The sequence below is a fragment of the Erythrolamprus reginae genome, chromosome 3 (assembly GCF_031021105.1).
Source record: "Erythrolamprus reginae isolate rEryReg1 chromosome 3, rEryReg1.hap1, whole genome shotgun sequence".
NCBI lineage: Eukaryota > Metazoa > Chordata > Lepidosauria > Squamata > Dipsadidae > Erythrolamprus > Erythrolamprus reginae.
This window is the reverse complement of record NC_091952.1, coordinates 168646199-168790377: the sequence shown is the minus strand read 5'-3', so window position 1 is coordinate 168790377 and position 144179 is coordinate 168646199. Positions and strand designations below refer to the sequence as shown.

Below are 144179 nucleotides of genomic sequence, written 5' to 3'. Positions count from 1 at the left end.
ATTAATGGGTTTTAAATTGTTTTAATTTTGGACTTGTATTGTTTCTGTTGTTGTGAGCCACCCCGAGTCTTCGGAGAGGGGTGGCATACAAATCAAATTAAATCAAATCAAATCAAATCAAATCAAATCACATCACATCACATCACATCACATCACATCAAATCAAATCAAATCAAATCAAACAATAAAAAAGTCTATTGCCAAGCATCTGAGTTTTGATCATGTGGCCATGAGGATGCTACAAAGGTCGTAACTGTTAAATAGGGTCATGTATCACTTTTTTTCAGTGCCGTTGTAAACTTTTAATGGTCACTAAATGAACTGTTGTAAGTCGCGGACTACCTGTACATTAGCTAAATGGATTTTGTTTTTTTAAAGAAAGGGGGCATCTCACAGCTTCCTTCCTTCCAGGCTGTTCTCTAAAGTCATAGCATCCAAAATTGATAGCAAGGTTCTAAGTCAGCGATGGTGAACCATTTTTTCTCCTGTGCCAAAAGCAAGCACATGCACTATTGCTTGTGTGTGACCATACCTATAATTCAATGCCTCCTGCACCCCACCCCCATGTGCATGAGTGCATGAGTCCTCAGCTCCTCTGCTCCCCTGTTTCCTGATTTCTGGTGGGCCCAGTAGGCCTGTTTTTCGCCCTCCCCAGGTTCCAGAGGCTTTCCTGGAGCCTGGGGAAGATGAAAACGCCCTCCCCATCCCCCGGAGGCCCTCTGGAGGCTGAAAATTGCCCTCCCAGAGCTCCAGGTGAGAAGAAAATCAGCTGGCTTAGCTAGGGCAATGGCTTGCGTGTCAGCAGATATGGCTCCGCATGCCACCTGTTCGCCATCACAGTTCTAAGTTATGGTGGTGCTTTTCTCTTGCCCTTTAAGCAGATGAGTAATAAAAAAAGTAAGTCCATTGATCAGTATAAAGACACAGATTTGCATTGCCATCCATATCAGCTTGAAAAGGTTGAAATTTTTACTCCATATCTTTTGGTTGCATTATTATTTCATGAATATCCCTCCTGGCAGTTGCCAAAAGAAAAAAAAGAGAGAGTATATGATGGTTGCAAAAAAACTCAAATAACAACACCGTATCTTGGGAGTGAAAATTACTGGGCAATGGCTGTCTAGAAGAGAGACATTACTTACTGTGGTGGTTGAGGCACCTTGCTAGAAATTGGAGGACCACAGGTCCTAGTCCTCTCTTAGATGCAAAGCCAACTATGTGCTCTTGGACTAGGCCAGTGATGGTGAATGTTTTTTTCCTCAGGTGCCAAAAGAGCATGGGCGTGTACTATAGTATGTGTGAGAATGCCCACACCCATAATTCAATGCCTGGGGAGGGCAAAAACAGCTTCCCCCACTCCCCGAAGGCACTCTGGAGGCTGGAAATGGCCTGTTTCCCAACTTCTGGTGTGCCAGTGGGATTGTGTTTTGCCTTCCCCAAGCTCCAAAGGCTTCCCTGGAGCCATGGAAGGGTCAATGCCCTCCTCCAACCCCCAGGAGGCTCTCTGGAAGCCCAAAACGCCCTCCCAGAGCTTCTGTACAAGCCAAAAATCAGCTGGCCAGTATACACATGCATGTTGGAGCTGAGCTAGAGCAACAGCTCGGGTGCCAGCAGATCAGGGGTGGGCTACTGCCCAGACAGGGGAGAACACAGTGGGGTAGCGAAAATGGAGCTCCACCCAAAGCACTCAATTTGCACTGAAAGATGTTGAAACAAATTGCATAAGCCATGCCCACAGTGTGGTAGTAAAATTTTTGGTAGCCCATCACTGCAGCAGATATGGCTCCGCGTGCCACCTGTGTCACCCATGCCATAGGTTCGCCATCAATGGACTAGGCTCTATCTCAACCTTAAGAAGGAGGCAATGATAAACCTTTCCTTAAAAAATTGTCAGCAACCGTCGGTACTGGTCCCAGCAGTTGTCAGGAGTCAACAGAAACCCAAAGGGACAAAATAAAATGTCAGAGAAGCAAAACATGGAGAGAGAGATTTAAGAGGTCACCCAATGAGACCAAGCAAACCCCATCTGGCAGGAGTTGAGTGGCTTATAAATAACAACAATAGATAGATAGATAGATAGATAGATAGATAGATAGATAGATAGATAGATAGATAGATAGTTAGTTAGATAGATAGATAGATAATAAACAAACAAGCAAATAAACAAACAAACACGTAAATAAGTAAATAAATAAATCTGTATTTCAATATTTCTTCAGTTATACAGCTAATCTGCAAGCTTAACATTTTTTAAACATTCCCGAAACATTTATTACTGCTTTTTTCATTACCTTTTCTTGTACGTTAACATTAATAGCATTGGGCATATCGTTATCATTCGCATGCAAATGTTTAAAATACTTCTTCCGGCACTACACTTTTATCCCAAATAATTTCATAACTTAACTCTGCGGGAGTGTTCTTAATTAGCACTTTTTACCCACTTCAGAAGAAGTTTTTATTTCCTAAAACAATACAAGAAGTTTTTTGCTATCCACTCCATTGTTCGGTATCATCTTTTTGTCTCTTGATACATGCATTGTGCTGCCTCATTTTTTACAGCAGTCATACATCTTACATGCATTTTTCTCCTTCATGGTCTTTCTCACCCCATCATGCCATAGAGCAGTGATGACAAAAGTGTTGCACATGTGCCACAGGTGGCACATGGAGCCATATCTGAGGGTCTATGGCAGCTCCAGCATGCATGCACGTGCTGGCCAGCTGATTTTAGGGCTTTTGGGCCATTTTCACTCTCCTAAAGCAAAAATAACCCAACGGGCCAACTGGAAGTTCACTTGCGTGCTCACCCTTAGCTTCCTTTTCTCTGTCAAAGGACTTCAGGAACGTCTTTGACTTTGGACAGTTGCAGCAAGGCGTCTCACATCTTAGCCAGTGGAGGTCTTTGTAGTTGATATGTCAGGCCGAAGTCTTCATGTGAAGTTAGAGAGTTCAGCCTGACACAACACAAGTGGGGATGTGCGGGGTAGTGAGTAGTCAGAGGGGAACGTTACTAGACACAACCAAAGATTCCTTTCTCTATGCCAAGGCCACCGTTTGTTCTGCCTCCACTGAAGAGAAGAGAAAGTTGATAAGCTCCTGCACACAGACTGGCTATCGTGATGAACTTGTGGGTGTGGGGGATGTAAGATGAACCTTAACTTAGGTGGGATTTTGGGAAGTACTCAGAATCGGAATGACAATAGCGTAGCTAACATGGTTCTGTTAATAAATCAAGCTCTGATTGAGAGAAATGGACTGGGACTTGTTTTATTTCTCAAATGCTATTTATCGATTCGGAGCTCTGTTATTGGTTTCACAGGCCTGCAGGAAAGCCTTCCCAACTGCAGAGGAAATCAGCCCAGATGTGCGAGACCTGGTTGCAACTATCTGAAGGTAAGTAGTAGGGCAGCACCACTTCCTTTTGTTTCCAAACTTCCAATTGGCCCATTGGGCCATTTTTCGCTGTCCCCAGCTTCAGGAGGCTTTCCTGAACCCCGGAGAGAGCGAAAAACAGTCCAATGGACCTACTGGAAATCCAGAGGCTTCAGTGAGGACTGTGTGATGTGCAGCAGAAGGGGAGGTTGTGTGCATGTGCAGGATATTGCATTATAGGTGTGGGCATACATATGCATGCACCATTTTGGCATGCAAGCTGAAAATGATTTGCTATCACTACAATATAACTTTCTTTTCTACACAGGTTGTCCTCAACTTATGACCACAACTGAGCTAAAAATTTCTTTTGCTAAGCTAGATGTTTGTTTGTTTGTTTGTTTGTTTGTTTGTTCGTTCGTTCGTTCGTTCATTCATTCATTCATTCATTCATTCATTCATTCAATTTTTATGCCGCCCTTCTCTGGAGACTCAGGGCAACTTACAACCTGTTAGCAATAGCACTTTTTAACAGAGCTAGCATATTGCCCCCACAATCCGGGTCCTCATTTTACCCACCTCGGAAGCAGGGAGAGTGCTGTACTGCAGGCCACTGAAGCTGACTGTAGATCTGAAGGTCAGAGGTTCAAATCTCATCACCAGCTCAAGGTTGACTCAGCCTTCCATCCTTCCGAGGTGGGTAAAATGAGAACCCGGATTGTGGGGGCAATAGCCTAGCTCTCTATTGCTAACATGTTGTAAGCTGCCCTGAGTCTAAGTCTAAATAAGGATGGAAGGCTGAGTCAACCTTGAGCCGGTGATGAGATTTGAACCGCTGACCTACAGATCTACAGTCAGCTTCAGTGGCTTGCAGTACAGCACTCTACCTTTTTTTTTTTCCCATTTACAACCTTTCTTGCCGCTACACTTGTTAAATTAGTAACGTGGTTGTTAAGTGAATCCGGCATCCCTTGTATGTCAGAAGGTCACAAAAGCTGGCCACATGACCCTGGGACAATGCAACCATCGTGAATATGAGTCGGTTGCTGAGCTTCTGAATTTTGATCTCATGACTGTGGGAATACTGTAACTTTTTTCCAATGCTATTGTAACTTCAAATAGTCACTAAATGAACCGTTGTAAGTTGAGAACCATCTATATTTGTAATTCTTTTTCTTTTTATGATCCTGTAATCCTCAGGGTGGAATTAGGGCAACTGAATGGAGCTGAGCGTTTATTGGCTCGATGCTCTTCTTGATGCCTATGTGGAATTCACAGCAGACATTTGCTCTTTGTGCCCTGATAGATTAACAACTGCTACCTAGAATTGAACTCTCAGTCTCCCTTCCGAGTGGGAGGCAAGTAGCTTCACTTCTAGCCTCTTGCTCTGCTCACCTATATAATTTCATATATTTCTATTGGCACATAGTAAACGCAAGTTTGTTTACTCTCTTCCAGGCAAATTTCACATTCTCTTTCCTTGTGTCCACTGCCTATTCATTATTCACCTCTCTTCCAATACTTTTTTCATACAGGATTTGTATTTTCTGTTGATATTCTTCTTTCATTCTTGTCTCTTCCATGATGGATGTCCTATTCTTTAAAACTTTTTCATACCGACAGTGTATTGTACTGCAGATAATCCTTTGTTTAGCAATTTCTGCATTTACTGACTATTCACAGTTACCAAATACAGTGATACCTCGTCTTACGAACTTAATTGGTTCCGGGATGAGGTTTGTAAGGTGAAAAGTTTGTAAGACAAAACAATGTTTCCCATAGGAATCAATGGAAAAGCGATTAATGGGTGCAAGCCCAAAACTCATCCCTTTTGGCAGCCAAAGCACCTGTTTTTGCGCTGCGGGGAAACCCCACCTCTGGACTTCCGTGTTTTTGTGATGCTGCAGGGGAATCCAAGCAGGGGAATCCAAGCAGGGGAATCCCAGCAGCACAGAAACGGGTGCTTCACTGGCAACGGAAGTCCGGAGGTGCGGTTTCCCACCGAGGGGAGCCTCAGCGAAATTGCAGCACTGCAAAAACACAGAAGTCCTCGAAACCCTACCTCCGGACTTCCGTGTTTTTGTGATGCTGTGATTTTGCTGGCTCCCCTTGCTGGGAAACCCCATCTTCGGACTTCCGTTGCCAGCAAAGCGCCCGTTTTTGCGCTGCTGGGATTCCTCTGCAGCATCGCAAAAACACAGAAGTCTGGAGGTGGTGTTTCCCATGGAGGGGAGCCTCAGGGGAATCCCAGCAGTGCAAAAATGGGCGCTTCACTGGCAACAGAAGTCCGGAGACGGGGCATCCCAGTGGCGGCAGCTTAGGTTTGTAAGGTGAAAATAGTTTGGAAGAAGAGGCAAAAAAATCTTAAAACCCGGGTTTGTATCTCGAAAAGTTTGTATGATGAGGGGTTTGTAAGATGAAGTATCACAGTATACTTCTCTATCTCTTCTCATCTAAATACTATCTCCCCTCCCCTCTCTACCCCTTAGTAGAAGACACCTCTATTTTCTGGAGCAATAAAATGCTGAAAATTACCATAAATTCTGCAAGTCCTTAACTCCACTATAATTCTACTTATTTAAAGGAGCTTACATGTTCTAGAGCTAAGAGCTGTTTTGGAGAGCAGATGTTATAACAGCATGAGCTCTGGCATAAATTAATCTTGGCACACAGTATGATAAATCACGCTGTCCATACCTAAATGGATTTTTTTAAAAAAAAATCTAAACTCATGTTGAGTTTTTTCCTTGCCATGCAGGTGTCAAGGACATAGGAGCTCCCACCCCGCTTCCAAATACAGTCACCATTTTAGCCTGGCTTAAGAATATCCACTATTATAGTCACATTGCATTAATATTGTGAACTTTACGTCAGACACTATTTCAAGGTCTTAGAAAAACATAGCATAGTGCACTAAAATAGAAATGTTTTCAAAAGACGTGGCTTTTTCAGGTAGTGGTCAATCTTGTTCCAATCAGCCTGATGTTCTGGTCATTTTTGGGGGGAAAAAACTCCCTTCAAGATGCAATAGTCATTTTTCTTCCTCCATTATTGTTGTGAAGTCCATATTCCAATAATATCACCCAGGTGAATGAGGGGAGAAAAGCAAGAAAAGAAGGACAAAATAAAATACTAGCTATTATCTTGAGTGTGCCAGCATGCCACTTTGCAATATTTCATGATAGGTCCCATATCTCCTGATGCTTTTCGTTGATAAGATTTATTTTTTAAAAAAACCCTTTTTTATTTTATGTTCAACGCATATCTATGTTAATTTTCTTGCCAATGGTATACAAGCAATTTGCTACTGATTTTGTGACTTACTAGTCTCAAATACAACGTAAGCATGTCCAGTTCTCTTCCACCTAACTAGGAATCAGGTCTGAACCTTCTTTGTATCTTGGAGATCAGTGAAAGATTCATGCAAATATTGTCTCTGAAATGATTTTTCCTTTTGCATTTTCCCCTTTTCAAATATAGAAATTTTGAAAGGTTCATGCTTTGCTATTTAACGTCCACATGAAACTGTTGGGTGAGATTATATGACAGCATAAGGTAAGGTATCATCAATATGTTGATGATTCCTAGCTTTACTTGTTTGCTTTGCAGGTTGTGTCTCAGTGGGGAAGAAAACACTGCGGGTTTAGGTCCCAAGTTTTTCCTGTTTCTGCTTTTCGGCTACACTAGTTGGGGTTCTCCTGGATTTATGGCTCCTGTCGAAAGTGCTAGTGGCAACTGTAGGGAGAAGGGCTTCTGCACAATTTTATTTATGCACTATTTGTGCCTCTTCTTGTTACTGTTGCACACACTTTGGACATCTCCATACTGTAATGTGCTGTATGTGGTGCTATCCTGGAAGACTGCTGAGATGCTGCAGCTGCTTCTGTGAGCTTGTGGTTGAAATTCAAGGTGCTGCTTGTCACCTAAAAAACCCTTCATGCCACAAGGCTGGGCTATTTGCAGGACCACAGAAGTGTGCCTTCAGCCACTATACCCACTGAGATTAAATTGACCCCAACCTTGCTAAAGTTTTCAAAAGCTCTAGATGGATTCCAGAATCTGGAAGTCAAGACATTAAGTTTCTTCCTGATAAGTTTTTGTACATACATAAATTAACTGCCTTGGAAATTGCCCTGGGTTGGGCCGAGAGGCAAAAAAGGAGCTGTGATGTTCCTTCAATATATATGGGTGATTTGACACAAAAATCATGTAACCCTTCCCTGGTACAGAGCTGAAGGGATTGAATACTGTAGCCTAGAGGCTAATTCTCAGCCTTATTTATTTATTTATTAATCAGATTTGTATGCTGCCCCTCTCTGTAGACTCGGGGCGGCTAACAGCAATAATAATACAATGTAAACAAATCTAATATTTAAGTTAATTTAAAAAACCCCAATTTAAGAAACCAATCATACATACTGACATACCATGCATAAATTTTATAAGCCTAGGGGGAAGGGAAAGTCTCAATTCCCCCATGCCTGATGACAGAGGTGGGTTTTAAGGAGCTTACGAAAGGCAAGGAGGATGGGGGCAACTCTGATATTTGGGGGGAGTTGGTTCCAAAGGGTCGGGGCCACCACAGAGAAGGCTCTTTCCCTGGGTCCCGCCAAACGACATTGTTTAGTTGACAGGACCTGGAGAAGGCCAACTCTGTGAGACCTAACTGGTCGCTGGGATTCCTGCGGCAGAAGGCGGTCCTGGAGATATTCTGGTCCGGTGCCATGAAGGGCTTTATAGGTCATAACCAACACTTTGAATTGTGACCGGAAACTGATTGGCAACCAATGCAGACTGCGGAGTGTTGGTGTAACATGGGCATATTTAGGAAAGACCATGATAGCTCTTGCAGTTGCATTCTGCACGATCTGAAGTTTCCGAACACTTTTCAAAGGTAGCCCCATGTAGAGAGCATTACAGTAGTCAAGCCTCAAGGTGATGAGGGCATGAGTGACTGTGAGCAGTGACTCCCGGTCCAAATAGGACCGCAACTGGTGCACCAGGCGAACCTGGGCAAACGCCCTCCTCGCCACAGCTGAAAGATGTTTAATGTGAGCTGTGGATCAAGGAGGACGCCCAAGTTGCGGACCCTCTCTGAGGGGGTTAGTGATTATAAGGCCAAGGTTGCAAGTGCAAGTCTCATTGAGGGTATGGCTAGCTGATAAGGCCAGAATAAGGCCGAAATAGATCTATCCTAGTCTCCCTTAATTTTCAAATTCAGCAGAAACATGTGACACACACACACACACACTTATTAACCCTTCATTAAAATTGAGTTTTTAATTTTTTTTAAACATGTTGTTAATTCCCTGTAGAATTGGATTGGCAAAATGGATGACCATTTCAATTGTCTGGATTCATTAAAAAGATTGCACCTTGATATGATTCAAGAACTTTTTTCTTAATAGGTTAACCTTGGTTATGTGAACTTACTTAACATAGGGATGTCAAACTTGATTTCTTCGAGAGCTGGATATGCATTGTATGAGGGTCGCCCAGAAAGCAATGCACCACATTTTTTTCTCAGCCTACAGTAATGGTATGAATGCGAAACTTTAGATATACATTATTTGAATTCTCAGGAGTGCATGTGTAGATTTTGCATTTCTTCAGATAGATAGCATAGCTGCAGCAGTGTTTCCAAATGGCATATGTAAATGATGTACGTTACAAGCTACACTCTGCCAGCCAAAACGGGGCAGAATGAAATGGAATGGCCCCCTGCACCTTGTTTTGGCCAGCAGAGGACTGCAGGTTGAAAATGGGGCGCCAGGACCACATGCGGCCCTCGTGCCCCATTTTGGCTGCCAGAGGCATAGCAAGCCAATTTTTTTGCTATTTCCAGGCTGGCCAAGCCAGCCAATTTAAGCACCCCATGGGCCAGATCCAGCCAGCGGGCCTTGAATTTGACACCCCTGACTTAACATCTCCTTTGGGATGGCAAAGTAATACAAGGTCAGGCTTGATGAACCAAACCAAGATTTTATCTATTACAGCATGCTACAAGATAGTAATATTGGAACAGCTTGCCTCTTAGGATTATGGGTGCTCCATTGCTGGAGATTTTCAAGCAAACAGTCCACAAACCTTTGTTTGGAACGATATAAGGATCCCTGCCTTGGCTATTGGCTGATAATTGAGATCTCAATGAAACATAGCCATAGCCTGGGACAAATAGAAGACTTCTAAGGTCCATTCCAGCCATATGCCTCTATAATTCTAGATTCTGCTCCTCAGTAAAGTTGAGACCAACTATCTAAATGATTGCTGTTGAAGCAAGTTCAGTTATTAACTACTTATACATAATTTCCTATTTAAATTAGTTTCCCCCTTTCATGAACTAGGGAGGCAAATTATACTGCTGCTCTTCTGTTAATTACAAATCCCAGCTTTTTTTTTGAAGTGCCCCAGCAAGCTGAAAAACAGCAGGTGAAGTCATATTTGTTGTGAGAACATGGCTCCATTAGTGGTTTGTGGCAAATGATTAGATATAGTAATTAAACTTGCCGCTGTGCCAGCAGCATAGATATGTATCTTAACATACTAAGGGAGAAAAATGAGAAGGTGAAAAGCCTGAAAAGAACACCTTGTTTGTTTTGCATGTTTTATATTTACAGAAGCAGAGCTGGCACTACAGCGTACTTCTTTATTCTTTCCTTTTCAATGTAATATCCCTGTTATACTAAGGTAGCATGAAAAAGCACTGTCAGATTAGATGGCTTTCTGTTTAAGTTTGATTCCAATTGGAAACAAAGCAGGCAGTCCTAAGTGATTTGGTCTGACTTTTAAAGTTGCTAGGATATAAATAATGTTAATCTGTGGTGCTTGTAGAGAATCAACAGATAATCAGAAATGTGCCCTTCCCTGCCTAACAGGTGAGCAGTACAATGCTTGGCTATTGGCTGGTAATTGAGATATCAATGAAACCTAGCTACAGCCAGGGACAAATAGGAGTTCCCTGGAGTTCAATCAATCAATCAAACACTTGAGCAGGTGAAAAAAATGTTCCAGTATGATCGGATCAATGGTATGGATTGAATATTGTTGTGTCCAGAGGACAGTTAGGCCTTGTACCCGCCCCATATTCCTTGGGCAGGAAAATACTGCAAGGTGATTGGTTGGCTCAGCCTGGCAGCCCGGTATATATATACAGCTGCCAGGCACGGCCATGTTTGTCTTGTTTAGTTCTGTAAACCGTTACTACCTGTTTAATAAAGAACTGTTACTTACTACAAGATTGCAGTCCTTCATTCCAGCAAGGATTTAACATCTGGCGACGAGGATTGATTTAACAAATATTTGCAAAGTGGCCTGGAGATGTCTGAATGTACCCCAAGACAGACTATTGTTGACTCACCTTATGTGTGTACACTGATCACACTTCTCCAGAGTTTCAGAAAAGCATAATTTTTAATCCTACTTCAAGACGCAAGAAACTGAACATGGAACCATAACTTAAAGTTCCATGTGCACACAGTGGTGGGGAAAAAAAATCTGGCGCGGTTCTAAGCCGGGAGAAATAAAATGGAGGCTGATTGGAAAGAAGGCCTCTGTTTATTGATGAGCAGAACCAACAACAGCATGTAGTTCTGGGACAGCGGACAAAATGGCCGAATGTGTGGATGGATCTTTATAGATTTCTGTGACTTTGAAGTTTGAACTGTTCTTGGGATTGTGGCTGCGTGGGCGGCGGGGAAACTCTGGCAGTGATGTCGAGGGGGGTTTCCAAGGCCGCCGAGCAGCTGAGGAGCTTGGCGGCGGTGGCGGCGGCAGTTGCAAATGGCCTGGCGGTGCTGGCGGTGACAGTGGCTAGGGATACCCGAGGCAGCAGCAGTGGCTGAGGGAAATCCCTGGTTACCTTGTCTCTCGTGCACGTTTCCTGGTCGCCAGATGTTAGATCCTTGCTGGAATGAAGGACTGCAATCTGGAGTAAGTAACGATTCTTTATTGAACAGGAGGTAACGGTTCACAGAACAGAACAAGACAAAACATGGCCATGCCTGGCAGCTGTATATATCCCGGGCTGCCAGGCTGAGCCAACCAATCACCTTGCAGTATTTTCCCGCCCAAGGAATGTGGGCCTAACTGTCCTCTGGAAACAACATGCAGTGAAGTGGCTTTTGTGTCTTTTGATATTTCAAGGGTGTCCTAAAAGGTCATGTCCAGTGAAGGACCACTCGTCTTCTGCAACAAGCAAAATCTCAAATGGGAACATGTATGTGAGTGAGATTTTGGCAATTTTCACTGATATTTTTGCTTCTGTGCATGTGCAGAAGCAAAAAATCAGTGAAAAGCACCATAATATCGCTCACACGTGCCTCCTCATGCAAGATTTCACTTGCTGCACATGTGCAGAAGCCAAATCTCACGTGCCGGGGACATACAGCTGCATGCATAGTCCGGATTTCCCTACTGGGATGGTGCATCAGATAGCATAACCTGGAACCTAGGGTGGCGCAGCAGGTAGAGTGCTGTACTGCAGGCCACTGAAGCTGACTGTAGATCTGTAGGTCAGCGGTTCAAATCTCATCACTGGCTCAAGGTTGACTCAGCCTTCCATCCTTCTGAGGTGGGTAAAATGAAGCTTGTGGGGGCAGTAGGCTGGCTCTGTTAAAAAGTGCTATTGCTAACATGTTGTAAGCCACCCTGAGTCTAAGGAGAAGGGCGGCATTAAAATCAATGAATGAATGAATGAATGAATGAATGAATGAATGAATGAATGAATGAAGCAAGCAAGCAAGCAAGCAAGCAAGCAAGCAAGCAAGCAAGCAAGCAAGCAAGCAAGCAAGCAAGCAAGCAAGCAAGCAAGCAAGCAAGCAAGCAAGCAAGCAAGCAAGCAAGCAAGCAAGCAAGCAAGCAAGCAAGCAAGCAAGCAAGCAAGCAAGCAAGCAAGCAAGCAAGCAAGCAAGCAAGCAAGCAAGCAAGCAAGCAAGCAAGCAAGCAAGCAAGCAAGCAAGCAAGCAATCCATTACTGGTCATGTCCTATCCTTAGAAATTGGTTGGGGGAATGCAAATTCTTAATCCCATCAACGGGAGCTGAAACTATTTTGTTTGTGAATAGTTTTGCCCAGTTTTTCTTAATGGGCACAAAATCCCATCTTTAAAGACTTCAGTTGGAGTTGCTTTTCTTTTTTCTCCTCCATTTCTCCTCTGGGAAAATATAATATTCTTTCTCTTTTAATATCCCCAGAACATTTCATACTCTGGGGAAGAGGTAGGGGCTTCCTACACATCCTTTTCATATAGTCCAAGTGTTACTGCCAAAGTCCCTCATTCATAGTTGAATGTATTTAATATTAAATGATTCATGAAATCATTACATTTAATTTTATAATTATAATTAATTTTTAAAAGTAAAGATACTCTTGATTCCTAGGGATAGCATGCTAATGCAGATATAATTTTGTTGGCAAAAGGCGTGATTTATCATGTCTTTTCCCAGGATATTTGATAACTCCCCAGTTGTGTCTATACGGAGTGTTCTCCATCCAATACTAACCAGAGTTAACCCCATTTAGCTTTTGAGCCTAGCCAATGACAGGTACATGCTGCCACCTTCTGGAATTTTCATTTAGTTTTAATTTCATTTGAATGGGATTACGGTAAACATCTTTTTCTGCTCCTGCTTTGCTCCCATACACACTACAAACAGTTGCAATTGGTTATGAAAATCTGTTTCTCAGCCTCAATTTTTCTCCATATGGTCACAAATCTGAATTATATTCTGGAATGAAATTCTAATGAATCCAAATTTTATGATAGCTAGGTTAGCAATCACAATATTAAAGTTAGTTGATTTCAGTAAATATTTTTTTATCCATCTCAGTGTGTCGGAAATTATGTGATAGCATAATGGTCTTATTTGTTTAATCTCATTTAATTGATGAGATTATCTATCTTTCATCCCCCAAAATCTATTCTTAATTACCAAAAGGTGATGCAAGCTGCTTTGCAAAACTTGGAAAATATATCTTTTGGTGATTAAGAATCAACTATGGGGAATGAAAGATAGATAATCTGTTCCAAGTTTTGCAATGCAGCTTGCATCTCAAAAAGATGGAATTGTCTTTTTGATTTTAAAATCATCTATATAGGAGAGAAAAAGTGTTCTGTCAGGCTCTCTGGTAGAATCCTCCCAAAAATGCACAGGTACAAATTCCAGACACACACACGTTTGAAAATTCAAAACAATGTTCTTTATAATGAAAATTCACTTAAACCAAGACCTCTTTTGGTATAGCAAAGAGCACTCGTCTCCAAACAAACTGGTAATTTGTACAAGTCCCTTATCAGTTCTGTGATACTTATCTTGCAGCTGTGAGGCAATTCACAGTCCTTCTTCTTTCACAAAGTGAAACACACTTTGCTCTGGTTTAGTTTCAAAGCGGGGAAAAATCAGCACCCAAAAAGTCAGTCAGTAAAGCAGTCACGAAACACAAAGATCAGATAATCCTCCACAATGGCCAAACCCACAGGCTGCTTTTTATAGCAGCCTCACTAATTACCAGAGCCCCACCCAACCACAGGTGGCCTCATTTTCTTTGATAATAATCTCTCAGTTGTTGTTGCCTATGCATCGCTCTCCGCATGCGTGACTGTATCATTAACTCTTGTTCTGAATCCAAGGAGGAGCTAGATAATTGATCTCCTTCTGAGCTGTCTGCCACACTATCTTCCTCCCTACTATGGCATAAACCTTTTAAGGTACACAATTATAAAAGTATATATTCTTGGGAAAGTATAAGATTTTACCACTGGGTGGCAATGTACTGCAGCAAAAATAAAAATCCAGGCATTTATAAAAGGTTCCAAAGTCAACCTTTTGTATAGGAGTCTGTGATTCCAAAGTAAAGTCCAGCCATCTTATTCATTGATTTATTTAAGATGTTTATAACCTCTCCGTACTCTTAGGAATCTCATAGTAGGTTTAAATAGGTCTACAGGAAACCAAGGACAATAGTAACAATTTAAACAAGAAGCAGTTAAGAGACAAAGAATTGGTTAGGCTGTAGATGGCATATTTTGGTGTATCACAAGAAAGAAGACTGATTCCCATTTTTCCACAGAGTGTGTCTCTTACAGGCACGAGTCTATGGAGAAGGGCGGCATACAAATCTAATAAATAATAATAATAATAATAATAATAATAATAATAATAATAATAATAATAATAATAATAATGGGATGCTGAAATACTCCTACTGTACAATTAATGTTTGGGTAGGTTTTGTGACTTGTTTAGTGGCTGTCCTGTTTAGTGACTGTCTTGTTTAGCAAGTGTTAGCAGCAAAAACAGTGATGAAAAAGTAACTTTTTGACCAATCTTTAAATTTACAACCATCTGTAAATAGAAAGACGAAGTAAGATCACAAGCTCTATTCATTTCGCTAAGCAACTTTTTCATTTAGATAAGTAGGGCAATAACTGTTGGATCACAGAAGCAAGCAGTAATTATTTGATAGCTACATTTTGTCCAAGAATGAATCACATTGCTTAAATCCAGATTTTTGTTGGGCCCTAAAATGCAACTTGAATTGTTTGTAAGCCTGTTAGCTAGGATCATAAACCTGCTTTAAAAATCTAATTTTGTATGTAAACCTGGGACAGTTTAAATAAATTCAGGATCAAACTATAAATTCCCTTCGGTAATTTCTCATTTTGACATTTACTTCATGAAATAGTTGTAAAAATTTATACTGTTGGATTAAAGCAGTGATTTTCAACCTTTTTTGAGCCGCAGCACATTTTTTACATTTACGAAACCCTGGGGCACATTGAGTGGGGTGGGGTGGGGGGGCTAAAAAAAAGTTTGGACAAAAAAATTCTCTCTCTTCCTCCCTTTCACTCTATTTCTTCTTCTTTCTTTCCCTTCCTCTTTCTTTCTCTCCATCCTTCTTTCTCTTCCTTCCTTCCTCTTTTTTTGCTCTCTTTCTCTCTCCCTCCCTCTCTCTATATCTTTCTCTCTCTCTCCTTCCCTCCCTCTTTCTCTCTCTCTCTTGCTTTCTCTCTATCTCTCTCTTTCTCTTTCTTTCTCTCTCACTTGCTTTCTTTCTCTCTCTGAGCTTCACGGCACACCTGATCATGTCCCACGGCACACTAGTGTGCCGCGGCACACTGGTTGAAAAACACTGGATTAAAGGGATAAGAAAAAAAAGAAAAGAAAAAGAAATTAGCTCTGAACAATTCTCCCACAATTGAGAATGTACAGAGATTTGCTTCTTAAGAACAGTCCTATATGTGATATGGAAGAAATCTTTTTTTAAAAAGTTATTCAATCTTATTAGTATACCAACCCCCCCCAAGTTGAAGCAATATCCTTATAGAAAACACCAGTGACTACCATGCAATTTTGAATGCTGGTTGTATTCAATTGTGATTGTATGGGGTGCAACCAGGGGTAGCCTGCTACTCGGAGGGGGGGGGGACACACAGTGTGGTAGCAAAAATGGAACTCCACTCCAGAGCATCCAATTTGCATTGAAAGAAGTTGAAAGAAAACGCAGGGCATCCTGCATAAGCCACGCCCACAGTGTGGTAGTAAATATTTTGGTAGCCCTTCATTGGATACAACTTTTCTTCTCCAGGTTCTGGAAACATAGACAACCTCCCCAAAGAAGTCTACTAAGAACAACAACAATTAGTTTCCTATAATGAAATTGTAGGAGACTAATGAAAATATTTGATGATCTGTGGTCAAAAAGAATATTTTTCTGTTGCTGTTTTTTTACTTCTTTTGTGTGATTTTACCTTGTATTTTAAAGGTTAGCTGAATATGTAGCAAACAATCTGTGAAAGTAGAAAGTAAAAAAGTACAGGTAGCCCTCATTTTACAACAGTTTGTTTAGTTACAATGACGCTTAAAAAAAGTGATTTGAGACCATTTTTCAGAGTTACGACTAAGGCAACATTCCCATGGAATTGTGGTCAAAATTGGCAACTGGCTCATATTTGGGATGCTTGCAATGTCCCAGGGTCATGTGATCACCTGTGGCGACCTTCTGACCAGTAAAGTCATTTGAAAGCTTAACCACTGGTTACTAACTTATCAAGTGCAGTGATTCACTTAACAACTGAGGCAATAAAGATCGTGAAATGGCGCAAAACTCACTTAATGAAGTTCTTGCTTAGCAACAGAAATGAGGCCCATCAGTCGAAGACCATCTGTATCCCAGAAAAATGAAATGCTCCATTGGATCTCTTTGCTTGCTTTGCTGTTATTTTTTTTTAAATTACAGCACTAAACATATCAATAATAACAACACTGGGGAGCAGATGGAAAATTAATTCCAGCCTTATATATAGCAGAGATGGGGAATGATGGCCCTTGTAGACTTCAACTCCCATAGTACCTGAGCCAAATTTAATTCTGGGAGTTGAAGTTCACAAGTCATAAAAGGACCATCATTCCCCACTCCTTTATATAGTGTATTTTAAATATTCTGTCTCTCCTTGTCTTTGACATACAAATAATTCAAATGAAACTTTTTAAAATATTTGCTAAATTATAGGTCTATGTTATTTTTAAAATAATGTTTCTTAATTGGCAAGAATATAGAATATAATTGGAAAAAAATAAAATGCACTCATTTACGTGTTTTTAAAAATCATTAAGTATTATATTCAGGTAATAAACTTTGAAGTTTACCGAAGCACAAAAAAAATGCTTTTATTTAGGATGTATTAAATATTAAGTATTAAATTTAGGATATATTAAATATTATATTTCATATATTTAGGATATATTAAATATTAAGTATTAAATAAGAAAATATTATTGTTGAATTCTGTTTGTTGTGGGCTTGTGCAGGTAAAGTTAGAGAATTATCAAAGTTCGCTCCTATTTTGGCCAAGCAAACCCAGTCTGGCGTGGATACATCAAGCAGGGAGCAAAGATTGGAGTGAAATTTGAAGGGATTCCCCAAAGAGCTTGAATTAAATTTTACAACTTACTTTTAAGTTGCTCCCGTTTCTCTAGTGGATTGTGATCCACAGTTCTAGATCCCTCATCGAGCAGAAATGAATAGACTTAGAGCAAGGGTCCCCAACCCCTAAGCCACGGCCCATTCCTGGGCTGTGGCCCATTCAAAACTGAGCCACAGAAGTAGTTAGTGAGTGTGCATCAGTGGTAGGATTCAATTTTTTTATTACTGGTTCTGTGGGTGTGGCTTGGTGGGCATGGTGTGGCTTAATGGATGTGGCAAGGGAAGGATACTGTAAAATCTCTATTCCTATCCCACTCTAGGGGAAGGATACAGTAAAATGTCTATTCCTACCTGTTGTGATTCTGTCTGAGGCTCCTCAGGGAACGGCTGAACCTCTGCCGGCTCCATGCTCAGAGGGGGAGGAGGAGGAACAGGAGGAGGAGGAGGAGGCCCAGGCAGATGGGGAGGAGGAATATCAGGCCGAGGGAGAGGGAGAACAGCCTGAGTCCCCCGGGGTGGAGCTCTCCCCAGCAAGCAGCCTGGAGTCCTTAGATGAAAATGCACAAGCCATCATCGATCTCAGGCAGAGAAGAGCAGCACAACGAAGGGGACAATTAGCCAGGTATTTCCAGCCCTAAATAGGCAACAGCTGGGTTTGGGTGTGGTTCTCCCCAGAAAGGCTGAAAAGGCAGACCCACCCTTCCTGTCTTGTGGAGTACAGTGATCCCCCGCTCGTTGCGAGGGTTCCGTTCCAGGAACCCCCGCAACGAGCGGGTTTTCGCGAAGTAGCGCTGCGGAAGTACAAACACCATCTGCGCATGTGCAGATGGTGTTTTTACTTCCGCAGCGCTAGCGAGGAGCCGAAGATTGAGGACTCAGCTCGGAAGCTGCACGGGTGTTTTAAAAGGTCTCCGCCGGCATGGGGGACTTCTTAGCACCCCCCCAAACCCGAGTTGGGGGTTCGGGAGGTGGTAGGAAGCCCCCCATGCCGGCGGAGACCTTTTAAAACACCCGTGCAGCTTCCGAGCTGAGTCCTCAAGCCAAGCGCAGAAGTTAGCCTTGAATCCCTTTGAATCCCGCCGCTTCTGCTGGATACGGGCGATGGGGGGGCGAGCTGCCACAGCCCCTGGCTTCCGCGCCGCTCGTCCCACCCACCGCCCGTATCCAGCAGAAGCTGCTGGATTCAAAGTGCTGCTGGGAGCCGCAGGCGAAAGGAGCTCGGGCATCGGAGCGCGGCGCCAGGCATTGTTCTCCGGACCCCGCCCGCTCAGCCCCGCGGCGGCCCTTTCCCTCTCCAGGCTGCGGGCGGGGTCCGGAGAACAATGCCCGAGCTCCTTTCGCCTGCGGCTCCCAGCCCACCGCCTGTCTCCTGCTGCCCGGTTTAGCCAGGACACGAGCGGCGAAATGACTTGGAGGAATGTGAAGCTGAAACCGGCTGGTTTCAGCTTCACATTCCTCCAAGTCATTTCGCCGCTCGTGTCCTGGCTAAACCTGGCAGCAGGAGACAGGCTTTGAGTTTTGGCTGCGGGGGGAGAAGTAGGACTTTCCTAACTCCCTCGCCCCGCAGCCAAAACTCAAAGCCTGTCTCCTGCTGCCCGGTTTAGCCAGGACATGAGCGGCAAAATGACTTGGAGGAATGTGAAGGCTCAGCGGATCAAGGCCGGCTCCTCTCGGCCCAAGCGGCTGCCTTGATCCGCTGAGCCTGGCTGGCCCGGAAGATCGTAGCGCGCGTTGGCTGCACCGGCGGCGACATTGCTGCCAGCTTGGCTTCGCTCGCCGCTGCAGCCAACGCACGCTACGATCTTCCGGGCGAGCCAGGCTCAGTGACGGAAGGCAGCCGCTTGGGCTGAGAGGAGCCGGCCTTGATCCGCTGAGCCTGGCTGGCCCGGAAGATCGTAGCGCGCGTTGGCTGCAGCGGCGAGCGAAGCCAAGCCGGCAGCAATGTCGCCGCCGGTGCAGCCAACGCGCGCTACGATCTTCTGGGCCAGCCAGGCTCAGCGGATCAAGGCCGGCTCCTCTCGGCCCAAGCGGCTGCCTTGATCCGCTGAGCCTGGCTGGCCCGGAAGATCGTAGCGCGCGTTGGCTGCACCGGCGGTGACATTGCTGCCGGCTTGGCTTCGCTCGCCGCTGCAGCCAACGCGCGCTACGATCTTCCGGGCCAGCCAGGCTCAGTCACGGAAGGCAGCTGCTTGGCCCGGGATGCTGGGCCGAAAGGAGCCGGGCTTGAAGATCGCAGCGCGCGTTGGCTGCGGTGGCGAGGGCTTGCAATGGAGGGTGGAGGAAGCGGCCATGGGAGGGCGAGCTGCCTCAGGGAGGAGGATCGGGCGGGACCAGGTGGGGGCTGGAATTTCTCCGCTGGGAAGAAGCGGCCAGGGCGAAGGGCGGGCGAGCGGCGAAGGGCGGGCGAGCGGGTGCTGGGGAGGGCTTCTCGCCCTCCCGCCAGCAAGAGGGGGGAGCGAACGGCGTGGGCAGGCGAAGGGCGGGCGAGCGGCAGCGAGGAGTTTGCGTGGGCGGTGGGGAAACTCCTCGCTGACGCCAGCAAGAGGGGGAAGACCCAGGGAAGCCGCCCAGCAGCTGATCTCCCGGTTGCCATCTACGCATGCGTGCCCGGCACGCATGCGTAGATGGTATTTTGACTTCCGGGTTGAAAAATCGCGAATTACCCTGTTCGCAATGGTCGGGGACGCAATAACCGGGGGATCACTGTATTATCTTTGGGAGTCCTGGGACCTGGCTGTGATCTTTGGCGTCTCTGATTCTGGCTTGTGGCCTTGAAGGCTGAAACCTTGGGGGGAAAGGCGTGGGTCTTATTCTCTACAGGTGTGTGTGTGCCAGCAAGAAGTCTGCTGTATTGTCTGGCCGTCAGGACTCTGCTGTGAAGCCTCATAGCCTGCCTGTTGGGAAGAACAGGTTTTTCTGTGTTTATTTTTCAAACTATAAAGTGCCTTTGCTTTTACCAGCGTGTCTGGCTGTTTTTTCCAGTTGGTGTTGAAGTCTGGGGGCACCCAGACAGAACACTACCCCACTCCAGGGGAAGGATACAGTAAAATCTCCATTCCATCCCTACTCTAGGGGACAGTTACTGCAAAATCTCCATTTCCTCTTGATCATCTTGGACTTGGGAGGCAGAGAATAGATGGGGGTGGAGCAAGGAATGGGTTCTAACTTACCTCGCTGCCGATGTGTAGTGCCAAAAAAATTCCAATCTTTTAAAAAGTCAAAAATAAGATGGTGGCACATGCGTAGTGCCAGAAACTCAGCTTCTGCGCATGTGCAGAAGAAAAAATTAAATTAAATTAAATTGTAAAAAATCCAAAAGAACCCCCACCAATTAAAAAAAAAATGGCGGCATCAGACTGGCACTGACTGAACCAGTTCTGTGACATCACTAGTAAGTTGCTATTGGTTTGGGCAAACTGGTCTGAACCAGGCAGAACCCACCTCTGGGCGGGGCTAGCCAGAGGTAGTATTTACCAATTCTCTGAACTACTCAAAATTTCTGCTACTGGTTCTCCAGAACTGGTCAGAACCTGTTGAAACCCACCTCTGGCATGCATGTGTATATAGCTCCACGTACATTTGATATGGGTGGGTGAGCGCATACATGCTTACTCCATTTTTGCTTGCACACGTCTGCTGCTTGCACGAATCCTCGGTAGAGAGGAGATGGTTCCATGCGAGCAGTGGGAGAGCATGCACGCACCTGAATGTGCATGCATGCTCTCCCATTGCTCCCATGGAACCATCTCCTCTCTAACTCTGGCCAATCTGGACAGCCAGAAAGATTGCTGCCTTAGAGTATGTTCTGTCGGGCTCTCTGGTAAACTTCTCCCAAAAATTCACAGGTACAAATTTCAGACACACACACGTTTGAAAATTCAAAACAATGTTCTTTATAATGAAAATTCACTTAAACCAAGACCTCTTTTGGTATAGCAAAGAGCACTTGTCTCCAAACAAACTGGTAATTTGTACAAGTCCCTTATCAGTTCTGTGATACTTAGCTTGCAGCTGTGAGGCAATTCACAGTCCTTCCTCTTTCACAAAGTGAAACACACTTTGCTCTGGTTTAGTTTCAAAGCGGGGAAAAATCAGCACCCAAAAGGTCAAAGTCAGTAAAGCAGTCACGAAACACAACAATCAGATAATCCTCCACAATGGCCAAACCCACAGGCTGCTATTTATAGCAGCCTCACTAATTACCACAGCCCCACCCAACCACAGGTGGCCTCATTTTCTTTGATAATAATCTCTCAGTTGTTGTTGCCTATGCATCGCTCTCTGCATGCGTGGCTGTATCATTAAGTCTTGTTCTGAATCCAAGGAGGAGCTAGATAATTGATCTCCTTCTGAGCTGTCTGCCACACTCTCCTCCTCTCTGTCACTCATGTCTTCTTGGTCAGAGGAGCCTCCATCATCAGATTCCACCGGGGGCAAAACAGGCCTACAGAATGTGGATGTCTCCCCCACATCCACAGTCCTTGGGGCAGGAGCTGGGCCAGAGCTAACCACAACAGAGTATTGAATATTTTCCTTACATGACATTAATTCAGGGCAGCATGGAATTGATAATGTGCTATCAAGTCATTGTCAACTCTTTGAAACCACACAGATTTTTTGCATGCAAATCCATCCCTAACCTGGTCTTTCAGGACTTCCAATGATGTACCCAGCATCACTATCCCTAAATCTATCCCCCTTAATGCTGGCCATCCTCGTCTATTCGTCCTTCAAATTTCTTGCATTAGAGCCTTCTCTACTGAGCTATGTCTTCACACAATTCGCCACAAAATAGGATGTAATAGAAGTAGGAGGCATGGAACGCTCTACCTCAAATATGGATTGCTGTTGGTAAAAGACTTAATGAGGTCTATGTATATTTTTTAAATATTAAATTATTTTGAGTGATGCATTTATTTCTCTCACCAGATACTGGTTTAGAAATTGTGGGAAGCAGAATATTAAGACCATGAGTCACCTAACATCATGTAGTGTTGATACTGCAGTTTTCAGTATGCCCAAGTAGTGGTAGGGAAAGGAAGTCTGGAAGTAATTTTTTTCCTATATGTGTGGCAAAGACCAAATTGGAAAGAAATAAGAAACAGGGATTAAAAGGGCTTCGGTCAAGGGGCTCCTCAGCTACAACAGACAAAAGATCGGACCAGAATACCTCCGGGACCGCCTTCTGCTGCACGAATCCCAGCGACTAGGTCCCACAGAGGTGGCCTTCTCCGGGTCCCGTCGACTAAACAATGTCGCTTGGCGGGACCCAGGAGAAGAGCCTTCTCTGTGGCGGCCCCGACCCTCTGGAACCAGCTCCCCACGGAGATTAGAACTGCCCCCACCCTCCTTGCCTTTCGTAAAGTTCTTAAGACCCATCTCTGCCGTCAGGCATGGGGGAACTGAGACATCTCCCCCGGGCCTATATAGTTTATACATGGCATGTTTGTGTGTATGTTTGCTTTTAATAATGTTTTTTTTAGTGTTTTTTAAATTATTAGATTTGTTCTTATATTGTCTTTGTTATTGTTGTGAGCCGCCCTGAGTCTACCGAGAGGGGCGGCATACAAATCTAATAAATAATAATAATAATAATAATAATAATAATAATAATAATAATAATAATTTGCAGATTCTTTTTCCTTCAATTTAAATTTTATTAAAAGAGTTCTAAGGTACTGCATCCAGTACATGATATTTATTACCAAAATTATTAACAAATGTACAAAACTTATATATGGAATATTTATTACATCCTTTTATTCCTCTATAATACTGCATTTGTTCAAGTAGGTCACCTACAGTGTAAACTTCCCTCAGTTTGATCTTGACTAGTTTGGAAAAGACCCTCTAACATCACGTAGATATGAAATTAAAACTTTATTTGGCTTTTACTGGTAACATCAGATTGTTGCATTTGGCACGTGGAAGAAGTATCTACAGTGTAGAAAGGAGGCATTATGTTTATGATTTGATTTTGAGTTGTAGTTTTTAAAAGCTGAGGAGAGAGACTCCACATACATTAATTTGATATTAGTAAATAATGCGTATGGCACACGGGTCAGTCGTTCTCCCTTCCACATCACTCAAATCTTTTGCTCTTTAGCCTCTTCATTAGGACTTGCTGGTAAAAAAAATCTTCTGTTTTATCGATGTCTTTCTGTATTCTCTGACAAATCTTTCTTTTATAAACAAAGGGGAAGAAATCGTCTACTGGAGACGGCTTTCTACACACCATTCCATGTGAATCGAAACGTATAGATTTTTACACGCAGATGTAAAAAAGTTAATAAGTGGTCCATGGATGTGAGTGCGTGCTTGTGTCTTAAATCAGCAAGGTAATAATGTCATTCTAATCCAGAACCATGTGTAGTCTTTGAGAGAAAATTAAAAGAAAAAAAAATCTCATGAAATTCTTCCCACCTGTCTTTCTCTCCTGTTTATCATCGCTTACAAATGTAGCTTAAAGTAATTTCATAAAGCTGATCCAGAGAGTGCTTTGATTTATTCAAACTCTTCTGCATTCTCCCTCAAGCATCATATTGCTAATTGTAGGAGGCCATCCCACCAATGTCTCATACCAGGTGAGTACAAGTTTAGATGGCGGCATTTGAGTATCAAGTACTTGGCCTTTTTTTTTTGTTACCAAAGAGTCCCACTCCCCTCTGTGGCACCATACATTTCCGCTAGCTTCCTAAAGCGTGGTCCCCAGTCTGTCAGATAGTCATAGCTCTGTTCTGAGTCCGTAGTGACAGACTGTAAGGAACTGAGCGATTCGGCCACTGAGCCATTGCCCTCAAACATATAGGTCTGGAGAGAATCAAAGGGAGGGGCCCAGAGGTCCATGTCGGCTTCATAGAGTTTGGCCAATACATAGCTGTGGACACTGGTGTCCATCGTGCAGGCTTGAGGAACGTATCTTGAGAGGCTTTCAATTTCTGGCATCATGTCTTGCCGGTTCTTCATGAACGCCTGGGCCTCTCTGGGATTCCACAGGGCAGAAATGTCAAAAGCTTCTGTATCTTCTTCCCCACCGCCTTCGTCGTCATATCGGACAATGTTCTCGTGGATATTCTCGTCCTCATCGAGCATGTAAGGCTGCTTCCGGTGTCTTTTCATAGATAAGATCAGTAGCACCAGAACTAAAGGTAATGAATGAAACAGAAATACTCAGGCAGCAATTTTTCTTCAAATTCAGCCAGAAATATTTTATATGCAATGGTAATCAAAAAGGTCTACTCTCCACCCCCCACTAAAAATTGCTACCTCTATAGAGCTACTCCTCATCTTACAATAGTTCATTTAGTGACCGTTCAAAGTTACAACACCACTGAAAGAAATGAACTAGGACTGATTTTCACAATTATGACCACCTCAGCAACCCCATGATCACATAATCAAAATTCAGGTACTTGGCAACTGACTCATATTTATGACAGCTGCAGTGTCCTGGGCCCATGCGATCACTTTTTGTGACCTTCTGACAAGCAAAGTCAATGGGGAAGCCAGATTCATTTAACAACCTTCTTACTAAGTTAACAACTGCAATGATGAATAGAATAGAAAAGAATTGAATAATAACAGAGCTGGAAAGAACCTCAAAAGTCTTCTAGTTCAACCCCTTGCTTAGGCAGGAAACCCTACACACCAGACTAATAGTTATCCAACATCTTCTTAAAAACTTCCAGTGTTGGAGCATTCACAACTCCTGGAGGCAAGCTGTTCCACTGATTAATTGTTTTATAAAGAAATTTTCTCCTTAGTTCTAAGTTGCTTCTCTCCTTGATTAGTTTCCACCCATTGCTTCTTGTTCTACCCTCAGATGCTTTGGAGAATACCTTGACTCCTTCTTCTTTGCAGCAACCCTTGAGATATTGTAATACTGCTATCATGTCTCCCCTAGTCCTTCTTTTCATTAAACTAGACATATCCAGGTCCTGCAATCATTCTTCATTTGTTTTAGCCTCCAATAATCTTTGTTGCTCTTCTCTGCACTCTTTCTAGAGTCTCAACATCCTTTTTGCATCGTGGTGACCAAAACTGAACACAGTATTCCAAGTGTGGTCTTACCAAGACTTTATAAAGTGTATTAACACTTCACTTGATCTTGATTCTATCCCTCTGTTAATGCAGCCGAGAACTGTCTTGGCTTTTTTGGCAGCTGCTGCACACTGCTGGCTCATATTTAAATGGTTGTCCACTAGGACTCTAAGGTCCCTGTCACAGTTACTACTGTTGAGCAACATAATTTGTGCTGTGGCAAGAAAAGTTGTAAAATGGAGCAAAACTCACTTAACAAAGGCTTCACTTAGCATTAGAAATTTTGGGCTCAATTGTGGTCATCAATCGTAGACTACCTGCAGTGATTAATATTTCAACCCAACAAATCTTGCCACTTCCCTTATTTTGTCTGAAGAATATTAGATTTGTTTTGTGAGATGGTATGTGTACTTACCGAGCAGAACAAAAATGCAAGCTAGAATGGCAATCAGAGCTCCTCTGCTCAGGCTGACAGGGAGTATATAGGCCTCTGCATTACAAGACATCACAAGACCCTTTTCATCACAGCTGCAGACATGAATGGTTACTGTCCCAGTACTGCTTAGCACAGGACGTCCATTATCAGCTATTAAGATGGGAAGATAAAAGGTATTCTGCTCATGTTGCCGAAATCCCGATCTCTTGGTTAAAATCCAAGCTGTGTTGTCTAAAGAGAAAGGAAGAAAGAAAGAAAGAGAAAGAAAGAAAGAAAGAAAGAAAGAGAAAGAAAGAAAGAAAGAAAGAAAGAGAAAGAAAGAAAGAAAGAAAGAGAAAGAAAGAAAGAGAAAGAAAGAAAGAAAGAAAGAGAAAGAAATACAGAAAGAGAAAGAAATAAAGAAAGAAAGAGAAAGAAAGAAATAAAGAAAGAGAAAGAAAGAAAGAAAGAAAGAGAGAGAAAGAAAGAAAGAAAGAAAGAAAGAAAGAAAAAGAAAGAGAAAGATTATTGACTATGCTTATTGACTATGCAACTCAAAATCAAACATACATACTACAAAACTGATTTCTGAATTAGTTTTGTAAGCTTACAGTATTATATTTACTTTTATCTTTAGGTGCAATACAACTACTTTTTGGATATGCAATTGTTTGTGAGTTACTCTAGACTTTCAGTGATACATATTGATTTTTATTTTATTGGATTTGTATGCCGTCCCTCTCCGTAGACTCGGGGTGGCTAACAACAGTAGTAAAACAGCATATGACAATCCAATATTAAAACAGTTAAAACCCTTATTGTAAAACCAGACATACATACAGACATACCATGCATAAAATTGTAAAGGCCTAGGGGGAAAGAGTATCTCAATTCCCCCATGCCTGGCAGCAGAGGTGGGTTTTAAGAAGCTTACAAAAGGCAAGGAGGGTGGGAGCAATTCTAATCTCTGGGGGGAGTTTCTGTGTATATGGAAGCTGGCTTGTTCATATCCACGCTATGGATGCAATTATTATTGCTTGGGAACCATTTATTTATTTGCTCAATTGTTAAGGCCTCCTGATTTTGTTTGTGATCTTAGATATATTATTTCACCTGTATTTTAGAAAATGAATGTAGTTGCACATAAGAAAATTGAACAAAAAGAGCAAATTAAAAGATGGCAGGCAGTGAAAAGGAAGGAAGGAGGAGAAGAAGAAAGGAGAGAAAGAGCGAGTGAAATAGAGATACCTAAGCTACCACAGTGCATGAAATTTCAGAATTTCAGTTTAAATAGCCTTCTTGTAAGTGAAACTATTTGGAAGTTTTGGGGAGCCTTAGGTTCATAAACCAACATGGTAGATTGAACTTTAGCTGTGATAACTATGTTGTAATACATTGTAATGTATTGTTTTATTCTGAGCTATATCCTGCCTTAATATTCATATCCATCATTCTGAGACCCCTGTTAAAAATAATGAAAGAATGTTGAAAGCAATAATAGCAACAGGGAGACCCAGAACTTTTTATTCTTTTGCCTGATAAAAATTGATGTGCCTGAAAACTGCTTTTTCACAACAAACCTCTCTTGTGGTTCCTAATTAAGATGCTGAAATTCAGAGGCAAAAGAGAAAATTCCCCCTCTTCTTCCTGTCTTATATCTGAACGTTGTTACAGCAGAATGCCCCCAAGTATTCAATGAACTTATATCACAAATCTTTTAATGATGACTTCTTTCAAGCTCATCAATAGTTGTAAGTTTAAGGAAAGAAAGTAGGAGTCACAAATATGTCCCAACTAAGCAATATCTTTCAATCTTGTCAGCAATTTCCAAATAATAAATCTGGGCACTTCATTGCTGTAGACTGGTGATGTGAGGGGACACTTCATTTCTTGAAAGATTATACTTTTCTAAAAATTCCAGTTGCCATTTAAAGCTACTAAACTAGTAAAATATGTCACCATTATCTGGCATTCATTTGTATCATTTTGAGTAAGGTGGTCATGGAACAATTGTTTTAATATTTAATAAATTTTATTATTTTTAAAAACAAAACACAACACACATACATAAAAATACAAAACAAGACCTATAACAAAGAAAGGAGCTACAATCGCTCCGCTCAGAATAGAAGTCTCCATGGTTAAAAAAGAAAACTTTTGTTAATTAGATCATTTCGGAGGGAAAAAAGAATACCTACTTCATATCTCTATTTATATACATTTTAAAATAATAAATTTGTATAACCTTGAATTCATTGAGAATTTCTTCTATTCAACCAAATATAAACCCTATCCCAGATTTTATAGAATTCCAACTCTTCTTGGTTCTTCAACCGCCTCGTCATCATGTCCGGGGTGGCGCAGCAGGTAGAGTGCTGTACTGCAGGCCACTGAAGCTGACTTGTAGATCTGTAGGTCAGCGGTTCAAATCTCATCACCGGCTCAAGGTTGACTCAGCCTTCCATCCTTCCGAGGTGGGTAAAATGAGGACCCGGATTGTGGGGGCAATAGCCTAGCTCTGTTTTTAAAAAAGTGCTATTGATAACATGTTGTAAGCCGCCCTGAGTCTAAGGAGAAGGGCGGCATAAAAATTGAATAAATAAATAAACGTCCAGCTCTGCACATTCATTTTGAGTAAGATGGTCATGGAACAATAGTTAAGTGGGTAGAAAAAAAAGAGCTATAAAAATATTTTTTTTCTATCCTCATGGAGGACATCTATGAAATATTCTTGGCACCATGTTGAAAAGTTTTCCAATAACCCTTGCTTGGCTTTTTGAGATTAGTCCAAGTTAACTAAATGTGAACTTCTAATTGTAGGTGCACATGGAAATATGTTGTGATGGAATGTAGTCTGGATTCCCAGCAGGCAGGCAGTGCATTCCAGAGGAGCAAAAGACAACTCAGTTCAGATAATTTATGCTGTGCCCCCTTAGGATGCCGGAGAGCTACAGAGACATTCCTGATTGGCCATGACGGAGCTGCTGCAGAGCGGGAGATTACAGGCTCCTCATTGGCCACAGTGTCGACAGCCGGCTATATAAGACCTGTCAGAAGCAGCTGAGTCTGGCTGAGTTACTAGAGCTGTTCTCGGTTGTGTTTGCTGTTGCCTTCTTGTTAGCCTTAATAAAGGCTTGTTATGGATCATGACTCGGCTCGCCTCAATTATTGCCACTTCACCTTGGCCTCAGCAATTTGCGTGAGAGAAAAGAGGTGAAGGTGATTCTTTCCTAAGAGTCCCCAGAGTATATGATTTGTGGAGGTGGTAGCATGCTTTAATTTGGCCAAATTTTGTCTTTAGGAGAGAGACAATAAAGAAATTTCTTTGGAAGAACCACAAGATATCTCTGTTTTGGAACCTGACAACGTCCTTTATCAAACCCTTTCCAGGCTGAACTGACTAGGATGAAAAGAATCTGTAATTTTTGTGCATCAGTCTTCCAGAACACACACAGAATAATCACTGCCTGACCACATGCTGAGGCCTGTTGTGGATAAGTTAGAAATTTAGGAAACAGTTTAGTCCATTTTATAAAGCAATGGTGTTTTTTTTTTAAGTTAAATTGCCAATTTAACTTTCAGATTATGGAGCTATGTGAAAAAACTGATTTTGTGAGTAAAGTGTTCCAAAGCAATCTTTACTATATTTTCAAGGAACTCCTTTTGGTAAAATTTACTTTTTCCTTGCTTCTCCAGCTGTTGAAATAATGTTTGCCATTAGGTGATGCTACAGTGCTGCTTATTTTTATATAATTTTCTGTATTAATAGCTCTTTCATTTCCCCAACTGTTATATTGAATTAAAAGAATATCATCCACTGAACAAGGGGAAGTGTCGCCAGACTCAGGAAAAACTCTTGTTTTGTATAATATATTTGTTGTTTATATGCATTGAGAGAATATGCACCAAAGACAAATTCATTGTGTGTCCAATCATACTTGGCCAATAAAGAATTCTATTCTATTCTATTCTATTGTACCCTATCCTATCCTATTCATTTATTTTTGGATATAGGTAATAACAATTTAAAAAGTAGAAGCAACAACTAGGCAAAAGGAACATGGTCAGAAGCCAAAAGAAATTTCTATTTGAAGTGGGGGGGGACGGGACCGGAATTCTAAAAGAAAGGGAAGGCAGTGAAAGTGAACTGAAAAGGTAGTTTTGAAGGGGATATGTGTATATTTGTTATACCTGATTGATGTCTCTAAAAGAAGATGAACTTTCTTAGCTCATGCAGCATTTGTGAAATTCTAGGAAAACGGAAATTGAATTAAGGAGATATTAAGGAGGTGTTGACAAGTTATAATGGCCTTGTTGCACTTTATTTGTACCTTTTAAATTCAAATGCATATTTTCCTGGGACTACAGAGGTACTTTGGTATTCAACTTCTTGGAAACTCAAACATATTTTGATATGAACATTTTGTCCCAGTATTCATTGTTTATTCAGTACTCAATGCACAAGCTAGAACCTATCAATGTCAGCTGCCTTGTGATGTACTCCATTATTCTTTATAGGAAAATTTGTTGGTTATTCATTGTGCTTCTTTGAATCAATTAATGATGAGTACTAAGGTGCTACTGTACAGAATTGCCTTGCAAGCCAAGAGCAAAAGAACACAAAGAATTGGCTTCATTAAGGAGGAGATGCTACCAGATGCAAGAAATTTTCCTACATTTTCTTTGAAGCCCCTTTTCTGCTTTGGGTCTGCATACCATGAAAAGGAAGGAAATCTTAAAAAGTAGGCAATGACCTTTTCTGTGTTTGGGGAAAGTCCAAAGCTCAGGATTAAGAAAAATAAATGAAACAATATTCCTTTGGACCTCTCTTTCCTTCTGTCTCGTCACCAATTTATTACTGAAAATACCAACAATGATAAAAAGCTTTGGATTTGCGCAATCTAGTTATTATTTTTCAAAAGAGAAGGCTTTATCCCTGCCCTGAGACATATGAGGCAAATTCTTTGTAACTTTCCTAAAAGCGAAATGAAATATTTATTTCACGGCTGCTTTTAAGGAGCAGGTGTCATTTATTATTTGCAATGGCTGGCTCATGAAGCAGTTTTAAACGAAGCTTCTGCAATTCAATCTACTTCAGAAGATATTAATTAGCCAAACAAATTAATGTCTAGTTCAATTACCTTGATTGTCCCTAAGAGTAAAATTGGGGTTATTTGCTGTCTCCGGAGCCAAGCTGTAGTAGAAGTGCTGTCCCTCTTGGGGGTCATCTTGGTCCACTGCACTTACTGTCTGGATCAGCTGTAGGACAGAAGAACAAAACAACTGATTAATGACGATTCCAGTGGAGATAAACACTTTTAAGAATTAATCTGAAAGCAAAATAAATATAGCTTTTAAATATTACAGACGTAGTAGTTGAAGAAGAAGCAGAGAGCTATGACTGCAGTAAAAATATCACAGGGATGAATGGTTAAAGAAACACCCCCAATCTCCTCAGGAGTTGTTTTGCTTCATGTGAGAAGGACAAATTTGTAGGGTCCATACCTCAGTAAAAGAGCACACGGTTTGTATACAGATAATCAGTGCAAGAAAATCAACTAGTAAGGCTAGGAAAGAATATTTATTATATACAGTATTACGCTTTTCTACACTATGTCACACTATCCTACTCTACATTATTATATTGGCACCCTATCATATTATATACCAGTGATGGCAAAACATTTTTTGTTCGTGTGCCCATAATTCCATGCACTCCCCGCACATGTGTGTGTGACCCTCTCTTCCCACCATGCAATGGTATGCCCATTTTTTGTTCTCCACAGGCTTCAGAGCCTTTCTAGGACCTGAGGAGGACGAAAGCATTCTTCCCCACACCCGAGGCCTCTGGAGGCTGAAAACAGGCTGTTTCACTACTCCCAGTGGGCCAGAAGGCCAAAAAATCGGCTGGACCTGAGCTCACGTGCCCACCGATATGGCTCCATGTGCCCTCTTGCTATAGGTTCGCCATCATGATTATATACTATAGATTTCCTATTCAATTGACATTCCCCTCCCCGCTTTTTGAAGACAACTGGGTTTTCCCCCCTTAAGCTCTGGCATGTGATTCTGTGGGCACTTTGAACTTTGGAACAAGCATGTGGAAAGGCTCCTGAACTGGAATGTGTCTGCAGGAGTGGTGCAGCAGGTAGAGTGCCATACTGCAAGGCCACTGAAGCTGACTTGTAGATCTGAAGGTCAGCGGTTCAAATCTCATCACCGGCTCAACGTTGACTCAGCCTTCCATCCTTCCGTGGGTAAAATGAGGACCCGGATTGTGGGGGCAATAGCCTAGCTCTGTTAAAAAGTAATACAGTATTGCTAACATGTTGTAAGCCGCCCTGAGTCTAAGGAGAAGGGCGGCATAAAAATCAAATGAATGAATGAATGAATGAATGAATGAATGAATGAATGAATGAATGAATACATACATACATACATACATACATACATACATACATACATACATACATACATACATTCTCTCTGGTTGCAGACCTCATAGAGCACCTTGGTTTACTGAGGAGCTCCAAAGCATATTAGAATAGAGTAGAATATTTTATTTATTTATTTATTTTATTTATTAGATTTGTATGCCCCTCCTCTCCGCCGACTCGGGGCAGCTCACAGCAGTGATAAAACAGTATACAATGACAAATCTAATATTAAGCCTAAAATAACAATTTTACATTAAAAACCTAAATAAACCCTTATATAAAAACATACACACAAACATTCCATACATAAAACTACTCAGGCAAGGGGAGATGTCTCAGTTCCCCCATGCCTGACGGCAGAGAGGTTTTTTAAGAAGTTTACGAAAGAATAGAATAGAATAGAATTGGAAGGGACCTTGGAGGTTTTCTAGTCCAACTGCCCTGACTGCTTAGGCAGGAAACCCTACACCACATCAGATGAATGGTTATCCAATATCTTCTTAAAAACTTCCAATGTTGGAGCACTCACAACTTCTGGAGGCAAATTGTTCCACTGATTAATTGTTGTAACTGTCAAGAAATTTATCCTTAGTTCTTGGTTGCTTCTCTCCTTGATTAGCTTCCACCCATTGTTTCTTGTCCTATCCCCAGATGCTTTGGAGAATAGCTTGATTCCCTCTTCTTTGTAGCTGCCCCTGAGATATTGGAACATTGCTTTCATGTCTCCCCTTTGCGAGTAAACATGTGGGAAGAGTTTGAAATGTTGAATCTGAGGAAATGAACCAGGTTCTTGCCGCTGGGAGCTCTGCTACCTGTGGCTGGGACTACTGTCCCTTGTGGTTGGTCAAGGCTTTCAGGTACATGACATGTGATTAGTCCAACTGGTGTTTCACTCTTTGTGTTTTTATTACTGTTTTGTGAGCCCCTGGAACTTATAACAAATAAGATGAGTGGTATTTTAAATATGTCCCACCAGTGTTCCCTCTAATTTTTTTTTGGAGTGGGCGGACAAGTATAGTGTCTGAGCGGCAGTCCCTTTGGGACTGGGCAGCACAGAAATAATAAACAAACAAACAAATAAATAAATAAATAAAAAACCCATCCTGTTTTGCCTCAGAGAATTTCAAAATAAAATACTGTACTGTGTGTCTATAACAGTGAGCTCACAATAGGGCAACTCTATCAATATCAAAATACCACTTAAATAGTTGAGCTAGTTTCAAACTAGAGCTAGTTTCAAACAAGTCTTCGGAGAGGGGCGGCATACAAATCCAAATAATAAATAAATTTTGATTTTCTTTCTCTCTTCCTTACTCCCATTCTTTTTCTTTCTCTTTTCCTTCCTCTCTTTTTTCTATCTGTTTCTCTCTTTTCCTCTCTCTCTCCTTCCCTCTCACTCTTTCCCTCTCGGCTTCTGGGCAGGTTTGGAAAACTCTGAGTTGATGATGATTTTTAAGTGAGCGATTGCTCACTGCTCAGCTTAGAGGGAACTATGTGTCCCACTCTTTCTGTCTGTATACCTTGGGAAGAACCTTACAGTTAGTGAAGATAAGATTAGGCCCGCGGGCCAGATCTAAACATCCAACAAGCCACATTTGGTCCGGGGCCTTGAGTTTGACATCTGACAGGGTTAGAGGGCAGGTAGTTATCAAGGATCCAAACGCCTAAACATCTTTCATGTTTAGTCTGCAGCTTGAAGATAATGTGCTATTGGAAAGAAATACAGTAATACCTCATCTTACGAACTTAATTGGTGCCGGGAGGAGGTTCATAAGGTGAAAAGTTCGTAAGACGAAACATTGTTTCCCATAGGAATCAATGGGAAAGCGATTAATGCGTGCAAGCTGTCTGCCACCACCAAAAGAGGCTTGAGCCTCCCGATCCTCCCCGCCCCTTTGCCATGCATATCATCCTGGGTGAAGCGCTGGGGGGAGGGAGTCAGGGAGGTCCTCCTGCTCCCCCCTCAGCCAAAAACACAAAGGCGGTCTGCCACCGTCCGCGGAGCAATGGGAAGTTGAAGCCGCCGGCGGTTTGAGCCTCCCTTTGCTGCATGCTGCTTCACCCTGCCTGTGGTGCTGGGAGAAGTGCTGGGGGGAGGGAGTTAGGAAGGTTCTCCTGCTCCTCCCCCAGCCAAACACACACTGCCGCCCACGGGGCAATGAGAAACTGAAGCCGGCGGCGGTTTGAGCTTCCCATTCCTCCACGCCGCTTCTTCCTCCTGGCTCAAGCGGATGGTGGCAGACTGGCTTTGTGGTTTTGGCTGGGGGGGGGGAGAAGTAGGACCTTCCTAACTCCCTCCCCCCCAGCCAAAAACCCAAAGCCTGTCTGCTGCCGCTCGCTTGAGCCAGGACAGGAGGGGCGAAGAGACGTGGAGGGATGGGAAGCTGAAACCGGCGGCGATTTGAGCTTCCCATTCCTCCACACCGCTTCTTCCTCCTGGCTCAAGCGAGCGGCAGCAGACAGGCTTTGTGTTTTTGGCTGGGGGGGAGAAGTAGGACCTTCCTAACTCCCTCCCCCCCAAGCCAAAAACCCGTATTCCACCTCCCTCCCAGCCTCCGGGCCGCCGCCCGGCTGTCATTTTGTAGAGAAGCGAGAAGAGGAGGAGGAGCTGGATGCTGGTGGTGGCAGAGGAAGGCGAATGCGGCCCGGAGGCTGGGAGGGAGGCGGAATACGGGAGGAGGAGGGAGGCAGCCTCCTCCGAAATAAAAGCGTGGAGGCTGCCTCCTTCCTCCTGCCATATTCTGCCTCCCTCCCAACCTCTGGGCCGCATTCGCCTTCCTCCCACCCACAGTCGACTGACCGTGGGCTCCTTCCCGAGCTCGGAGAGCTTCCTGGGCGGAACGCAACAAGAGTGAAAGCCAGCGCTGTGACGACGACCAGGCAGTGCTCCAGAGCCTCTGCTGCATGTTAAAGACTGCTTCCTGCCTGCCCCCGCTCTTCTGCCGGCGCTGGCTGGCAACTTTTCTATTTAGCGCTGGGGAGGAGCAGAAGGGCCGGCTTGCCTCCCCAGCGCTAAAAAGAAATGTTGCCAGCCCAGCGCTTCTCTCGGAAGTTCGGGTTTGGTGTTCAGGTTCGGGTAGTCGCTGGGAAGCCCCCCGGCTGTTTTAAAAGGTGACAGCCTGGCGGCGGGGCTTCCCAGCAGCCTCCCGAACCCGAACTTTTGCAGAACTTCCGGGTTCGGCATTCGGGAGGATGCTGGGAAGCCCCGCTGCCCGGCTGTCACCTTTTGAAACAGCCAGGGGGCTTCTCGCCGGCCTCCCAAACGCTGAACACGGAAGTTTGGGTTTGGCGTTCGGGTTCAGGAGGACGCTGGGAAGCCCCCCGCTGTTTCAAAAAGCGACAGCCGGGTGGCGGGGCTTCTCGGCGGCAGCAGCGGCGGCGGGTTCATAAGAAGAAAAAAGTTCGTAAGAAGAGGCAAAATTTTTCTGAACCCGGGTTCGTATCTCGGGTTGTTCGTAAGATGAGGGGTTCGTATCATGAGGTACCACTGTAGTTGTATTATAATCCTTTATCTACTCAACCTTTAGAAATGTCTCTTAATTGACACCATGGAAAGGCTAATCAATATGATTTCTTTCAAACAAAATGTAAAGCTATTTAAAGGCAGGGTTACTTTTACATAACTATCGTGTGTGTTTTATTCATGTTCTTCTTCCCTTTTTTGTATATTCTAGCTATAAAATATATTTTTTAAACATTTCTGCTTCCTTTGCCACAATTTGGAGGATATAATAAGAAATTAATTTTACTTCTGCTTTGCTGCTCTTTTAAATATTGCAGTGGATTTAATTTAAGATTTAAATTAGACAATTCAATTAAATACTAAATTGCACAGTATTATATTCTGCTGAAATTGTAACGGGAAGGGTCATACTTGTGCTCATACATGTAGACTTAGCAATATTCTCATTCCTTGCAGTGCATAAGCTACTATACCCTTTGAAATCTACTTCAGATGTTTCTGAGAATGCAGCTCATACCTAGACAATATTAGGTTAAGGATAAGGATCATAGATAATGGTACTGGTTTTAAATACAAAATACTGCTTTAGCTTCTCACCTGTCCAACTTTTGCATTTTCACAGACAAATGCCTCATAGAACCTGGGAAATTCTGGTACGTTGTCATTTACATCCAGGACTCTTATTGTTACTGAAACACTGCCAACTTGTGAAGGATTGTCTGAAAAGAGATAAGAGTGAATTAATAACAGAGGTATTCTGCCTGAGCATAAATTAATCCTGAATTGCATGAAAGATTTCTGGAGAATGCACTGACATAGTAGATAATATTTTACTGTTTTAGACTTTTGACTGGTGGTGTCTAAGGTAGCTTTCTCTGTCATTGACCCTGATCTACGCAACATTTTGTACAACAGATGGCCTCCACTCTTCTGGGTTCCAGAAGAGTTTGAAGATCTGAGGCTGCCAACTGGCACGAAAAACAGCGTGCAACCTTGGGACAGCTTACTGGCTTAGGGGTGCTCCCTGTGCCTTTTATCTTGTCTCTAAACTTGTGCTTAGAATTTTGTTTTAGCTCTGCTTTTTGGGGCATGTAGCTTTTGGTTGTAAATTGCCCAGAATCAGTGAGATATCTAAATTTGACAAATAAAGACATATTCTTTTCAACTCATAATTTTATCTATTTCATCTACTTACTGGATTTGTAGATATAGTTAATTAGTCAGTTTTTAAAAATGTTTTAATATAAATTGTGGATTATATTTACTTCTTGGATTCTGAAATAGCTAAACATCCCTGTCTGTCTGACTTATGTTATATATAAACTTTATATATGTTGGGCAGTTTGTGATTTGCCCTTGTGATGATAGGACTGTGCAGGGTAGTGGTAGTCATGCACACAATGGGAGCAAGTGGTAGGATGTATCAACAAGGATTTTACATATTACAGTTAGTTAGTAGGAATGAACCATTCCTAATAGTCATCATTTTCAACTCAGAAATATGCACAAAGAAACTTGCATTTTGGAATTTAGTATCCAAGAAAGCATGCAGTATTTGGAAAAGCTACACAAAAAATAAATAAATAACTAGAGTTTGTTGCAGTATAGCATGAATGTTGGAATAGGATTATAATTATAATTATAAATCTGGACCTCTAGCATAAGAATACTCTACTCACCCTGATTCTATAATCCAGGACAAGGAAGGGCACTAACCTGCCTAATCTGCATTCCTGGCAATTACTACAGGGAAACAAAAGGGCTCAAATAAACATCTCACAATAAAGGAAGTTTTCCATAGGATCAAAGGGGGGGGGGATTTACATTGCCTGAAGCATACAACAGGAGGACAGAGTAATTAAGGAAGATTAGTGAGATAAGAAGACTTCAGAGAAATTAGGTGTGAGAACATCTGCTCTTGGAAAGAGTTTCTAGGAAATTGTTTCTTGATATCTATGGGAAAAGGAAGAACTCTAAAGATATGTTTGAAGTTGTGTTGTTGGATGTATCATTTGACATGTATATGTAATTATCCCCCATTTCCTTATGTTCCCAAATAAAAAGGAGTACATGGCTCTACACTATGTCACTTCACCCAGAGAGAGACAATGTGTCCAAACTTTCTTTCTAGGATTCGCGTTCATGAGTGACCCCACACGGCTGGGTTGCACTTAGCCCCTTTTGAGGACATTGCCCTCACTAGGGACTTTGACAGCATCCACAGGAGTTGGGTTCTAAAAGCCGCTGCTACCAGTTTGTACTCTTGTGAGTGCCGCTTCTGCACAAGCACAGAAGTGTCCTGGGTGGGTGGGCAGAGCCTCCCGCCGCTGGCACTACCTGTTCTCAGAACTGGGCCAAACCACTACTGGGGGTGACCAATATTAATGGCAGGTCCTTGAGAAAGACTCAATAGGTGGATAAAAAATCCAAGCCTAAACATCTAACTGACTGTACAACCGATCGTAATAATAATAATAAATTGGAAGAATTTCAACTTTTCAAACCTATTACTTCTATGTGGGGTACAAATTTGATGTCAAAATGGTTTAAATATTTTCCTTGAATTGTACAAATGAAAACAGCTTACTATATATTATCCACATGAAGGTGTCTAAATCAGATATTTCAACATAATCCTTGCTGGCCTGAAGCTTATCATCGTTTTGTAAACAAAAAGATATATTACGGAGTTTTAACAGCCTAAGTATCTTAACAGTGGGATTTTTTCCCCTACACCATATTCATCCCGTGATGTAATAAGATCATATAATAATTTTCCTTCTCAAAATGTGATGATATCTCATGGGAAGTTTAAGTAGGCAATAAATCAGCGTGAACTAAAGTATCCATATTTTAATGTCATTTTCTGTGTCCACTAAGGAAGGTATCAGCTGTTAAATCACTAGTACAATGCTGGGGACCAGTTGCACAACTCACAGCATGGTAATATCATGTTTGACAGTGAATTTATATAGCAAAATGAGAACAAAGCTCTGAGTAAGTTGTTTTAATTTGGTGATTTGAAACCCAATTCCACTCATGAGGGAAACGTTTTCAGAAATATTGTTCTAATTCTAAAGCAAAACTTTGAAAGATACCCCAAATCCTAGCAAGTAACCTTTTCTACCCCAAATTAGGTTTATTTATTTCTTTTTAAAAGCATTTCATAGGACAATTAAAACAAACAATTGTTTGGTCAAAGAGTTTTTCAATCAGAGGCCGAACCTATTAGCAATTCCCTGAGTCAGCTAATCTTTGATATTGTTTTTTTCTACTCAGATAAACTCTGTAATACGCAGAGCCCCTGTTGTGCGACTAATAATTGTCTCCAAATATGTATAGGTAGCTCTTATCTAAACTGTATTTCAGACAAATGTCAAAATCTCCCTTACATCATAATTCCCTTGAATGTTAACTATTTGAGTACAGTGGTCCCTCGAGTTTCGCGGGTTCGAACTTCGCGAAACGGCTATACTACGGTTTTTCAAAAATATTAATTTAAAAATACTTTGCTGTTTTTTTCCCTTTATCACGGTTTTTCCTACCCGATGACGTCACACATCATCGCCAAACTTTCGTCCGCCTTTAATAAATATTTTTTAAATAAACTTTAATAAATAAAAATTGTGAGTAATAATCTAAATGGTTGCTAAGGGAATGAGAAATTGCAGTTTAGGGATTTAAAGTGTTAAGGGAAGGCTTGTGATACTGTTCATAGCCAAAAATAGTGTATTTACTTCCGCATATCTACTTCGCGGAAATTCGACTTTCGTGGGCAGTCTCGGAATGCATCCCCCGCAAAAATCGAGGGAACACTGTAACCATATTTCCTACTGCTCCCAGGGTATACAGATTAAATTCTAACTTCATAATTTGCATATATACACCAGTAGCGGGTTCTAAATCTTGTTGCTACCAGTTTGCATGAGTGCGCGCTTGTGTGTGATGCTTCTGAACATGTGCAGAAGCGTCCCGTGTGGGTGGGCAGAGCCTTCCACCACCGCTGCTACCGGTTCAGAGAACCAAGCTGAACCAAGAGCAACCCACCATTGATACACACATTGGCTTTATATATACAGTGGTACCTCATCTTACGAACGCCTCTTCTAACCAACTTTTCAAGATACGAACCCGGTGTTTAAGATTTTTTTGCCTCTTCTTCCGAACTATTTTCACCTTACGAACCCAAGCAGCTGCTGCTGGGATGAAGGGGTTTCCCCCCCTTTTTTGAAGAAAGAAAAGGGAGGGGCGGCTTGCAGGGGGAAATACTTTGGAGAGAACAGCGTGCTTGCAGAGGCACTGAAAGGGTGTCTTTTGAAGAAAGAAAAGGGAGGGGCGCCCCCTTTGCCTTTCTTCCTTCCCACTCACCCTTTAGCCTAGCCTTGCTTCTTCCACCCACCCCCTTTAGCTGCTTCTCCCTGCCCTCTGTTCATCTCCCTTCTAAAGTTTGGGATTTTCCTGAAGGATTTGCACGCATTATTTGCTTTTACATTGATTCCTATGGGAAACATTGTTTCATTTTACGAACTTTTCACCTTATGAACCTCCTCCTGGAACCAATTAAGTTCGTATCATGAGATACCACTGTATATGCACTGGCTTCTTAATTGCACTTGAATAATCAAAAGATGGAATTGGGAGGCTGCTTTTAAATACTGATCAAACGGAGCCCAGGTTAACTGTAGTTAAGGTTAGCTCAAAGATATCTTTTCACTGTGGGTCAGGGAGGCAAGGACACTCCAGAGGAAAGAGAACAGGAGTTGAGAGATGCAAGTCTGAAGCTTGGCTTTTATCACTGCTGAATGAAAATAATATGCGTTCCTGCTTGGTATAATATGTGGTATCTCCTTTGTTCATCCCTCTTCTGCCTGCATTGCTACTTTCCCAGTTGTATCATTGTTAGTGACTTTTCTTTAGGATAAAACAATAGACACAATTTACACAGACTTTTCTATAGCCTTTGACTCAGTGTTACACTTCTTCTGAAGCTCAAATCCTATGACATCTCAGGTCCCCTACATGACTGGATAACTGCATTCTTGTCAAACAGACAACAAGTGGTTAAAATAGGGAATCCATTATCAAATCCTGCACCTGTCAACGGTGGACCAGCACTATTCATATTTTATATAAAGTAAATGACCTCTGTGATCATATTACAAGCAACTGCGTCTTCTTTGCTGATGATGTTAAATTATTTAATACCACTGACAATACTGCTACCCTTCAAAAATACCTTGACCATGTATCCAAATGGTCAAACAACTGGCAACTTAAAATCTCAAACAATAAATGCTCTGTCTTACACATTGGCAAAAAGAATTGGAACACAAAATACAAACTTGGAGGACATGACCATATAGATGACCCTCACTCTGTCAAGGACCTTGGAGTACTCATATCTAATGACCTAAATGCCAGAGCCCACTGTAACAACATTGCCAAAGAGGCAATAAAAGTTATTAATCTAATCCTGCGTAGCTTCTTCTCTGGCAATATTAATCTACTAACCAGAGCATATAAAACATTATTGAATCAGCTCACCTGTCTGGAATCCACACTGCATATCAGATATCAATACAATCGAAAGTGTCCAAAAATATTTCACAAGAAGAGTTCTCCACTCCTCTGCTTGCAACAGAATACCTTATTCCACCAGACATGAAATTTTGGGTTTAGATAGCCTAGAACTTCGTCACCTTTGATCTGACCTAAATGTAATTCACAAAATCATTTACCACAATGTCCTACTTGTCAATGATTTCTTCAGCTTCAACCGCAACCATATACAAGCACACAATCGATTCAAACTTAATGTAAACCGCTCCAAACTTAACTGCAGAAAATACAATTTCAGCAACAGAGTGATCAATGCCTGGAATGCATTACCTGACTGTGTTTTTTTCCCTGACACCCAATAACTTTAACTTAGACTCTCTACAGTTGACTTCACCCCATTCCTAAGTCTGTAAGGGGCGTGCATAAGTACACCATTGTACCTACTGTTCCTAACTTATTGCCTAATTTACCTGTACCTACCTTGCTAATGTTTATGTTTATACTTGTGCATGCTTGATAAATAAATAAAATGTGACAAAGCCTAACAGATTTTCTATATATTGACATTGCCCTTGGACAATGTTTGGAATTGGGGAGGGAAATAAAATTGGGGCACTGCTACTTTAATACCAGAACAGATAAGATTGACTATGTTACTGAATAGCTGTGAAGAAGATCAAAGCTGTATCCCAGAGACATGGCTCAAATATGATGCTGTTGAGACTTGTTGGTGTTATGTTTTAGTGAACTTATGTACATTGGATTGCATTCATTAGAAATGCAAAAGGGAAATGGTTCTATTTTTCCTTATTTCTTTTCTTTCTTCTACTATGAGCATAAACATTCTTGTTTTCCTTCCAGAAAGGTAAAGAATTGTATAACCTTAGAATATGGGTGTCAAACTGGTGGGCCATGGGCCGGATGCATCATATGCAGGCTATATCCACCCCAGCACCACAAAGGAGAAAAATATCACAATACACCACGTGACTCCGCCAGTTTGACACCTCTGCTAGTGGTGACACCAGTGGTACACAAGAAAATTTTGTGGTCCGCAGAAAAGTTATTTGAATTTTTTATATTGCACTAAATCAGGGTGCTTCAAACTACAGCGCCTGGGCCAGATACGTGCGATAAACATTTGTGTTGCTGCAGAGTCTCTGCCTTTGGGAGCCAGCTGTTTCCCCCACTCTTTTTCATGGTGGCTGCTTAGCTCCAGCAACTGCTTCCTGTTGGGGCCTCAAGATACCCAGGTAGGCATGAAAGGAGTGGCGAGTAGAGGCTAGCAAGATGCCTATTGATGTGAGTGACATCGAGTTGGCCATGCCCATCCAGGCACATGACCACCTTGCCATGCCCAATCAGCCATACATTAGGCAGATCATATTAGTGATCTGTGGATTTAAAATTATGAATTTAGTGGTCCCTGGGGTCCAAAGGTTTGGTGACCACTAAGAATATAGAGTTGGAAGGGACTTTAGAAGTCATCTAGTCCGATTCTCTGCTTGAGCGGGATAGTCTATACCTATGGTTCTCAACCTGTGGGTCATGACCCCTTCTGAGGTCAAATGACCTTTCACAGGGGTCACCTAAGACCATCACAAAACACAATTTCCGGCGGTGTGCATGCGTCGCCATCTTGTTTTCGCCTTTTTTTTTTGCAATATATTTTTAAAAAAATTGGCAGCGTGCATGCACACGTGCCCAAAGTGCTTGCACACCCATTAGGTGAACCCACTCAGTGCAGGAGGAAGTGAACTGGCAGTGAGGGAACTTAGAACCCACCCCTGAGTTTCCTAATAATTTTATTATTTAATGTTGGGGGGGGGGGTTGGTGTCACCACAACATGAGGAACTGTATTAAAGGGTCGTGCCATTAGGAAGATTGGAAACCATTTGTCATCTTGAAAGTCTCCACTAATATACAGTGATATAGCCTTGGTATAAAAATAGAAACATAGAAGAATGATGGCAGAAAAAGACCTCATGGTCCATCTAGTCTGCCCTTATACTATTTTCTGTGTTTTATCTTAGGATGGATATATGTTTATCCCAGGCATCTTTAAATTCAGTTACCATGGATTTACCAACCACATCTGCTGGAAGTTTGTTCCAAGGATCTACTACTCTTTCAGTAAAATAATATTTTCTCATGTTGCTTTTGATCTTTCGCCCAACTAACTTCAGATTGTGTCCCCTTGTTCTTGTGTTCACTTTCCTATTAAAAACACTTCCCTCCTGGACCTTATTTAACCCTTTAACACATTTAAATGTTTCGATCATGTCCCCCCTTTTCCTTCTGTCCTCCAGACTATACAGATTGAGTTCATGAAGTCTTTCCTGATACGTTTTATGCTTAAGACCTTCCACCGTTCTTGTAGCCCGTCTTTGGACCCGTTCAATTTTGTCAATTTCTTTTTGTAGGTGAGGTCTCCAGAACTGAACACAGTATTCCAAATGTGGTCTCACAGCACTCTATATAGCGGGATCATAATCTCCCTCTTCCTGCTTGTTATACCTCTAGCTATGCAGCCAAGCATCCTACTTGCTTTCCCTACCGCCTGGCTGCACTGTTCACCCATTTTCAGACTGTCAGAAATCACTACCCCTAAATCCTTCTCTTCTGAAGTTTTTGCTAACACAGAACTGCCAATACAATACTCAGATTGAGGATTCCTTTTCCCCAAGTGCATTATTTTACATTTGGAAACATTAAACTTCAGTTTCCATTGCTTTGACCATTTATCTAGTAAAGCTAAATCATTTACCATATTACAGACCCCTCCAGGAATATCAACCCTATTGCACACTTTAGAGTCATCAAAAATGACATAAAGAAATACACACAGAGACACACATAGAGCCTTTTGGAGTTGGGTGAGCAATGAATTTAAATAAATAATACTTTGATTGCCTTACTCATTTCCACACCTAGCACACTGATATTGTGCCATGAAATGTCTTCCCGATCAAGAGGTCTTGCAGTCATCAGAGCACCTGTTATAATGTCCACATAAAAGAAGCGTCCAGGATCACTGCTTCGATCAATGGAGTATCTGTAGAAGTTCACATTTTAAAAAAAATATTGTAGTTAGAACTTGCCATTAAGTGTAATTTAGTTCATCACTTTTTTTTTTTTTTAGCTCTGTGGACTTAACAGTAATTCAGTTCAGATGCTAATTTATATGTGTAGTTTACTGGCTCAATCACCTAATCCATGAAAAGTCTTTTAACATTGACTTTTGCAGCAAAAATAGTAGAAGAAATAATTCTAGTTCACGTTAGATTCCACTTTTCATCTCCTTTAGCAAAGAAAGACATATACGTGCTTTGCTGGTTGCACTAATGCAAGGAAAAGTGTTTAATTCTACTTATTAAATTTTAAAAAGGGTAAAAAATTAACATCCATATTAAATTAAGAAATATAAAATTATTGAATGTTTCTTAGACTCTCTTTGAGAAAGAATAAGAGGCATTACTCTTTTTTAAAAACGAATTTAGGACAATGGAAAACAATTAAGATGGGCAGAATTAGCAGTTGGTAACATTAGGAAGAATTAGATATCTTTCTTTGTTTGGTAATTGACCTTTGGAGACCTGAAAAGCAGTTAATATTCATAGGGTGGGGGAAAAAGCATTATTTAGTACAGTATGCAAACATGCTAATGAAATAACCACACCAATCACAATGGGACTTGCTTCTAAATATTCATGAATTTACTCAGGGCAGTAAAAGTGAAACCTTATTCATGCAATACAATCCCACAATGTTTCTACAAATTAAGCACTGATAGTTTCAGTGTGACATAGTTTCAGTTAAGAGTCTGCATAACACATAGTTGTTTCAAAACCATACAGTTATTGCACAACAGAGCCATCCGTGCATTTGCTGATTCCAAAGCCAAATTCTACAGTGTACTCAAAAAGTGGTCATTTATGTTTTCATTAAAAATGTAAAACATGAAAGTCCATTTCCTAACAACCTCCTCTGAGCATATTCCAGAATCAAGATGCGTAACATAGCTTTTGCATAATCCTGAAAAGACTGAATGCACAGTAATTACAGAATCAAGGAATTGGAAATTATTTTAACTTTAACTAATATTTTGATAATCTTATGCCTAGTCAATCCCAAGGGAAATCTGACATCAGCTTCTAAGTCCATTTTGATATCCTGGTTAAGGCACCATGCTAGAAACCAGGAATGCAAGTTCTCCCTTAGGCATGAAACCCAGCTGGGCGACTTTGAGCTAATCACGCCTAACTCACCATTTAGGGTTGTTGTTTTAGGGAAAATAGGAAGAAGGATGAAGAGTATTAACTATTAGTTAGTTATTAGATTAGGATTATTTATCAAAATAATAAAGATGAGCTATAAATAAAATAAATGAACATAAATTAAAAAGCTATATTAGAGGATAGCTCATCCCCAATAAACTCCACTCAATAAAATTGAATTTACTCCTGAATAAACATTCATAAAATTGAATATTCAAAATAAATAATCATCTTTAGAATGAGGCAAGATAATTAGATGAAACTCATGCGTCATGTCCCTTTTTAATGGGAAGAGTATAGCTTTTACCATTTCAATAGTAAAAGATTTTTATAAGAACTGAAAACAGAATGCAGTAGCATTCATACTTTATTTTATTTGCAGCTTTTAAAAAATAATCCATATACATTTGTGAATATTTGATTTTAAGTGTTATTTCTTGGAATTTCAATGGATTGCAGAGTTGTAGGATGTAATATAAAATAAACACAATTTTTTGACTAGAATGTTAGTTTAACATAATTGTTCCCATCACCCATCTCGTCCCACTAATAACTGTATGAATGTAAGGACACAAAAGCAACAAGATACAACTTGTTGCTTGTATCCCTACGATTTACATTGGCTGGTTCTTAATATGATTTGATTGCTTATTTGTACCTGGACTATCATTAAATGTTGTCCCTTATGACTCTTAATGAACTTCTCTTTTCTTTTACACTGAAAGTCTATGCACCACGACAAATTCCTTGTGTGTCCAATCACACTTATACAATAAAAATTCTATTCTATTCTATTCTGTTCTGTTCTATTTTATTATATTGTTTGAGTTATAAGATTGAGCCAAAGTTTAAAGTGAGAACACATTTCTTACATTTATTCCATTCGATGCCAATGAAATTAAACAAGTTTTAACTTTGGCTGGACTGTATCCAAGATCTTTACAATTCCAAATTAATTCTCTGCTTAGCTGACTGTCATCAAGAAAAGCTTGTCACTGTTGGGGACCAAGTAATTTCAGGAGACTATTCATCCAAGAAACTTCTTTCTCACTTTGTCTTCTAAACACTTTTTTTTTGAATTAGTAACATTTTCTGTATGGCATCCTTTCTTCCCCAGATTTTTTAAGGAACGTTAGCTCAGTGAAAAATGTTTCTAAATAAGTATCTTGGCCATATTGCTTTTACAGAAGTTAAGTTGAATTGACTTCCTGACTTTATATAGTATTAGTTTGCTAAGTACATCATTTACTCTGAATGTAGGAAGCAATATAAAATATCATGGTGTTGCCTCTAAGGCTGCTGCTATTTATTTCAGTTTATCTGGAGCTCAATGTTTTTACCTATCAGCATTTAAAATAGGCTCAGACTGCTAAGTAGATAAGAAGATAGGATATCTGCAAGCAGACTTTTTATAATGGTATCTGAGAATGACCTTGGGAGACAAAAAGGAGAGCAGCAGATTAAGTAACTGGGAGACAAGTGACAGCTGAGTCTAGAGAAGGATGGGACAACAGGAAACAACCCATAAAGAACCATCCTTAGTTTCTTGGCAAGGCAAGGGTGGGGGGAGATGTACTTTTAGCCTTGCAAGATTGTAGACAGCCTTGCAAGTTATTTCAGATATAAAGTATAGCTCTAACCTTATTGTAAAGTTATGTTAACAGAATCTTTCTCCTACACTCCATCTCTGGCTCAGTACTTTTCAATAAATCTTAAAAAGGAAACGTTCACATCACAAATCTGATTATGGAATGTTTCAGTATTTAGGCCAAAGTGTACCTTGGACTAAATCTGTAGAGTGTGTACCTATCCTTTAGAATAATTTTTAGGGAAAACTAGATTGTGATTAATGTGAATTCAAACAGTGCAAAATTCACTTTAGTGTAATTTATAAGTTGATAACAGGTCATAAGAGCCAAAATTCAGTTAGTGTAAGACTAGCATATATAGAGTTGTGGCTAGCAAGATTGAAAAAAGGAGCTAATTTTGAAGAACTGTAGCAGAATGTAGGAATCAGCTGGTACTCTCTGAATACAGATTTATCTATTTTTTACTGGTATCTAGGATTTTATTAATAAATATATAAAAATGTATATTTAAAAATTTTAATTGTCTATTTCCACTGAGCTGGAACCAATTACCCCATTTTCCACAGAAATATCGCTTTGATTAGTCAGATTCAAATAATGTGACCATTTTGTGGGATTCATTAAGCACATTAATTGAGACTAAATTGTACAAACACACATAGAGAACTGAGTTGGCAAAATGTAGAATCCCATCTACTAGGATCACATAACATCTATTTTCTACTTTGGTTGCCAGTTTGTCTTTAATATCTAGTACATTGCTTTTACTGTCTTAAATGGTTTGGGACTGAGCTAACAATTTTTTTTAATGAAAATCTACTGGGTCCTTCAACATCAATGTTTAATCTTCTCTTGCAAATGATGTCCCTACAATTCCTACAATCTTAACACATCCATCTTTTTTGTTTCAAAAGTTGATATTTTAAAGGATATCAAAAAGAAAGAGGAGTGAAACATCTGAATCTTGTGAAGTTTTTATAGTAATATATTGTAGATCTGGAATTTATTACCTTAACACATACATACAAACAGGCCTTATAAAATCACCCAGAATAAATCTCTTCCCCTGTTGACATGTAGACAACTGCATGTTCAACCTTGCTGTTGATATCCACATAAGAAAGATTCTGTTATGGAAGGATACTGGGTTGCATGTAAGTGACCATGCATCAAATTGTTTATAGGAGGTTATCTTTTTATATAATCCCTAGTTTGCTAATAAATTCCATATAGCACTTTAACATAATTAGCTACAAAAGATTATTGTAAAATGACATAGTATATCTGACGAAGAAGAAAACATTGCTTTGATGTTTGATTTGTAAAAATGTTACCTTTTTCAGAAAAGATTGATTACCCATTTCCAAAAGTCATTTGTTAACATTGAATTATTATATATTTTTTAATGTCTCACTCTTCCGTTTTCTAAGGATTTGTACGTTTTTAGGAGTGTATCCATTGGGATAACCTAGTGAGTCACATACTATGTTTACCTTGCAAAGACAGGACAAGAGATGGATTGCACAAACTATGCAATCAGCTAGAATACTGATTGCACAAACTATGTTTTCATCATACAAAATTTCTTTGATATTCCATAGTGGTATACAAGTTCCATGGTATCTATACTACAACAGTAGTAGATTTGTTTTCTTATATTGGAAAGACACAGGTCTGAATAAATGTTGATTTGGATTTTAATGTAAAATATGATGGTGATTTTGCTGAACAAACTAATAGAAGAATATACAATTGATATTGTATTCTATTTGTCATTGTGAATTTAGAATGATTGGAATGATTAAGGAAAAAAATAAAAATAAAACCTGATTGAATTGTTGATCACATCAGGGTCCTTGGCGTTCATAATTTGTATGGTGGTCCCAATGTCCACGTCTTCAGGCACTTCCACAAAATAAAAACTAGGCTCAAAAACTGGTGGTTCATCAACATCTTCCACACTGATATGCACAGTTGTTGTGTCACGGAATGGACCTAGATTCAAGAAACGCATTTCAAGGTGTGGATTTGCACCTTCTACTTTTAAAGTGTAACTTTTCTTGGTCTCAAAGCTCAGTGGCTGGAAAGAGAGAGGAAGAAATAGAAGACAAATCATAAAGCAATCTCTGCAACTGAAATGAACCGTTTGCTCCTACTTATCAATATCATTAAAAAAAAGCATTCCAACTGATTTTTATTCCAATCTATACTGTGGCGCTGTCTAAACCAGAGGTGTCAAACTGGATTTCTTTGAGGGCTGCATCACCATTGTAGTTTTCCTCTGTGGGCTGGTGGGGTAGTGGTGGTGGAGGTGTGGAGCAGGGAGAGACAGGACAGATGCCTCCTGCAGCAAGGAACTGTTGGCTTACCTGGGGCCGGTGGTGGTTGCGGTGGGGCCGGCAACACAAGGAGGCCACCATTGTGGGGTGGAGCATGGGCAATCTCATGTGAGGGAGCGAGATTGCCCAAGGTGCATTGCAAGTGGCACGCAAGTGCCGGTGAGTTCGGGGGCGGGCCCGGGAGGGAGGTATATAAGTGGCCTCCCCTGGTGCTGCCCACTGTGTGATCTCCTTTAGGGCACCTCTTGGGAGGTGATGGACAGCCCCTCATCAGAACTACAGGGTTGGGCCGGGCTGGGTGAAGGAGGGGGGTCACCCTTGGGGCTTGCTGGCCAAGGCTTTCCAGAGACTGGGAGCAAGCTGTCCCACATGCCAGGTGGCATGGCTTGGATATTTGTTTGTTTGTTTGTTTATTTGTTTGTTTATTTATTTATTTATTGGATTTGTATGCCGCCCCTCTCCGGAGACTCGGGGCGGCTGACAGCAATAATAATCCAATACTAAAAATGATTAAAAACCCATTAATATAAAAACCAAACATATATACAGACATACCATGCATAAAATTGTAAAGACCTAGGGGGAAAGAGTATCTCAATTCCCCCATGCCTGGCAGCAGAGGTGGGTTTTAAGTAGCTTACGAAAGGCAAGGAGGGTGGGGGCAATTCTAATTTCTGGGGGGGAGTTGGTTCCAGAGGGTGGGGGCCGCCACAGAGAAGGCTCTTCCCCTGGGTCCCGCCAAGTGGCATTTTTTAATTGATGGGACCCGGAGAAGACCCACTCTGTGGGACCTAACTGGTCGCTGAGATTCGTGCAGCAGAAGGCGGACCCTGAGATAATCTGGTCCGGTGCCATGAAGGACTTTATAGGTCCCCCTCCCCCAGGCAAGGAGCTTTCACCCAAGAGTTGCTTAGAAAGTTTTTTGGTAGTGATACCACCCCGTTCTAGTTTTCACCTCTGCAAGTCTTTAATTAAATATATAAATAAAAGTGACCTCCAAACCCATCATCTGTGTTTGCATGTTACTCCGCCTCCACTGCAACCTGCTGGCCAAACAGGGTGCACGGAGGCTCTGTGAGGCACCCACATGGCCCATTTTCGGCCTGAACAAACTCCTTCAGCATTTTTGCTGGCAGAGGCATTCTAAGCCAATTCTTTGATATTTAAAGACCAGCCTTGCAGGCCAGATTTAAGCACTATGCAGGCCAGATCTACCTATGGGCCTTGAGTTTAACTTATCTAAGCTTATCCACACATGGTGTTGGAGAGATCTATTTCATTCTGTTATTTAAATATTTTCGAATCTCCCGTTCTTCCCATTCTGTTAATGAAAAAATAACGGCAGGGGTTTTGGTAAATTCTTGCTCAAAAGCAAGCCAGGTACAGTTCCGATGAACCACACTGGTTAAACGCAATAAAATAACTATTCTACCAAGACTAGAATTTAATATAATGTTTTATCATCTTTGGTGGACATGTCGGAAAGCTAAGAAAGTTTGAAATCAAATAGCATTTAGCATTTAGACTTATATACAGTTTCATAGTGTTTTTACAGCCCTCTCTAAGTGGTCTACAGAATCAGCATATTGCCCCCCAAAATCTGGGTCCTCATTTTACCCACCTCGGAAGGATGGAAGGCTGAGTCAACCTTGAGCTGATGGTGAGATCTGAACTGCTGAACCACAGCTAGAAGTTAGCTGAAGGAGCCTGCAGTGCTGTACTCTAACCACTTTGCCACCCTGGCTCTATCAAAATATTTATGTTTCAGAAAATTTTGAAAATATATGTAAAATTGAAACCTGAAGGTTTTCTTTTGGGGGTGGAAGATAAGGAATTGGAAAGAAAACATGGGATTTAAAAAAAAAAATATGACATTGGCTGCAATGTCATATATATAGTTGTTGCATGCCAAATATGAAAAGTTATACAAATATGAAAAGAATAGATTTTTAAATTAATGGATAGCAAAGTGGACTGTTTTGCTTAGAGACAATGATTTGACTATGTTATATAATAACATGGAGACTGATTTCTTACAAGTTAAGGAGAAAAATCAACTTTTGACTGTAGGATTTCAGGATTAGATTTGATTTGATTGGGTTAGAGAAATACTATAGCTTTTAAGATATATGGTTATTCACATTTGACAATTTATTTTCCAAAATTTTATTTGACAATAATGGTTTATTCATTTTTAAACCTTACAATTAAAATTATACTAAATTTTAATATAGTAAAATTAAGAAAATATTTTCTGATTGTTGATGCTTTAGAAAGTTGATTACTAGTATTCTAAGATATTGGTATTAGATTAAATTTACAGAGAGGTTATTGAACTGTTATTATCTCCGGACTTTTAAAAGTTGGAGCTTATTTTGGTTGCAAATGTGTTTGCAATGGGCTTTTTGTCAATTTTAATTTGTTTTGCTATTCCTTTTCCCATTTGTTAGTTTGTATTTTTATGTTTGTTTTGAAATTTAATAAATATATTATTTAAAAAAAAGGATTAGTAGAAGCAATCACATTAAGTATATATCAGAAGTGTATAGTATAGTAGGCTCCACATTTTTACATTTTAATGGCTATAATAATCTGTGCTTATATACTATTAATCCCATTGATGTTAATGGAGTTATGCACAGGCTTAAGCATTCCAGTGAAACTAATGAGTTTCAAATATATTATGTTTGCTTAGTTTATAAGCCTTCTATTACTATTGTCGAAACTCTTAAAGAGAGGTCTTTATTACAGAGAAATGGAACAAAATGAAAAGCAACATGCTAGGCTCTCCCTTTTGCAGATCAATTTCTATTCCACGCTGAGCTTTCATGCTTTTTTGTTGGGCATATTCTACCTCAGAAGAAAATGACACCGATAATTGTATTGCACTATACGTAATGTTTTGCCTTTTATGTGTAACAGTAAAAGGGTAATTAAAACGAATCCTTGTGACAACAGCAAAGCAGATTCTAGGAATGACCAAAGAATCTTCGTAAAAGTGGATGTTGGAATGGAGGTTGTGAAAATCTTATACCACATTACGAGGCCTCCAGCTGGTAACTTAATTTCCAAGAATGCAGTGGTTATGTGCTCTTTACTTTTACATAATGGATACTTTGCTGAATATTAGCAAAATGGAATCCTTTTAATCGGCACAGACCTTGATCAAAACAAAATGCCTACTAGTTCCAGAAGTTGCTGGTTTAGAAACAACCTCTAATTTGGAAAAAAGTTTATTTTCACATTCATGCGCTAAGCAAGGTCAGATCCAGGTTTAATAGAAAATTGTTAGCATGCATTCACATCTCTGTGATGGCTACTATATGTAAATTGTATACATATATATGCACATTTCTTAATACAGGGAATATAACCAAGAATGTCAGAAGTTAAATAGAATAGAATAGAATAGAATTTTTTATTGGCCAAGTGTGATTGGACACACGAGGAATTTGTCTTGGTGCAAATACCAATTCCTCCCAGTCTGGACCAGTTCTTCTATCAGTGTCTCACTGCTAGCTGTTAACCCTGCCAATATTTTACAATCCCTGGTTTGTAGAGAAGACCTGATTTATTTATTTTTATTTATTTATTTTGTCCAATACACAATAATACACAATGAATGTTATAGAGGATATAGTAGAGAAGAAATACGAGATATTGGAGAGACTATAGGACAGGGGACGGAAGGCACTCTAGTGCGCTTATGTACACTCCTTATCATCTCCTTATCCTTATCGGACAAGAGCGAACAAAGTTTGGTCTGGAATGCTTACTAGTGACCATAGATAGGCCACTACCTTTCAATCTAACCCTTCACTGAGACTGTGGAGAAAATAAAATTGGAAGGGACACATCCTTCCTTAAGCTTGCTGCAAAAAAAAAAGAAAGCAATTTGTTTGTCCCTTGGCAAATTAGTAGCCTGTGTGCAGAATGCCTCACTTAATCTGAAAGATGGAAAAAGAATTATTTCTTGCAATGGTGCGTTTGTGTTTCAGTTACTTCAGTAAATCAAATAGCTGGCCACAAGAGATTTGCCACAAATATTAAGAGAGTGCTGTGTTCAAAAGTGTTTGCATGCTTTTGAGAAAAAAAAAATTGATTACCTTTCTCACAGTGATGATGCCAGCTTGGTAATTAAGATCAGTGGTAATATCAAAGACCTCCAGTCCATCTCCATCCACAAAGCTGTATTTCATCTCAGCATTAATACCTTCGTCCAAGTCTTTAGCAAGAACACGACCCACAGTGGAACTGACTGGAGCAGATTCTAGTACGTTCATCTGATAATGTTCTGCAGAAATAAATAAAGAAGAAAAAGACAATGATTGCCAGGAACAAATAAATAGAAACATAGAAGATTGACGGCAGAAAAAGACCTCATGGTCCATCTAGTCTGCCCTTATACTATTTCCTGTATTTTATCTTAGGATAGATATATGTTTATCCCAGGCATGTTTAAATTCAGTTACTGTGGATTTACCGACCATGTCTGCTGGAAATTTGTTCCAAGCATCTACTACTCTTTCAGTAAAATAATATTTTCTCACATTACTTCTAATCTTTCCCCCAACTAACCTCAGATTGTGCCCCCTTGTTCTTGTATTCACTTTCCTATTAAAAACACTTCCCTCCTAAACCTTATTTAACCCTTTAACATATTTAAATGTTTCGATCATGTCCCCCTCTTTCCCTTCTGTCCTCCAGACTATACAGATTGAGTTCATGAAGTCTTTCCTGGTAAGTTTTATGCTTAAGACCTTCCACCATTTTTGTAGCCCGTCTTTGGACCCGTTCAATTCTATCAATATCTCTTTGTAGGTGAGATCTCCAGAACTGAACACAGTATGGAAAATGATCCAAGCTAAATTAAAACTCCTAAAGATTTCAGTGGGAGAATGTAAAGAAATGATGTAATAAAAATTAGATAAATTTATTATCATAAGCCGTGGGGCTACAATAGCAGGGTGAAATGGTGGTAAATACATGTGTGTGTTTGTTTGTTTTTTACAATTGTGTAACCATTCACGCACACAGGTCTGTCTCTTGCAAGTAGAGTTTGACTACAAGAGAGAAACATCTGTATGCAGTGGCGAATTAAGGCTCACTAAGCACTGACAAATCCTGATGCCCCCCTCCTAGTTTTATCATTTTTAAAAATAAATATTCATTATTATGTTTTTCTTTCTCAACTTTATGGTGCCCCTTTGGGCCTGGTGCTCTAAGCATGTGCTTAGTCTGCTTAATGTTTAATACACCACTGTCTCTATGGCTTTGCTTGACAATGGTATTGAAATAATTGGCTGTTATTTTCTTTCAGAAATTTTTCTTTTTAGCGTACAGTCCTGTCATTTTTGCCTCTAGTCCTCCTCCCTTTTCTTAGACAACCCTGAAAATTGGGTAAGACTAGGTCCTGGGAACACTGTGGCTGCACTCAATAGTGGGTTCTAAAACCTTTTACTACCGCTGGCTGTGCTGGACTTTGATGCTGTTTCCCCTTCCTTGCCACAATGGAAGGATTAGCCTAGTCTGGATTGGTGAAAAACTTCAAAGGATGTCTGTTTCAGCAACCAAGATGCCTGCCACATTTAGAGCTTAGGCCCAAAGACGAAGCTGCACAAGCAGAAATGTTTTCATTGTCTGTCTTACACCTGTGTAAGATTGATTCGGTCCAGCATCAGGCATTTGGCAAAGCTCTGACATTGTCTTGGGACTGCTTGGGCAGATTTGCCAGCATGGAGGTGACTGCTTTGCTGGTGGAGTTGGTATTTCTTCTGCCATAGGTGATAATAAAAGAGGAGAAGCTGAGCTATCCCAGTGGATCCAGGCCACAAATAGACACCAAAATAGTAATCAGCTTAGAAACAACAACAATAAGAACCATTTCTTTAGAATGCTTTCAGCAGTCATTTACAGTACCATTCTCTTGAAACCCTGATCCTTTCTTCAATAATAGCAATAACAATAACACTTAGAGTTATACAGAGTTCTGCAGTGCTTTACAACCCTCTCTCTATGGTTTACAGAATCAGCATATTGCCCTCAACAATCTGGGTCCTCATTTTACTGACCTTGTAAGGATCGAAGGCTGAGTCAAACTCCGAGCTTGTCAGAGCAGAGTTACCCTGCAATACTACATTCTAGCCACTGTGCCACCATGTCTCTTATTTTATAATATAATTGAAATTACTCTACAGAATATTCTGCTCTTAAATTTCTCCATTTTGAAGGTCACAATCTTCTCATAGTGCCTTCAATCCCAGGGTAACTTTACCTCCTGGTTTGACATAAGAAGCTGTGATGGTGCAGTGATTAGAAATGTATTGCAGGGTAATTTTGCCAATTGCCAGGCGTTTGACAGTTCGATTCTCACCAGCTCAAGGTTAACTCAGCCTTCCATCTTTCTGAGGATGGTAAAATGAGAACCCAGATTGTTGGGAGCATTATGCTGAATCTGTAAACTGCTTAGAGAGGCCTGTAAAGTGCTATGAAGTGGTATATAAGTCTAAGTGCTGCTATTTTTATGGTAACTTGCTCTGCTCCCAGACTAACGTTCTTCATTGTCTTTTTTCTTCTTCTATCTCTAACTCCTTGTTGTCACATCTATCACCTTCTTTTTACATTATCCAGCGTGCATAAAATTCCTTCTGTTTTCCCCACATTCCTTCTATTTCATGCCACCCTCTTTTCTCAGAAAAATATGCACAATTTCACATAATGCCATATCAATATGTTTTGCCTAGATGTTTAGGAAGTAAATATTTTAAACAGCAAGAGGCTTCCATGTTGTTTCAAGCTGTGGCTAAACTGTTTTTCAACACCTCAGATGCTGAACGCTTTTCAGATTATTTTACAGGAATAAATAGGTTTCAAGACATATTTTCATTTTCAGGATCATTATCTTTGTATGTCTCTTTCTTTCCCGCCTTTTGCTTCTTTGTCTTATATTTTACATTGTAAACTTTCAGTTCAGGGATTTATCTTGCTGTTACTTTTGATGTACCTTGCAGATTGATAAATACAAAATAAATATAAAACAGGTATTATTATGCAAAATAAATAAAATCACTATTTCTTCTTTATATAATTCCACAAAGATTTTCAGATTATAGCCAATGCTTACTGGGTGACAAGCAAATAATAATGTATCGGCTGAAGCATACCATCAAATTGAAAGATTCGTTGAGAAACTGGAGGACAACAAAATACAAACCATGGACAGTACTTACTTTGTGGAAATCTAGGTGGATTATCATTAACATCAGAGAGAGAAATATTGACTGTGGTTGTCCCGGCTAATCCTCCCAGCTGTCCACCCATGTCTTTGGCTTGGATAATAACTTCATAATATTCTTTTGCTTCTCTGTCCATATTCATTAGTGCTGTCCTAATTAATCCTATGGAAACCACAGAGAATAACACAGGAAAAAAACCCTCAATTGAATAAATAACCGTATGTCAAATTAACAGGAATTAGCCTTGATGAGAAAATTCAGGCAGTTCTCGACTTACAGTCACAATTGAGCCCCAAATTTCTGCTGTTAAATGAGACATCTGCTAAGTGAGTTTTGTCTCATTTTACGGTCTTTCTTGCCACAGTTGTTCCATGAATCATTTCAGTTGATAAGTCAGTAACCCGGTTGTTAAGGGATTCTGGCTTTCCCATTGACTTTATTTATTTATTATTTATTTATTTATTCGATTTTTATGTCGCCCTTCTCCTTAGACTCAGGGCGGCTTACAACATGTTAGCAATAGCACTTTTTTAACAGAGCTAGGCTATTGCCCCCACAATCCGGGTCCTCATTTTACCCACCTTGGAAGGATGGAAGGCTGAGTCAACCTTGAGCCGGTGATGAGAGTTGAACCGCTGACCTTCAGATCTATAAGTCAGCTTCAGTGGCCTGCAGTACAGCACTCTACCTGCTGCGCCACCCCGGCTCTATCTTTGCTTGGGGAAAGGTTGCAAAAGGTAATCACCAAACATTGGGGCACAGCAATGGTCATAAATATGAACCAGCTGACAAGGATCTGAATTTTGATCACTATTCCATGGGGATGCTGCATTGGTCATAACTGTGAAAAACGGTCCCAAATCACTTTTTTCCAGTACCATTGTAACTTTGAATGGACACTAACCAAACTGCTATAATTTGAGGACTACCTGTATTGCCTTTTCAAACAATTATTTAAAAAGATTTCCAAGAAAGAATGATCTTTTATCAACTGGGGACTGATTTTGTAATTTTGGATAACTCAAAGCAATTGGTATGAAGAGTTATCTCAGCAGACAATGGATTTCTCTGATTATAGCAAAGAATCCTGTTTGTTTTTTAAATATAATTTAATTTTCAACAGGAAATGGAAAAGAAACATAACAAACAAGCTTTTCAATTAACAATGTGGCAATTACTATTTGAAAATTTCATATTTTTCTTCTTCCCAGAGATGCAACAGACATTTGCATTTTAATATAGTGATTTAAGTCAAACACATATTTAATTAATTGTAATACCATTTCCTTTTAAATTAACATTGTATTTCTGATCTGCACCGCATGCATATCTGATGCCATTAGAAAGTCAATACATTGTTGTTGGATTCTTTTAAGAAATTTTGACTGGATGTTCAGGCTATTACATAAAAAATGCTTCAAAACTTTAATATGATGCTCCCACACTGCTTAAAGAGATGCCAATGCTTTCCCCCTGGAATCTGGTGAACAATTAAGCCAATTGCAATTAACAAGTATCTCAAGTGAAACAGAATTTGGACCAGCACAATAGAATGGGCAAATCTGCTCTAGAGAATACAAGAAGATGGTAATATTCATTGAAAATTTTTCCATCTCTAATTAACATCTGAGTTTGTGGAAAGCAATTTTCTTTCCTGAGAACTTTACTGAAAGGAAGCATAAGCAAGGTTGCTTTAAGAAATCCTGCCAAGATCAACTGCTCCTTTTACTGATGCTCTTGGGTGTAGAACAAGAATCAGACGTCCTTAAGGTGTCCTGGCAGTTTCACGGTTGAACAGGATTTAAATGTAGGTTTACAAAATTCACCAGTTTTTATTTTTATTTTATTTAAGAATTTGTGTAGCTGCCCATTTTACATCAGTGAGTTTAAATGACAGAGGATTAAATCCAACAACAACAAAAAATAGTAACAGAAACAACAATAACTAATATAACTAATATGCTCAGTCCTAAGAATATTAATTCAATTAAAATTAATATTAATTAGAAACATAGAAAATTGACGGCAGAAAAAGACCTCATGGTCCATCTAGTCCGCCCTTATACTATTTCCTGAATTTTATCTTAGGATGGATATATGTTTATCCGAGGCATGTTTAAATTCAGTTACTGTGGATTTACCAACCATGTCTGCTGGAAGTTTGTTCCTAGCATCTAGTACTCTTTCAGTAAAATAATATTTTTTCACTTTATTTCTAATCTTTCTCCCATCTAACCTCAGATTGTGCCCTCTTGTTCTTGTGTTCACTTTCTTATTAAAAACACTTCTCTCCTGAACCTTATTTAACCATTTAACATATTTAAATGTTTCGATCATGTCCCCACTTTTCCTTCTGTCCTCCAGACTATACAGATTGAGTTCATTAAGTCTTTCCTGATATGTTTGATGCTTAAGACCTTCCACCATTCTTGTAGCCCATCTTTGGACCCGTTCATTAATTGATTAATACAGCACAAACAACAAATCTACCAATAGACCGGTGTAATCTTTTAGCCCCAGGCATGAGAAAATATTCAGGTCTTTGATGCCCTACAAAGGATTAAAAAGATCAAGATCAGATTGTCTCTTGAGGGATGAGAAGACAATGCGGTTCCGTAAGATAGATGCTACAGCAGAGAAGGCACATGCTGGCTCAGGAATTATGGGAGTTGAAGTCCACAAGTCATAAAAGGGCCATAGTTCTTCACTTCTGATCTGCATGATCAGCTCTCTGCTTGCCACTTGGCTCCCACCATCCACCTTGAAACACATAAGCTATTACTTGTAATGGGAATGCTGTATTTTTATACCAATCATATTTTGTGTGTGTTTCCTTTGACCTTGATTTCCTCACATACTTTACAGTAATTCTATTAGAGTTTGATGCAGTATTTACTCAAGTTAATAATTCCGTACCAATCTGTCCTTGCTCCCTAACTACTCATATTATTTTTTTATTGGCGTGCTCAATACTTCAGCTTTTGGTGCTTTAGTGAAATACAATGGGGCACATGGTTACTGGCCATTTGGATTTTGATGATGAAGCCCAAGCTGAACACGCTATGACAGCTAAGGGCGGTTGTCACATTTGAGGATGATTTTGGATGAAATTACCTGTTCTGGAGTCCACAGAGAAATATGGCTGTCCTTGGAGAACACTATACACTACTCTGGCACTGTTCCCGTAAGTAGGATCATCAGCATCTGTTGCTGTCACTTGGATAACAGAGGTGCCTGGTGAAAAGAGTGCAGAGCCTTGTTAGAGAGAAGACACAGAGATCTAATAAGGACTTGCAACTCTTCTCATGCGAAGATGCTCTTTCTGGTTCTTAAGAATGTTGCACTCATGGGTCATTAGCAGTAACGGAAGAGACAGAGATAAATTTATTACACATCAAAAAGTGATCTATAGTGAAACAATACTAATGCTCTGTTAAATGTGGATCTTTATTTCTTTTATTGCTTTAAAATGTATATTTGAGGTACTGTATACCCATTATTTTATAATTTAAAAATAAAAACTGGAGGGAACATTGAGAAATATTTTTACAGTCATCTGTATATCTGCACAAACACCTATATATCTGTACTCTTCCTAATCCAAGAGGCAAAACAGTGTCACAAAACATTGTCACTTGTGGCTCCATTAGGGTTCCTGTATTGTCAGCTGATGAAAAATACATCTCAACTAATGCAAAGTACAATGAAAATGAATATTCCACTGACCATATTCATATCGCAATATAACTTTCCTAATGAGAATACAGAACTCTTAGTTCTAGAGATTATTTGAACTTATTGCTATACAATATGATCTTTTTCTCGAAGTAGCTGGTCATCCTGGCATGAAAATTTCAGCAGATCACTCACAAAAACTACATTTGTTTCACAAAGACCAGCTTTATAACTATGATTCTTTTTCCTGGTTTGTGCTCTGACTTGCCTGAAATTAGTCTAGATTAAACCTGGGCAAGATGCAGCCCGAGGGCCGGATGCGGCCTGCCCACTGTCTGTGACCAGCCCGTGGAGGTCGATCCAACTTTTCTAGATAAGAACTGGGTGTTCAAGGTATAATATATAATATATAATATATAATATATATTATACAATATAGAATATATTATATAGAATATATTATATATTATATAGAATATAGAATATATTATATAGAATATATTATATAGAATATATTATATTATATTATTATAATTATAATTTATAATTATAATATAATTAACTCAGTTCTGCCCAATAATATACAGTACTGGGTAGAACTGAGTTAATTATATTAGTCTGGCCCTCTAAAACCATCCCAGTTTCTCATGCGGCCCTATGGCAAAATTAATTGCCCACCCCATGTCTAGATTGTACATCTAATTTTTATTCTTTCTTCTGCATGATTATGTTGTGTTGTGTCTAAGAAGTTGGACTAGATGTGGAGAGACTTGCAAAAGCTCACAAGATTCAAACTACCTCAAAGAGTTGTTTGAAATGAGAGCAAGAGATATTAGAGGTGGTGTCTCATGCTCTTAAATGAAAGTTGGTAATAAGACAAACAAACAAACCCAATTATTTTTGCCAAAGAAGTGGAATAAAGCTAATATCTATCAGGTTTATTTACGGCAGGTTTTAAAACATATTACGTTCTTTAAGTTTTCCTTACCCACTGGTGACATTTCAGGAACTGAAGCAACATATGGCCCATCTAAGAATTTGGGTTCGTTATCATTGATATCTTGAATTTTGATGATAAATTCAGATTCTGGTTCCATCGGTCTGCCAGTTCGTCTGTCCAAGGCTTGGGCCCTTAAAGTATACTGAGACCTTTCTTCTCGATCTAATCTCTGAATGGCATGGATATCTCCAGTGGTGTCATCTATAGTAAAAACTATTCCTGCTCCTTCTCCCGAAAGAATATATTTGATTGATCCATCTCCTCTGTCCATATCGGAGTGGAGCTACAGAAAGTAAATGAAATATAATTGGTACACAGTATTCATGAGGAATCAGTTAATGAATTTGCTGCAGGAGGTTTGTGATCATATGATATAAAAGGGCCAAGCAAGTTTAATTATTGCAATTTTGGCAGTCATCATCATCATCATCATTAATTATGGCTGGTTGCAAAGTTAGTCAGATGTTTAGACTAGATTTGGCATCTTTATTAAATGACTGAATCCTTCTGAAGGACCTCTGATAAACAGATATTGCTCATTTATGGTGTTAAAAGTATCTTTGCTGAATATAAGCTGTTCCAAGTAAATTGCCTTTTGCAATTATTGTTATCATTATTACTCTTATCAGCAGCAGCAACAGAAACAGCTTTATGGCATTTGTTTTAGTTGACAAACTGTTTCCTCTTCCACATTCCACTGATTCTTAATGATGTAAACTAACATACCATAAATAATATTTTATAACCGGAGAACTCAATTTTCTCAGAAATGAGATGTATATTCAGCTTCTCTGGATTAATATTTTAGAATTAGTAGAGGAGGGAGAAAGAAGAGACATTCCTAGCAAAGATTAAGTATTCAGATTTATGATTATTCTTAGTGTTTGAGTATAGAACTGAGAATAAATTAAAGAATCATTTTCATAGATATGTCCTGATATGTGACTGGCAAAGTAAAAATAATTTAAAAATTCAACAATCTAAAATGCCCAAACCAACTGCTGTTCATGAGCAATTGAGGCAGGGAAAAAGTATCAACTCTTATTGGCTGTGAGGTAAATAATAATAATCTATTATCGTCCTCACTAAATAAACGATATCAAAAATATACATTACAAATTTTACTTATTGCATTCATCTAGTGCCATATTCTCTTCAGACTGTGAAGTTTTTATATACATTTTAGACTGCAAGTTTTTTGGACTTGTCGGTGCCTTCTTATGATGCTGAAAATGTCATGTCCCTTAATAGTAGCCAAAGCCTTATGCCATCTGGCAACCTTCCATCATCCTCTGCAAATATAGTTGCTATGACTGATCACAATTGCTCTCCAAAAGCACACTGAAGCTGTCAGGCTGGGCAAGTTTGCGGTACCATAACTATGAAATGTAACTGAAGGGATGAGCTATAAATAAAAGCTGGCACGATTCTACAGAACAAGATGCAATGGGGACACTCAGAACAGGGAACACATTAAATGAATGGCTGTTACTAATTCCTACAAAGGACAGCAATATACGATATTTAGGAAAAAATATTGTAAAAGAGGCAAAATCTGCCTACTACCGTCTTGAATGGACGACTTAACTATCACAAATAGAGAACCCATAGAGAAGGAGCAAAGACTTCCACTTCTTCCTGGAAATCTAGGGTTATAAAACGTGTGTGTATGTATGTATGTATATATATACAGTATTCCCTCGATTTTCGCGGGGGATGCGTTCCGAGACTGCCTGTGAAAGACGAATTTCCGCGAAGTAGAGATGCGGAAGTAAATACACCATTTTTGGCTATGAACAGTATCACAAGCCTTCCGTTAACACTTTAAACCCCTAAATTACCATTCCCCATTCCCTTAACAACCATTTAATCACCATTATTACTGGTACTCACCATTGAATAAGACACTTAGTGATCCTGATATTTATAAACATAATTATTTATTAACAATAATTATTTTTTTTGTTATTTATTTGCAAAAATTATTAGTTTAGCGATGATGTATGATGTCATCGGGCAGGAAAAACCGTGGTATAGGCTATTCATGAAGTTTGAACCAGCGAAAATCGAGGGAACACTGTATATATATATACAAAACACACACATACATACATCTGCACACACACACACGCACAGGCACACACACACACACAAACAAACAAACAATATTTGCTCCTAAAAGAGTGATCCTGGATAAATTCTATCCAAAGCAGTTGTTTCTTTGCATTTTTTTCCCAGGACCTGAAGACCATTCAGTATGGGGCATAGTAAAATTTATGAACGATATATCCATTCCTATGATATTTCCATTTCTCTATCTCTATGATCTCTGTATTCATTTTACCTAATTTATTTAAATTGCATTTTAATATATAAGAATAAATTCAAGTTATTTGCACATCACTTTCACAGCAAATAAAGAATGGGCTGATTATGATATCTATTAATTTGGAAGAGCTGACATAAGTGGGATCCATCTTATACAATAACATACCATCTTATACAGGAGGTACAGGAACACAGCACAACAATTACTTTTAAAGAATAGTAAAATATACATTCCTGCCCTCTTTTAATGACTCTATAATCCCTTGCATCAGGATAGAGTTTGGGTGACTGATTGGAGCTGAGCATTTACCCTTCCATGACACCTATGTGGAGTTTACAGCAGATATCTTTTCTTTGTGCCCAGAGTGAGAAATATCTGCCACACGCTAGGGTCAAATTCACAGCCTCCTGATTATGAGGCAAGAACTCCGCCTCTAGGTCACCATGGCACTCTCAGTAAAATATTCAAGAATAAGTAGAAGTTTTTTTTAAAAAAACATGCACGAGTAAATGCACATATCCCATGCCCTTCACACACGCCTATCTTAATCAAAGTAAAACTATACAGGTTTAAAATATAGGAAGGTAAAAAAAAGCTTAAATTGTCTTTGCTTGATACTAAAGGAATAGCACAAATGGAAGGCAGGGGAGTTTCTTAAGGGAAATATTTCAGCAATATGACATGACTCAGAAATACTTTTATCTAATTATGAGTTACATCTAAATAACATAGAAGAAGTTTGTCTCAAGGAAAGAGCAGATAAAGAATGATGTAGAAGCACACCATAGCTTGGATTTGGAAAGGTATACAGTTCTTGATCTACAATGGTCTTGCTGGTGAAAGAAAAACAAAGCATTGGAGCTAGGGGAAAAAAACACTAAAGTTTCCCCATGTTATTGTCCTTTTCTTTTCCCCATCACTCCAAACTGCAATTACCTAGTGGATCATAAAAATATATACCTGAAATAAGTCTTTAAAAAAACAAAGTTGCTATGTGGTCTACATACTGTATTTGATCCCAAAGCTATTGCTTCTTTCCATTGTAATATCCCACTTCTAATCAGTATTTCTTAGTTATCCAAGATTAAATCCAAAGTACAAAAATAACAATGTGGCAGTGAATTTATTTCACAGAATATACCGTAGTTAAGCTAAGAAGAAATGACAAAAATTAAAATGTGGACATTATTAAGAAAAACAAGATAAGGTAAATAAAATTGTTTGCAACATCGTTATGCACTTGCACAATGCTAGAGACGATAATACATGATAACACGTTAAAGGAAGTTAATGAATTAACACACTGCACAGTAATTAATTAGTTCCGAGTACACTTTGATAGTCTGGGAGGCAGAAACATAGATCAGCAAAATAAAGTAGCATTATCTTTTATGAAAACAAGAACAATTCAGTTAATATAATGCCCACTGTTTCCTTGGGAAAATAGTTGAATAAATATTAAACATACATAATTTGTGGCTTGGTTAAAAAGCTTGTGGAACCACAATTAGCAACAGAAGACTGAATAGACATTGTGTTTGCCTTTTCAGAGTTCACATGGATTGATAGAAAAAAAAAGCTGAAAAACAAGGAGTAAACACTGCTCCTTTTATTGAATCTCAAGGTCCACAAAGGAAAACCTATTTGCATATTAATCTTGGCCACAGTAACCTCATCCTATACCCTTAAGTGGATTTTACAATTTCTTGCTTTCACTTTTATATAATTCTAGGGTTTTGGGTTTTTTTTTACAAAACCATTTGGTAAATATATAAAAAAATACAAATGCAGCTCCTAAGTAGCTCATGAATAGGCAGCTGGCAACCTTAGGGCAGGAATGATGTTAAAGCAGTGCACATTGTAACACGTCATTTTAATGCTTGTTACAAATTATGCACCGAAGCACTATAATGTTGCAAAATAAACTAAATAAAACTTCCCAACCTCTTCATCCTTCCTGCTTCTCATTAGAGTGAATAGTTTTGGAACAGATGGTTTTTTCAATGAATACTTTTATCTATTTAAAATATTGGGAGGTGTATCAACAAGCTGCTATCCTAATCTGGATCAAAGACTGGATACAATTTAAAAATATGTGAATTTTAACAATAGAAGGTCATGACCTTCAGATAGGTGGGCACACATTTTTGGCCAATGCAAAATACACCACTCACTCGTATTTCACTATCATCAAATCAGAAGATCTCTGCTGGAAAATTGGACCAAGATACAAAAACAACATTATTTAAAGCTCCCAAAATGGATCTCCCCAGTGGAAGCGGTCATTTACCCAATGCATTAAATTATAAAACAGTACAGTGGTACCTCGAGATACGAGTTTAATTCGTTCCGGACCTGGGCTCTTAAGTCGAGCAGCTCTTATCTCGAACGACTTTTCCCCATAGGAATTAATGTAAATAATTTTAATTGGTCCCAGCCCTCAAAAAACTCACAAAGTTAGTCTAAATTATGCAGAAAGACATGTTTTTAATGAAGAAATGTACATGTACATATAAATGAATAATGAAGTTTCTTTCACTTAACTTGAAAAATTCTTAAATTTTTAAATTTACATATGTTCAACTTCTCTGCCACCCAATCCTGTAGGACAGAGGTCCCCAACCCTTTTTGCACCAGGGACCGGCTTTAAGCGATCAAGAGAGGAATGGGTGAATGAATGGATGGAGGGTGGGAAGGAAGGAAGGAAAGAGGGAAGGGACAGGAACAGAGGAAGGAAGCAAGGAAACTTATGAAAGGGGAGAGTAAGAGAGGAATGAGTGAAGGGAGGGAGGGAGGGAAGAAGGTGGGAAGGAGAAAGAAAAGAAGAAATAGAGGAATGGAAGGTAAAAGAGAGAAAGAAAAAGAGCAAGAAAGAAAGAAAGAAAGAAAGAAAGAAAGAAAGAAAGAAAGAAAGGGGGAAGGGACAGGAACAGAGGAAGGAAGCAAGGAAACTTATGAAAGGGGAGAGTAAGAGAGGAATGAGTGAAGGGAGGGAGGGAAGAAGGTGGGAAGGAGAAAGAAAAGAAGAAATAGAGGAAGGGAAGGTAAAAGAGAGAAAGAAAAAGAGCAAGAAAGAAAGCAAGAAAGAAAGCAAGAAAGGGGGAAGGGACAGGAACAGAGGAAGGAAGCAAGGAAACTTATGAAAGGGGAGAGTAAGAGAGGAATGAGTGAAGGGTGGGAGGGAAGAAGGTGGGAAGGAGAAAGAAAAGAAGAAATAGAGGAAGGGAAGGTAAAAGAGAGAAAGAAAAAGAGAAAGAAAGAAAGAAAGAAAGAAAGAAAGAAAGAAAGGGGGAAGGGACAGGAACAGAGGAAGGAAGCAAGGAAACTTATGAAAGGGGAGAGTAAGAGAGGAATGAGTGAAGGGAGGGAGGGAGGGAAGAAGGTGGGAAGGAGAAAGAAAAGAAGAAATAGAGGAATGGAAGGTAAAAGAGAGAAAGAAAAAGAGCAAGAAAGAAAGAAAGAAAGCAAGAAAGCAAGAAAGAAAGAAAGGGGGAAGGGACAGGAACAGAGGAAGGAAGCAAGGAAACTTATGAAAGGGGAGAGTAAGAGAGGAATGAGTGAAGGGAGGGAGGGAAGAAGGTGGGAAGGAGAAAGAAAAGAAGAAATAGAGGAAGGGAAGGTAAAAGAGAGAAAGAAAAAGAGCAAGAAAGAAAGCAAGAAAGAAAGAAAGAAAGAAAGAAAGGGGGAAGGGACAGGAACAGAGGAAGGAAGCAAGGAAACTTATGAAAGGGGAGAGTAAGAGAGGAATGAGTGAAGGGAGGGAGGGAAGAAGGTGGGAAGGAGAAAGAAAAGAAGAAATAGAGGAAGGGAAGGTAAAAGAGAGAAAGAAAAAGAGCAAGAAAGAAAGCTGCAAGCACCCCCCCGAGCCCCCCAGGCCGGCTGCAACCTTTTAAAACACGCGCGCCGCTTCGCAGCTGTCTCCTGAAGCCGAACGCGGAAGTTAGTGTTTGGCTTCAGGAGACAGCTCCTTGGCGCTTGTATCTCGAATTTGGGCTTGTAAGTAGAACAAAAATATCTCTCCCCTCCCAGCTCTTATCTCGAGTTGCTCTTAAGTAGAGCAGCTCTTATGTCGGGGTTCCACTGTATTAACTTACCAACAATTGTGGAACAACCAGGATAATCTTAAAATAAAATGATCTTAATGATCTTAATGAGTCTGATATGCAACTAGATTAGTGGCATTATATGCAGCACCAATCAAGATATAATAAAGATAAAATAATTTGGATTCAAAAACTTGAATGGCCGAGACAAAATATTATCTGGTACTGATGAAAAAATGATATGAAAAGTACATAGTTATTTGTTGCAACATAAACTGGTTGAAGAAACGGTTAAAGAGCCGGGGTGGCGCAGCAGGTAGAGTGCTGTACGGCAGGCCACTGAAGCTGACTTGTAGATCTGAAGGTCAGCAGTTCAAATCTCATCACCGGCTCAAGGTTGACTCAGCCTTCCATCCTTCCGAGGTGGGTAAAATGAGGACCCGGATTGTGGGGGCAATAGCCTTGCTCTGTTAAAAAAGTGCTATTGCTAACATGTTGTAAGCCGCCCTGAGTCTAAGGAGAAGGGTGGCATAAAAATTGAATGAACGAACGAACGAACGAACGAACGAACGAACAAACAAACAAACAAACAAACAAACAAACAAACAAACAAACAAACAAACAAACAAACAAATAGGATCAATGATTGCTTGGGCCAGTGATGGGCTACCACAATTTTTACTACCACACCATGGGCTCTGGGTGGAGCTCCAAATTTTGCTACCGGAACTGCGTTCCTGACCATTCCCATAGAAGCCCATCACTGGCTTGGGCCCAAAATTTTGGGTATATGATACAATTGGCTGAATAGGGGAAAATCTGGGAGCAAAATTACAAACTAACTTTGGCAATACCATATAAGGAGAATGTTTATAAAATGTTTTAGAGATGGCATCTTCCTCTGGCATGACTTGCAAAATGTTTACTAAATTGTCTCTGAAGTGCTGGAAATGTAAAATAGAAAATGGGATGTATTACCACACTTGGTGGACTTGCCCCCAGGTGAGAATATTTTGGAATAAGATTAAAACCATGATAGAACAAATTATAGAACTAAGTTTTGAATTAAAACCAGGGCTATTCTTATTAGATATATTTAGACAAGACAAAAAAGAGAGACTTCTACAAAATATGGGATAGATGGTATAATTGGTTAAAAGAGAAAAAATATAGAAATCTATTATAACATAACTTATTGCAATAATATAATGAACTGTAATATATCACAAATGTTATATTATTCTACTTTCTGTGTAAAGTAACAATTGTAAATAGTATGGTGAACAAGGAAACATATACCTATATATTCTTATAGATATACATATATACATAATAGGAGTAAATATGAAATGAATAAAATAGCTATTGAAATAAAAATTGATAATCCAATAATTTAGTTTGTAAGAAGACAAATTTTAGAACAACCAAATGTACAAAAATTTAAATTAGTAGCTAATAACTAATATGTCATTAAATAAATATGATTTCATTGTAAGGATTTGCATTGGTCGGCATTATTATTATTTATTAGATTTGTATGCCGCCTCCTTCCATATGTATGTAGCTGATTGTATATGGTATGTCTTTATTGTAATTAGTCTTTTATATTGTATTGTTTTGTTTTTTCCCCGTTTGTCTAATTTTGATGAAGTATGTACAGTTTCTATATTTTTTAAAGGAAAAATTATTAATAAAAATATTTTTTTTAAAATTATATAGTCACCCATCTTACAGCAAACTCTGGGTTTGCATCATGCTAGCTTGACTTAATGCATCTGTAAAACTCTATCCTGAAAAAAAAATGTGAACGCCATAAAATACTTCTAAAACCAAACTACTCACACAGAGGAAGCCTAAAAGGCCACTAAATAGGTTTAAACAAGGTTCCAATTGCCCCCATTAAAAATGAAATTGCCCCCCTGTGGGGCATGAGCCCCATGTTGGAAACCACTGGCCTAGAGGGATACTCTAGCTTCAAGATACTCTTGATTCCATTCCACCAGATAACATTCGCAAGAGAAGACTAAACCATCCTAGTTCTGCATCCCAGTTTGAAATCCAACTGAAAAGGATCCAGATACCTACAGTATTTCTGTCAGTATCCTCTAAAAAAGTCCTACCCATCTTCTCAACAATCTTCCCTAAAAATGGAAGGTTTTAGTCTCTGTGGAGATTAAGAAAGATTATATTGACAAAGACATGCAGGAACTGTTGCCTAAATAAAATTGATTAGGGTTAGTGGCAGTGATGAGCTACCAACATTTTTACTACCACATTGTGGGCGTGGCTTATGCATTTTGTTTCAACATCTTTCAGTACAAATTGGATGCTCGGGGGGGGGGGGGGGGCTCCAAATTTTGCTACTGCTGCGTTCCTGACCGTTCCTGTAGGAGCCCAACACTGGTTAGTGGTAGGATTAGGGCTAATTTGAACATTTTAAAAATCCAGAATAAGATACTTTTCAGAAACAACTCTGGCAGATAGCTACCCAATTCATAGAACAATAAGGAGGAAGTGTAGACTTGCAGGATCTGTAATCAGAGCCAATCTCAATAGAAATAGTTTAACCTTCCTGTAGGACTGGCAGAAACTGACCAAAAATTGTTCCTCACTGTGGGATACAGCAATGGTTTCTTAAGGATGGGATGCAGCACTGCTTCTTTATGATGTAGCACAAGCTACCCACTGTCTCAAGGAAGGATTTACCACTGCCTGGATCTAACCATGTGGTCTCTTGGGTTATTTTGACCACCTTGTGGGGGGCATGACTGATTCAAAGAGACTATTCACAGGCTTCAGTTATTTTCAGCTAATAATAATAATAATTAATAATAATTTATTAGATTTGTATGCCACCCCTCTCCGAAGACTCGGGGCAGCTCACAACAATAATAACAAGTGACAAATCCAATATTTAAAAAAACATCTAAAAACCCATCATTAAAACCCTACAACACAGTCATACCATACATAAACTATATAAGCCTGGGGATATCTCAATTTCCCCATGCCTGGTGAAATAGGTGGGTCTTCAGTAACTTAGGAAAGGCAAGGAGAGTGGGGGCAGTTCTAATCTCTGGGGGGAGTTGATTCCAGAGGGCCGGGGCTGCCACAGAGAAGGCTCTTCCTCTGGGGCCCGCCAGACAACATTGTTTAGTCGACGGGACCTGGAGAAGGCCAACTCCGTGGGACCTTATTGGTCGCTGGGATTCGTGCGGCAGAAGACAGTTTCGAAAGTATTCTGGTCCGATGCCATGTAGGGCTTTATAGGTCATTACCAACAGTTTTAATTATGACCGGAAACTGATCGGCAGTCAATGCAGGCTGTGAAGTGTTGACAAAATGTGGGCAAATCTAGGGAGCCCCACGATAGCTCTCGCAGCCGCGTTCTGCATGATCTGAAGTTTCCAAACACTCTTCAAAGGTAGCCCCATGTAGAGAGCTAACCAAACCAGACCATGCCTCAGTCAACTCCAAAGAAGCTGCATACTCTATTGCTCTAAATAGATACAAATAAGTTTATATCAATATATGTCTTTGCAGAACATTGGTAGACGTTCCCTTTGCCTCTTCTTCCCCAGGAAGGATTGGATCATTTTAAATAGGTCTGTCAGCTGATTATCTACAGATGAGATAATAGTAGAAAAGGAACCATGTTTTCTTTCAGTGATTACCTTACAATAAACCTGAGTAAGATTTTACCTGTATCTAATCATATTTGGTTCATCCTCTTCCTCCAATGCTTTAAGATTCTCTTTTGTCATTTTATATCTCATTGTTCTGCAGAGTACCAAGAGAGTCCATTCAGGCACAATCTGATCTCTGACCACAATCGTGCATTCATTCCACGCAGTGGCTATGCCTCAAAAGAACCTTGCACCCTAGGGGTGGGTTCCTTTTACCTTTCCCTACTGGTGTGCATCATGTGTGCATGTCCCCTTGCGTGATTTCATTTCTGTGCAGGCTCGGAGGGACGATTTTACTGCTCAGAGAGCTGAAAAACCACAGATAATTACAAAAAAAATATGGTGGCGTGCATGGACTGGCACAGAGAACACCGGAGCCATCATGCCAAAATTGCATCCTCAACGGGCCACTACTGGAATGCCCGGACTGGACCACCCCAGTAGGAACCCCCCCCCAGCTTGCACTACAGCCAGGGGTGGGCAACAGGCAGGACGGGGTGGAATGCAGTTCCACCAGCGGAAAGGAAGCTGTGTGCCCAGCTCTAGCTGACCATCCCCCCATCCTCCTCAGAAAGCGGCAGGTGTGGCAGGGGGCCATTTCCTCCCCACTCTTTTCTCAACAGCTGGTTGGCATCTGTTCACCTAGCTACCCAGTCTGAGGCAGGGGCGACCCAGGAACGAGACCGCGGGAAACAGGAAGCAAATTGTCACCCCAGAGAGTGACACTGGTGAGGTTGTAAGTCAAGCACTTAACAGTTCACTTGAACGATGAGGATCATTCAAGCCACTCCCACCTGGTCACATGGCTGACAAGCCACTCCTGCCCAGTCACATGACCATCAAGCCACACCCACAAAATAAGCGACACCCACAGCCTGGCAGTAAAAATTTTGGCTGTCCATTACTGACTACAGCCTTAATAATAATATTCCCAGATTCCCTCTGAAAACTTTTTGCAGTGAGTAAAGACTACAGATGACTTCAAAGCTGACAGATAGTGATCTAACCATGACAAAGGATTAATAGTTAATATCACCCAACTCCAGATATCACGGTCACTACCTTGATGCAAAAGCAAGTCTAATATGTGACTATTTCTGTGAGCCAGGCTTCTAATAATATGGGTCATGTCTATTGTTGCTATGATACCACAGACTCCTGGGCTGCCCTTGACTGCTTACCCAAATTAAAGGAAAATGAAAATATACAGTATGAACATCTGGGCAATTCTGTTGTTAACCAGCCACAACGGAGAACAGCTTTCTTTCAAGAAAAGAGGCAAATAGAGTCTCTTTCCTTTTCTTCCCTCAGACTGAAGTGCTGGAAATTTATATCAAGGCATATGCTCACAGTCACTCTTGCCCTCATCACCTTGAGGTTTGACTACTGTAATGCTCTCTACATGGGGTTACCTTTGAAGAGTGTTTGGAAACTTCAGATCGTGCAGAATGCAGCTGCAAGAGTAATCATGGGCTTCCCTAGGTATGCCCATGTTTCACCAACACTCCGCAGTCTGCATTGGTTGCTGATCAGTTTCCGGTCACAATTCAAAGTGTTGGTTATGACCTATAAAGCCCTTCATGGCATCGGACCAGAATATCTCTGGGACCGCCTTCTGCTGCACGAATCCCAGCGACCAGTGCGTCCCACAGAGTTGGCCTTCTCCTGGTCCCGTTGACTAAACAATTATGATTATTATGATTATTATGATTATTGTTATTATTATTATTATTTAGATTTGTATGCCCCCGCTCTCCAAAGACTCGTTTGGTGGGACCCAGGGGAAGAGCCTTCTCTGTGGCGGCCCCGACCCTCTGGAACCAGCTCCTCCTGGAGATTAGGATTGCCCCACCCTCCTTGCCTTTCGTAAACATCTTAAAACCCACCTCTGCCATCAGACATGGGTGAACTGAGATAGCTTCCCCAGGCCTATATAGTTTATGTATGGTATGTTGTGTGTATGTTTTTTAAATTGTGGGTTTTTAGTTTTTAAATATTAGATTTGTATTGTACATTGTTTTCTATTACTGCTGTGAGCCGCCCTGAGACTACGGAGAGGGGCGGCATATAAATTCAATAAATAATAATAATAATAATAATAATAATAACAACAACAACAACAACAACAATAATAATAATAATATAATTATCTAATTAAAAGGGCCAATTGTTGGTTTAGCCCAAACCCAACTTCAACCTGTTGTTCTGTGCTGGCTTAGGGAGATGCCTAAATTAGCTGACCATGGGATCACCTTGATGTTGAAGTCTCTTTCCCTAAATACCTCAAGCATTTAAACTCCCAGATTATGCCAAATGTTTTCAGGAACACTTAAATTTATGTTCAGCAACCCCTGATTGGGATTGAGAAAAATTATTTGAAAACTTCATATGTTTTTGTAGTAATAGCAATAGCACTTAGACTTATGTAGCTCTTTACAGTGCTTTACAGTGCTTTAAAGCCCTCTCTAAGCAGTTTACACAGCCAGCATATTGCCCCCAACAATTTTGGGTCCTCATTTTACCCATCTTGGAAGGATGAAAGGCTATGTCAGCCTTGAGCCTGTTAAGATTTGAACTCAGCAAATTGCAGGCAGTTGGCACTCAGCAGAAATAGCCTGCAGTACTGCACTGTAACCATCGTACAATCATGGCTCCCATGTATATCTAAGGATAATTTAAACAAGTGTTTTTCAATTTGGCAACTTTAAAATATATGGACTTCAACTTCCAGAATTCCAAAGTCAGCAAACTTTCTGGGAGTGGAAGTCCGCACATTTTAAAGTTATCAAGTTTGGAAAACATTGATTTAAGCACTGCTCCCTAACCCATGGAGGTTGATTCTGGTTTCTACTCCACTTGTGATGAACGTAATAGGTGGGGCTTAAACTCAAATCTTAATTTGATTAAACCCCTAAAATCACTGTGCTTTCCATTAATTTTGACTTAAAAGAAAACTGGCAATTGCTTTTCTTTTCTCCTGTGTGATACTGCATCTATTTAATAAATTTTCAGGCCACAAGCAATCCAAAATTGAACTAAATTTGCAGAATTGTAGCCTCTCATGAAATTACAACACATGCCAAATTGAAGACAAAACATGGGGTTGGGGTTTTTTTTTTGGTATTTTTGTTTTTGGTCATTGGAGAGATTTGGCAATAATATTTTATTTCTTGGCAGAATTGAAAATAATGTTCAAGCACAGTTGACTCTTCTGAGGGGATAAATCTGCCAGGTTTCAGATTATTAGATTCAAGGGTTTTACGTTGCTATCCTGGTTAATGAAAAATATTGCAAGACAAATGTCCAAAAAGAAATGCAAAAAAAGAAAGAAAGAAAGAAAGAAAGAAAGAAAAAGCTATAAAGCTGATTCACAGTAGAGTTTTTACAATAAATATGTCAAATGGCCTACTGTGATACTCTTCATTTTCAATTCACTAGTGACTCTTTGATCAATGTATGAAAAGTCTTCAGCACTGTGGCCCTCAGGCTAATGAATTAATCCTCAAACAGCTCTTGTGATGATTTGCAACCCTTGAACTAAAGGATGGAACCTAGAACTGTGTCTCCTTTTTCTACAAATGGGCACATCTGTTGGATGCAAGTGAGGACAATTCTAAACTCTCTGTAGTGCAGCCACCTATATCTATACGTTGCTATATAAAAATTATTTTTATAACAATTTAGATATCAGAAAAAATAATTTTACATTTATACATATATCTGACTTGTTGGGACACCTAAAATACTGAAACAAAAAAGCTCATGTTCATCTTCTGAGTTAGAAGAACAATCAATTTAAAACCCATAAAACTATCTGAGAAGTAATTTGGAAAGAGAATATGCCCCATTAAGGAATTTAGTAGCATTGTTGTACTTTACTATAATGTCTTGAAATATTGCTGCTTCTTACAAAAGGTTTTGGTAAAGGTAAAGTTTTTACAACATGTGTAGTTTTGGGGAAACTAGCCTTTAAATGCATTAGAACGAGCATGCTTCTTGCAGCCTGTTGGTGTTGCTAATGAGTGATTTTAAAAAGTTCATTTCACAATAGCATTTTTATTTTACTGCCTGCACACCACAGTCAAGGCTGGAATATACTTCTTATAGCTGACCTCTTTGATTTCGGATTTAGTTAAGCAAGACTCATCCTCCACCTTTCTAGTACCCCTTTCTCAATTTTGTATGAATTGACTCAGACACTAATCCATGTACTGTAATCTGGTACCCTCTACTTTGAGTGACTACAGCTCTCCCAGGCTTTCCTTTCCAACCTCTTTTAACTGGAAATGCTACTCAACGAATCTTGAATAGGAAACAATACAATAAGGAAATCACTGAAATATTTACATGTAACTTCACTAAAATGTTTATTTTAAATGTGGGAAATCTACCATTAAGAAATGATAACTCTGAAGGACTTTTTAAAGCTCCAAGGAATCACCTGTGATAATGATCCCCAGTTTACGATATTGTTAATTTGATCCAGTTTAGACTAGAGCAGTGATGGCGAACCTTTTTTTCCTGGGGTGCCAAAAGATCATGGGCCCACGCTATCGTGCATGCACGAGTGCCCACACCCATAATTCAATACCCGGAAAGGGCAAAAACAGCTTCCCTCGCCCTCCAGAGACCCTCTGGAGGCTGGAAATGGCCTGTTTCCCAACTTCTGGTAGGCCCAGTAAGGTTGTGTTTTGTCCTCCCCAGGCTCCAAAGGCTTCCCTGGAGCCAGGGGAGGGTAAAAACGCCCTCCCCCACCCCCCAGAGGTTCCCTAAAAGCCAAAAACGCCCTCACAAAGTCTCTGTGTGAGCCAAAAATCAACTGGCCGGCACACACATGCATGTTGGAGCTGAGCTAGGGCACCAGCTCTTATGCCAGCAGATATGGCTCTGCATGCCACTTGTGGCACCCGTGCCAAAGGTTTGCCATCATTGCACTAGAGATTAAGGTAGCAGACTAGAAAGTGGGAGAGTGAGACTTTTGTGCCACTTTAATGATGAAAGCCAGCTGGGTGAGCTTGAATCAGTTACTTTCCCTCAGCTCAATTCACCTCACAGCAGAGGTGAGTTGCTTCCAGTTCGGATCAATTCTATAGAACCGGTAGTGGAAATTTCCCCCTCTGCTTGCTAAACTGGGAACAATCGCTGGTTGGCCAAGCTGGTTTTTGCTTCCACACATGTGCAGAAGCCGAGTTTTCAGCACTGCACAGGCACACATGCCTGTGTGACATGGCCACATGGTATGCAATGTGCATGCAAGATAACCAACCTCCCGCTACCATGTCACGATAATGAAAATGATTAAAGTCCGTTTGAACTTTAATTACGGCGGAGGTGATGGATGGAAGCTGTTTAGTCATTTGTTCAAAACAAGATTTCTTTTATTATAAAAGTAGAAAAATAAAACATGTCCCGGTGGACCAAACAACAAATACGCCTAACATAATGGTGGATAGAAAGAAGAATGGAATTTTAGGATGAAGAAGAAGGAAGTAGTGTTAGATGTGGCAGGATATTACATCATAATAGGAGGAACTTAATAAAGCATACACAGTTAACTCTTTAATTACTAAATGTCTCTGGGGCTGGCAATATTCAGCGTGACACATACAGCTATGCAGTGGGCAATGCACACCTAGCCATGCTGCACAGGAGGAAGCAAACAGGCAGCAAGGTAAGTTAGAACCCACCTCTGCCTCGCAGGGTTGTTGTGGGAAAAATAGGAAGAAAAAATGTGTGTTAGATATGTTAGCTTCCTTGAGTTATTTCTTTAAAAACCCAATAAAAGCGGGATACAAATAAAATAAATCTAATTTCAGAATGGAGATACCAATTTATTGGGATTATGATATGAACAAAAATCTTACGGGTTGTTCTTAAACTCACAGAAATCTTGACTTGTTATCTATATCCTGTTCTTTGACATTATATTATATTATATTATATTATATTATATTATACTATATTATATTATATTATACTATACTATACTATATTATATTATATTACAGTATATTACATTATATTACATTACATTACATTACATTATATTATATTATTTGTTAAACACGTATAGGATAGTAGTTTGTATAAACATAAGTAAAAAGTAATGATAAAAAAGGACAATAGGACAATAGGCACAATGGTGCGCTTATGCAGGCAATGATTTTTAGTAAAAAGATTCACTCCATTGTGTGTTAATAAAACACAGAGCAAATATGAAACAATTGCTTTGGGAAAATAATAATAATAATAATAATAATAATAGTTGTTGTTGTTGTTGTTGTTGTTGTTACTATTATTATTCCGCCCTTCTCCAAAAACTCGGGCGGCTAACAGAGTAAATATAAAAACACAGCATACAATATAAACCTAATATATTTTTAAAAACTGTAGCGAAAAACCCTATGTATTACTCAATCAAACAGTACAATCACACCATGTATCACAATAATTAGTTGTGTGTGTGTGGGGGGGCATATTTAATTGCCCCAGTCTTAGGATCATATTGCAAAATACAGTACTAGGATCATATTGCAAAATGACCAAAACACATTGTTTAATAGTTCTTTGGGTATATCTATTATGTGACCAAATTGCTGGAATTACAAAAAGTGATTAAGTGTATGAATGTTTTTTAACCAGACAACTTTGCAAACAAGCAACTTATTCTTCAATGCCTCAGAATAAGAGGTTAAAATTGAAGCTGATTGGCAGTGATACGAACTAGTTGGGAAGAGTCACACTCCCAGTAACAACACACTTCTAGCAATGATTGGTTACAAATCACATTTCCCACTAATAACACATCTGCAAGATGCTGCTACTGCATAGAAGAGGGTTCAATTCTGGACAAATTAGCAATGATTGCATGTTTATTGGACTGCAAAATATTTCGCTGCAAAGGCCCTTTGAATCCCCTCATTTTGTATATCTACAGTGAGATTGTTAAAATAATCCTTTGCAAACCTTGTTTTGAACTAATTTGCTTCATAATTCCCAGTGTTAGCTGGAAATAAACTCTTAATTGTTTATTGAGTAGCCCGTATAGTTTCCCTATGGGCAGTTTTGAAATGCATTTTAAAAAAATTGACAGAAATTAATATTGTAAGAGAAAATACAATTTTAAATGTAGATTTAACTACAATGTAAATGATATGGTAGATAAAATAATTGCAGGCTGATGAAAAACTAGGATCAAATATTATGAGTAAACACATGTGAAAAGGACCCAGATTACAAACCCTAGCTATTCCCAACTGGTTCTTTCTACATATGATGAAGATCTAACTTCATATTTTGTACATAGGATGGCTAATAGGAGTTGTAATCCAGCATGTCAGGAAGACGCTTGGTTTGGAAAAGCTGACCCACCCACATACCGTGTTTTCCCGAAAGTAACACAGTGTCTTACTTTCTTTTTATCCCCAAAAGCCCCACTATGTCTGACTTTCGTGGTATGTCTTATATTGTCCCGGGCACCGGGGCCGGCTCGTCTTCGGGGTTTGGCCCGGGCGAGGCCTCTTTGGCGGCGACTTCCTGACGCGCTACCGGCTGGTGTCGTCTAAGCTCCGCAAGCGCTTCCTGCGCAAGCCCAACGTGTCGGAGGCGTCGGAGCAGTTTGCGGCGCTGGCGAGGGAGCTCCGCGCCCAGGAGAGTCTCCCTTATGCAGCCTGGTGCCAGCTGGCGGTGGCGCACTGCACCCAGAGCTTGGGCCACCCGGCGGGCGAGGCGGCGGCCCTGGCCGAACCGGCACGGCTCTGGCTGCGGCACGAGCGGGAGCTCCGACTGTGCTTCCTGCGCAAGCCCAACGTGTCGGAGGCGTCGGAGCAATTCACGGCGCTGGTGAGGGAGCTGCGCACCCAGGAGAGTCTCCCTTACGCAGCCTGGTGCCAGCTGGCGGTGGCGCGCTGCGCCCAGAGCTTGGGCCACCCGGCGGGTGAGGTGGCGGCCCTGGCCGAAGCGGCGCGGCTCTGGCTGCGGCACGAGCGGGAGCTCCGACTGCGCTTCCTGCACAAGCCCAACATGTCGGAGGCATCGGAGCAGTTCGCGGCGCTGGCGAGGGAGCTGCGTGCCCAGGAGAGTCTCCCTTACGCAGCCTGGTGCCAGCTGGCAGTGGCGCGCTGTGCCCAGAGCTTGGGCCACCCGGCGGGCGAGGCGGTGGCCCTGGCTGAAGCGGCGCGGCTCTGGCTGCGGCACGAGCGGGAGCTCCGACTGCGGCAAGGCAGCTAGATGAGAGGGAGGCGGCAATACCCCCGTGTTTCCCCGAAAGTAAGACATATGTCTTACTTTCGGGGTACGGCTTATATTAGCCGACCCCCCTGAAATCCCCGATACGTCTTACAATCGGGGGTGTCTTACTATCGGGGAAACACGGTAGAACAGCAGTTACTAGAGCTTTTCAGTCAATGGATGTTATTCTCAAAATGCCCAATTCAGTTCTTTGCTTAATTTGTTCATTCGTTCGTTCATTCTTTCATTCATCCATCCATCCATCGATCCTGCTTTTTAACTAACATAACATAGCCCAATCATATTGGATTTTGTTTCTAAAAAAGATGCATAAAGAACAGTTTAAATATATTTTGAATACTATTGATATTATTATTATTATTATTATTATTATTATTATTATTATTATTATTATTATTATTATTATTATTATTATTTTAATTTTGTATGCTGTTCTTCTCTGAAGGCACGGGGTGGCTCACAGGATGCAAAAACAACACAACAAATCTAATTAATTAAAAATTACTACTAAAATCCCATATATAATAAAATCAGTCAGCCAATTCATTCACAACCATACATTACATCTCATAAACAGAGGAAGGGGGCTTGGTTTAATTTCCCCATGTCTGGTGACATAAATGAGTTTTGAGGCTCTTGCGAAATGTGAGGAGGGTGGGGGCAATGCAAATCTCTGGAGGGAGCTGATTCCAGAGGGCCAGGGCCGCCACAGAAAAGGCTCTTCCCAGTCGACATTGTCTAGCCGACGGGACCCAGAGAAGGCCAACTCTGTGGGACCTAACCGGTTGCTGGGATTTATGCGACAGAAATGACGCATAAATGAGAAAAGCAAGAAAACAGGTATTGTTTTCTCTAATTGTGGAAAATTTATTTATTTATTTATTTATTTTATTTATTTATTTTGTCCAATACGCAATGAGGGTTTTAGTGGGTATATAACAATATACACATAGTAAAATACATGATGAAGGTTATAGAGGAGATACTCATAGTAAAATATATCTAAGAAATAATAGAAAAGAAGATATAGTCATAGAACATATCAATGAAAGAATAGAAGAAGAGATATAGGAATAGAAGAAAGGTATAGGAGATATAGGAGAGCAATAGGACAGGGGACGGAAGGCACTCTAGTACACTAGTACTCTCCCCTTACTGGCCTCTTAGGAATTTGGATAGGTCAACCGTAGATAATCTAAGGGTAAAGTGTTGGGGGTTTGGGGATGACACTATGGAGTCCGGTAATGAGTTCCACGCTTCGACAACTCGGTTACTGAAGTCATATTTTTTACAGTCAAGTTTGGAGCGGTTAATATTAAGTTTAAATCTGTTGTGTGCTCTTGTGTTGTTGTGGTTGAAGCTGAAGTAGTCGCCGACAGGCAGGACGTTGCAGCATATGATCTTGTGGGCAATACTTAGATCTTGTTTAAGGCGTCTTAGTTCTAAACTTTCTAGGCCCAGGATTGAAAGTCTAGTCTCATAGGGTACTCTATTTCGAGTGGAGGAGTGGATAATTTTGAATGGCCTTTTATAGTCACAATTTTGAATATACTGATGAAGTGCAGGGATTTTCTTGCAAGGGGCGTGGCATTTAAAAAGAACAAGAAGCAAAATGGACTGCCTTTCTCCTTCCTTTTTCTTTCAGCTTTTGCAAGGAAGATATGACAAAGGGGGAAAAAATCAGGAAACAAGCTGAAAAATTAAGAATTACATATTGTATGCCGGTGAAGTTGCCCTTTCAATTATTCATCCAAGGGATTCTTTAGAATAAATAAGCAATATGGTTTGGTATAAGGATATTGAATTAATTAATAAAAGCAACACTTGAAATGGAGTTTCCCTAAAGAAGAAAAGCAACATTTGCAGCAAATGGAATTCATATTACGGTTAAAGCAATTAAGTACTTGGGAACTTACTTAATAAAAACAATGAATATTTGTAAAAGAAAAATGACTTTCAGACTTAGAAAAATATAATTAAAATTATATTAAATTTATTTAACATATATTAACATTGTTCTGGAAAAACAGCAGTAGCAAAAATGGGTATTTACCAAGTTTTGATTTTCTATTTGTGGTACAAAATCTCATATAAAACTTCCAAGCCAGCTTCTAATTTAAACCATAGGCTGGATTTTATCGTCTTATGTCTGGATCACTTTTACTGAGAGAGCAGGACTTCCAGATAGCTTGCATAAATAACTTTAGTTTATAGAAATAGAAATGCAAAAACTATAATACATTAGTCAGTCAAAAGCAGCAGATTAAAATTATGGAATAAACACAGAAAAAGAATGAGCCAAAATTCATTGGCCCTGCCTCATTTATTTAATGAAGGTGAATATACAAAAATATAATCAGTGGAAAGAGAATACTTCATACAGAATTATGAATTCCTAATTCTTAATAAGACAAAGATGAAATCCTTTAATACTCTCTCTTCCCAATGGTCAGAGTCATCTTCAAATAAGTAGTATAGTTCAAACAGAATTGCAAAAACAGGGCAAAATACTTGGACTGAACTTGTAACACAGAACTCTAAAAACTTTGGAAATCTTGTTTACAAGTGGATAACTGAAATATTTCATAGAAATCGAATAAATTAGAGTTTATGAGTAAATAGATGCATACTGTAAATGGTAAAATTGATAGGAACAATGGGAATATCATGAATTTAATCTAACTCTGATGCTGAAAGAAAATTGGGTATACAATGTTTTACTATTAGTACATTATGCCAGTGCTGATTCTCAAACTACCAGTAAATAACTCATTTTCTAAAAATTAATAATATGGTTGGATTACCTATTCCTATTCAGCAACAATATTGTAAATAAGAACTATCTTAAAATGCTGGCTGCATTATGACAGTATGATTTAGATTTCACTTTAACCTTGGCATACTTGGGCAATGGTTGGGAAATATGTTCCGAATACAGAAACAATTCTTGTTCAAAGACTTTCAGAGGGAAGCCAAAATAAGCCACTACAATCTCTCTTTGTCCCCACGCTCTCTTTATCAATCTGTACCAGTCTGTGCACTGACACTGAAGAGGTTCAAATAATTGCTGACAGAGATTTTGTTAGGAAGATGTCTATTACAGCTGGTAATTGTCAGTGCTGATCTTTAGGAAAAAGGCAAATCATTGACAGTCTTTCAACATAGCCATTCCTCTCAGTTCAGGGTGACATGAACAGGAAGCTCTCAGATATAAATCAAATGCTCACAAATATATACGTATATATATCGTTGGAGAACAGAAATTCTATATTCTCTCAGCTCTCTCAACTAAACCCCCCTCTTTTGTGAAATTCACAACAAATATTCTAATATTCTTTAAACCATTAACCATCTCATGATCATAGTAGATCTCTCATTCCCCATCCCGCATACAGCTCCTTACCTTCCCAACGTACAAAGGATCTGTTCCTGTGTATTCTTCCAGAACAAAGAACTGGTTCCACACCCAACTCCTCTTCATGCGTTGATGAAGAAGCAAGTTGTCTGAGAGACTTTGTCCTTGACCTTTGCTTGGAGGTCTGCTAGTTCCAGATAATACAGTCGTAATGAGGTTCATCATAAAGCAAAAACTGAGTCCGAGCCACTTCTTTGCATTGTCCATTCTCCTTGATGTCCGCAATTTCATATGAGGATTGTCCTCTAAGGAATCCAATAAATAGGTCCGTGAAAACTTCCAAATAAAGACTTTCAGGGATATAGAGCAAGAATAATATCCTGTAAAGTTAAAGAAGATCTACTATCAGCTTTTTTTGGGGGGAAACCCTTTTTAAAAAGAAAAAAGAAAGCTATGCCATGGAGTATTTCATCTCCCTCATAAAAATGTAGGCCTGTTGCATATAAAGGAAGCTCCTCATTTGAAATGAAGATAATAATTGACTAGCTAGAGAGGAAGACCTTCCTAGGAGAACTGCTGGATTTCACTGTATTATTAATTGTCTTGGGTTAACAGATATTTTCTTTGGAAATATTTATGACCAAAAGTCTTTGATAGTCGTTACAAGGAGAAATTCTGTTCGTATAAATTATAATTCATAACTAATAACTATGCAATGATTTCTCTTTTTCTCACTCTCCTCATTGGACTTCTGAAACAACTTCATTGTCCCCTACATCATTTTTTTGATCAGTGATATTGTAATACTTTGATTTAAATTTAGCAGCTGCCATTTATTTTTCACTTTCATTATTTTTTTAGTAGTCAACCTTCAACCGCTTTAAGCCAGCTTCCCATTTTTGCTTACTTTTTGAAAAACCAGTGACATCAGCTAATGCAACATTTCTGGAGTTTTGAATGTTTGGTTAATCATTCTACTATTAAAAAAAAAAAGTGTCCTAGTACCGAAAGAAGCATCTACCAATATTTCCAATGCATATAGTTGTGGGCATAAACTTTAGTGAGTCAACATATTTTCTTCCTCCTTGAATCTAAAAGACTAATTTGGACCAAGGCATACTGATTTCCATAACAGGATATCTCATCCATTTTTTAAAAAAAATGTTAAATTAGATGGAGACTTTGTTCAGATCTTGCTTTGTGATAGTCTTTTGAGTCACATTAAATTTTGATGGATTTAACGCAAAATGCAATCAAAACGCAATCTTTAGTTGATCAGTGTAATTCAAGAACATTCTTCTTTTGGGGCAAAAGTGTTAAACTTTGTATTTTGGGGGGTTAATCACATTCTCAAGAAAGATTATTTTGTAAAAGTCCACTAGGATCTAACCCTACTCTCTGTTATGAATTAGGTCAGGGGTGTCAAACGCACGGGGCGTTATCATGGCAGCATCATATGAAAATCGGGACTCCTCCCCTTTGCCAAACTGGGCGTGGGCCTGGCCAGCCTGTAACGCATCCTGGTCATGGGCTGTGATCTCGACAGTCTTGAATTAGGCTACTGATTTGACTATTACTTGAATTATTTTAAGTACATGGATGAAAAGAGAATTGGCCAATCCTATTTTGCTTTTAAGCAACTTGTCCCTCCCCCCACAAACAAATATTATTGTGAAATTGTGATACTACTGTGGAAAAGTAGTATGCATATAAAACTGGTAGCTCTTCTGTCGGGCTCTCTGGTAGAATACTCCCAAAAATTCACAGGTACAAATTTCAGACACACACACCTTTGAAAATTCAAAACAATGTTCTTTATAATGAAAATTCACTTAAACTAAGCCCTCTTTTGGTATAGCAAAGAGCACTAGTCTCCAAACAAACTGGTAATTTGTACAAGTCCCTTATCAGTTCTGTGATACTTAGCTTGCAGCTGTGAGGCAATTCACAGTCCTTCTTCTTTTACAAAGTGAAACACACTTTGCCCTGGTTTAGTTTCAAAGCGGGGAAAAATCAGCACACAAAAAGTTAAAATCAGTAAAGCAGTCACGAAACACAACGATCAGATAATCCTCCACAATGGCCAAACCCACAGGCTGCTATTTATAGCAGCCTCACTAATTACCACAGCCCCACCCAACCACAGGTGGCCTCATTTTCTTTGATAATAATCTCTCAGTTGTTGTTGCCTATGCATCACTCTCCGCATGCGTGGCTGTATCATTAAGTCTTGTTCTGAATCCAAGGAGGAGCTAGATAATTGATCTCCTTCTGAGCTGTCTGCCACACTCTCCTCCTCCCTGTCACTCATGTCTTCTTGGTCAGAGGAGCCTTCATCAGTAGATTCCACCGGGGGGGGGGGGCAAAACAGGCCTGCAGCATGTGGATGTCTCCCCCACATCCACAGTCCTTGGGGCAGGAGCTGGGCCAGAGCTAACCACAACAGTAACCTAATCACATTTTATAGGCCTGAGAAGCCAGTAGATGAATGGGCACTGTAAGTCATAATATTGCCTTTTTAAAAAAATGTCAAGTCCAGTTAATAAGGAAAAAAATCAGTTGTAATCACTGTTGATTAAATATTGCTATACTGTATATATTTTGCAAATAGAACAGTAAGAAGAGGAAATGCTTTCAACATGTGTTCTGAAAACGTATTAATATTTCTGGATGAAACCTGGAATTTTTCCCCATTCTTTTAACCTAAGGCTACTGCAGCTATCAGGAAAACAACTCCTGGTCAAACATTTCATCCTCCAAACCTGTGATTTAGGTTGTTTTATGGTGCTGTGTGCTATTTGGTGCCTTAAGGCAGAATTAATAGTCTGAGTTTTGAAGGTAAAAAGTAAAAATGTCCAATTTCTATATCTGTTAACACAGAAAATTGTGTTGAGCGACACATGTTTACAACTTCAGATTTGGAACTATATTAGAAATGCCCAAGTATTTTGATTCTTTTATCAACAATGCAAGTCAGTAAGTCTTATCAATTTTTCTGACAGACCTGTCAAAATATGATATGATTCACAGTAATATAGACCTCTCTCTTTCCCTCTCTTATCTCCTCCCCTTCCAAACTATTAGGACTATACAAAACTTCAAAGGGATGCTTTAATTCAAAGATGATATGATCAGATTACCTCTATTGAAGCAGATTTACAAATTGAAACAGACACTCCGTCAATGCAGCAAATGAAAGCAGAGAGCTTCAAAGATTTGGTGGTTTTTCCACTGCTTCTCTGGTCCTTACAAACAATATACTACAAGGATGCCACAATTTCACTTACACATAAAGAGAATGTTAAAGGTTGGTAAGAGATTTTGACATGAAATGATAGACTCTCTGACATTGACCTGTGTAGCTGATCAATCCGAGATCTTTGGTATGGCAAGCCTTAAACATTTTCTTGAGTTGTTGAATATGACCAGTCACCTGCCTTTGATTTGCCTTCCCTTGGAGTAATAGAATGGTGAAGATCTTTGCAACTTTTAGCAGATTTGGGAGCCCAACATTATTCTCAATACCCTGAATATGGACTTAAAGTTGATGAGCCTAATATGCACTTTTGCCTTTGTCTTCAAATATATATGCTTGGAAAAGGCTTAAATCTTTTGAAAATAAGTCAATGGGAATTAGACTATCATTTAAGGCAGTGATTTTCAACCTTTTTTGAGCCATGGCACATTTTTTACATTTACAAAATCCTGGGGCACATTGAGTGGGGGGGGGGGGGGGGGCGCTAAAAAAAGTTTGGACAATTTTTTTCTCTCTCTCTTCCTCCCACTCTATTTCTCTCTCCCTCCCTTCTTTTTTTTCTCTCTCTCTCCACCCCTCTTTCTCTCTTTCTTCCTTCCTCTCTTTTTTGCTCTCTTTCTCCCTCCCTCCCTCTCTCTCCCACCTTCCCTCCCCCCCTCTCTCTTTCTCTCTTGCTCTCTCTCTTGCTTTCTTTCTCTCTCTTGTTCTCTTTCTCTCTTGCTTTCTTTCTCTCTCCCTTGCTTTCTTTCCCTCTCTCTTGTTTTCTTTCTCTCTTGCTTTCTCTCTCTCTCTCTTTCTCTCTTTCTTTCTTTCTCTCTCTCTTGTTTTCTTTCTCTCTCTGAGCTTCGCGGCACACCTGACCATGTCTCACGGCACACTAGTGCGCCGCAGCACACTGGTTGAAAAATACTGATTTAAGGAATTAGTGTAATTGGTTACTACTTTTAAAAACATGACAGTGGTAATGTATATGAATAAGCTGACATCTTCCTTTGAGGCATACTATATTTTCTCAGTGTATCAGCCTGCCTTTGATCATTAGTTGAAATATAGCATTATCCACAACAGTGGTGGGTTCCAACTTACCTCATTGCTGGTTCGCCTCCTCTTGTGTTGCGTGGCTGTGCTTGCGCACGCAGTACAAAAAAACTCTGCATTTTTTTAAAGCCAAAAACAAAATGGCGACCACATTCACAGTGCTGGAAACTCAGCTTCTGTGCTTGTGCAGAAGGAAAAATAAATTTTAAAACATTTTAAAAAGTGGAAAAAAAATAAAAAGAGATGGTGGCCACCACGGACTGGCACTGATCAATCCAGTTCAGTGACATCATTGTGACATCATCAGCAGGCCACTACCAGTTCGGGGGAACTGATCCGATTCGAGAAGAACCCACCCCTGGTCCACAAGCCTGATGCAACTTTATACTGTGTACAAATCTCACTGCAGCATTTAAAAAGTGATATAAACCTTAGATCAGTGTTTCCCAACCTTGGCCACTTGAAGATATTTGGACTTCAACTCCCAGAATTCCCCAGCCAGTGAATGCTGGCTGGGGAATTCTGGGAGTTGAAGTCCACATATCTTCAAGTGGCCAAGGTTGGGAAACACTGCCTTAGATAACAGGGCAATCAAACAATCAGTTTTCCTTCTCTACAAAAAAAGGTTAAAAGATTGGGGACTCTTTAGTTTGAAAAATAGGTGATAGGCCATGGTATACGGAATCAGGCACAGCATAAAATTGTCCAGTGAAGCTAACTGGGAAGAGTTTTGCAACAGATATGAGAAAGCAGTTTTTCACATAGCGCGTAACTGAACCATGGAATTTATTACCACATGAATGGTTATGGCCACTAATTTGGATTATTTTCAGTAAAATTAGATAAATTCAAGGGGGATACTTCTTTTGAAGATCTTTGGTCTTCGAAACTCGGTTTACTTCCAGGTTGGAGCTTCCAAATATCGTTTGCAAGGAAAAGAAAATATCAAAGAGGCCTATGTCCTCATCTCCTAATTGAAAGTTTCCAAAGACATTTGATTAGTTCTCTTTATATGATAATTAAGATAAAGTTATCTTTAGAAAAATTGAAACATTGTTAATTATATATTCCATTCAACTTGCAAGTAAGTAATAGAGCAGTGTTTTTCAACCAGTGTGCTGTGGCACACTAGTGTGCCACGAGACATGGTCAGGTGTGCCGCGAAGCTCAGCAAGAGAGAGAAAGAAAGAAAGAGAGAGAGAGAAAGAAAGCAAGAGAGGGAGAGAAAGAAAGCAAGAGAAGGAGAGAAAGAAAGCAAGAGAGAGAGAGAAAGAAAGAGAGAGAGAGAAAGAGAGAGAGAGAGAAAGAAAGAAAGAAAGAAAGAGAATGAAAGAAAGCAAGAGAGAGAGAAAGAGAGGGAGGGAAGGCGAGAGAGAGAGAGAAAGAGAGCAAAAAGAGGAAGGAAGAGAGAATGAAAGGGATGGAGAGAGAGAGGAAGGAAGGAAGAGAGAGAAAGAGGGAGAGAAATAGCGCGAAAGAGAGGAAGAGAGAATTTTTTTGTTCAAACTTTTTTAGCCCCCTCCCCCCGTTCAATGTGCCCCATGATTTTGTATATGTAAAAAATGTGCCATAGCTCAAAAAAGGTTGAAAATCACTGTAATAGAGATCTCTGATTTCTACTAAATATAAACTTAACAATGTTCATGCTCTGGAAACTAATTTTTTTATTTAATTGCACCAGGCAACAAAACCTGGAAAAGAGAAAAATGTAGATTTTGAATTTGCACAGCTTAAAATCATGGCTTTTGCTAAGCAAGGTTTTAATAATAACATAATAATAATAATAATAATAATAATAATAATAATAATAATAATAATAATAATAATAAACACGGTAGAAGAATTTGTTTCCAAATAAAACCTGGAAAATGTAATGTTGGAAGAGATGGGCTAGAAAATTGGAAAGACTTGGCAGAAAAATGAGAACTAGCTGGAATGAAGTCATAAAAATACTCCTCTCTACCAAATCTTTCCAAAGGTTCTTGACCAGTTGAGAATAATAAACAAAACAGAAGAAGAAATGGTAAAACTTGATGTAAGATCTAATTTCCATCTACTGTGCTTGGATACCTCTTGTTAAAGTGTTCCTTGTAATTAGGAGATTAATCTATCCATCACTCATTGATGAAAAGTACAAATAAGCTGCTGATCTTTAATTCAAAGAAGAAAACAAAACCATTCAATTTCGCCCCCACACTTCTTTTTCAGAACTTAGTGTGTTTTCCATAAATAGAAAAGTAAAAGAAAACTACCCATATTTTTCAGAATATAAAATGCACCAAAGTCTGCATTGGTTGCCGATCAGTTTCCGGTCACAATTCAAAGTGTTGGTTATGATCTATAAAGCCCTTCATGGCACCGGACCAGATTACCTCAGGAACTGCCTTCTGCTGCACGAATCCCAGCGACCAGTTAGGTCCCACAGAGTGGATCTTCTCCGGGTCCCATCAACTAAGCAATGTCGCCTGACGGGACCCAGGGGAAGAGCCTTCTCTGTGGCGGCCCCGGCCCTCTGGAACCAACTCCCCCCAGAGATTAGAACCTCCTCCTTGCCTTTCATAAACAACTTAAAACCCACCTCTTCTGGGGGAATTGAGATCCTCTTTCCCCCTAGGCCTTTACAATTCTATGCATGGTATGTATGTATGTATGTTTGGTTTTTATATTAATGTATTTTTAATCATTTCTAATACCAAATTACTATTGTACACTGTTTTATTGTCGCTGTTAGCCGCCCCGAGTCTCTGGAGAGGGGCGGTATACAAATCTAATAAATAAATAAATAAATAAATAAATAAATAAATAAATAAATAAATAAATAAATAAATAAATAAATAAATAAATAAATAAATAAATAAATAAATAAATAAGACACACCTTAGTTTTTGAGGAGGAAAATAGGGGAAAAAATTCTCTGCCTGCCAGGTATTCATCTAGTTAGCCTTTTTAGTCTGGTCTGCTTCAGCACATTATTTTATCCCTTGGTTTGGGCTTAAAAAAAACTTTCTTCAGAGGGAGTAGCAATGAAAAAAAGATTGCAGAGACTTAGGGCTAGAAAAAAACATTCTTTGGAGGGAGTAGCAATGAAAAAGCCTGCAAGCTGGTAAGAACCGGGAAGATCATTAGTGCCTTGTTAGGGCTGGAAAAAAAGTTTTGAAAAAGCTACATTCAGAATATAAGACGCACTCAAATATTCAGCCTCGGGGGGGAGGGGGAGGAGGTGTGTCTTATGCTCTGAAAAATATAATAGTTAGTATTAAAATATTTTTTGCAGTCCTGCTGTCCTATCTTTTTGCATCAAAGCATCAAATTATTCAGGAGGCCTGGAAATAGTTTTAAACAAACTTCTGCTTCACTTGGACAGCCATACAATCTTTCTGGATCAGCAAAATTCAGTTTGGGATTTGGGATTCATCCAAATGCTATCCACAATCCTACTCCCACAAGGACACAAGGACTTTAAGAGCATAAGCCACCAGGAGGAGATGCTTGTCATCTTTTTGCAAGCAGTCTTGTTTACTGAACATCTGTGCATGTCAGTAAAGTTTAAGATAATAAAGAAAATAAATGATCCGGAATTAAACTAATTCTCAACGGAAAAGAAAGGCTTTAGTTTGTTGCTTCTGCAGGGAAATATTAATGGCCACATTTCTGAGTGGCTGGTCAAATTCTTCCATCCAAGAAAACATGAACATAGAAAAATGGCTTTTCAACAAAAGTTCTCTTTCTTATTGAATTTAATCATTCAGATTAAATATAAAATAGTGCAAGTAAAGTCTTGCTCAAATTGATTTCAATGGCTGGTAACTTTATAAACCTATCCATGTAGTTTTCTTGGTAGTAACAGAGAAATGCTTCATCACAACCTTCATCTACAATAGGAGCGTGAAGCTGAATTTCTTTGAGGGTTGGATCAACATTGTAGTTGTCCTCTGTGGGCTGCATGGGGCAGGAGAAAAAGATGGATGGATAGCAAACACAATGGAGACCTCCTGCAGCACCTTGCCAGCCAAAATGTATTTATTTATTTGTTTGTTTGTTTGTTTGTTTATTTATTTATTTATTTATTTGATTTGATTTGTATGCCGCCCCTCTCCGCAGACTCGGGGCGGCTAACAACAATGATAAAAACAGCATGTAACAATCCAATTAATCTTAACTCCCCCATGCCTAGCGGCATAAGTGAGTCTTGAGTAATTTATGAAAGACAGGGAGGGTGGGGGCAGTTCTAATCTCTGGGGGGGAGTTGGTTCCAGAGGGCCGGGGCTATCACAGAGAAGGCTCTTCCCCTGGGGCCTGCCAAACGACATTGTTCAGTCGACGGGACCCGGAGAAGGCCAACTCTGTGGGACCTTATCGGTCACTGGGATTCGTGCGGTAGCAGGCGGTTCTGGAGGTAATCTGGTCCAATGCCAAATGGGGAGTGGGGTGTATGTGGTCCTCTGGTGTCCCATTTTCAGCTTGGACAGCCTCCTGCAGCACCCTGCTGGAAAGAACACGGAAGGAGGGGCAAAGTGCAACCCCCCTTGCCTTGTTTTTGCTATCAGAGGCACTCTGGGCTGGTCCTTTGCTATTTCCAGGCTGGTCCTGCACCCTCAGGCTGAATCTGGCATGCGGGTCTTAAGTTTAATACCCCTGATTTGAAATGTTTGTTCAACTTCTCACCTTAGAGAAGTATGCTAGGATTTTCTGGCAATCCTGAATTTATTTCTATGTTATATGACATAGTGATTAGGATATTGACCTAGGAATAGGAATATGAATTTTTTGTGTATACAGTGTGTATGTGTGTATGTATGTATGCACATATGTATGTATGTATGTATGTATGTATGTATGTATGTATGTATATTTGTGTGTGTGTACACCCACCGACTCACTCACCCCAATATATATATATACACAGACATATACAGACATACCTGTATATGTCAGAGGTGGGTTTTTCCCAGTTTGGACCGGTTCTATAGCAAACTGGTGATGATATCACAGAGCTGGTTCTGTTGGTGTCGGTCTGTGGTCACCACTATTTTGTTTTTTGCTGTTTTTTGCTTTCTGTACATGCACAGAAACCGGGTTTTCAGCACTGCGCATGTGCTTGCACCTGTGCGAAGCATGGAATGCGCATGTGGGCATATGACACGGGACAAAGCGAACCATCAGTGAGATACATTAGAACCCAGCCCTGATATATGTGTATGTACATGTGTATGCATATGTATAGGTATATTTTTGTGTGTAATATTCTGAATATTGAGATATGACTCAAAACAAGCCCAAGTTTGTACATTAGGAAATGATGTTGGTGATGACCTTTAAAGCCCTACATGGCATTGGGCCAGAGTACCTCCGGAACCGCCTTCTACCACACGAATCCCAGCGGCCGATAAGGTCCCACAGAATTGGCCTCCCCCGAGTCCCATCGACCAAACAATGTCATTTGGCAGGCCCCAGGGGAAGAGCCTTCTCTGTGACAGCCCCGGCCCTCTGGAATCAACTCCCCCAAGAGATTAGAATGGCCCCCACCCTCCTTGTCTTTCGCAAATTACTCAAGACCCACCTTTGTCGCCAGGCATGGGGGAGTTAGGATATTCCTTCCCTTAGGCCATTACAAGTAATGTATGGTATGTTTGTGTGTATGTTTGGTTTTTATAATAAGAGTTTTTAGTTGTTTTATTAAATTGGATTGTTACATGTTGTTTTTTTATCATTGTTGTTAGCCGCCCCGAGTCTGCAGAGAGGGGCAGCATACAAATCCAATAAATAAATAAAATAAATAAAAATAAATAAAACACAGTGGTACCTTGGTTAACCAACACAATCTGTTCCAGTAGGTTGGTTGTTAACTGAAATGGTCGTTGGTGGTGGTAGCAGCAGCGGCGGCAGCTCCGGCAGCTTCCTTTCAAGGAACAGCAGTGCCGGGGACATAATGTCCATGCCCAGGCTCCCAGGCCCCCGCTGCCGCTGTCCCAAAAAGAAGCTGCCGCCACTGCCACCGGTGTCCTCAAAGAGAAGCCGCTGCCAGGACCAGCAGACTCAGCACCTGCCTCATCATATCCAAAGCAACGTTTTGCTGCTTCCCTGGCGAGGGGATGAAGGCAGAGAGGCAAGAGGTAAAGAGGTAAGGAGAGGGGGGGGGTGGAGTGAGGGACAACGGGTGTAACATTTCGAACAATAACCAAAAATTTATGTTCGGTATCTGAATTTTTGTTCAGTATCCAAAGCAATTTTTTGCTGACATTTTTGGTTGTTATCCAAAAAGTATGCTAACCAAGGCGTTTGTTAACTAAGGTACCACTGTATATTAGAAAGAATCACTTGTGGAATGTGTGCATATTTGGAAAGTTTATAGAATTTTATGCATTTTCTTTCTGGCCAAATTTTTTTAATATAGAAATAGAATGAAGCAAACACAAGATATCAGAATGACAGACTTGGTTATCTCTCCTAGTGCAGCTGAGTGAGAAACTGTACACAAAAAGCAAATATAAGGAAATAAAGCTAAGCAATTTTTATGGATTTGATTTATAAGATAGCCTTCTTGTATCAATCTGACCTTTTGATATCTCTTCAAGATGTCCCTGTTGTGGGTCCTTCTATTGTCCTAGTAGTGGATGTCAAATTGATGGCAACCACGACAAAAATATGCTGGCAGCTGGAATGGCACAGAAGCAGCCCATATTTTGGACTCTCCCTCTATAACTCCATTAATAAAATGGCATTTTTTGGGAGAAATCTTATTGCTGAAATAATAAACTCTGTCAACAATAATCAAATGTGGGCGCCAATCTTTTCAGTAAAGAGGGAAAGATTCTACAAATTCTAGAGGATCTTAATTATTGCATGCAATCTTCTGTATTCTACTAAGAACAACCTCCATCAAAGAGAGTGGAAATTACTGCCAGAAAAATATATCAATTATATATACCTCTGTTGTGTGAGAGATGTATTGGCTTCCTGTTTCTTTCTGAGTGCAATTCAAAGCGCCGGACCTCAATTTTAAAGCCTTATATGGCACAGTGCCAGGTTTATCTATGGAACTGCCTTTCCCTAAGGCTATCTGCCCATCCTACCAGGTCACGTAGGGTGGGCCTCAGCAGTGGCTTCTAAAATTCTTTACTACCGGTTCACATGCAGGCGTGAACAGAAGTATCCCAGGTGGGTGGGTGGAGCCTCTTGCCACCCACACTATCAGTTCTAAGAACCGGTCCGAAGCGGGACAACCCACCACTGGTGGGCCTGCTCCTAGTCCTTTCCCTTAAAAATTGACATCTGATGGATGCTGTGAAGTGACTTAATAGCTGTCCATCTATCAATAAGGTGACCAGATGTCCCGCTTTCCGTGGGACAGTCATGCCTTTTCGCAATTTGTCCCGCATCCCAGGGCATTTTTAAAAAGTCTCAGTTTTTTGAAACAAGCCACCAGAAGCCAGGAAGGAAGCTCAGCTTCCGGTCATGCAACCTTTTGCTCTTTGCCTCCTTATCCTCCCGCAGGTGTCAAGTAACACATCCGACACCCCTTCCCGCCTTTCTCCCCCCCTTTTATTTTTCTTTCTTTCTTTTTATTTGCTCACTTCCCCCCTCTTCCTTTTCCACTCTTGCTCGCTCCTCGTCCCCAGCTCCACACCTTCCCATGGCCACCACCCTGGAGCTGAGCTGCCTAGGCAGGAGGGCTCCCTGGCTGTGACAGAAAAGGTGGGGGAAGTAAAGGGAAGAGCGGCTGAGGCATTCATCCCCCTCCTCTTCCGACAGCCTGTCTGCTTTGCTTGGAGGCAGGCAGGTGGAGCGGTATCTGCGCTGGGTGGAAAAACCAATCACTCTTTCCCGGCAGCAGCTGGCCTGGGGGAAGACAGGTGGCTCTGTCCCAGCCCGACGTTCACCCTGGCACCGCCAATTGAGTGACTGAGCACAGTCTGCTTCTGCCTCTGGGTTGGTGTCACCTCGGAAGCAGGTGAGAGAGGCAGCGCAGGAGCCCGCAGAGAGAAAGAGAGAAGAAAGGAAGAGAGAGAAAGAGAAACAACAAGAGAAAGGGAGAAAGCAAGTGAGTGTGTGTTAGAGAGAGACATAGAGAAAAAAGAGAGAGATCAAGAGACAGAGAGACAGAGAAAGAGAGAGGTAGGGAGAGAGAAAGAGAGAGAGAAAGAGAGGGAGAGAGAAAGAGATGGCAAGGGAGAGAGAGTGAGAAAGAGAGAGAGAAAGAGAGGGAGAGAGAAAGAGAGAGAGAGAGAGAAAGAGAGGGCAAGAGAGAGAGAAAGAAAGCAAGAGAGGGACAGAGAGAGAAAGAGAGACAGAGAGAAAGAGAGAGAGGGAGAGAAAAAGAGAGAAAGGGAGGTAAGAAGAGAGAGAGAAAAAAGGATTGGAAGGAAGAGAGAGAGAGAGAGAGTTAGCTATAAGATGGGCAAGTATGTAAATGTTTTAAATAAGCTAAACTAAATAAATCAGCAAAATATTATTTTGATTAAATGGATTATCAGCCTTTAAAAAAAATCAGCTGCCTTATTGTGTGCACTATTTTCTCATTCCTGCCAAATACCAAACATTGGGTAGTTTGCATGCTAATGTGAATGAGTTTCAATCCCTTGCTGTGCTTGATGCCCAATGTTTGCTAGTATCATAGGAGCCAATGCTTTCAACATTATCATTATTATCTTTTACTTGGTTTGATTAATTAGCAGAGCAAAGGTAAGATGCACTCCGTATGCATGCATGATTAATGGAGCTATTTATTTAGGTAGTAAAAAGCAATTACTGGCTAATCTATTCCTCTTTGTCTTTTTTTCTAAAAGTTTCACAGCTCAGTTCAGATATATAAAATGCACAGCCTGTAGGGACACAGGAATAAAATGTTTATCCTCATGATTACAGTGATTCATGTGATTGTGAATTCTATGCAGCCAAAGTTTCCAATCATATAAAGTAATAACCATGTTCAATCTAATAAAAATTAATTTTATTTAGAGCTTTTCCATCAATGTGGTGATCAGGGACAGAATCGAAGAATCCATCCCTGTTTTCTATCTATGCTAAGGATTTAATAAAACTTTAATTAAAGTTTCTGTTATGTTGCATATAGTTTTCAATTTTTGGAACTGGTGGATAATGCCTCTGGAATTATGGCTTCTCTAGATGAAACCAACTGCAAATTGTTGTTTCATAAAATTACAAACTGAGGATTCTCAGATCCAAATCATAAATCATACTCCCAAATCATAAATCTGATCCTTGGGAATAATTCCCTCTAAATTCTAGATCAATTATTGAAACATTTGTTATGCTTACTATATACTTCTACCAAATAAGACATATTCATCTTTCTCTCACTTTGAATCTCAAGTCCATTCAATTTTGAGCACACATAGAAAAAAATCCCACTGAGCTTAAATGCACACAGGCCTTAAGACACCCCAACTTCTGGAACTATATTCTTCCCTTCATCATTGGTATCAACAGCTTTTCAATATGAATTAGAACCTTGATGAAGGACAGAAAAAAAATACATGAATGAAAATGAGAGAAAGTGCAATTTTATTTATTTTAGAAGAATTTCCAATAACTTTCCTTTTGGCCAAAATCTTTTAGACCCTGATCCACTTGCTTGAAAAATGTCAGACAATTCAGTCATAATGAAGAATGTTATTTTCTGCAGTTTCCACTAATTATTTTAAAAGTTTCTTTTGTGGGAAGTGTATCCCAGGGGAACAGTGTCACTGCACCAGAAGTGTCATAGCAAATGGGTGATATGATCCCCATTTTGTGCCTTGTCGCAGTTCTCTCCCCAATCAGCAAAATCAATGAAGGAATCACATGATTTACTTAACAGTTGCAGAGGTTCAATGGACCATGGGGAAAATAAAAGGTAAAATTGGACATGACTCAATTAACAACCCCCTTACTTAGCAGTGAGAAGTTTGGTCATAAGTTAAGGACTACATGTAGCCCTAAACTTAGGAAACCTTTGGAGGAAAAATAGTGGCCTGACAAGTATCATCAGCTATTTTCAAGAAGTGCAACATTGAGTTAGTGGTGGGAAGTCTCAGAAAACAGTGCCAAGAGACTCAAGCAAGCCCTTCTCCCTTTAAGAAAACCAAGAAGCACCAGCTGAAAGAAAAACATAATGCAGCCCTGCTAATAGAGCTGATCATAGAAATACTTAAGTAGAGCCATTAAGATAAGGGGAATCAGGCTAAAAATAATTCACCTGGAACTCCCTTTTTCCTCTTTCCTGGCAGAAGTAACCTCCAGGATAGGAAAGACAAAGACCAGGAACAGGATTAAACTATCCAGGCAGGAAGACAGAATACAGAGCAATCACCTTAACTAAAGGCACATACAAAATCTCATCAAATCACAACAACTTCAAAGGGAAGATGGGTATAAAAATCAGGATTATCAGGCCACCTTGCTTGCAACCCTGGAATACTTAAACTGTGTCACTACTCTTCTTGCCTTCCTGAATTAAAGGAAGCTGCTTCCATGTCTATTTCTTCTCAGCATGGGTGACTGCTTCCAAACCAGGGAAATTTCTTCCAACATTTTAATTTCCTCTTCTATTAAAAAAAAACCCCAAAACAAACCTGGCTTGGCCGTGATTTCTTCACATATTGTTTGTTTATTTATGTGGTGTTATATGAAATGAAAAAGATGATAAAATTAAGTTGGAGAGGAAAATGGAACATTTGACCTTATTCCACAGGCACTATTTTTTTAAAAGGGCCCAATAAGTTTGTATATGTCAATAAAACCTACTGCACTAGGTAAAGATTCTGTGGTACACTTTAAAATACTTATGAACATTGGTTCAGACTGACAAACATTCAGGAAATAGTTATGCAGATAGTTGGGGCCAAGATTTTCCATTATGAGTGAAGATAGCTACTCCTAGATCACAGAAAGAAGACCAGGAAGTTTCTGCCCTAGTGTATCTGGAGTTATATTGGTTCTAAAGGGAAAAAAAACCCAGGTTTTTTTGTGAATTCTTGTATATTTATCTCATTTGTCTCAAACTTGGGGAAAAACCTCCCACAGTTTTAGACAGCTGTCAAGAACCTGACAATGCTGCTGTACTGATAAACAATGATCAAAAAGCTGTAGCTGGTAAAAAGACGGTGGGTGAGGGTGAATGTAGGGAAGGATAAGGGATACCAGGCAGGAAAGAACACAAAACAATGCTTCATTACAAAGCAGCAGATCAGTTGTGGTGTTCATGAAGAAACATTGCCAACTGGATTCCTCTCTGGCATCCCTGAGTAAACATAGAGTAGTTCAAAGACAACCTTCAGAATGCAAAGGGATTACATAAATATTAGTTTAGCTCCAAAAGAGTGGAGAGGTGAGAAAGAAACTTAAAATTGCCCCATATTTATTCTCATTGATATATTGGGGGGAGGGGGAACTCTGCCAGGCATTCAAGATTCTGATGTTAAATCCTACAACAATAAGGTAGAATTACAGTTGTCCTTGTGAAGTCATTTTCCTGTCTTGTCTACTTCAATATAATAGCAATAGCACCGCTTTAGAGTGCTTTACAGTTCTCTCTAAATGGTTTACAGGTTCAGCATATTGCCCCCAACAATCTGGGTTCTCATTTTACCCTTCTCAGAAGGATGGAAGGCTGAATCCACCTTGAGCCTGATGGGATGTGACTGGCCAAAGTGCAGGCAGTCAGCAGTCGTAGCCTGCAGTACTGCACTCTAACCACTGTAACACTGAGGCTCTTACTGACAATGCAGCCAAGGTTGTAAGATTCCAACAACCTTGGAGGTCCTTACTCTTCAGACCTAGGGCTTTTCTTCCTTTTTAGTTTTTGTCATCTTGTGACAAAGAAGAACAAGAGATCATTGTTGGAGTCTTCAATTTTCCATTGTTTTAATTTATCCCTTCTTTCTAGGTTTCATTAACAAGTGGACATTTCTATTGTTTACTAAATCCATGGTTAATGTACAGTTGCCCTTTTGTTTCTATGTGGGACAAAGGAGTTCAGATCCTAGGCAAATTGTTCCTGATTCTTCCCCACTTCTATATAGCTCATAATATTATTGCAGTAGTTTCTATGGAATAAAATGCCTCAAAAATAAACAGAACTTGTTCTCCATAGAAAGAGACAGTGTGTCAAAAAGATTTGTAGGTTAATACTTTATTAATATCTGAAGAACTATATGACAGATGGTGAAGATAGTGGCTATCATTAGTACTGAAAAGAATTTGTTGAAATCTCTTGCTCTAAAGAAGATTATAAACAGATTTGCTTTCTTGTTAAAAAAAACCAAATTCAAGTTCATTGATCTACTCACGATCTTTTCCCATAGCAGTCAATTGCTACCGTGTTTCCCCAATAGTAAGACCCCCCCGATTGTAAGACATATGGGGGGTTTCAGGGGGGTCAGCTAATATAAGCCATACCCCGAAAGTAAGACATATGTCTTACTTTCGGGGAAACACGGTATGAAGAGACAGTAGAACCTCGACATACGTCCCCCCCCGCCGCCGCCGTCCCCCCCACTGCCTGCTAGCGCTCTGCCAGGCAGCTCTCCCCGCTCCGGAGAGCCGGAGAAGGGGGCGTCCAGACCCCCCCCACCCCCAGCAGAAGCCAAGGGGGGGTCCTTTCAAGCGGAGCTGGGCGAAAGAGGGCGGGCGGCCAGCAGCAGAAGGTGAGAGGTGCCTCCTTCTCCGGCTCTCCGGCAGATCGAGCACGCGAAGAGGCACCTCTCACCTTCCGCCGCTGCTGGCCGCCCTCTTTCGCCCAGCGTCGCTTCAGAAGCCGCCGAACGCCGTCAGGGGGGCGCTTGGCGACCGCCACTTGCCGAGCGGAGAGGCGGTCGCCAAGCGCCCCCCTGACGGCGTTCGGTGGCTTCCGAAGCGACGCTGGGCGAAAGAGGGCGGCCAGCAGCGGCGGAAGGTGAGAGGTGCCTCTTCGCGCGCTCGATCTGCCGGAGAGCTGGAGAAGAAGGCACCTCTCGCCTTCTGCTGCTGGCCGCCCGCCCTCTTTCGCCCAGCGCCGCTTGAAAGGACCCCCCCTTTCCACCCCTTGTCGCCCGACAAAGGAGAAACTTCTGCAAATCGTGCGCCGTCTCCAGCGCTCTCTCCGGGTCGGGTTGTGTGAAAGAGGCCGGGGTTGGGGGAAGGGGAGAGGTAAGATGTGTTTGGGGGTTTTTTTGCAACGCCGCTCCATTGGGGAAAGAGGGAAGGTGGTTCGCTCGGAGTTGGGGCTGAACAGAAGCGCGCGGAGAAGCCCAACCTTGGGGTGGGGTGGGGGAGAAGGGAAAGCAAGGAGGGCCATTGTGCATTGCCAGGTGGTGGGGGTCTCCCCCAGTTCAAAAGGTGCCTTGGCTGGAAGAGTAGCTGGTTTCCAGGGCATAAACTGGCTCGCTTCCGGGGATGGTGCACATCCGCTCACTTGCAGGGAAACAGCTTTGGGGCTAAAGAGGCGCTCCGGGCGCAAGATTGTATCCCGAGTAGTAATTCCATTTACTGCTCCGATGTGTCTCGCTGCAGGCTTTCTGTCAACGAAATAACAGCAACATGTTCTCGGAAGCCACCGCCTCTTCCCCTGCCTCACTGCCCCTTGTCTCGGGCGACAAGGGGTGGAAAGGGGGGGGGGGGTCCGGAGCTGCACCCTCCTTCGCCTGCCTCCTTTCCAATGTAAGACATACCCCGAAAGTAAGACATAGTGGGGCTTTTGGGGGTAAAAAGAAAGTAAGACACTGCCTTACTATCGGGGAAACACGGTAGTTACCCCCAGGTGCCTTCATTTCAGCAGTGTAATTTGGAGGAAGGAGGTAACTCCTTTCCTGCGATTGTAAGGCAACTGGTAGTCAAAAATACTTGCTGATCAAATCACATGTCTCTATACCTAATCTACCAACCCACCATTTCTACTATAAAGCCTGATTCTATGGAGAAGGGCGGCATAGAAATACAAACAAACAAATCTAAATTGTGACCATTCATTTAATCTATAATTCTCCCTAACCAACTTGAGCAATTAAGTCACAGTCTAAGGGTAAGAGCAAATGTCTTATAGCAGTGGACCATAGCTGGGAAGATTCAGATTTAAATCCATTCTTTTTTTCTTTTTTTAAAATAAAGTTCATTGGTTGACAAACGGTAAATGGGGAAGGGAAAATGGGGTACATAAATTTAAAAAGGGATAGGAATAATTATTACATGATATTGTATTTTGACATATATATCTTACTTTGTAACAAAAATTCAATGTACACATTTATATCTTATTACTATAAATATTTCATTTTTCTATCTTATCTTATTATTTAAAAGGTAGTAATAAGTAGTGATAGGGATAGTAAGAAAGATATTTATAGAGAGGTAGTTAGGAAGATAGGTTTACAATTTTATAAAGTATTTATAAAAAGAAAGGGAGAGAGGGAGGATCTGCCTAGATGACAGACGTTATCAGGAGATACGACATGGTGTAATAATATGTTAATGGGTGTGTCAGTAATATATCAGTAATGAAAATTTAAAAAAAAGAAAGAGAAAAGAAAATATATTTATGTAAGTATTGGAAAAGAGAAAAGCTGTGATTCAGTTAGTATGGAATAAAGTACAGTGTTCCCTCGATTTCCGCGGGTTCGAACTTCGTGAATAGCCTATACCACGTTTTTTCAAAAAAATATTAATTAAAAAAATACTTCGCGGTTTTTTCCCTGTACCACGGTTTTTCCCACCCGATGACATCATATCCCATCACCAAACTAATAATTTTTGCAAATAAATAACAAAAAAATAATTATTGTTAATAAATAATTATGTTTATAAATACCAGGATCATTAAGTGTCTTATTCAATGGTGAGTACCAGTAATAATGGTGAGTAAATGGTTGTTAAGGGAATGAGAAATGGTAATTTAGGGGTTTAAAGTGTTAAGGGATGGCTTGTGATACTGTCCATAGCCAAAAATGGTGTATTTACTTCCGCATCTCTACTTCGCGGAAATTCGACTTTCGCGGGCAATCTCGGAATGCATCCCCCGCAGAAATTGAGGGAACAATGTAATCCATTCTTAGCCACAGAGGTTTTCTAGGTCTTTGGGCAAATAACTATCTCTCAGTCAAATTTACAATGCAGGGTTGTTGCTTTGAGGAAAAATGGAAGAAGTGCTATGCATGTTCCCCTTGTACATCAAGGAAAGGTTTGATCATAACTTCTGGTTGACATTGCAGTGAGAACAGCTGGAAAATAGCGGAGCTCCACCGGGCTCTGTGAAATGCAGCCAGAAATGGATTGCTGGGAGACTCTATGGCATTAAGCCTCACTGGAGGGGAGGTGAAGAAAGGATAGGTGCTTCGTCGATCATGAGGAAAATGCAATTTCCTCACTGATTTGAAGAAAACTCTCGTGAACAGCAACAGGAACGATCGCCATTTTTGGTGAGTTACAAGCTGGGACAACCAGGACACTAAGCTCTTGTGCTGGAGCGGTGTGTGGACAGAGCAATGGAATGGGTGAGAAAATTTCCAACTGTTATCTAGAGATTTAACTTAAAATTCCAAAAATGATCTCCAATCACTAAAAACAAACAAACAGACAAAAATGGTGAATGGAGAAAAATTAAAGATTAAAAACTAAAGAAAAAGATTAAATATTTATAAATAAAAACCTAAAGGATGATCTAAAACATGGAAAGCCTGGAACAGCCAAATAATGTTGTAAAAAGTGACTATTGGGAGAAATTGCTTTTCTAAACTTTACTCTATCTCCCCTGACTGGATGATAATTAGCTGTTTCTTGGTTTTTTTAAATTCTGTGGAACCCTGGAATTGGGAGCAGTGGAGCCATCTACTGGAGGAAGAAGATTACTGTGTTGTACAAAATCCAAAAGTAAATGAAGATAAAGTAAATAACATCTGGAAAACTCTCTGACCTTGAGTTTATCTTAGTAGGCGTTTGGAATACTGGGAAATATTTACTGAGTTTCTTGAAGATTCAGAAGGCAAAATAAATTAAATACTAAAACTACTGGAACAATACTACTGGAACAAAAGCAATAGTCATCCCCATTTTCGAAAAAGGAGACCCTTCACTAGTGGACAACTACAGACCAATATCTCTCTGTTGCGTCCCTTGTAAAATCATGGAATCAATTATAAATCGATCAATCACCCTCTACTTAGAATCTAATAACCTACTCTCAAACAAACAATTTGGACTTAGAAAGAAACTATCCTGCAACCTACAACTACTTCACTGCAAAAACATCTGGACTACTCTCCTCAACCAAAGAAAATCCATTGATGCAATTTATATAGACTTTTGCAAAGCCTTCGACTCAGTGGTCCATGACAAACTACTCCTCAAACTCAAATCCAACGGCATCTCAGGGCTCCTCCACAACTGGATTACTGCATTCCTGTCAAATAGGTAACAAATTGTCAAAATTGGTAGCGCCATCTCCACCCCCGTTCCTGTCATAAGCGGCGTTCCCCAGGGAAGCGTATTAGGTCCTACTCTCTTCATTCTCTACATCAATGATCTCAGTGACCATATCGAAAGCAACTGTGTTCTTTTTGCTGATGATGTGAAACTTTTCAACACCACTGATAACACACTCACCCTCCAAAAAGACCCGGACTTTGTCTCAGAGTGGTCTAACACCTGGAAACTTCAAATATCAACCAACAAATGCTCTACCCTCCACATTGCCAAAAAGAATCCTAACCGCACATACAAACTGAATAAACAATCTCTCACTGCTAACCCCTTGGAATACTAATATCGAATGACCTAAGTGCTAAAGCCCACTGCAACAATATCGCCAAAAAAGCCTCTAGAGTTGTTAACCTGATCCTATGCAGCTTCTGCTCAGGCAATCTCACACTACTCACAAGAGCCTACAAAACTGTTGCCAGACCCATCCTAGACTACTGCTCATCTGTCTGGAACCCATATCACATCTCAGACATCAACACCCTTGAAAATGTCCAAAGATATTTCACCAGAAGAGCCCTTCACTCCTCCACTCGAAACAGAATATCCTACGAAAATAGACTAACAATCCTGGGCCTTGAAAGCCTAGAACTACAGTGCCTAAAACACGATTTGAGTATTACCCACAAGATCATATGCTGCAACGTCCTACCAGTCGATGACTACTTCAGCTTCAACCGCAATAACACAAGAGCACGCTACAGATTCAAACTTAACACATACTGCGCCAAACTTGACTGTAAAAAATATGATTTCAACAATAGAGTTATCGAAGCATGGAACTCATTACCGGATTCAATTGTGTCAACCCCTAACCCCCAACAATTCTCCCTTAGACTCTCCACGATTGACCTCTCCAGGTTCCTAAGAGGCCAGTAAGGGGCGTAAATAAGTGCACTGGAGTGCCTTTCGTCCCCTGTCCAATTATCTTTCCTTTCTTTCACCTATCTTATATATTCTCTTCTTTTCATATATCCTCTCCTCTAAGTTCACTTTCACCCTCTTTTATATTATCACATGTCTATTTTTCTTCCTATGTATTTGTGTATTGGACAAATGAATAAATAAAAAAAAATACACTGAAAAGCGGATTTAAAAGATTGGAAGAAACTAAGTGGAGTAAATTGGATTTGGGTTATTAACATTACGTGATAAATCATCTTACAAAGCAAAAGAAGAAAAGTGATAAGATATTGAAAATGTGGTGAACACTGAGTAACATCTATAATATCAAAATGTTAGGAATTACTAAGTATATAAAATAATATAATTATAATGCACGTTAAGGTTAGAAGTCGGAAGATAAAAATTTTGTATATGCAATTGTATTATTACTGTAAACACTGTATGAAAAATATGTTAACCCAGAGATTAAACTGGGTTAACATATTTTGTTAACATAGTCCACAAAAAATGTTGGTTGTTAAAGAAAAACTGCAAATAAAACTCTCTCTCTCTCTCTCTCTCTCTCTCTCACACACACACACACAACACACACACATAAAAGTGTAATATAATTCAAACAAACCAATAAAAATTAAATAAACTCCAGCTGATTATAAATAACTTTTATGATCAACGTTTTATAAAACTCAAAACTTTCAGAGTTACATTCGCTAAAGATTATTGGTTATTCTTTTATTAGCCTACTGAAAATAATTCCATGCTACTGCCTCTTTAGTATCACCTCGTAATATATTTCCTTTGACTAAGAGACTTAGTCTCTGATAAACTCAGTTCAGCTCTTTACATTAAAATGTCTGTGTGTGCTTTCAGTCACGTTTCACTTTTGTCTCTCTTTCCTAACTTGACAAGAAAATCAGGTATTCCATTTGGTCTTTGTATATCAAAGTGCCCTTGTAAAAAGTTTAAAGTGGTACAGTACCAAATACTTCACTCTGGAAAGGAAATATAGAATGATTCTATTTATTTAGGTATCAAAGAATTTTTAATTATAGAAATGATCAACCTGATTTTAAAGTGCACTTTGAGCCTTTAAGACTTTATATCTACTGTAGATATTTTTTTTAAAGCAGATTCTTGCTCTTGTCTATCCCTCACATCACCATTAGATCTGGGACTCTGGGGGATAACTTTCTGTTCCTAACACAATCCTGACAAATAATTGAACAGAAACTGCTAGTTCCATTACATTGAAGTTTTCATTGGCCCAATACTTGATACCATCATTTTTATAGATTTTTGCTTTACTGCATAGGCCATATGTCCCAAGGAGAAAAAGCTCTGAAATATCAGGCATATAGAGCTGACTCAGCAAATACAGTGATACCTTGTCTTACAAACTTAATTGGTTCCGGGACGAGGTTCTTAAGGTGAAAAGTTTGTAAGACGAAACAATGTTTCCCATAGGAATCAATGGAAAAGCGATTAATGCGTGCAAGCCCAAAATTCACCCCTTTTGCCAGCCGAAGCGCCCGTTTTTGCGCTTCTGGGATTCCCCTGAGGCTCCCCTCCATGGGAAACCCCACCTCTGAACCTCTGTGTTTTTGAGATGCTGCAGGGGAATCCCAGCATCGCAAAAACGAGTGCTTTGCTGGCAACGGAAGTCCGGAGGTGGGGTTTCCCAGCAAAAGGAGCATCAGTGAAATTGCAGCATCGCAAAAACACCGAAGTCCTCGAAACCCCACCTCTGGAACTCTGTGTTTTTGCAATGCTGCGATTTCACTGAGGCTCCCCTTGCTGGGAAACCCCACTTTTGGACTTCCGTTGCCAGCGAAGTGCCCATTTTTGTACTGCTGGATTCCCCTGCTGGGATTCCCCTGCAGCATCACAAAACCATGGAAGTCCGGAGGTGGGGTTTCCTAGCTGCGGTGGTGGGTTTGTAAGGTGAAAATAGTTTGTAAGAAGAGGCAAAAAAATCTTAAACCCCGGGTTTGTATCTCGAAAAGTTTGTATGATGAAGAGTTTGTAAGACGAGGTATCACTGTAGTGAGAAAAAGAAAGAGGAATACAATCAGATATACGGTATACAATTGCATATGTACCTACAGTATCTGTTCTTAGATTTGCTTTTGTACACATCCAGAGGTAGTATTCAGCCGGTTCACACCAGTTCGGGCAAACCAATAGCGAAAATTTGGACTGGTTGGCCGAATCAGTAAATACCATCTCTAGGTGGCCCTGCCTGTCTGGTCTGATCACCAGTCACCCTGCCCACCTATTCAAAGCTCACCCTGCTTATCCCTGCCTTCACCACATGGCCCAGCTAATTGCCCTGCCAGTCACTTCTGTGCCTTGCCCCTTCTGCTTAGCTCGCCAAAGATAAGCTTGCCGCTCACTCACCCTTCGTCTTGGGACATGCCATTCCCTGAGGCCCTGGAGCCTCCATTCCCCACCTCGGCCGGGTCAGGGAATACACCATTCCCTGGCTCCGGCCATCCTAGGGCCTCTTTCTGCATGCTGCCCACTCTTCCTTCACCACACATTGCCTGTTTCCCCTCCTTCAGAGGCCCCATTCCTTACTCATTCTCCCCGCTTCCTCCTCCATGACCGTCTCTTTCTTTGTACCACAATTTTACCTTCCTCCTGCAGCTAGCTGCCAGGGAAAGCAACCCAGGGATGAGCCGTCGCTGCTGGAATCCCCACCAGTCCACATTTGTTTCCCCCCCTTGTTGCAAGAAGCCTCCCAGATGCTGCCTCTTTGCAGCCAGAATCAAGCTGGTGGCAGCGGCTAGCTGGCTGAAGGCATCTTGTGTGGAAAACTACCAGCCTCTGCTTCTCGAATGTGCTGAAAAAGAGCTTCAGTTCATTCCCATTACATTTATTTATTAGATTTCTATGCCGCCCTTCTCGAGGCGACTCAGGGCGTTGTCGTTTGGTGCCATCGCTGCCCTGTTCTTTGTGCCAGCCACACATGCACATCATAGAACATGGCAACGATGGTTATGGGACTGAAGCTCTTTTTTGGTGTTTTTGAGAAGCGGAGGCCAGACGTTTTCAGCACAACAAGCCTGCAGCCGCTGCCTCTTTTTCATATTCTCACAACAAGTTGGGGAAACAAATGCAGGCTGGCGGGGAGCCCAGCGGCAACAGCTCAGCCCTGGCTTGTCTTTCATGGCAGACACCCACAGAATGAAGATAAGGTCGCAGAATGTAGAAAGAGATGTTTATGGGAAAGAAGCAGGGAGATTGAGTAAGCGCCAGGGCCTCTGAAGGAGGAGAAACATGGTGAAGGGAGGAGCCACCTCAGGCCCGCGGCAGAAAATAATAGGTAGAAAAATAGCTGCAATAGCTGTAAGTTCATTTTTTTTCCTACCAGGTTCTGTGAGTGTGGCTTAGTGGGCGTGGATTGATGGTGGGGGGGTCATGTGACTGAGTGGGCATGGCCAGCTTGATGTCACTCGCAGCAAGGTGCCAACCTACCAAGCCACACCCACAGAACCTGTAGCAGAAAAAATTGAAACCAACACATCTATATAGTAAGCAGTTTTTAGTAGCAGATACAGTATTGAAAAAATATATTAGAGAAGATTGTCTTTTGTGGACAATCCCTTCATTTGAAGAAAGTTTTCATATCTTTCCTCCTCCTGCTGTAAGGAAAGCAAACAGCTCGAAAATGTACACAGTAGGAGGAAATTGAAGCCAATTGTGGAGTTTGCTTCAAGGGAGCTGTTTATTTTGCCTTTTAATTTGTTGCAATATTAACATTAAGAGCAGTGGGATAAGTACTTCATTAAGAAACTTAATTTTAGTACTTTCCTTATTGTTGCTGTTCTTTCATATACCTTTTAATGTTTATATCATTGACTTGTAACTCTTACCTAGAAACACCATGTGGACTGCAAACAAAATGAATAAACTGCAATATTCTTTGCCTTTGAATAGGAGCAAACCAATTATTATAGTAGCCAATGTATAGTAATGTTTTCTGCAATATGTAATGTCTTCCACAGGTTCTCCACAGGATACATTCATTATCCATTGTTCTTAGTCTATTTCTGAAGGTTATCCTTTCCGAAACAAATTTTATATTAACTTATTTTTGATGTTTCTGTTTTTCATTAAGCTATATGTTCTGGCAACATTTTACTTCTAGTGACATGGCTTTTAAAACACGCAGAAAGTACATTTGGCTCTTTGATCTCATTCAGGTGAGGGAATAATGGACGATTCCTTTATTAACATATACAATTGCACAGCTGTGAACAGCCACACAGGGCTTTAAATGTGTATGGCTTCGGAACTATGTATTGTACCTGCTTGTTTCTGGGGTAGATGGTGGTGCATTCTTTTTTTTTAACCCTGATACAGCAACATGATTCCTTAGAGAAGACTCAGCTAAAATTGGTCTTATTGAATTCTGCTAGAAGAAAAATTAAAATCCATTAGCTAGAAAAATTGAACCTATGGAGCTCTATTGGAGGTTCTTTGTACAAAGTGATCTGTATTCAAAGTGGTGAGTGAGTATGAAGTGTTCAAGAAAGCTCTTTTTAAATTGGCTGATTATCATAAGCTTTGTAAAACGGAGTAAGAATTTTCAAAGTAACATTAAATTAGTATGGTGTACTAATCAATGTAGCACATTATTGGTAAGATTTTAATAACACCTTTAACTGTTAGTATTTAAAAATATATAAGAAATTAGAATAAACAATAGGAATTTCTATCTAACCTGAAAAAGTATTTCCCCACTGTCATAAATCAGGCAAGATTTAAAATCTTAAATTTAAGAAAAACCCAAACCTGGATTTTAAACAAGTCCACAGGCACAACTGTAATTCATAAATGGTTTTTAAGATAAGTAAGGATCAGAGTTGGTTTTTTTAAAATGTTATTTTGTATATTGATACATACACTCATAATTTAGTTTGCTATTCTTTTAAATAAGTATCTCTCTCTGTGTCTGTCTGTCTGTCTGTCTCTCTCTCTCTCTCTCTCTATCTATCTATCTATCCATCCATCCATCCATCCATCCATCCATCCATCCATCCATCCATCCACGTTAACAGCTCTTATCATATACAAAGTATACTGAGCAAAATTTCTATGCTATGGTCAGAACCTGGTGTATATCTATCAAATGACAAATGTAATTTGATTGAAGCCAATGTAAAGTAGTGCATATTGGTACAAAACATCCTAAACTCACAGAACACAGACTGCTTTGAACTGATTAAAATTAAGGAAGAAAGAAAAATAACTTCGGGACATAGTACATAGCTCAATAAAGATGTCAGCTCAGCATGCGACAGCTGTGAAAAAGGCAAATTCATTGTTAGAGATCATGGAATTAGGACTGAACAGAGAATAGGGACTGAAAGTAAAACTGTCAATAGTATAATGATTTTATACCAATCTAGATTATATCCACAACTGTAGTACTTGTGCAACTCCGATCACCCAATTTGAAAATGGATATAATAAATCTGGGGAAAGGGCAAAAGAACCTAAATGCCAGAAGGCTAAGTGGAAAGATTGTGAAATGTGGGACTTTTGAGAAAAAAGGCAGCTGAGAGGTGACACGGTTGAAATATATAAAATAATGCAGCCATTTTGGACAAGGAGGAAGTATTTCTGCTTCTTTCAAAGCAACAGGACCAGGTATGAACATTCAGTGAAGCTGATTGGGAGATTTAAAAGAAAGAAAGAAAGTTCCACATAAAGAGCTGATAGATAAATTAGTGAAAATTGGACATAATCCCTGGATAGTTCAGTGGATTTCAAGCTGGCTGAAGCGTAGACATCAGAGAGTTATTGTTAATGGCGAGTATTCTGAGCAGAGACAGGTTACAAGTGGTGTGCCACAAGGGTCTGTTCTGGGTCCTATTCTTTTTAATATGTTTGTGAGTGACATAGGGGAAGGTTTGGTAGGGAAGGTTTGCCTATTTGCCAATGACTCTAAAGTGTACAATAGGGTTGATATTGCAGAAGAGACGGAGTAACGACTCGGACACAAGAGCTGGATTTAAACTTGGGTCATTTTATTATAATAAATTTGCATAATTTATTAATTAAATTAGCATGAATTAGCATAAATTTGCATAAATCAACATACTCAACTATGACCCGGAAACAGTGGACCTGCAGGGTCAAACAAACACTTCCGGGGCGGAAATGACGTAAAAGGTCAACATTCCTGGGCAACTATGGGCGTAATCGATGCTGGTCCAGGTGAGGGACCTCTCCCTCACCTGAGACCCTGCCATACACTCGCATGAGGGGGGTCCCGCCGGCTCACCCCTACCCTGGGACTTCAATAGCGGGACCCAAAGACAGGTTCCCCCCAAGTGCGCAGGTAGCACCCACCATGGGCTTGGAGAGAACCTGTCAATCATCCCCAAAGATGCCCAAGGGAGAACGCGCAGTTGCTGAAACCACCCAGATTTCCGCCCCTAACCTGCCTACCCAATGACCAGAGGTAAGCCAATTAACCTAATTAAATGCCAACACCCCCTAACCGCACATCCATCTCCCCAGTGTGGAATGGGCGAAAAAACAGCCTGGCCTAATGGGCGAGGCTGCAAAAAATTCCCATTCGGCCCCAAAGGCGACCCACTAGGCACACTGCAAAATAGGGAAGGGCGGGTGGGTGTCTGCTCTTGGCACCAGGTCCGGGCGAACAGGCTCTCTTCCCGGCCTGCTGTCCCTTAAATAGGGCCAGCAGGCCCCGCCCGGACCCGACGTCATGCCCAGCCACGTGGGCAGGGCATTCTCGGCCGAAATCTCGCCTCGCGAGATTTCGGCCGAAAACAAGATGGCGGCCGCCATCGGAAGGGTCCGAGTCTGCCCGGCCCTTCCGCAACAGCGCCGTGGGGCCGGTGAGTCAGCCGGCGATATTGCAGAAGAGACGGAGTAACGACTCGGACACAAGAGCTGGATTTAAACTTGGGTCATTTTATTATAATAAATTTGCATAATTTATTAATTAAATTAGCATGAATTAGCATAAATTTGCATAAATCAACATACTCAACTATGACCCGGAAACAGTGGACCTGCAGGGTCAAACAAACACTTCCGGGGCGGAAATGACATAAAAGGTCAACATTCCTGGGCAACTATGGGCGTAATCGATGCTGGTCCAGGTGAGGGACCTCTCCCTCACCTGAGACCCTGCCATACACTCGCATGAGGGGGGTCCCGCCGGCTCACCCCTACCCTGGGACTTCAATAGCGGGACCCAAAGACAGGTTCCCCCCAAGTGCGCAGGTAGCACCCACCATGGGCTTGGAGAGAACCTGTCAATCATCCCCAAAGATGCCCAAGGGAGAACGCGCAGTTGCTGAAACCACCCAGATTTCCGCCCCTAACCTGCCACGGAGCGGGGGTCAGATCTCTATCTTGGCCCCCCGACTCCCCCCTCTATCTGCGCCAGCTCACGCAGAGACCGCTGCAGGTCCTGTAAGAAAATGGCGTTCCCCTGCTCTGACAGGTGAACGCCATCGGCCCGGTAAAGCCACGGCCGATCTACGGTGATGAGGGGATGGGCCACTACAACCCCACCTAAATTCCCTGACTACCCTTCCCAGGGCCTTATGGCCTCTACACCTGACCCGGTGAATGGCCCTAAGGGAAAAAGGCGACCCACAAATATCCCTAGGGGATCGAAGACCGCACCACATAGATGGCGGGCCACACAGCGTGAAGCCACCGCAGGCTCCCGCAAGCCTGGCGGGTCCCCAGCCGACCCCCAAGCCGTACCGGTCCTTGCCCCCAAGAGCAAGACCAGCAACCGGGGCGCAGCAATGGGATGCCGCCCTCCCCGAACAACTGGGCGTAGCCATGTGACCACCCGCCCAGCACCGCCTGGGCGCAGCAATGGGATGCCGCCCTCCCAGCACACATCCAGGCGCAGCAATGAAATGCCGCCCCTGGCACCAACTGGGCGCAGCAATGGGATGCCGCCCTCCCAGCACACATCCAGGCACAGCAATGGAATGCTGCCCCGGCACCAACTGGGCGCAGCAATGGGATGCCGCCCTCCCAGCACTAACTGGGCGCAGCAAAGGGATGCCGCCCTCCCAGCACCACCTGGGCGCAGCAATGGGATGCCGCCCTCCCAGGACCGATCTGGGCGCAGCAACGGGATGCCGCCCTCCCAGCACCTCCTGGGCGCAGCAATGGGATGCCGCCCTCCCAGGACCAACTGGGCGCAGCAATGGGATGCCGCCCTCCCAGGACCAACTGGGCGCAGCAATGGGATGCCGCCCTCCCAGGACCAACTGGGCGCAGCAATGGGATGCCGCCCTCCCAGCACCACCTGGGCGCAGCAATGGGATGCCGCCCTCCCAGGAACAACTGGGCACAGCAATGGAATGCCGCCCTCCCAGCACCCCCTGGGCGCAGCAATGGGATGCCGCCCTCCCAGGACCACCTGGGCGCAGCAATGGGATGCCGCCCCCCCCGGACCAACTGGGCGCAGCAATGGGATGCCGCCCTCCCAGCACCACCTGGGCGCAGCAATGGGATGCCGCCCTCCCAGGACCAACTGGGCGCAGCAATGGGATGCCGCCCTCCCAGACCAACTGGGCGCAGCAATGGGATGCCGCCCTCCCAGGACCAACTGGGCGCAGCAATGGGATGCCGCCCTCCCAGCACCACCTGGGCGCAGCAATGGGATGCCGCCCTCCCAGGACCAATCTGGGCGCAGGAATGGGATGCCACCCACCCAGCATAGCGGTAGAAACGCCCGTCCTACCGCACACCCCGTCTCCCCCGCCAGACAACAAGGACCCAGCCGCCACGACGGCAGGGTCCCCACCCCCGACGGCACCGTGTTGCTGAGTGGTCTCGGAGCACTCATGACCCAAAGCAACACCGTCGGTCCATCCTGGCGGGGTTGAATAGAAGGGGACCAAAGGGAGCCCTGGCCTAAGATCTACCCCGGACCCTCAACTGGCCGTTCGTAGCCTAAAACAGGCCGTCGACCGCCAGCGGTCAGCATCCTCGAATCCTCAGTATCGAGAACGCCGTCACCGTACTAGAGGCGGCGCCACAGCGGAACGAGCGTTCCCACAAGCGGCGGGATCCACGCTTGGCCTGGCCAAACCCTGTACTCCAAAACCCGCCCGACTAAGGCAATGAGATGGAAGGCCAAAAGGACCTAGCAACCAGTGATAAGGCCCTGGCCAGCCGTCCCGCATCTTCACTATGCGGAACTCACCATAAATCCACAAACCAGCCCCCGCCTCAGACAAAAGGCGAGGCCGGCCACCTGGCCCTCAAGTCCTAACTGAAAGGCCACACCGCCTAAACTGGACACAAATATGGCCAGGTACACAACTGGGGCAGGCCAACTACAGGGGTAACCTGTAACCTGCCTGAACCCCCCGAACTCTGCACCTGTCTGCTGTGAATCCCCCAGAGTGCGGGCACCACAGAGAGGGCCATAGCCCAGCAGACCTTTACTCTCCTACGCCCGGGAGACCCCCCAGACTCCAAAGGTGGCCGGGGAACGCCACTGGCGACTCCCGGGCCCAGGGGGTCAGGGTCCAAACCTGGACAACTGACCACGGGACAGGGCATCAGCGACCCCGTTATCCACCCCGGGGACATGCCTAGCCAAAACAATGCGTTTAGGGACAAGGACCTGTGCACAAAATGGCGGACAAGCCGCATGACCCTGTCGCTCTTTGAGGACAGGGCATTCACCACATGGACAACCGCTAGGTTGTCACACCAAAAGTGCCCGGTCTTGTCCCTAAACTGCTCCCCCCAAAGCTCTAAGGCCACTATTAAGGGGAAGAGCTCCAGGAACGTCAGGTCCTCAACCAACGAAGAGGCACTCCATTCCGGAGGCCATGCCGACCAGCACCACTGGTCACCTAACACTACCCCAAAATCACCAGTCCCCGCGGCATCAGAGCAGAGCTGCAACTCAGCTTCCCAAAAGAAGCTCGTGCCTCCAGAAGGACAAACCATTAAACCTAACCAAGAAATCCCGCCACACGCCGAGGTCAGCCCTGACCCCAGCGCAAAGGCGGGTACGATGATGGGGCAGACGGAGCCCCTCCATCGTGTCTTACAACCTCCTGGAAAAACCCTACCAGGAACAACCACCCGACAGGCAAATTAAGAATGCCTGCCAATTCCTGAAGCTGCCGTAGGGTAACCCTCCGGCAGCCCAGCACCTCATCGAGCTTTCTTCTGATCCTAAGCAACTTCTCTAGGGGCAACCTAGAAGATTGCACCTCCGAGTCCAATTCAATACCGAGACAGGTAATCCTGGTGGCGGGGCCCTCGGTCCCCTCAGAGGCTAAAGGCCCCCTCAACAGAGCGCAAAGGGCTTCGAAGACCAGCATTAGAGCAAAGCAATGCTCTGAACGCGCAGGCCCCGCCAACAAGAATCCATCGAGGTAGTGAACGACCGATCCCAGACCGCTGCGCCTCCTGAGCGACCACTCCAAGAAGGTGCTAAAACTCTCAAAAAAGAGAGCATGGGACAGAGCAGCCCATTGGCAGTGCCCTGTCCACAAAAAACCCCACCTTCGCAATGGAAGCCCAGAAGCCCGAATCCGTCTGGGTGTATGGGGAGGAGCCGGAATGCCGACTCAATGTCGCATTTTCCCATAAGGGCTCCAACCCCACACTTCCTAACCATGGCACGGCCGCATCAAATGATGCGTACCGCACCGAACAAAGTTCGTCAGGAACGAAATCATTCACTGACTCCCCTTTAGGAAAAGACAAGTGGTGAATCAACCTAAATTCACCCCTCGCCTTTCAGGGGACCACCCCTAAAAAGGGGCCCCTCCCCTGCAAGGGACCCTGAATCCCTGTGAGAAACCTAGCAAGAGAGCAGCCGCTCTCAAGCGAGGGTGGTAGTCCCTCAACCAACCCTCGAGCATGCTTACCTACTTGGGCTGGGCCCATTTTCCCCCAGTAGTTGGGGTTTGTTCCCTGGACCCCCTTCCCTCTTAACCGTCCCCTTTTAGGGGCAGGGGCACACCGAAGCGGCATGGGCACCCTGCCCTCCCGCACGCACGGCTGTACCTACAAAAGGGGGCGAGAACAAGCCCCCCTGCAGCAAAGCCCTGACATGCAGCAAACGGGTCCCACACTGTGGTGGCCCCCGTACATTAATACCCCTGGTCCCGACGGGTAAGCCTTCAAAAGGGGCGGAGGCACTACGGCCCGCGTTGGCGGGGTCCGAACCCCCCCGCCCCGGCTACCCCAGGCCATAGCAAAAAACTGCCCCAGGGGCCCGTGCCCCCGCAGTAGGAGCCGGCGGGGGGGGGGGGCAAACCTGGTTACAGGTGCCCCCCCCCTGAAAACCCCCAAAAACTAGGACCGGGTGGCCACCAACCGTAGTCCCCCCCCCAGCAGGACCCACGGGGGGGGGGGGGCTTCCTGGCTACCCTGGCCGAGGGCCTCATCGCCTTCCCAGGCACAGCTACAATGGGGCAACTAACTATTCAAATAATTAATGTTGGACCATAACTGTTTTACTGGTTTGACTACAACTTTACTGAAAGAGTAGTAGATCGTTGGAACAAACTTCCAGCAGACTTGGGATATAAAACCACAGTAACAGAATTTAAACATGTTTGGGATAAACATATAGCCATCCTGAGATAAAATCAGTAAATATTATAAGGGCAGACCAGAGGGACCAATAGGTCTTTTCCTGACTTCAGTGTTTCTATATAAATAATTAAATAATAGTAATTATAAATATCAGTAGTATTATTATGTATGTTTTGTTTTACACCATGGTTCTTATTTTAACAATAATGAAACCGGGGCTGCCCGGCCCCAAAAGAGGGCAGCAAATGGCCTCTGCCCAAACAGGCAGCGCAGCAGCAGGAAGCTGCCGCCAAGGGCCTAACTGCCCTCTGAACAGGGGCCACGAACCGGGGGGGGGGGAGGCGCACACGCGAGCCCTCCGCCCGATCCCCCCGTTCCCGAGGGGGCGACCGGAACGATCCCCCCCTGGACGAAATAGAGGGGCCAACAGCCGAAAACGGCACAGGCCCAGCCTCCCCACCGGACCCGAAGGCCATTACCGCTCCACGAGCCTCCGATGAGGCTCTCAAGATGGCGGCCGCAACACGCAGCCGCCTTTTACGAAGCGGGGGGGGGGGGGCTCACGCCGGACTCCAGCCTAGCCTGAAGAGGAGAAGACCGCAGGCCTCGGAAGGGCTAAGCTGCAGCCTCCTCAAGCCTCCGACGAGGCTTCCACAAGCAGCGGCCGCCCACGCGGCTGCCGAAGGATTCCACGAGCAGACAGCCATGTGTCTGCTCTTGGCACCAGGTCCGGGCGAACAGGCTCTCTTCCCGGCCTGCTGTCCCTTAAATAGGGCCAGCAGGCCCCGCCCGGACCCGACGTCATGCCCAGCCACGTGGGCAGGGCATTCTCGGCCGAAATCTCGCCTTGCGAGATTTCGGCCGAAAACAAGATGGCGGCCGCCATCGGAAGGGTCCGAGTCTGCCCGGCCCTTCCGCAACAGCGCCGTGGGGCCGGTGAGTCAGCCGGCGATATTCCTGGAGGGGTCTGTAATATGGTAAATGATTTAGCTTTACTAGATAAATGGTCAAAGCAATGGAAACTGCAGTTTAATGATTCAAAATGTAAAATAATGCACTTGGGGAAAAGGAATCCTCAATCTGAGTATTGCATTGGCAGTTCTGTGTTAGCAAAAACTTCAGAAGAGAAGGATTTAGGGGTAGTGATTTCTGACAGTCTCAAAATGGGTGAGCAGTGTGGTCGGGTGGTAGGAAAAGCAAGTAGGATGCTTGGCTGCATAGCTAGAGGTATAACAAGCAGGAAGAGGAAGATTGTGATCCCCTTATATAGAGCGCTGGTGAGACCACATTTGGAATACTGTGTTCAGTTTTGGAGACCTCACCTACAAAAAGATATTGACAAAATTGAACGGGTCCAAAGATGGGCTACAAGAATGGTGGAAGGTCTTAAGTATAAAACGTATCAGGAAAGATTTAATGAACTCAATCTGTATAGTCTGGAGGACAGAAGGAAAAGGGGGGACATGATCGAAACATTTAAATATGTTAAAGGGTTAAATAAGGTTCGGGAGGGAAGTGTTTTTAATAGGAAAGTGAACACAAGAACAAGGGGACACAATCTGAAGTTAGTTGGGGGAAAGATCAAAAGCAACATGAGAAAATATTATTTTACTGAAAGAGTAGTAGATCTTTGGAACAAACTTCCAGCAGTCGTGGTTGGTAAATCCACACTAACTGAATTTAAACATGCCTGGAAGAAACATATATCCATTGTAAGATAAAATACAGGAAATAGTATAAGGGCAGACTAGATGGACCATGAGGTCTTTTTCTGCCGTCAGTCTTATATGTTTCTTTCTATTTCTAAAAAAAGAAAGCCCTTGTTCATAATGACCCTAATTTTTTTTACCACAAAATATGATGATGGCCCATGAAGGGCTACCAAAATTTTTACTACCACACTGTGGGCGTGGCTTATGCAGGACGCCCTGCATTTTCTTTCAACATATTTCAGTGGAAATTGGAGCTCCATTTTTGCTATCCCACTGTGTTCCCCCCCATCCAGGCAGTAGCCTGCCCCTGGTGATGGCCACTTATTTGTATGGCTTTAAAAGAGAGCTTCATGGTCTAGCAAGAAACCTCAATATTACTTATGGGAGTGGGACAGCATGTTCTTCTAGTTGTAGGGAGGAAGAGTCTATGTCTCAATCTCCTGCTTGCAAGAACCACAGGATTATCTGTGAAAGCCAAAATGAGGCTTATATTCCTATTCACAATGGTATAAATACTGCTGGTTGGAAAACTCTGAAGCTTGCAAGAACCACAGGATTATCTGGTTGATTGCTGTGAAAGCCAAAATGAGGCTTATATTCCTATTCACAATGGTATAAATACTGCTGGATGGAAAACTCTTTGTTTCAGATGAAAAATTACAGGATCATGACATAAACAGTATCTCCGTAGGCTGATTAGGAAAAAAAAATGGTGATGATGGCTAAAAATTCGGGGCCTGTCATGGTTGTATTTACACTGAAGATAAAGCACAAAAACACCTCTGGATTTTAAAAATGGCAGTACAGTTTAGCTCTATGTTCTAGATGGTTTTGAACAGTGGTGGGATTCAATTTTTTTAACCACTGGTTCTGTGGGCATGGCTTATTTGGGGGTGTAGTGGTCATGTGACTGGGTGAGCATGGCTAGATGATAATTTGATTGCGTGGGCATGGCTACGTGCATAGGGACAACTCAGAGGGCTGAAAATGAATTATGACTGGTCCTCGTATTAAGACCGTCCTCATATTTATGCCCATTGTGGCATTCTTACCAACCGTGTCACTCATTTCAGAATTCCTGTGCTTCTCTTCAGCATGGTGTTAAGATAAGGTGCAAAACATAAAAATTGAGGACAGTCGTAATTGCGAGGACTGATTAAAAATCACCTTTTCAGATCTCTGAGTTGTCCCTATGTGTATCTGGCACAGCCAGGTGGTCATGTGACTGGGTGGGTGTGGCCAACTTGATGTGACTCACATCAAAGGACACTTTTCACTTGGCCTCTTGTGACTGTGGAGATACTGTAATGGTCGTAAATGTGAAAAAATGATCATAAGTCACTTTTTCAGTGCCATTGTAACTTTGAATGGTCACTAAACGAACAGTTTTTAAGTCAAGGATTACTTTTACAAAAATACAAAAAGCCTCTTTGCTTGCAAAATACAAATAATTAGATTAGAAATATCTGCAAGGTGGAGTTACAAATCAGGCAGGGGAATTTAAAATAGTTAAAATGCAGTGATAACTATCAGCAGCCAACTCTTGCTCATAAAGTGAAGCCCTTTAGCAGAGAGATCATTTAAGCTCTCCAGAAAGAGCACACCCTGGAGAAGCAATCCTTAGATCCACTTGCATCACTTAAAGATACCAGCTGGTCTTACCATCCAGATTTAAGGAAAGATCACATGCCCCCCAGAAAGGCAATTAAAAAAATCAGTGCCAAGGTTGCATCCTGCCTCTTGGAAGTACACCCCAAAAAGACAGTGCTAAGAACCACTAAAGCAGTGAAGGTAGACCCTCTCCCCAGATAAAAAAAACACTTGAGATAAGCCTAACTAGAATGAAGCAAAGGAGCAAACATAGTAGCTGTTGCTTGTTAAACCAATTACGAGAACAAATAGACACAGATTTCTAACCATATTTCTGAAGCTGCTTCTTTTTAGGAACAGAGAGTAACCTTTGCCCTTCCAAACAAAGCTGAATAGGGAAAATTATTCCATCAATAAACATGAGGATCGTGAACCACCCTCTCCTGATGCAAGGGTTTGGAGAGTGCAGAAGAGGCGGGATCAGCTCAGACGGAGGAGGCAACTCACAAGAAGAGTTCCCCAGCCAGCTTTTCCTGGGGAATGAAACTTGAAATGTTGTGGGGAGGGGCATCTGTTGGAAACAAACGCCGAGTTCTTGGAGTGTTGTGTGCAGCGTTTGATCTTGCCAAGAATCCTTGCATTCCTGTGTGGTGTTCTGGACTGATTATTTGTATCTTTTGATTCCTGAACTCCTTGCTTTGTTCTTATTTTGCTAGATAAATTTGGGATTTATTGCCATGCAGCCTTAGTGCAGACAGATCTGGGCTGGACTAATTGTGATCTGAGGCTGTTTGAGGTTTGTTTGGGGGAGATTTGGAGCACTAAAAGGGCTGGTTTGAACTTCCAGCTATTTGTGTTATCTCTGTGCCATGCCCTGGGTCATCACACAATCTTGCCATCTTTTCCATAATATAATTCCAGCTTCTTTGAAAATTGTGATATTTTCCCTGTAATCTACTTTTTTTCTAGTATAAACAAACACGTAGAAAAATGGCACATTCACCAGCAGTTCAATTTACCAATGATTTAAATTTGGAACGCTAAATATGTAAAATCCAGATGAATAATAACCTCACTTTAGAAATGTTCAAGACCATCGCATATTCTGAACTTCTCTTCAGGCAAAGCAATATGATTAACTTTGGATTATCCTTCATATTGGAAGTTGAAGTTGACAGGGATACACTTAAGGCCACCTGGTGAGTTCGTGACAAAGATGAGATTTGCAGCTCCTACTCTAAATCACTGTGCCACAACAGCCCTGTTGTGGCCCACAAGGATAGATTACATACATTAGAGGCAGGAAAGAACGTACTAAAAAGAAGAAAAGAGGATCTGGTTTTACCTAGAAGCGAGATAAAGTATAAAATTTTGATGACAAATTCTTGCAGCTACTCTTCCCTTGTTCTGTGGGCCCTATGAAAAACACAGCCTTTGGAAGGATGTCATATTTGACTTTTAGCTTCAGGGAGGAGATATTTCAGAGATGAGCTGCGCACAATGTTCTGTCACTCTAGCTACATATTGCCAGGTTTGTAAGCAGCATTTGCCTTGTCATTTATGATAAATAAAACTGATTCCAGGCAAGTGGAATTATCAACCGAAAGATAGTTGCCTCATTCTTCATTCAGTTTGTTAATAAGAGGAGGCAAATAAAAGCCTTTAAATGGAAACCTAACTGTTCTACATGATGTAGTTCAGGCATAATGTTATCTCCCTAAAACCATGGGTTGTACATTATATCAATGCCCATAATTAGATATAGGCCCATTCCTTCATCTCCTCTCTCAGGCCTCCAATTAGATTAAAGGGAATGGCTTTGTGAATTTATCATTACACTCAGTAGGTTTGTAACAATCCAAAAGTTCTTGCTCTTAAGATAAACAGAATTATCTTCTAACACATTGCACCAGAGGTCCAGTGCATTATCTCTAAACACTATGATCAAATCTCAGATAAATACAGTGTCCCATAAACTTTGTGCATTTAGAAAAGAATAAGCTAAAACTATGACTTTTGTTTCATTTTCAACTATTTTCCCATCTCCTTGCCCATGAGCACAGGATAGATGGGGAGGTGGTACATAGAGATTTATCTTTCATGATTATAGAAAAAAATTCTAACTGGAAACCTGGCAATTCTAGAATTTACTTTTTGAAAAGAGAATGGAGGTAACTGAGAAGGAAGAGATCATCTCTATTTCCAGAATTGTTACTATCTGTGCTTCTCAGAACCCCAGATAGATGGGGTGGTTTGCATGTAGTGATTTATTTTATTTTATTTTATGCACTTACATTTATATTTAGGGCAGGTGTATAATCTCAGCCTGAGGTTTGCTACTAGCTCATTCTGGAAGTCCTACAATATGTGGTAACCCAAAGACTAATTTATCTTCTTCTGGAACTGACATTTACAAGTGCTGGCCTGGAGCGACATCAATGCTACATGGTCTTGACCTTACTGATTGCCTTAACTCCAGGAAGGAATACCATTACCGAAAGAGATAAAGAACATTTTCAGCTGTCTGAAATCAACCCTCAGAAAGGAATATATATAAACTATAACTATCTAAGTTGCTACAGATAAGTCTTACATTCATGCTTCAAAAGGCTCCTGGGAATGTAAAATATGACTCCGTGGCTCTGACATCAATCCTTTAGACTAAAAGAATAAAGTGAAAGAAAATAAAGTATCTTGACCTCATTCATCAAAAAAGCGGTCTAACAGTCATTAAAAAAAGAGAAGATGCTCCAGAAGCTTTAAATGCAGCTTCAAAATCTCTGCGTAGAAACCACTGAATATTGCTCCTTCTATTCAGCAGTAGCTCTGCTGTAGTCCAAAGCGATTTAAGGCATCATACAACTGACTGAGTCGGGATGATCAATTATACACACAAGTCATGCACTTCAAAGTGAATGCACTATAATCCTATAAGTGAATATGCTATAATCCCTTATTTTCTTTCAGAAAAGACTGATACTGCACAATCCGTCTTGTCTCTTCCCAAAGCTCACTGAAAATGCTTATGTATAGTGTCTTCAGAGTTATTTTCCATGCTTTTCTGTGGTTGCCCCTCTCTTATGGAAAATCTTCCTCTGGTGATATTGTAGGCTCCCGTCTACAATAGCTGCCTAGATGGCTCCTTACTCAGGGATGAGGGTAGAGTCATGGGAGCTTGTGGATGGTTGCTGGGCCATCTTGAGAAAGTGATTGAGGTAGGAGGTTTTTAGTTTCAGTTATATAGAATTATGGATTTAGTAGTTATATTGTTTTTGTATGCCACCCAAAGTTGTGTTCTAAGGTGCGCAGTCATATACATCTTAAGGAGCTGTGATGGTGCAGTGGTTAGAATACAGTACTGCAGGCTACTTCTACTGCCTGCTGCCTGCCTGCAGGTTGGCAGTTCGATTCTCACTAGCTCAAGGTTGACTCATCCTTCCATCCTTCCAAGGTTGGTAAAATGAGGACCCAGATAGTTGAGGGCAATATGTTGCTTAGAGACAACTGTAAAGCCCTGTAAAGCAGTATATAAGTGTTGGTATTGCTAATGTATAAGCAACTGAAATTTTTTAGAATCTCAAAGAACTAGGAAGGTATAAAGACAGTGGGGGCTAATTTGTAGTGATTATAGAAAAGGGAAAGACTTTTATCTTTAAAAGAGCCTGTTAATTTTATGACTAATCCTTTTCATTTACTTTTCATTGGTGTTCTGATACTTAACAAAATATTTGCAAATGAGTGATTAATAACTGTATAGATAGTGAAACAATGTGAATACAGTGGTACCTCTACTTAAGAACACCTCTACTTAAGAACTTTTCTAGATAAGAATCAGGTGTTCAAGATTTTTTTGCCTCTACTTAAGAACCATTTTCTACTTAAGAACCCGAGCCCGGAAAAATTTTCCAGGAAATTTGAGAGCGGCACAAAGGCCCGGCTAGTTTCCTGCCATTCCCCCTTTAATTCCGGCTATCTGGGCTGCCAGGGGAGCCTTTTGGTGGTGCTTAAGGAGGCTTTGGCAGTCCAGAGCGAACAGAGCATTTTCCTTTCTGTAGGCGCTTGGACAGGGAATAAATCTCTGTCAGCACCCAGAGAAAAGAAAGGCTCCCTTTGCTCTGGGCAGCCGAGGAGTCACCACAGCGAAGGAAAGGCGCCGGCTACAAAGTGAGTGAGCGAGAGGAGAGGGTAGCCCTTCAGCCTGGGAGGGAAGAAGCAGCAGGTAGCAGCAGCAGCAGCCAGTGTATGGGAGGCAGTGTATGGGAGGCAGCCTCGTGCCGGGTGTATTGGAGGAACGTGCTCCTCCTTGCCACCTCAGAGTCCCTCGTTTTTTTTAAAAGCCTTAAAGTTTTGATTTTTTTTTATTTTCCTCACCTTACCTTCTTCCTTCAGCAGCGACTCTCCTCCTGTTCTTCTTCCTCTTCCTCCCACCCAAATTCCCAGCTTTTATTTCTTTCCTAATGGGTTTGCACGCATTATTTGCTTTTACATTGATTCCTATGGGAAAAATTGCTTCTACTTAAGAACGTTTCTATTTAAGAACCTGGTCATGGAATGAATTAAGTTCTTAAGTAGAGGTACCACTGTATTGCTAACAGCTTCACATAAAACTGATCTTGCAATGAATGCGATCACTAGATGGCACTCCCTGATCCTTCATATAAAGAGAATGTATGTATTCTCGTGTAATATAATAAGTGCATAAGATGATAGTCTTTTAACATTTTGCATAATTATTTTGAAGTTTAACCTTTTGTCATTTTTTTAAAAAAATGTTGTTTGTTTTGGTACCATCAAAATCACAGGGTGGACCTACTACTTGCTGTGCGTGAAGTGATGCGAGTAATCTATTTGCACATCTATGACAGCTTAATTAAATATGTTTTGCACCGTCAGTCCAATCCAGAGAAATATGTGCACATATTGAATTTCTTTTGAACAACTCTCTTCTTTCATAACTTTGTTCTGTATGCTTTTATGTGTATTTGGCTGTGAGCCGCCCAAATTCCTCTGGGAGTAGGGGAGCATCTAAGTCTAACTAACTTACTAACTTAATAACTTACTAACTAACTAACTAACTAACTAACTAACTAACTAACTAACTAACTAACTAACTAACTAAGCAAGCAAGCAAGCAAGCAAGCAAGCAAGCAAGCAAGCAAGCAAGCAAGCAAGCAAGCAAGCAAGCAAGCAAGCAAGCAAGCAAGCAAGCAAGCAAGCAAGCAAGCAAGCAAGCAAGCAAGCAAGCAAGCAAGCAAGCAAGCAAGCAGCAGTCTCCACCCTTCCAACCTGGGAGACCAGCTGCAGGATGGGTGAGCAAGAAAGGAGATGGATCTGTGTGAGTGGCAGGCACGTGTGTGAGTGTGCACAGCTCCATTTGCTCAAACAGTGGGTGCACATCACTTGCATAAGTGGAGCTGTGTGCGTACGTTTGCTTACCCCTTCCACGTCTCAGGCATTGGTGAGCCCTGCTATAATGTATGCCTGCATCCTCAAATACATAATTCAGATATTGCACTTTCAATGACCCCAAAATCAAGTATCAATCAAGTTTTAGGAATCAATTCTATAGGTTCTGTTTCTATGCTCAAATGAAGCTAGAGCTTGACTAAACTGAAACACCGATATCACTGGTGGCTGCTTCCAGGTTCTGGAATTGCCCTGGCTCAAGATGTAGACTTAGTAAAATGATGAAGTCCATTTTTTCCCCAAAAGAGTTGAAAATGACAAGTGTGGCATATATTTGATGCTGTTTCTAACATTTATTATTCAATTGAAGCTGAACTGAAAAATGAAAATAAATCTAATAAATTTAGAAAAATTCACAAAGAGGGTAAAATGTTGACATTTCCCCCCATTATTTCAAGATCAATGAATTAGCATAGGAGTATTTCATTCAGCCATAGCAATTTGTCCTTCTTTATAGCAATACAAACTATGTTATTCTTTTTTTTATTTTGCTATGGTTTTATTTTTTTTTAAAAAAGAAGTTTTTATATGCCATACGGTAACAATCTAATTATATTCCAGATAACAAGGCTGCCCTAAAGGATAATAATATTCAGATATTTATTGGAAGAAGAAATTGGTTGATAAGTGCATGAAAAGTTCTTCAAACCTTCCAACTGCAAGATGAAGAATATTTTTGTTATTGCTATTATTCTAAATCTGCAGTGGAATTCAATATGTTGTTTTATATCATTATCCCAATGTATAGAAAGAAGAAAATTAAAAACATATTACCTAAAGAAGTCTTGAACTGGAGAAATATTTCTAATGATTATGTCAATATTATTTTCTTGAGTACAGAGAATCATTAATATTGATATATACAGTTGATTTAATGTTTTTAATATAGTGTAGTTAAGATGCTGGACTAAGGAGAAAGATCCTATTGCTAGTCTGTCCTCAACCATGGAATCTCTCTCTCTATCTCCCTCCCACCCTCTCCTTTCCCCCCCCCACATCAGCCTATCTCACAGAACTTTTGGAGACAAAAATAGGAACAGAGAGTTTTGTTTATGCTACCTGAAAGTAAGACAGGATATAAATTTAATAAGCAAACAAAGAATTCTGAAATATATGCCTTCATGTCTTTATACCTTAAAGGGAGATGGTATTTCCAGCAAAGCTTCATCTCTCTCTGTATATTTATATATAAAGTTATTATAATCATTCTAAAGAGAAATGGGACCTGATTCATAGCTTCTGCCTCCATCTTTCAGTGTTATGGTGCACAATGATCAGAAAATTATACAAAATGTTCTTTAAAAGAGGAAAACATCCCCAGCGTTCGGATGCACACCAGATGTTGCATGTTCATTGCTGTTGCACAAAATATAGCTGCCATTAGGGTAAAAGAATGTCACGTTTGTGCGATGCAGGATAATCATAATAACAATTTGCTGTTTCTATCTTTTGATGTAGCAGGGCTAAGATATATCTATTACAAATATTCCTACAGATGCTAAAGTATTTCCTTCTATATTACAACCCGGATGTCTAGATGTTTTTCATGTACACTGTGGTTTTTAAAAATGTTCTGTGTATAAAACACCAGCCTGTTTTGCTTGCACTATTGATATATGCTGTAGAACTTTCTGTTCTTTTAAACTCAATGGGATTTGTGAAAGCAGAAGAATACAGATAGTCCTTATTTATTGGGGGTAACGGGGACTGTGAACTCTGTTGCTAAGCAGTTGTGAAGCATGACAGTGTTGACTTATAAGGGCAGTTCAGGCAGTCCCAGTTGATGTAACAGCAACAACAGTTGTTAGGTGACTCCCATAGCCACAGCAACCAGCAGTCATGTTGTGGTTAGCTCTGGCCCAACTCCTGTCCCAAGGACTGTGGATGTGGGGGAGACATCCACATGCTGCAGGCCTGTTTTGCCCCCGGTGGAAATCTGATGATGAAGGCTCCTCTGACCAAGAAGACATGAGTGACAGGGAGGAGGAGAGTGTGACAGACAGCTCAGAAGGAGATCAATTATCTAGCTCCTCCTTGGATTCAGAAGAAGAGTTAATGATACAGCCACGCATGCGGAGAGTGATTCATAGGCAACAACAACTGAGAGTTATTATCAAAGAAAATGAGGCCACCTGTGGTTGGGTGGGGCTGTGGTAATTAGTGAGGCTGCTATAAATAGCAGCCTGTGGGTTTGGCCATTGTGGAGGATTATCTGATCGTTGTGTTTCGTGACTGCTTTACTGATTTTAACTTTTTGTGTGCTGCTTTTTCCCTGTTTGGAAACTAAACCAGAGCAAAGTGTGTTTCACTTTGTGAAAGAAGAAGGACTGTGAATTGCCTCACAGCTGCAAGATAAGTGTCACAGAACTGATAAGGGACTTGTACAAAGTACCAGTTTGTTTGGAGACCAGTGCTCTTTGCTATACCAAAAGAGGGCTTGGTTTATGTGAATTTTCATTATAAAGAACATTGTTTTGAAGTTTCAAACGTGTGTGTGTCTGAAATTTGTACCTGTGAACTTTTGGGAGGAGTGTACCAGAGAGTCCAACAGAACACATGTGATCAATATTTACATACCTGCTGGCGTCTCCATTCACTTTGCTTTCAGAAGCTTGCCAGTTTGCTTTTGTGGCTTCTGCACATGTGCAGAAGGTTGGGTTTTTTTGTCACTGTGCATGAGCAGGCACGCTTGCAAAGTGCGTGCGGCATGCAATGAGTGCACCCCTATTTATTTATTATTTATTTATTATTTATTTATTTATTACTTAGATTTGTATGCCGCCCCTCTCCGAAGACCTTGGAGAAAGGAAACTGGCGTGAGGTAAGTTAGAATCCACCCCTGCCGCAGTGAAGGTTGCATATGGTTATCACATGATTGTGGTATGCTGTGACATCATAATGATAAGAAGGTTGCCCAGCACCAAAATGGCAATCATATGACCCTGTAAGGATAATCTCCGGGATCGCCTTCTGCCGCATGAATCCCAGCGACCGGTTAGGTCCCACAGAGTTGGCCTTCTCCGGGTCCCGTCGACTAAGCAATGTCGTTGGGCGGGACCCAGGAGAAGAGCCTTCTCTGTGGCGGCCCCGACCCTCTGGAACCAGCTCCCCCCAGATATCAGAGTTGCCCCCACCCTCCTTGCCTTTCGCAAACTCCTTAAAACCCACCTCTGTCATCAGGCATGGGGGAATTGAAATTTCCCTTCCCCCTAGGCTTATAGAATTTATACATGGTATGTTTGTATGTATGAGTGGTTTTTTAAATTGGGGTTTTTTATATTGTTTTTAATATTAGATTTGTTTACATAGTCTTTTTATATTGTTGTTAGCCGCCCCGAGTCTTCGGAGAGGGGCGGCATACAAATCTAATAAATAATAATAATAATAATAATAATAATAATAATAATAATAATAATGTGAAAGCTACACCTAAGAGGACCTGCGACATAAGTCCCCCTCATTTAGAGCCATCATAATTTGGAATGCTTACTAGTTGTTGAATGAGAACTATTAGGATATTATGATTTGTACAGGTCAGTCTCTTGCTCAGAATGAAACTGAAGTGTTTCACCAAAGATCAGTGGAGTTGGAGTTGTCCCAAAGGTGTTTTTTTCAAGGTTTCTGGCTTTTCTTTGGAGACATTTTGCTTCTCATCCAAGAAGGGCAAAACCAGAAAATCCAGTTGCCTCTTGAAAAAAGGACCTTTGGGATAACTCAGCGGTGAGTTGCTTCCGATTCGGCCCAGTTCTTAGAGCTCGTAGTGCCAATGGTGGGAGGCTCCACCCACCTTCCCAAAAAATGCTTCTGTGCATGCACAGTGACGTCATGCACAAGCGAACCGGTAGTAAGGATTTTAAAGCCCACAACTGGGACAACCATGATCTGGATAACTAAGAATCTCCATGGCTATCTAGACATTGGTACATTGCCGTCAATTGATTTGGAGGGATTGATTTGGAAATGTGAAGGGATTTATTATTCTACTGGAGGCAAAGTATAGGAAAGAGAAGAATCCGTAAGACATTGTCAAAAAGGTTCAGATTACAGCCATGATAGTGCAGTTGCAACTGTTTTTACAGGTTGATTATTGGATTCTTAGCACATGTCAAACAGATTATATGATTCTGGCAATCATTTTACCGTGAATTCCTGTTTCTGCTCCACATTTAAGATTGTACTAGAAACCCTAATATTTAGGAAACCACACAGGATATATTGAAAGAGTAACAATACATAAATAAAGTAGTATAATTAGTTCCTTTTACAGCCCAGTTTATTCTACAGTGATACCTTATCTTACAAACGCCTCGTCATACAAACTTTTTGAGATACAAACCCGGGGTTAAAGATTTTTTTGCCTCTTCTTACAAACTATTTTCACCTTACAAACCCACCTCCACCGCTGGGATGCCCCCCCTCCGGACTTCCGTTGCCAGCAAAGCACCCATTTTTGCGCTGCTGGGATTCCCCTGAGGCTCCCCTCCATGGGAAACCCCACAGAGGTCCAGAGGTGGGGTTTCAAGGACTTCCGTTGCCAGTGAAGCACTCGTTTTTGCGATGCTGGGATTCCCCTGCTGAGATTCCCCTGCAGCATGGCAAAAACACGGAAGTCTGGAGGTGGGGTTTCCCATGGAGGGCAGCCTCAGGGGAATCTCAGCAGTGCAAAAACGGGTGCTTCAGCTGGCAAAAGGGGTGAATTTTGGGCTTGCACGCATTAATCACTTTTCCATTGATTCCTATGGGAAACATTGTTTCGTCTTACAAACTTTTCACCTTAAGAACCTTGTCCCGGAACCAATTAAGTTTGTAAGACAAGGTATCACTGTATTTTAAACTGCCACACAATTTTAAATGTCTATAAAATTTTAAACTTTAAAGTATATGAACTAACCAAAGAAAACTGTTGTCTAAATATGATTTGACTATCAGTGTTTATTGTGAATAACTCATATCAGCGAATTAACAAACTATATGCAGCAGGTAACTAATCATTCTTTCCCAATTTTATTACTATAGAAAAAAAATATCTAGCAGATGAGACATTTTTGCAGATAAAACAAAATCTCTAAAGAGGCTTTTGGCAGCAGTTAATTATGGACCTCATTTGGTAAGCCAACCACCTTTTGACAACTAATTAGAAACCACCTATAAGATGCTGGTCTCAGGATGTGAAAAATTAGCTTTTGCTGGGAAATGTCTTTCCTCCACCCCCTTCTCCATTCTTGCAACACATTTTGCATCCATGATCTAATTGGACTGTAATCTGGAACATTTCCTCAATTGTTTTTCTTTTATTACATCCACTGATATCACCAAGCTAGCACTTAAGTAATATGGGATCATTAGTCTTCTTGGAAGCGGAAAAAAAAAGGTATCAGTTGATTTGGTTCAATCCTAGCAGGGTTTTCTCCCCCACTAGTATAGGCTGGACCAATAATATCCTAAGGGACTGAGGTCAAAACATACAATATCAATTTACAAAAAGGGAATGAAAGCAACATCTGCCAATTATAGTCCAATTAGTCTATTGAGTGTTATGAATAATATCCTGGACCAGATGCAAACAAATGAGTTTTCAGGCAGCATTCTATACATGACAAAGAATGGATAAATCTCTTATGTAAGCTTTATTGACATAAAATTAACTTGTTGCATCAAGCTTTGGAAGAAAGTTTAGGTGACTTCAAGGTATAAATTGTTTTATTGCTTACAGTATCTTAAAGGGGGAGTCAAATTGGCGGCCTGTAGGCCAGATGCATCACACCCAGGCCACGCCCACCCCAGCTGTGTGACGGGAAAAATGTCACAAAATGTCCTGTGACGGCAATGTGACACAGAGAGTTTGACACCCTATGTGATAACACTTAGGGAAATATTACCTGACAACACAGGAAACAGCCAGCCCTCCCATCAACAGTAAACAAAGGATGTATTTTAGCTCCCTTTTTATTTTAATTTTTATATTAGAAGGCTTACACAGAGATAGATCTATCACATTACAGGTAGTCCCTCAACTTATGGCCACAACTTAGAAATTTCTGTGGCTAAGCGAGAGAGTTGTTAAATGAATTTTGTCTCATTTTATGAACTTTCTTGCCAAAGTTTTTAAGTGAATCTTGCAGATTTTAAGTTAGTAACATGATTGTTAAATGAATCCGGCTTGGCTTGTTGGATGTTCACCAAAAAAGGGGACTTTCTTCCTTCCTTCCTTCCTTCCTTACTTCCTTACTTACTTACTTACTTACTTACTGATTTGATTTGTATGCCACCCCTCTCCGTAGACTCGGGGCGGCTAACAACAATAATGAACAGCATGTAACAAATCTAATGTTAAAATAATTTAAAACCCTTATTTAAAAGCAAACATACACACGAACATACCATGCATAAATTGTATAGGCCTGGGGGGAAGGAATAGTTCAGTTCCCCCATGCCTGATGACAGAGGTGGGTTTTAAGGAGCTTACGAAAGGCAAGGAGGGTGGGGGCAATTCTGATCTCTGAAGGGAGCTGGTTCCAGAGGGTCAGGGCCACCACAGAGAAGGCTCTTCCCCTGGGTCCTGCCAGACAACATTGTTTAGTCGACGGGACCCGGAGAAGGCCAACTCTGTGGGACCTAACTGGTCACTAGGATTTGTGCCAACCCAAGGATAGTGTAACCATCATAAATTCGTGCCAATCGCCAAGTGTCTGAATTTTGATCACGTAACCATGAGGATGCTGCAAAGGTTGTAAGTGTGAAAACAGTTATAAGTCACTTTTTTCAGTGATGATGTAACTTTGAACAATCACTAAATTAACTGTTATAAGTTGAGGACTACCTGCATTCCCTTTCAGAGTAGACACTTTATATAATGCCTCATAAAAGTCTTTGGATTTCCATTTCTTGATTCCCATTTCCTGCCTTGCAGTTTGCTACATAATTAAAATTGCTATACAGCATTTTTCTCAAAATCTCTTGAATGAAATAAGTCCCTAAACCTGCTGTAAGGAAGAACTTTTGACCAACAATTATTAAAAAATAGTTACAGTTTTAGTCAAAAGATCAGTGAAACAAGTAAGACAAATGCATGGGATTCCAAACAGGCAAGTTCCATGAATATTTATGACTCATCTTCCAAACTAAAAATCATTTATTTACTTACTTATTTACATACATGCATATGCATGCATCCTATTCTAGTGAACTCTATACTAGTTTCTGAAAGAAGCACATTAAACATCTTGTTGAAAAGAAAATTGATGCTACTATTTTTAAGATTAGCAGCAATTAAAAGTTTTGAGCTGGTGGTAGGGTCTCAGTTGTTAGATGCAACTCACAAGTTTCCATGCTATTTTGACTATAAAGGAGTACTCCTCACTTAAGTTCAGTGACTGTTCCAAATTGCAATGCCTGTTCCAAATTGCAATGCCACTGAATGAGGTGAACTTATGAAGTGTCCTTATAGTTGGGGCCATTGCAGACTCCCCATAGTTATGGGGTTGCTTAACAAGCAGCTCACAGTTCCGACATGGCAGAATCCCTGTGGTCATATGACCACCATTTGCGACTGTCACTTTAGCTTCTCATGAAAAGAATCAATAGGGAAGCCAGAAGGTGATCCTAAATAGTGATAACCGTGACCATGGAACATTGTGACTACACAGGATTTGCCTAACAATGACCAGCAATGCTGCTATGAATTTCTGTGGACATATAAGACTGCATTGCTTAGCAATGGACTTCCTTATCCCAATTACTGGTATGGGAGGACTACCAACATTATTTTCATACTCAAATCATTTTATTTCTTTAAGTATAGTCAAGTTTTGTAATATAATATATGGGATTGCAACAGTTTGATTGGCATGCTTACTTTGTCAGCTAATTATTAATTTCATTATGTAATGTGTTTTAGAGATTGCTCATTAACCATAATAGTCTATTTATGCACTCATAAGGATTACAGACCATTAGAAACAGTTTAGCTTGAATTTAAGAGAATATCGTTGCATTCACTATGCATACCAAATGCAAGTTTACGCATGGAGGTTGGTTTTAGTTTCAAATGAGGTGTGAGCCTAGATATAAATATTTAACTCTTGGCTTAATTTGCTATTTATTCCAGTTGGGTTAAAACCTATTACACTAATAGTTGATTAAGAATCTAGATGGAAAAGGGACTATATTCAAAAGTTTAAACTTACTGTATGGGTCTTCCCCCTTATATTCTGGATTATGGCAATGGTAAAAGGACCATAGTTAATATGCAATTCTGTTTTTGTAAAGGCTACAACTATCTAAGAAAAAGTAGAAGATTGTTACCTCAATCACTTTTTGGCCTAAAGCATGGTATTTTTAATGCTTTATCTTCCACCCTACTAATGGTCAGAAAGCAAAATATGCTTTTACTCAGCCTGCCAATTGATAGGACACCGAAGAATTAGAAATAGACATTCTATTTCCATATAGTCCCCTTTATAGGAAAGTTGTCATTGTTATTATTATTTCATATAAACACCCAAAATAATATATTTTTTCACTTGATAAAATATCCACATTTTTCTAATAAAGTAGTCACAATTTGTGCCACAGAAAGCAGCTTGTCAAAGTTAATATATCTGGACAGAAGATGAGATAATTCAATATTACTTAAATCCTAAGGTGTCAGCTAGAGGTGTGTATGTGTGTGTGTGTGTGTGTGTGTGTGTGTGTGTGTGTAGCCTGTATTTTGGAGAAAATGAATTGGATGCTCCTTTTTTCCTTTGATTCTTGCCTAATGGTATTGTGGGTCAACAGAAACAAACCAAGATGCACACAATCTTTTCTTATGTTCCTCGCTTATACTGTATTAGAATATTGACAGAAGGCCAATACTGTATTTATTGTTTATGACATTTTCTGAGACATTAAGGTAAACAACAATAATTTGGATTATTTGCTGTAATTAAATACAGTATATAAACCAATTAGAGTCTTTAGTCTACTTTTCCCAACAAGAATAATTATTCTGCAGTTACTTCCTTCTTCAGTTCATTTTGGCTATTACTGCTGTTCATTAAATAGGATCACAGTTCAGTGTCCTCCATTGATGGTGGCCTGGACATTTGGTAGTTGGGTTTCTAATGTTATGATACTCTTTCTAACTTTTTCTACTGAGATGGTCACAGTTCAATCCCCTTACAGTTAGACTAACTTCACTCTTTTATAAGGATTTTACAGTAAGAGGAACTCTTATTGGTTGGGTTGCTAACTTTATTTATTATGCAGTTATGAAGCATATTTATGATTGGCTAAAATAACAAGAACAACAGCAACAGAGTTGGAAGGGACCTTGGAGGTCTTCTAGTTCAACCCCCTGCTTAGGCTGGAAAACCTACACCACTTCAAACAAATGGTTAACCAACATCTTCTTAAAAACTTTCAGTATTGGAGCATTCACAACTTCTGGAGGCAAGCTGTTCTACTGACAGTTCTAACTGTCAGGAAATTTCTCCTTAGTTCTAAGTTGCTTCTCTTCTTGATTAGTATCAACTCATTGCTTCTTGTTCTACCCTCAGGTGCTTGGGAGAATAGTTTGACTCCCCCTTCTTTGTGCCAGCCCCTGTGATATTGAAACACTGCTCTTGTGTCTCCCCTAGTCCTTCTTTTCATTAAACTAGACATACCCAGTTCCTGCAATCATTCTTGATTCGTTTAAGCCTCTAGTACCCTAATCATCTTTGTTGCTCTTCTCTGCACTAAAATAAAATGTGTTTATTTTGGGATCTACATCCCCTTGAATCCAGGCCATCATTGTGTCAGCAAAGCTAATTCTGATTCTTTATAACCTAGAAGTATAAAGCATGATAGTATTACACTAAGCTTGCAGCAAACAGCCAATAAATCCTTTCTCTTTACTTTAAATTACTCTGTCTGCAAGAGGGAAGGGACTATGGTAAACACCTACAGTGACATCTGGTAGATCTGAGAAAATGATTTAAATTAATTCATATATTTAAATTCCATAGCTCAATGTAAGAAATAATGCAATCATTTCAGTTAAGAATTAGAGGATTTTTACAATCTACATTTATCTCCTCAATTATGAATATCTATGGCATTTTGTAACCCAGTACAAAAGTAAATATATTATGACTTTTGAAATGTTTCCCCCCCTAAGCTTTAAAGATAAAATCAATTGTTAAATGACAGTCATATAATAAAGCACTTCAATTTCCTATCCAAATGCTCATTTTCCTTTGAGACAAGTGCAAATTTGGAAATACTCTTTCATATATCCTGGAACATTTATTTTGTACCCTTCAAGCTATTCAGCTATTTAAAGGTATACTCTTCTGCACATTTGCTTGATCATCCTGTATGAAAATTACCACTTATATATTAAATATAAAGAGAACAATTCCAACTGTTTCTCTTAGATCTTATATAAAAAATCAGTATATGTGCCACTGAAGGAGGCTATCTTCTGAAACAGAAAAAAGATTTAGAGCACATGATATTATGAAAAAAATATAGCTTTGTACCATACCTTTTTGATCTTGTTGCTTGTTTTATTTTACGGATTTATTGTGCTGTCCTTCTTTCTATGCTCCTGTCACTTATTGATGTTGCTACGGTTATAAGTAGATATTCATTCGACAGCTTGTCAGGCAGGAACTTCAACAATTCTCTCTTTTAACCATCACACGATACCTTTAACCCAAAGGGAGAGGAAAATAAAAGAATAATTTATTTGTAAGTTAAGACCCATCGATTTTCAGGCAGAAAAGATCATCTTATACCTAGAGGAGAATTTTTAATCTGATGACTTTGAGTTCTTTTCCAATGAAGCATTAAATGCTGAATGGCTACAATGGCCCATACAAGCTGCCATTCATGAGAAGGACGCGGATGGCACACACAAGCCACTTGAGTGAACAATGAGAACAATTGAATACTGTTTTATTATGCCAAGTTGATTGTAAATGAATAATGCACACATGGAGATAATGGCTCCCCAACACCAATCTGAACAATATGGAAACAGGCTGCCCCCCCAAACCATTCACATTTGCAATTACAATTAAATTACCGTATACCCTTTGGATCATAATGGGAAAGAAAGAGTAAACACAAAAGTAAAAACGAAAACAGTTCTGTAGTTGGAAAGACACAAAATCGCTCTCTTAGTAGGACAACCAATGATGGAGGCAGAAATATTTTTCATTAGACAATTGTAAAGGAGAGGCAGTTTTTAGACAGGGGCTTTACCTGTCCCTACATGCAAGAATATCTACCTTCTGTAGTATTTGAAAGAAAGGTCCTTAACCTATTTATTTATTTATTTATTTGTTTGTTTGGTCAGATTTCTGTGCTGTCCTTCTCCGCAGACTCAGGGTGGCTTACAGCAAAGGAATAAAATACAATATAATATGACGAGTGAAACCCAACCTAACACTAAAACTAATAATTAAAACCCCAATAGTATAAAAAACATTCATTTAACAACCATCACACAATCATATCTAGGGCTGGAGCAAGATGTTAAGCTCAATGGCCATTGCAGCAGAGGCGGAGTAACGACACGGATACAGAGCTGGATTTAAAACTGGGTCATTTTTATTAATTAAAATTAATTAATATTTAATTAATTTAATTCAACCTAATATGGACCCACAGAGGTCAACTAAATTACTTCCGGGGCGGAAATGATGTCACAAAAACTTCCGGGGCAACTATGGGCGTAGCTCCATGCTGATCCGGGTAAAGGGGCGGCGCCCTCACCTGGATCCCAGCCATGCCAAGCATGTGGGAGGTCTCGCTGTCCAACCCCTTAAAGGTGATTGGAATGGGCGAGACCCAAAGGCAGGTTCTCCTCAAATTGCTCAGATCGAATTAAAGGCACCATGAGCCCTTGGAGAGAATCTGCCAATCATTCCCAAGATGCCCAACGGAGAACACGCAGTTGCTAAACACCTCCCAATTTCCGCCCCTAACCTGCCAACCCAATGACCAGAGGTAAGCCAATTAATACTAATCCGGGAGCAAAGCACCCCCTAAACATCCATTCCGCACCGCAGTGTGGAATAGACAAAAAAACGGTCGCAGAAAAATACTGAGACCACCAAAAATTCCTATTCGGCCCCCTAAGGGCGACCCCAGCAGCACACTAAAAGATAGGGAGGGTGGGCAGGTGTTCGCCTGCTCATTGTCAGGGGCGAAAAGGAAGCCCCGAGCCTGTGCAGCCCCTTTTAACGTCATCAGAAGTGGACGGTGACTATGCATGGCCGGGATCTCGCGAAATCTTGCGAGATCCCGGCCTTCAAGATGGTGGCCACACCAGGAACCGTGCCTCCCTGGCTCAGTGGCAAATCCGGGCCGGGGATTAATCACCGGCCACACATTATATGGATAATATTATTTCTAAATACAGTTCAGTCAGAAGCTGAAACATGCAATCCACATGCAGGCATTGCACTGATTTCCCCTTCCAAAATATAAAACAATACTCCTTGACAAACTTTTCATTAATAATAACGAAGAGGCTTTCATATCTTTAAATTTAGAAGCTTAGACAAAAGCAGGATATGTTTTATTTCCACTGGATTTGTTTTGTCAATTTGGAGGGGGGGGAAATCTGTATTGTTCTTTGTTCTCTTCTGCCTTGTCGGAAGATGTGCGTGTTTGATTCTCCTTCTTTGCACAATGAGTAGTAGATAACCAGGCAATTCCCTCCCTTCGAAAATGCCTTTCTTTATAGGAAGAGAGAAGTTACGTTAACAATCATGTAAAGTACTGTTGAGTTTTCAAAAAGCACCACCACTCCTCTTTAGAAAAAGAACGATTTACTGTAAGATTGCAATCCTTAATATTCTGAGCAAAATGCGTGATTGAAGTTTCCCTCGTCATGTTGCCAGCTTTTGGAGGAAGTGATTGTTTCCCGGCAAGGTAGATTCTGTTTGTTAGTTTTCAGTTCACATCACTGCTTCTCTTTTGAAATGTATGTTATTAGCACAGCTGGAGCCTGTTTCCTATATGTCATGAACCCAGTTTTGACACATCTTCCTAACAACTATTTTGGGATGCTGTATGGCTAGAGCAATTGTCAACCTTGAGGGGGAGAAGAAGTAAGGGAAATCTAGGCAGAAGCAGAACACATTAAGAATTGATTAAAAGGATCTCCCCGATGAAAGTTGCGCCCACCATTTTGCAAGGAGCCCAGAGCAAAACAGGAAAATAACAACAACAACAAAAGATTTGCAAATCTAACGAGATCTGCTCTTTCAGCTCTTCATTAAACAACTTGTTTCTTTCTTCATAATCATAATACTTTCACCTTCAGGCTATTTCAAGGGTTTTTGCAGAGTTCTCTTTTAGAAAGCATCTCTCAAATATATTATCCTTACATATTTTAAAAAGGTATAATTAGGGTGAAATGTTGATTTGCTGAAAAAAAATCAATCCATACCGTATGTTGCTCAAAACACTATTTTCTTCTGCTCACTCTTGCTCCAAAAACTTACTTTTGCTATCATATCCGGGATGATAAAAATTCAGCCAATGTTTTTTGATGTTTTATTCCAATGCTTCTTTTAAGTTTCTTTTTTTTGTCCATTGGTACCATTTTGTCCAGGTTTCATAATAGTCCAATTCTTTCCGATTATTAAGTTCCATTGTCAATCTGTCCATCTCTGCACAGTTGTATATTTTCTTGATAATCTCATTGTCTTCAGGTATTTGCGGATCTTTCCAGTTCTGTGCAAATACAATCCTTGCAGCTGTTGTAATATGCAAGCTTAAATATTTTACATTTTTAGAATAGTTACCTCTCATAATACCCAATAGAAAAAACATCAAGAAATCTAAAAGTAATTAGAAGACAATGTTGATAGGAATGTATATGCGATGTAGATTCATCTGTAAATATGACTATGTACTTTTTTTAAAAAAAGGAAAAAATTAATAAATATATATTTTTTAAAAAAATTCAGCCAATGACTCCAGAGACATATAGAAAACTCTAACTGTATTCCTGCCATGTAATGGTCATCAGGATCTTTCAGCCTAAAGTGTCTAGCTGTATTCTACGGTAACCCAATATAACAGAGAAAGTGATAAATCAAATTTAAAAGAAATAAATAAAAGAAGTAAGTACAGAAAATGAATTCGCTTCTTACCAGTTCACATTTTGTGCTCATGTCCTCAGCTTTAGTTCTTTCTTGATAACTTTTACCCTACTTCTCCCTCTTCCTCTCTTTCTTTCCTATTAGGGTTCATATGGACTGTTAACTTAGCCAGTATGTCAACACATGCTTGAATTCACTTGTAGAAAAGCAGCTTCTCCTTTTGTTTGGGTCTTGTATGGTGAGCGTCCTTCCACATCAATAAGCAATGGCTTATCTCACAGTGGGAACTTTCCAGTAATTGCCAGAACAAATTAAATTGAAGCTTATCTGTTCTTTTCCCCTTTCACTTAGAAAATGAAGGGAACTGAAGAACAAGACCAATTTTAACTGGTGACAATATAGTACAGAAATAGATTAGATACAGTTAGTGCAAAGTCATGTTACGGACATGTTCTGCTGCTTTTCGAAGGAGAAATGCATATTATGTCGTCAACATTTTGGAATGGTCTCCTCAAGCTGGAAAAAAATGCCAGATTATTTACTCTTATATTGGAAATATGATTTCTTTGGCAAGTCCACTGTTTTTCTGATGGGAAAGTAACAGCCTGATGACTGAGGGACAGTCATTAATGCTGAAAATAGAAATGGAGCTCTATCAGTGATAAACTAAATAGATAGTTGGGTGTGACAGACAAAAGGAAATATAGTATAACAAGCAGGAAGAGGGAGATTGTGATCCCCTTATATAGAGCGCTGGTGAGACCACATTTGGAATACTGTGTTCAGTTCTGGAGACCTCACCTACAAAAAGATATTGACAAAATTGAATGGGTCCAAAGATGGGCTACAAGAATGGTGGAAGGTCTTAAGCATAAAACGTATCAGGAAAGACTTAATGAACTCAATCTGTATAGTTTGGAGGACAGAAGGAAAAGGGGGGACATGATAGAAACATTTAAATATGTTAAATGGTTAAATAAGGTTCAGGAGGGAAGTGTTTTTAATAGGAAAGTGAACACAAGAACAAGGGGACACAATCTGAAGTTAATTGGGGGAAAGATCAAAAGCAACGTGAGAAAATATTATTTCACTGAAAGAGTAGTAGATCCTTGGAACAAACTTCCAGCAGACTTGGTTGGTCAATCCACAGTAACTGAATTTAAACATGCCTGGGATAAACATATATCCATTGTAAGATAAAATACAGGAAATAGTATAAGCGCAGACTAGATGGACCATGAGGTCTTTTTCTGCCATCAGTCTTCTATGTTTCTATATGGTATTCCCGCAAACAAGTCACTAGTATAGTTTATTATGAGTTTTTCATTTCTTTGCTCCCAGTCATTCTTTTTCATTTCCAAAGGAAGTCAATACTTTTGTGAGATGTTATTCTAGTACAGTGGTTTCCAATGTGGGGCTCATGCCCCACAGGGGGGAGGGCAATTTAATTTTTAAAGGGAGCAATTGGAACCTTGTGTTAATGGGCTTTTAGGCTTCCTCCACATGAGTAGGAGTTCACTTTTTGAATAGTAAGAATTGTATGTCTGGGGTGGGGACATCAAAATTTTAGAGATGCTTAGATGGGACATGGCCAAAAGAAGGTTGGGAACCACTGTTCTAGTACCATCAGCTGAAGTGTTTTCCTATTGTTCTTTGCATTGGTTTTTCAACCACTGATGGTAACACTTTTTGAACTTTAGACTTAGGACAATCAGTTGGCACCACTAACAAAGTCCTATACATGTTTTCCACTGAGGATTGCCCTAATCACATATTAGGGCAACAAACTGCTATACTTTCAGAACAAAATTACACATTTACAAAATTTTCCCTTGCTATTAATTGAGAGAAGACTCACTGGGACACTGGTAATCCTTCACTTACAACAGTTCATTTAGTGCCTGTTCAAACTTGCAACCATAGTTCCCTCTAAGCTGAGCAGTGAGCAATCGCTCACTTAAAAATCATCATCAACTCAGAGTTTTCCAAACCTGCCCAGAAGCCGAGAGGGAAAGAGTGAGAGGGAAGGAGAGAGAGAGGAAGAGAGGAAGAGAGAGAAACAGATAGAAAAAATAGAGGAAGGAAAAGAGAAAGAAAAAGAATGGGAGTAAGGAAGAGAGAAAGAAAATCAAAATCTAGTTTGAAACTAGCTCAACTATTTAAGTGGCATTTTGATATTGATAGAGTTGCCCTATTATGAGCTCACTGTTATAGACACACAGTACAGTATTTTATTTTGAAATTCTCTGAGGAAAAACAGGGTGGGTTTTTTGTTTGTTTGTTTGTTTGTTTGTTTGTTTGTTTGTTTGTTTGTTTGTTTGTTTATTTATTTATTTATTTATTTATTTATTTATTATTTTTGTGCCCCCCAGTCCCGAAGGGACTGCCGCTCAGACACTATACTTTTCTGCCCACCCCCCCAAAAAATTAGAGGGAACACTGGTTACAACAGCACTGAAAAAAAGAGGTGCATGATCATTTTTCACACTTACGCCTATTGCAGCATTCCTATTGTCACATGATCAAAATTCGGACTCTTGGCAACTGACTCATTTTTATAACAGTTTTAGTGTCGCAGGATAGTGTCCCATCACTTTTTGAGATCTTACAATTAAATTTAGTTGGGAAGCCAGACTAACAATCATATTACTAATTTAACAATTTTGGGCTCAAATGTGGTTGTAAATCAAGGACTACCTTTAAAGAAGGATACTCTTTTCAACGGTTTCCTTATGTAAGATTAACAAAAAAAAAGTTGAAAATGGATAAAAGACTTTAAACACAGTATTCCACATTTGGAATACTGTGTTCAGTTCTGGAGACCTCACCTACAAAAAGATATTGACAAAATTGAATGGGTCCAAAGACGGGCTACAAGAATGGTGGAAGGTCTTAAGCATAAAACGTATCAGGAAAGACTAAATGAACTCAATCTGTATAGTCTGGAGGACAGAAGGAAAAGTGGGAACATGATCGAAACATTTAAATATGTTAAATGGTTAAATAAGGTTCAGGAGAGAAATGTTTTTAATAGGAAAGTGAACACAGGAACAAGGGGACACAATCTGAAGTTAGTTGGGGGAAAGATCAAAAGCTATGTGAGAAAATATTATTTTACTGAAAGAGTAGTAGATCCTTGGAACAAACTTCCAGCAGATGTGGTTGGGATAAACATATATCCATGTAAGATAAAATACAGGAAATAGTATAAGGGCAGACTAGATGGATCATGAGGTCTTTTTCTGCCGTCAGTCTTCTATGTTTCTAAACTTAAGAAAACTGAGTCCGAAATAGAACTATATACTAATGATGAACATGTTATTGCTACCATATTGAGATATTAGACAGAAGAAGAATTAAGTAAAATAATGTGTGATAAAATGGGCTAAAAGTCTTTCCACAAGGAATGAATGGTTGGAAAAACTAATAGAACCAGCAGAGATGGCTAAATTGATTATTTTAATCGAAGAAAAGAATATATTCAACTTTCTTTCCACTTGGAAACTGCTTCTGTATTTTGTGCTTGAGTTGGGAAAAATGGAACTTTGACTTTAAGTTTTGCTCATTGTATAAATCTATTGTTATAGAAATGGCTAATACATATTATGTAAAAATAAAAAAGTTGCGACTGCAATGTTACTTGTCTAATTATACTTAAAAAAGGAAGTCGGTGCTTTTCTTTATTCCTCTTCAAAGTTCTTTCTCTTCCCCCCCCCCCCATTTTCCTATTTTCATTGTCAGTTATATTTTATATCATTATAACCTTAACAAAATTATTAAAAATTAAACTCATAATACCATCAGTGGAGGAAAGTTTGGTGGTGACAGAACTTGAAGAAATGGCTAAATGAATTTCTTTGTTTAGAGAAAAATCATCTTTATATTTATAGCTGACTGGAAACACATTACAGATTGGGAAAGATGCTCTTACCATATGATTTGTAATTTTGATGATTAGAAAAAAAACCTTGGATGATAGAAAAGAGGGAGCATTCTTTAGTAACAGTAAGGGATATAAGGGACAATTATCCCTTATTATAAGGGATAATTATCTAATGATATTTGCTGCAAAGAAAATCAAAAGCATCTTTTCCTTCTTTGTTTCTGCACTTTTTTCCTTTTTCTTTTTTTTTAATCCATGTTAAAAATTAGTATGTATTAGCTTTTTGTAAAACTTTTAATAAAAACGTTTAACAATTTCTTCAGTAGAAGAATAAATAGTGGAATAAAATCATTAAAGAAATAATGTGGAAGGAGGACAAAATGAAATTTGAATGATAAAATTTAAAAATAATGTCTAAGAAACTGGATGACAGTTCAGTTATCTCACATAGAATTATACCATGTTGGATTGTTGCATGGTGAGTTGGATGCGTCAAGCTGGTCCATGTGGGACCAGGAAAGTGGTTGGGGCAAGTCCGTCTGGGCAAGATGACCATGGCCAGTCAGCCACAGCAGGTTGCCCTAGACCCAGGTTAGAACATGCCAGAACATGCATGGGCTGTGGCCAAGGGTAGGATGAGTGAGATGAGGAGTAAGCTGGGTTGAGGAGTGAGGAGTGGACAAGGGAGGAAGATCAGGTAATGAGATAGCTCATAAGAGAGAGAGATAGAGAGAGAGAGAGAGAGAGAGAGAGAGAGGAGAGAGATAGAGAGGAGAGAGAGAGGGAGAGAGAGAGAGAGGGAGAGAGAGAGAGAGAGAGGAGAGAGAGATAGAGAGGAGAGAGAGAGGAGAGAGAGAGAGAGAGGAGAGAGAGAGGGAGAGAGAGAGAGAGGAGAGAGAGGGAGAGGGATAGAGAGAGAGGGAGAGAGAGAGAGGGAGAGAGAGAGAGAGAGATAGAGGAGAGAGAGATAGAGAGGAGAGAGAGAGGGAGAGAGAGAGAGAGAGGAGAGAGAGAGGGAGAGAGAGAGGAGAGAGAGAGAGGGAGAGAGAGAGAGAGAGGAGAGAGAGATAGAGAGGAGAGAGAGAGGGAGAGAGAGAGAGAGGAGAGAGAGGGAGAGGGAGAGAGAGAGAGGGAGAGAGAGAGAGGGAGAGAGAGAGAGGGAGAGAGAGAGAGAGAGGAGAGAGAGATAGAGAGGAGAGACAGAGGGAGAGAGAGAGAGAGGAGA

At 40.7% G+C, this 144179-nt stretch overlaps 1 protein-coding gene across 1 annotated transcript; it reads right to left on the bottom strand.

Moving 5' to 3' along the window:
• Positions 1 to 23939: 23939 nt before the first annotated feature.
• On the bottom strand, positions 23940 to 135554 carry CDH20 (cadherin 20). Its single transcript, XM_070749091.1, has 12 exons — positions 135495 to 135554; positions 83039 to 83370; positions 61316 to 61610; positions 59767 to 59886; positions 56647 to 56814; positions 53524 to 53711; positions 48905 to 49158; positions 44131 to 44267; positions 36250 to 36371; positions 30894 to 31011; positions 25753 to 26004; positions 23940 to 24439 (listed from the first exon to the last, which is right to left on the bottom strand). The coding sequence occupies exons 2-12, from the start codon at positions 83279 to 83281 to the stop codon at positions 23940 to 23942; spliced, it is 2397 nt and encodes a 798-aa protein (XP_070605192.1). The 5' UTR covers positions 83282 to 83370; positions 135495 to 135554.
• Between the last annotated feature and the right edge of the window lie 8625 nt (positions 135555 to 144179).

What these genes read in the sequence shown, in the direction of transcription:
- CDH20 (XM_070749091.1), bottom strand. Translation starts at nt 83,281, where the DNA reads ATGAAATTGCGGACATCAAGGAGAATGGACAATGCAAAGAAGTGGCTC. An exon ending in GTGATCAACAATTCAATCAG is followed by an intron (nt 44,268 to 48,904) that starts GTTTTATTTTTA and finishes GAACTTCTACAG; the next exon opens with ATACTCCATTGATCGAAGCA. An exon ending in TACTCTTAGGGACAATCAAG is followed by an intron (nt 26,005 to 30,893) that starts GTAATTGAACTA and finishes CTTTCTCTTTAG; the next exon opens with ACAACACAGCTTGGATTTTA.